This window comes from Pyxicephalus adspersus, chromosome 6 (genome assembly GCF_032062135.1).
Source record: "Pyxicephalus adspersus chromosome 6, UCB_Pads_2.0, whole genome shotgun sequence".
Taxonomy (NCBI): domain Eukaryota; kingdom Metazoa; phylum Chordata; class Amphibia; order Anura; family Pyxicephalidae; genus Pyxicephalus; species Pyxicephalus adspersus.
The window spans coordinates 4,038,671-4,182,849 of record NC_092863.1 but is presented as its reverse complement, the minus strand read 5'-3'; the positions used below and the strand labels follow the sequence as shown (position 1 = coordinate 4,182,849).

The window sequence follows — 144,179 nt, the reverse complement described above, 5'->3', positions numbered from 1 at the left end:
TGGCGGACTGAGTTGCAGGCTGACCTTGTTGCTTTTATTATTATTATTATTGTTGCTTGAAGGCATGACTGGTATTATTATTATTATACACTATTTATATAGCGGCATCATATTACGCAGCGCTGTACAAAGTCCATAGTCATGTCACTAACTGTCCCACAAAGGAGCTCACAATCTGGTACTTAGTAAGTTTGTACAGACAGCTATGCAATTACAATACATACTATGAATACATAGCCTGGGGTCAATATATATTATTTTGTTGAGTGCAGCATGTTAAGTAAACATAACAATACTACACAATTTATATATACAGGGAGACAATGTCATTGTCTGCTTTTTCTGCAGAAGGACAGGGCCACCATTGTCATTATCGTCAGGCGTTAATAAGGTTATTTCCTAAGAGGAAAGCATGGTCACAATCTATTTTCTTTCAGTAATCTGACCATACATTATGACTTTGTAGTAACAAGGCGAGAGCCAGTTCAGACACTAGGATCTAAATTGGTGTGATAAATCTGAGCTGGTATCTAGGAAGCAGATGTTGACATTTGATGTCTGCACAAAGCTGGGGATTAAATAAAATAAAGACATTGTCAGGGGTAGTACTGTGATCTCCATGACTTTCCATGACAGGCTATACCTGATTCTATCTTCACATTTAGTGCAATCCCTAATGATTGTGAATGTTCTTTGCACAGATGTATATTTAAGATGCCTTACCTATTACAGCGTTCAAACTCTTGGTGCAGGAACAGTTTATAGGCATTTACTTCTGATGGAATTAGGATGGAGGGTGGACGGGGTTCAATGTTGTTGATCATGAAAACATGGTGCTAAGATAATGATAATACTACAAAATCATTGTGGGTTTACTAATACAAAAATTGAGCATTTAATCCTTTAGTATAGTGTTTTTTAGTGCATGTCACTAAAGGTTTGATGGAATACTGAGTCCTTTGTGGCTCTCTGAATGCATCTAACTATTACTACTTTGAATTACAGCCCAGCCTTCTGTCTGGCTCTTCATTACAGCACAGAAAAGCCGTCATTTTCTGGACTAGTCATCCTGCTATTGAGATGTTGCTTTTATATGTCACTGTATGTAGACAGGACTCTGCTGCTTCTGATTTTTTTTACTGAATCCAGGCACTTCAGCAGCATAATTTTCCTTTTCAGAGCCATCTATTCGGGGTTTATGATGGAAAGGTCAATGTTAATTCTAGCAGGCTTAAATATCACCAGGCATTGTGTTAGAGTCATTGGCAAACAGTGCTCTGTAATTTGGCTTGTATGTGCAATCCACGTGCTCTATAGCAGAAGCATTTAAAGCATGTCAAAGAACGGACGTCGCAGTTTGGCACTGGTGACTTGTAGGGTATCTAGATCCCTGCCATACTATAAATGGTAACTAGGCTTGATTTGGAGCTCCTGTAACAAAAGAATTTCTGTGTGTTAAGGACCTTGCATATCATTGTGTAAACCATAGTCTCCTTCATAAATGAAGTGTTAAGGTGCGTACACACTTCCAATTTTTATCGTTCCAATCGAACGACGAACGATCGATTGGGCAAAAAATCGTTGGTAAAAAAGTAACCAACGACGCCGACGAACGAGGAAAGTCGCTGGAAACGAACGACCGGACTGACGGATCGGATTGGACGACGATCGTTGAGCATCGTTCGTGTGTACGGTCGTTCGTTGATCGTCCATGGTCAGAGCATGCGTGATGAACGAACGTCCGTTCACTTTCCTGTCGTGCACATAGTTCCTCTGTCGCTCAAACGATCGTATCTATTGTGTGTACAATATCTATGAACGATCGTGTCGTTAACTCTATGTGCAGGATCGGTGCTATACGATCGTTCGTATATATCGTGCATGAACGTTCGTCGTTCGTTTTTCAACAATAATAATTGGAAGTGTGTATGTAGCTTAAGTCCCAGGATGGGGGCAGGTGGGGCATTTCACACTGGCAGTACACCTATTAAAGGATAATGCGGGTGCCCTATGGAGAGCTCAAATAGGACAGAAACCTCCCATGGAGCAGAGGGGAAAAAGTTTGCTTGATGTTAATTTTCAGTATGATTACACACCAGAAATGCAGGGCCACACAAAAGAAAAATGTCCCGCTGGATCTGCTCTTCCATAAAAATAAACGAGACGCTAGTAGGCAATAGACACAAGCAGAATGTTTTCTTTACGAAGGCTGTATGGTGACAGACAGAGCTATTTAATACAGTGAAAACTGCAGGAATGTATTTTAGCAGGCAAGTTGGATCAGGAAGGTGGGGAATGAAGAGTTGTCCTTTAAATTATTCATTGTAATCATTTAATAAAACCTTATTTTTTATATATTTGTTGCAATGAAGCGTTTCTGAAACTGTTAAGCACCCTAGGATATCTTGGCATGTTAGCAGAGTTTTATACCTGAATAGACCTAACAGTGTTGCAAGAAAAAAAAAAAAGCAGCATTTTCCCTTTATGTGTGTCGGAGTCTTTCTTTGAAAATATATCTCCAGAGAAGGAACTGCAATTGGTAAGGAGGGGGGGAGGGTCCAATTTGACTTTTAATAGGAAAGCAGTAGATTAATTCCAAAATTGGGAAAAAAAGAATAGTTGCAGATTTAATATGAAAGCACTGCTGCAATCACATAAAATGACCATGTAGAAGATTTGGATCTTTTTTTTTAAATTGAACTTTGCTTTAAAAGACGTTTTTCCTGGTGTCCACTTTATAATGAGGAGTCTCATGCAGTATTCTCATTATTTGTCTTTCCTTGACCTCTACAAGCTGCAGTGTTGTTCAGTGTGTAAAGGTTGCACATGCCATTTGTAATTGCAGCTATAAGATGATATACGGGGCAATGCTTTCTATAGTAGTGATAAGCAGTCAAGTTGTTGAGTGCCAGCTGTCTCTCCCTGCTGTAAATGATCGCTGTGGAGGACAAAGATTTATAGCAAGTATGCCAGTGCATGAATATGACAGAGTTACACTAATATTGCTGCGTCCTCCTGAGGAAAAGCAGACCTGATGTAATTCTGTGCAGATCATTCATTTCCAAGGCGCCATAAGAAGATGTCAAATTAGGATTCTGAGATGTGTCTGTGCGACGCAGACATCTGCCGCAGACAGAGGGTGGACCGCTTCTTATCATTCTCATACTTGTTTATGGTGTTTATGGCTTCGGCTTATGGACCAGGCCTTGTAAAGGTGATTCTACATTCTAAAGAGTTTATGGGTATTACAGGACAAAATTTCCCCATTGGAGACTGGAGACGCAAAACATTTGGTGCCCCGTTTCTGGGACCATCCCTTTCATATCCAGAATTATTTTCATTTACTGGCTCGGCTTAGAATATTATGATAATGAGGTAGCTTGTCTTATTGATGATTAAAATAAATGAGCTGTCAATAATTTCCCGGGGAAAGCTGCCTCCAAGCACCCTGTGTATGTAAGGTTCTTAATTTTCCAGGTCATGGTGCAGAATTGCTCCAAGTAGTTGTCCTCATTTACTGGACTTGCTAATCATCCATGTAGCAACATAAAGAACTTACTCCAGTGTCTAACAAACATCTGACAACCATATATATTGTTGTCTGACTTTGACTGATGTAAGTGGAAGTAACAGACCTAAAGGCAATAAAAAAGTAATAATAAAGAGGTAACACTGGGTAATAATTGCCCATTGGAACAACGGTTTAATGGGATAGTATCAGAGATCCTTTTTTTGCAGAAGTACTTTCTTGGAGGTGAATGGAACTTCTAGGTATTATAGAATCCATTGTAAACTAGGAAGGGTGGTAATGGAGGGGGAATTTCTGGTATTTAGGGGGGGAATTTGTGGTGCTTTAGTACAGCAATACAGGGGCATACTACAAACAAAAGGACAGTTTCGACAACTTTTGACCCCCCTCAAATTTCTGGGGTATTCATGGGGAACCAGTTGAAATTTGTCACAATTGACAATGGTTGTTTGTTTTTCTGTATGTCAAAATAAAACCAAATGAAAGAAAACACAATTTTAAAGCCCCTCCACACTTTGTGAGTTAATACCAAAGGATCTACACATGCTATTGCCTTCAAAATTATTGGTGGAGTTATAGGGATATCATGTCCGAAGTGAAAAACAACTTGAAAAAAGCATGTCTTATTTTTATAATATAGTATAGCTGGTAAAAGGTATTTTTTATAAAACTTGGGACGTAATTCCACAACATCCTTCATCCAAGAATTTTGTGTCTGTGCAGTTTTTTGGGTTTTTTTTTACGGCTGATGGGTACACATCCTGAAATATTTCTGATCTTGGGCCACCCATGTAAAAATGGCCACTCTGATTACCGTGAAATAGACATGTTCAGCCAATCAGTGTGTTTGATGGCTTCCGAATGATCCTTCATTGTCTTGCTGTTTAAAATTCACAACCCTGTTTCTGTGCCGCTTCTGGCTATAATGATCTGTGTTTGAGATTGTTTATTTAATCACTGTTTTTGATGTAAAATTCACTGTCGCTGGAGTCATATTTTATTAATCTCGGCCTTTTCTGCATGAAAACTAACAAGGCTTCACAGGCCCAACAGATTAAAAAATAATAGCCCAGCTTCTTATTGTTACACAGCGTACGTCAAACTGTTCGCCGGTTTGACGCCTCTGAACGTGGTACAAGAGTACAGGTGGCAGAGGGGTTGTTACGGAATCTTTCCGCATTGACGATGCGCCTAAGCCGTCTGTCTCACAATCTGCATTGTGGAAACGCATCCAACTTATTTTGTCATGTTTGAAGAGCCGCTTCAAAGAGACACGGCATCCGGGAGCGCAGCTCATGATGCAATCTGAAGCCAATCAACGGCTCAGGATGAGCGGCAATCTAAGTGCTTCTGAAAATATAAATGCTAAGGGATCATTTTAACTTACTTTCAAAACACCTTTCAAGTAACCTACTTCTGCTAATAACAGCACCAATCTTGGAGAGGATTTGGAAGAGTTGTGAGGTTTTTATAATAATGAGGTCCTGTATAAATAATATGTAACAAGTTTTGGGTCTTACACAGAAGACATAACACAAAACTGATATTTTGGTCTTTAGTCAATGCTTGAGAGACTTCCAAGCTGTAGTTTAATCTGCTAATATTTTACAGCTCCCTAGTTTCTCCTCCCCCTTCACTATTATGCTCTGATTTTATTTTCTGATGTCTTTAGGACTTTGTGGTTCTGTGGATAGAGGCTGCCAAGGTGCTATACATACAGTAGCGTCTTAAAAGCATAAAGCTGTGTTAAAACCTAACACAGGAAAGGTAAGGCTGGGATATGAAAGGACTGGAAGATTTGGGACATCATCCAGCCAGGGCTCTATATGAACCACTGTAGCTTCCAATACCCAATGGGCCCGATAATAAATCTTTTCAAGACTGGAAAAGATAGTGATTCAGCAGAGTGATTCAGCAAACCACTGCTGCAGACATTAAAATAAATGTTGTTCTCTTTTGGATTTTTTGCTTCTTTAGCCACTGACAAGAGATCACAACCTAACCTCCTTTACATTGTGGCAACAATATGGTACAGAGAAGGTAAATCTACAAATGTATCATGGAAAGTCACATTCATTGAGATGCTAGAGAAGAGGCAACACATTGGAAGAATGTTCACATTTTTAGGATTGACTTAGTTGCTGGTCTAAGTTTTTGTTTTCTAAAAATGGGATGTGGTTAACTGTACCGAGCTTACGTTTTGCAACCATTTAAAATACACAATGCACTCGTTAGAACTCTCCTTCAATGCATCACTTTGCACCAATCTGACAATATTACTTTTAAGGTCCATATTCTTCAGAGGCCGCCAGACTAAGATGCCTTGCAGTGATCGGCATCTTAATTTTTCTCTTAAACGCTTGATTTGTGTTTCACTCAAAAAAAAAGAACAAAAAAATCAGGATATTTATTTTCTTAATTGTCTTTGAAATTACCATCAGGGATTCTTCCTGTCACTGACGGATTCACATTTGTTCTTTGTCTGAGCAGAAAACAAAGGGTTGGAGAAGTGAGTTATTACCATATTGTGTTGAAGCTGGAGAATGCGGAGCTTCGCTGTGGGGGTAACAGACTCTATTGAAGCTGTATGAGCTCAGGAACTTGAAATCTAATGAGCTGAACTCCATTTACAGTGCGTAGCATGCCTAGCAACTATACACAAAGCCATTTTTTACATTGCTAGGGCGGTCTTTTTTTCTCTCCACTTCTATATATGTCTTTGTCTGTTCACTAGGATGACGTATGGCGGTCAATGCCGATGGAGGAAAGCTTTAGAAAAGCCAGCGTGGTGCAGTTGAGATGGTATCTTTTTATTGCACTGAGACTTTATTAGTTAAAATCATTTAGGCCAATTTGATATTATTCTATGTTTCAGTTTGATGATTCTGTAAACAGGGACACTTTAGCAGGAAACTTTTTTGAAACTGGTGTTATATAGTGATGGCAATTACCACAAAGTGTGTATGCCATTAGCCTGTGCCAATCTATATCTTCAGGGTTGCAATTAAGCTCCAAATCATTACTTAAGCATGCTCCCCTCCATTGCGTTTGCAATGTAGTGCGCTCTTAAAGCTGCACTCCGGTTAACACTATTGCTAAAAATTGTCTTTTCAATGCTTCATTTTTTTTTAAATTTTTCAGCAGATCAAATCAACTGAAGCCTGTAAAAAGTTATGCAAAAGGTATGCAAAGTGCTTTAGGCCCAGATTTCTGATAATAAAGGCTTGGCTTGTCATTACGGGATGTGACAGATAGCTTAGGAGTCACAGGCTGTACTGGGACTTGTTGTGATATCAGTAATGGAAGGAAATCATGTTAAAATGCTTTGTTTGCTTCGAGTAAATTTAAGGAAGAAAGACTTGATCCCCGGTCCCAGGTTCATGGTACTGCGTGAAGACTAAAATTAAAATGTATGATACAAAGTTCATTACAGAGTTGCTTGCTCGATTTCCACGATTCGGGGTGCCACAAAGAACAGTTTTCCAGATCAATTACCTAAATTATCAGTTTTTTTACTCCTTTTGTATGCTAGATTAGACATTTTTTCCGCTGTTTTTTTTTAAAGTACTTTTTATTCACAAAACAGTAACTGTAATTTTCTGGAAAATCTAAAAAAGTTACACTTGCCATCGCTAGCTCTTAAAACCTTTTCCTAAAACAAAATCTATGCATCCAGTTCCTTTTTTCATGCTTGTTTCCTTTTATTTCCACTTGGTGATCCTGCCAATGCCATTCTTTTATGTGTGTAGGAAAAGGGTTGTCCATCTAGAGCAGTAAGTGTATTAACACTGCAAAACACATTCCCCTTCTGAAAAGACGTCATTCATGTCATGTCTTATGGTAATCTTATCTTAACTGGTTCCAGTTTTGGTAAAACAAAAATGAATTTGCAACTACCAGGGGTACAAAAGCTATGCAAAGTAATAACAAAAACCTTTTTTTTTTGGTTTGGGAAACTTTCAACATAAAAGCTTTCCTTTGAAACTTTTGTTTAAAACTACAGAAACATAGCCAGCCCCGGCACACAATTTTAAAGTTCGCTTTACAGGTGCTTCCTCGCTTTCCTGCAGTGCCCTTTTGCCAGAGGGGAGGGTTGATGGTGTTTCTCTGTTTAGTGCACATTTGTTTTCTTTCAGCCACAAGCTGAAATGAATTCTGAGATCTAGATAAGCCAAATCCATTTATTTTATAATATTCAAGGCAATATTTCCTATTCCACTGAGCAGCTAGAATAGCGGCAGGGGGAAACTTGCAGTTATCTGAGTAGACGTGCAGTCTCAGTCCTTTAAAATTTAGTGTTAAAACAATCTGCCTTGTTGGCTTTCTTCTTTTTTTAATTGTTTTCTTTCCTATATTTTCCTCTTTGTCATGTTTGTGTCTTTTGCTTTGAGACTTAAATTGCAGCAAAGGAATATCTAGCTGCACAAGAAGCATGCAGTAATTAGCATTCTCCTCTTCATTCTTTGGGTTAGGTCAGATGGAGTCACATAATGGAAAACGTCATATTGTTCACGTTGCTTTTAAAATAATAGATGGAAAGATTTGTATTATAGATGTTGTGACGGAAATGAAGCCATGAGAATATGAAAGATTATACAAATCAAGAACCACTTTTATTAGGAAAATTTTCTGAATTGTTGCTGCATGACTCTACGAAATGTACGAAGGAGCCCTGCAGGTAAAGTGTAAAAAAGTTTTAAGAGGAACGGTTACAGTCAGTATTAGAATAAAAATGTGACCGAAAGTACCATACCCCTTTATGATCAAATCTTTTAGAGACTCAAAAGAGCACCGGTCAGGTCTTAAGTTACGTCAGAGCTGTGGAGATCACAAGTGTGCACTGCTGATTCAATATTTACCAGGGCAGGCCCAGGGTCCAAATTGTGGTGGGCCCACATTGACTTATGTGGGGACATACTTGTTGTAGGTCAGTGGGCTAGGTCCTGGATGGAGACTCCTTCAAGGCATCTCATGACCACTTTAAAACCACTGGTGTTTACATGGCTCTGAAAACTTTTGAACTCACTTTAAATAAAAAGACCACCTAATATTTCCTGGAAAACAAGGGCATTTATCACCGCTTCTCGCATATATGCTAAAAGACCTTTTAGTGGCCCTGATTTTAAAAGAGGTGGCTAGAAGCTTCCTCAAGTACAGGGAAAACCATAAAATACCCCCAATTATGCAATAAGGGCAAAAGCTCAGGTCCCAGTCAGTCTCTGAGGCCAAGGTATTGTGTTCACATTGAACCTGTATCAGCTCGGAGAAGCAGAGAAAAATTTAATTGTGAACGACTTTCTAACACTGCCATCTGGGGAGAGATCAACATGACATTTATAGCTGTCAAGGTCACAGAGAAAGCTGAGTTTTTATTACATCCTTGTTCACTGCAAATAAGTATATTTTAATTTAGTTCTGGCTCTTTGTAAGCGATATTTATTGGCATTTCTGCGTGGTTCTGAGAGTAGCGAAAAAGGATGTGGACAATATCCGTTCGGGTGAGAAAATGTATTCATAAAAACAAATGATATATTTAAAGTGTATCTAAAGCCTAAATTTTTGTTTGTAGTTTCAGGTTTATAGTGCTAATCGAAGTACGTACTGTATATAGGGGTTGCTAGATAACATGCTGTTTATATTCAATAATCCAAGGAACTTGTTCAATAGATAAAGCTGGCTAGCTTTGGACATGCTGCATACATATAATGTAGGACTCCAAATGGGAAATCGAACTGTGCAAGAAAAGTAATATACAAGGTCCCTTCTATACAACAATACTGCTCCTTAAATAAATCATTAAACTCATACAAATCCTAAAAGCATCCTATTAAAGCGGTACTAAAGTTCCATTTTTAACAATCCTCGATCCGGCAGGTCATTATTTTACAGAAAGGGACTGTCAGCAATGTCCTCGCCTCCTCCTGTGTCACTGTCTGTATCTGTCTGTCATTTGCAACCCCTATTTATTGTACAGCGCAGTGTAATATGTTGGCGCTATATAAATACTGCTTAATAATAATATTAATCCCCTCTACCTGCATGGCCACTCCGGGCAACTATCAAAAGAGCTGAGCTGCACATCCTGGTTTCCATTGTGCTTTCCTGGCCAATGGGGCCCAAGAGCATAACCAGTAAGAGAAGGAAGAAAATGGCGGTGCCCTGCAATGGAATAGAGACAGGTGAGTGTCTAGTCACAACATTTTTAGGCCCTGATGAACAGAGGAGTGTCTAACATCCCGAAACATGTTGCATGTCTTTAACACTTTAACATGGATGGAATATAATTTTCTTTGCCTAACAGGGTTCCTTCCTCAAGCTGACTCAGTAACAATGTCCCTATATTGTTTTAAGAAAGGGAGCATGTATATTTTTGTGCTATGATTGAAGTCTTTGTAGCTCTGAAAGTTTGCTTAGTCTCAAAAACAAACCAAATGCAGCATGCTCTTTGAGAAAATGCATTGCTTCTGCATTTTTTTTATCCCATAAAGAGAAGAGGCGAAATGTAACCGAATAGGTCATGTTGCGTTTACAAAAGCACATTATGATCAAAAATAAAATCAGGCATCAACATATGGAATCACTGTTCTATATGCACCAATTAAAAAACTAGAATTTAAATCCTCCAGAAATGCTTTACCATATAAAAGTACAGGTACTTAGGTGTACAGTGTACCTAAGCCCTGAACAATACCCCAGCTTAAAATGAGTGGGAATACTAGTTTGGGAACACGCCATTCAATTATTATTACTGTGTTTTAAATGACTGGATTTACAATAATAATTAAAAATATAAATTGATTGAACTTATGCCATCAAGTCAAATCAGCACGCACAACCTGAAAATGGATTGTAGGTATAAATCCATTAGATAATCTTACAGGACTTAAAGCAAAGAGGAAACAGACACAAAATAATAGAGGGCTGTGATACTTTTAAACTCCTGCAAAAATACCAAGGATAAAGGATCAGGAATATGAAGAGGCATTGATTGGCTGCCACCACCTAAGTAGTCTAACAATTTCTTTGCTCTTCACAGTTCTGGAAAATTATTTGCAACATTAGGGCAGATGTAGCTGAATTGAAGCAAAATCCCAGCTAAAATGTTGTATAATGAAAGCCCGTTAAAATATTTTAAAGTTGCAATGCTTCCCTTTAATCCAGAGTTGTACCCAGCAGTGCCTCCCTTTCAACACAAGATGTTCCTAATCTTACAATTTATATCACAGCCAGTGCAATCCTGGACTCACACTTTGAGGTGGCAATTACAGACGATTAAATACAAATATTTACATTGAAGCTATTTTAAGATTTTTGGTATTCTGTATATGACCTTTATTGATTGATTAAGAGAGAATTGGAGTATATATGTTCTTGGATAGAGATTCTCACATCACATACTGTGATGATTCCCATGGCTGCATTCATTAACCTCCTAGTCGTTAAGCCCGACCTTCGTACGGGCAAAAAAAAATGGCTAGGATGGTTAACCCCGAGTTTTTCCCATCCTCACTTACCTGGTCCCGCTGTGCTCATCCAGCGTCGTGTTCGTGTTCCAGCGTCGTCCAACGCCGGCCGGCTTCTTACCTGGTCCCGCTGATCGTCCACGTCCTTCTTCTTCCAGCGCCGGATGATCTCTGAAACGAGAAGCCGTCCAGCGGAGAAAAAAAAAAACGGACGGCTCCTCCCAGCGTGCGTGATGACGTCGGCGCGTGTGCGGGAAATTCAAATTGAAACTCATTCAAACATTTTGTATTGGATTGAATACAAACTCCAGTATCCAATCCAATACAAAAAAATAAAATAAAAGTAAATAACTTGGAAATTCAAATTTATATTTTGTATTTGATTGGATACAAACTTGCGTATCCAATCCAATACAAAATAATATAAAATTAATACAAAGTACATAACTGGTAAATTCAAACGCTCATTTTGTATTGGATTGAATACAAACTCCAGTATCCAATCCAATACAAAAAAAAAAAAAAATATAAAAGTAAATACATTTTTTATATTCATATTATCTACTAGAACCCCTGTTCGGACATATTTCTGTAAGTTACAGGTCTACAATTTAAAAAAAAATTTTCTGAAAAACAGTGGATCACTTTTGGTACAGAAATCTAGACCTCAGTGTAACGCTCAGGTGGTTAATGAGCACAGCCACGGGACTCACACTGACAGGAGGAGTACCGCGGCTGCATTCATTCATGAGCACAGACGCGGGACTCCTCCTGTCAGTGTGGTATCCCGGGGCACTAGCGGTAAAGGAGGACAAGGCTCCCCATTTATCACCTCATTTACCCTGTAGTGCCCAGGGATCGCACACAGACAGGAGGATTCCCACAGCTGTGCTCATGAATGAATGCAGCCATTATTAATCATCCTGTAATTTCCTTGAACTTCCGATAGGCCTGCGAAATCGGTTTGCCGAAACTTCGCGGACCGATCTGAAGTTCAACGAAATTTTCTTGAGACTAGCAAAGGCCTTCTTGCTCATCCCTGGACAGGAGCAGAGTATGTTCTTCCTTTAGGAAGGGTCACCTTGAAAGATGTGATATTCTGGGGGTGAGTGTAAACAGAAACAAAAATGGAATGTTTGCAGCAGGGTATTTTTTGGCTTATGGGGAATGATGGTGTAATCAGAAAAGCAGAGAAAAGGTCAGAAGGAGTATTTTCTACCTTATGGGGGAGGATATGATATCTCAGATGTATGTATATTGTAGATATGCTGGTGGTGGGGTGTAATCAGAGAGGGTAGAGAGAAGGTCCGAAGTTGAATGTTCTACTTTTTGGAGGGTCATGTTGAAGGTGTCCTGGAGTTGGGTGTATTTAGATAGATAGGTTAGGAACAGAATTTATTCTACCTTTATGAAGGATTATTTTGTAGGATGTAATATTCTGATAGGTTTACCTTATGAAGGGTCATATTGGAGGATGTAATAGTCTGGTGGTTTTACCTTATGGGGAGGTCATGTTGGAAGATGTATTATTCTGGTGATTCTATTTTATAGGAAGTCATGTTGGAAGATGTAATATTCTGGTGGTTCTACCTTATAGGAGGTCGTATTGGAGGATGTAATATTCGGGTGGTTTTACCTTATGGGGAGGTCATGTTGGAGGATGTAATATTCTGGTGGTTCTATTTTATAGGAAGTCATGTAATATTGGAAGATGGAAGTCAAGATGGTGGGTTTACCTTTTGAAGGGTCATATTGGAGGATGTAATATTCTGGTGGTTTTACCTTATGGGGGGGTCATGTTGGAAGATGTATTATTCTGGTGGTTCTATTTTATAGGAAGTCATGTAATATTGGAAGATGGAAGTCAATATTGTATTATTGGAAGTCATGGAAGATGTAATATTCTGGTGGTTTTACCTTATAGGAGGTCATATTGGAGGATGTAATATTCTGGTGGTTTTACCTTATGGGGAGGTCATGTTGGAAGATGTATTATTCTGTTGGTTTTACCTTATGGGGAGATCATGTTGGAAGATGTAATATTCTGGTGGTTTTACCTTATGGGGAGGTCATGTTGGAAGATGTAATATTCTGTTGGTTTTACCTTATGGGGAGATCATGTTGGAAGATGTATTATTCTGTTGGTTTTACCTTATTGGGAGGTCATGTTGGAAGATGTATTATTCTGGTGGTTTTACCTTATTGGGAGGTCATGTTGGAAGATGTATTATTCTGGTGGTTCTACCTTATGGGGGAGGTAAAAAAAAAAAGTGAAATTGTGTGATACGTAGTGCGGTAGCAAGGTTACTGCCATCCATTCCAATCCAATGTCCATCTAAGACCACCCTGTCCATAGGTTGACAACGCTGCAGTGATCTCCAAGCAAAACTATCATTGTTGTCAGCCTTTTTAAGGAAGTGAAAAACGAATGCAGCTATAGGCTTAAAGAATTATAAATTGGTGTGTTTATTCTACACACAGACTACATCAAATATGCCATGTTTCAATGCTCATGGTTCCAGTTTACCAAGGAAAACTTTTTATGCGTCTCTTAACTTTCCACCTAGGGCTAACACGAGCCTGAGGAAGATATACCGATACGTTCAGACTTTTCCGTATCTCCGCTCTTCCTTTTAAAAAGAGCTAAATTTTCTGCTAACACAGCATGCTTGGTATGATTTGCTGCTTCAATTAAAGTCTCCTTGCAAAGCCTGTCGCACCTTCCTATATTTTCCATTAGAAAGCGGCCAGGCCCATGGACATTATATAGCAATCATTGTAAATAACCTATAATCCGGCGGTAATTAATGTCAAGCAGTGTTACACGCCGCAACAAACTCAATTCCCTACTAACTAAAAAAAGTGATATATATCTGTATTTAATGGGAGGCGATAAAAATCAGGGATGTCGCCAATGGCGATTTACGGCGTGCCCTGTCTCGGAATGGTCTGGTATTTCTGAATTCAAAAATTTGTTTTTGTAAAGTGTTGTAGGAAACTTCTGTTCAAGGGCTGGGCAGGATTATTCATAAATGTTTTCACAACCGATAGACTGGTATTTTAAAGTAGATTATGCTCCAATTACCACAAACTCATTTTAATTTATATTCAAAAGCAATTTTTGATGTTTTAAAATATGCAGCTTTGATGAAGGTAATCCCTAATTATCATGTGCGTTAAATAATCACAACTGTGTCCCCATTGGGTTCCCATGCTGTCACCTTGCTGTGTTCACCCTTAACTGAAAATTGAAAGTCATTGTGCAGGCATGGTCCCGCTCGTTTCCATACATCCGATGTGAGCAAACCTTTTGTGTGAATTTTATCAAATACACCAGTTTCTTGTGGGGATAATACCAGTCTGTTGTTATATGATCCTGTGCTAGCATTATGCCCTCTCTGCTTGGTGCCATACATTAACCTCGCTTTATCTCCATGAATAATGATACGTTTTATGAGTTTTGATATCACCTTACAAGCTGTCTCTAGGTATGTGACTGAAGCTACATGTTAATCTGATAGAAAAAGGATTGTTCCTCTAAAACATCTCATTAAATTCCAGGCAGATATAAAAATCCCAAATTAATACAGCCTTGCATTCATTTTTGCTTTATTAAATGTAAGCAATGTGACCCGGTATCAACTTTTTGCAGCCCCTGTATAATTGATCTTAAACTATGAGTAAGGAAAGCAGCACAGGGAACCAATACATTGTTCTGCAGTGTTTATATGTAACCAAGAGAGAAGCCTATTGGTTAGGCAAATGCTGGAGGTGATACCAGACCTGTAAAAGAGAAAAGTAAGTCACCGGCTAGACGGGACTATGTTGTGTGGCAGAGCTGTGTAACTATTTAACTGGATGGAAAGTGTTAGGAACCATTTGGCAGGAATGACTATTCCTAGATTTTTATGTAATTGGAAATGTAACTATTTGCCTGCAGTTCAGCTTTAATAAACAAAATATTGCTGGTTTTATTTTTAAACCTACACATTCTTTTGTCAAGTAATATTTCAGGGACTAGGGTAATGGAGATCCAAGTATAACACCAGCTTCAGGAATGCACAGGGAGTTAAAGGTGATTACTTCTTAAAGATAGAAAAGGAACTGTTAGGTATATTTTTATTTATAAATAATATAGCCAATAATATTGTCTTGCCAACTTATACAACTCCTCATGAGGTCATCTTAGAGCAGTGTCCTCAACCAGGGATTTTTCAGAGGTTGCTGGGGATTACTTGAACAATCAGAATTTGGTTCCTTTCAGGTCAGTATAAGTGACACCAATGATCTTTTTGGCTATCTGTAAGGGTGACATTCCTCCCACTGGCCAGCAATGTAAGAGGCATTTTTCCTACTGACCACCAATCTAATTAAATTTGAGCTGTGGATATAGTAATTTAGAAGGGGTTTCATGATAACCTGAAAGTTATTTTAAGGGTTCACCCATGTTAAAATGGTTAAGAAAGGTCATCCTATAGGACTTCAGCTCATCCTTTACCTGGCATTCCTATAAGGTAGATGCTGGATAATCTTTGGTCAGCATTGGCAGGCATTGACCATTTTTTGTGGAGTTTAAAACACAGCTCCACGATCTGCAGTCTCTAAAATAACTTACTCTATTACTCATGTAGCCTAAAGGAAGCTAAAAGCAAGGACTGGCTACACAGAAAATGAAAAGATTTCAAGACTGACAGATGCTGTCACAACCACACCCTTGTAAAGCTGGAGCTACCAGAATAATACACTGTTGGCACAAGAACATCTCCACATTAAACATAAATCAAAAGAGGCATCAGCAGAACTGAAATTGCAGAGAAATCAGAAAAGTTCTTTAAAAGCACGGGGCTGCGTGCCACAGACACAATCTTTACTTTGTGCCAAAATATATGTTATGTATCTTCGTGGTCCGCCGAGAACTGTGAGATACGTTTTCTAACAAGGCTGGCACACGTAATGCTGAAATCCCTGGACACATGGCAGTGTAACAGCTGAAAGGTTTCAGGAACCTGGACCCATATTAACTGTCATTAAGTTTGGAAAAGGTCAGATGTGTCAACGCATAATAAAACTCACAGTTGAAAAATAGTGCACTGACAATGAAAAGGTAATATAAAATAAAGTAAAATGTAACATTTTGAAAACTACAGCATTTATATCAAAATAATACCTGTGGATCCTGCTATAAAGATCCTAGCTAATATAGGGTGACAGCCCTCTATCCCTGTCTCCGTACTATGTTCCCCCATTGGCACTCACATAGGCTTCCATGTGGGCCATAGCACCATACAGATGATAGTAAAACTAAAGAAAAAAGGAGAAGAGGAGTGGAAAGAAAAGAGAAGAGGATGAGGGGAAGGAAAAGGAAGAAAGGAGGGGAGATGAGAGGGGATGGGAGGGGATGGAAGAGAAGAGGAGAGGAGAGGGTAAGGGGAAGGAAAGCAGAGGGGAGAGGAGAGAAGAGGGCAGGGGAGAGGAGAGGGGAGAAGAAATGAGAGAGAAGAGGGCACAGGAGAGAGAGAGGGGTGGATAAATAGAGAGGACAAGGGAATATAGAATAGGGCAGAGGTTCAGGGGTGTAGTTGTAAAAAAAGAAGAGGGGGCACGGTAATAGTTAAGGCTTTCCATGGCGCACAGAGAGCCTTTTCGGGGGTGCCGAATACCACTACCCCCTGGAGAGGATGGATTAGGGAAATGGAAAATAGAAAAATGAAAGAGAACTGAGAGAGACATGGTAAGGGACTTGTAAAAGGGTAAGAGGAAGTTAGCAAATTTAAAAAGAAAAGATCTAAAGAAGAAAATACAGAGAACAGAAAGATAGGGGAAAAAAAAGAAACAGAATGACAAAAAGGAAAAAATAGAAAGAAAAGGTAGAAAATTAAATATATAGAAGCAGAATGTTAGAGGACTAGAGGAGAGAAATTGTGAGCAAAAAGAAAAGTTGTAAAAGAAAAATAGGAATAGAGGAGAGCAGAGAAGATAGTTACAGTTTACCATTGAAATCAGAGCAGTTCTTTCAGTAAGGATACAAAAATAAAGCTAAAAGAAGAAGTTGAGGTAGGGTGAGAGAATGAGAAACCTGCCCTTATATAAGTGACCTTACTTGTATCTTTTACTGCTAGAAAGTGTAACTCTCTTCTAAGAGCAAAAGTCTTGCTGTAGTTTTATTTTAGCTCCATCCCTCCCCCCCCCCTCCCTTAATTTTTGAAGCATCTACTTTTGACAGATATTCAATTTTAAATGGATTGGAGGAGCAGATCGCGAACATCAGCAACCGTGTCTGAATTTTAAACAGACTTGCTTCTCACATAACAGAAAGCTACTGCACACATTTTAAAGAAGCGAACGTCGATCTTCATTTGATGCGTCCCTTTCTGTTTGTCCTGTGACAATCAAAGGAACCTAATTTTACATTGGTTCTCTGAATTTTCATTTGATAGGCATAGCAAGGAAGGATCAAGATAAAGTGAACCTGTTACAGTCCCAAACTAAGGGAATAATGAAAAAAAACCTGGAATAAATAAAAGCTATTTTACCGCTGCATGTCAAAATAGTCAGTTTGTCCAAAGAAAGGCAACTAGAGCTTCAACCTAGCTGTAAGCTTGTATGCAAATTCTCAATCTACTTTTAAATATTGGTCTTGGGCCTTGTTTCTTAGCCTTGAACCTCACTCTGCAGTTTGGTTGGTAAGGTCAGTAAAATATCTTTTTCACAAGTTAGAGTTTACAGTCTGATGAAGTGAAAAAACAATCAGAAAATATATACTGATTTTGCTAACTGGTCTCAAATTCTGGAATATTTTGTAGATGGAAATGCAATTTGATTTCAGAAAGGCACCATCTTTTAGCACATGTGTCGCCCAGTCTTCATTAGAAACCACTAAACTTTTTTACTACATGTTTTAGGACAAATGGGTTCTTTAGGTTCAGTATGCTTTGATGTTGCAGGTTTCTATGGGACCCATGGATAATTACAACAAACTGGGGGGAGTCATATTCATTGGTCTAAATTTTTATTACAATGGATTTCTAAATCCAATTTGTTGGCAGAACTATTTTGAGATTTTGTGATCAAGTTTGGAATCGTTCTCATTTAAGGGCTAAAAATAATTATGTTTTAAATTTAGAATCTGACCCAAGGTTCTTTAGTAGTTCAAAAAGAACTTATTGACAGTCCTTCCAGGGGTCCATTCTTAATAAGAGATCAGTTTTGTAGTTTATACTTTAAACACCAGGATTTCCTCTGGTTTATCAATTGAAGAGTTGTTTTATTATTACGACTATGTGTAGTTTCCGCATAGTCACTTTCTAGGAATGGTGACTTTGGAGGTCAAGTAGACGGTGAAAGTTTTAGAAAACAAAGGCTTACAGAATGTTTCCTAGCCCCCTTGAACTTTTGTTCATCATCAACAGCTTGCAGACAACAAACAAGAATTGATTTTCTTAAATGCATATATACATATTTACATATATTCCAAAAATATAAATAGGTATAAATGGAAAAGAAATACATAAACAGAATATATCAGAATATTCAGGTAGCCAAGCTAACTGAATAATATCACAAAACTCTCCTCTCCTACATTTTTCCCCGAAGGTCTAGAAGTGTTCCCATCATCCTTTGCATGCAGCCCTTTTACAAAAATCCTGCCATCCTAAAATCTATTGGAGTGATCAAGAAATAGGAAAGAAAAGCTGCTCACCCACAGACTGGCAGTTCACCAATGGGGCACCTGATGTTTCTCCACACCCTCATCCAGGTGCCCTGTAGCATCCTGCCTTTCCTAAGTCCCTGAATTTTCCCCACCACATGCAGACTTTTCCTCAAAGGGAAACCTGGCACCATAGTATCGATCTACTACAGTAACTAGAAAAGGGGTGTCAATATCATAATCCTGGTGAATCTGAAAGGCTCCATATACCCACTCCGCATAACTCATGAGATAGAGGAAAGTGATACCTAGGGCCTTCCCATTTATAGACCTCTATGGTAAAGGGATACTGAAGCAAAAAAATTGCATTCCATCCTCAGACAGACTCTGTATTGTAGGGGGCGGTTCTCCAAGACTCCCATAACAGAAATAATAACAGAAAAATAAAGCATAGAGAAGGGTTTTTGTGGAAAAAAATATAATTTGTATGAATGATTAATTCTCATAATACATCTCACATATTCATGCAATTTGGTATGACCGGAGACAGAGGTCCAGGTCATTACCGTGTTGGCCCTTCAGAGGCTCTAGACATTAAACTTCTAACCAGAAAATACAAATATTTGACAATCGTGTCACATACGTAGGTCGATTACCCGACGTTTCGCTCAATTTAGGCTTCCTCAGGGGTACTATACGTATAACAAGGTTGCACGTATTTGGTTGACAATATCTAAATGTGTACATTTCGGTTGTGTGTTTCTATTGATTATCCCCAGGGTTGGCAATCAGGCTCAGTTTTGGGTCTATACCTATTACACTCCCACCAGACAAATTTTATTGATTTTCAGCTTTATTCCCATAACATATAGTCCGCCATAGAAGGTGAGGCAGGCTGATTCCCTAAACTTTAAGGAAATTCCTTTAAAAAACTTTAAGGTCAGTGACCCCCCCAAAGACAGAAGCAAGGGTCCTCTGCCCCAGAAGCTTCTTAGGAAGGCCCTTGATTTCCTCTGCTGTGATTTACCACCAACGAAGTACTGGGTGCCAGTGGATAAACCCTTTTAGATGTTTCCTTCAAACTTTTTTGGGGATTTAAAGGTTTTTCAATTTTTAAGTTTTTCAGAGCTGGTGTGATATAGTTAAGGACATAGCTAACATTTGCTTCCGAGTTACCTCCACCCTGTGTGCCCATTTTTTTTTCCCCTACAAATTTCATCAGATTGTGTATGGTACGTCTCGCTTTGTGGCTGCCATATCCACCCTGTGTGTCCATTTGTATTACCCTACAATTGTCATCTGATTGTGTATGGTAAGTCTCCCATGTAGATGAATTTATTGCACCAACTTTAATCTTCCAATAGAATTATCTGTTCACTATCCTTTTGTTCCAGTTGAGTGATCATTGATATTTATTGTTTTGCCAACCCCTCCACTACCCAGGTTCAACTGATATCCCAAATTCCTTGTTACATCCATCCTTTTTGTGGATTATGGTTGCGTGTCCAAATTTCAAGTGCCAGATTATAAGTGCAATTAGGAATTATTCAAGGGAATAGAAGAAGGAATTGGAAAATAATTGGACATACACTCTGCAACTTCCATCTCATGCTGCCTTTGGACTGATTCGTCATTAAGCATCCACCTGGACTCCAACACAACCTCAACTGCTGACATCCTGAACTTCTTTTACCAAACCATATTTCTGACTGGTTCATCCTATCCCACTCCTGCAACGCAACAAGCTCAACTACAAGCCATACTACAGGACCTACTCACATGGACTACAGTTTGCCACATTGTTTAATGTACTCCTATGGTTCACAATTATCTGTTACAATGTATTTTTCACCCTAAACTCTCTTTGCTGACTTTGTTCCCTCTTCTCCTCCCCAGTCTGTTAACTCATTGTCTGCCTGCTCATTCACTCTCCTGCTTCCTCTGTCAGTGCTCCTGCACTTTCCTAAAGTATAAATACTGTGTAATAATAATAATGACTTTCTGCTCCACTTGTCCTTGCTGGTGACATCTCACCCAACCCTGGTCCCCACCACAGCGTCTCCCTACCCTTTTACCAGGATACTACTTCCTCCTAAAGTCATTCCCATCCAGACTACCCTTAAGTTATTAACCCCTTTCTCTGGCAAGGAAATGTTGGATTTGTTGGCAATAAATTAACCTCTGTCCACAATCTTCTTCTCTCAAAGGCCCTGATTTTTGAAAGCTCTCCAAGGCTGGAGAAAATACACTTTCAGAAGTGAAGCTGGGTGATCCAGAAAAAATCGAATGGATTTTAAAAATCGTTTGCTATTTGCTAGCAAATATTTTGAATCCTGGACCAGATCCATTCCAGGTTTGCTGGACCACCCAGCTTCACTTCTGAAAGTGTATTCTCTCCAGCCTCGGAGAGCTTTCTTAAATTAGGGTCTAAATCTCTAAACTTTCTGGTTCTCACTGAAACTTGGCTTTCCTCCTCAGACTTTGCATCCATTGCTGTACTCTACTATGGATGGCCAGCACTTCACACATACCCCTAGACCTGGCAACAGAGTGGGGGGTGGTGTGGGTCTCATTCTTTCCCCTAACTGTACATGCAGAGTGCTTCCTACCCCACCCTCTACCATTTTCTCCCCTTTTAAAGTCCACTCTGTCCATCTTTTTTGCCCCAACCCCTCATTGTTGCTGTTGTCTACCAACCCCCGGGCCAGTTTCACAATTTTTGATATTCTTATTCCCACACATTCTTGACCTGCCCACCCTCATACTCCATGTCTTTAATTTTCCAGTGGATGAGCCCAACGATCCTTCCTCAGCCAAACTGCTCTCATTCCCTCCTCCTTTGGACTCACGCAGAACATAAACGGTCCCACACACAGCCGGTCACACATTAGACCTGTTTTTTTCTGAACTTTGCAGCCTCACCCACCTTGACAACTCACCATTTCGCCTTTCTGGTCAAAACCTTAATACCTTCAACCTATCTAATTCTTTCCCCCCTTTGCCACATCCCAGACCTAGTTATTGGCAGAGAGATATTCATAACCTTGACCACAACCTATTCTCAAACTTACTTACGTTCCTAACCCCCACCCCCTCTAAAATCACATCTCCAGAAAAAACTGCCACTCAGTTCAACCACACTCTTTATTTGGCTTTAGATAAAGTTGCCTCTGCCACTTTACGCTACCCTCGTCCTACTAACCCCCAATCTTGGCACAGCAATCACACCAAACATCTACAGAAGACTGTTCCTTCAGCTGAGCGCAAGTGGAGAAAATCTGGCCACAGCGCTGACTTCAGGGACTACAAAGCCAGATTACAACACTTTAACACTGAACTAACTGTCACCAAGCAAAATTTTCCCCACTGTCATCTCCTCTTAAGCTTCCAACCCAAGCAGCCGGTTCTCAACAAATGACTCCCTCCTAAACCCCACACCTGCTTCCTCCACAGCTAACTTCGCTGCCCAAGATATAGCAAACCTACTTTAGAGATTAAATTGACAAAATCAGACATGATGTCGCTGCTCATTGTGCTCTTCCAACCTTATCCACCCCGTCCACCTGTAAATCATCACTGCCCTTCCTCAGCCATATTACTCTGAATGATGTCTCCTCTCTTCTCTCATCATCTCCATCTACCACCTGTCAGCTTAACCCAATTCCCTTCTACTCCGTGCCCATTCCTCCACCCTGGCCCCCACCCTAACTGTACTATTCAACTTCTCACTTTCTACTTGTATCTACCCATCAGCTTTCAAATATGCCAATATTCTCCCTATCCAAACTTCCAAACTTCTTGAGTGCCTTCAAAAAGTCTACAAAAGACTCACCGATTACATGAGCATCAACTCTTTCCTTTACCCCCTCCAGTCTGGCTTTCGAGCTGCCAATTCTATTGAAACAGCCCTTACCAAAGTGGCAAATGACCTCATCAGAGCTACAAGGCAACTTTTCCCTCCTCCTTCTCATTGATTTTTCCGCAGCTTTTGAAACTGTTGATCACCCCTTTTTAATACAAATCATGCGCTCTATTGGTATGAGTGACACTGCTCTCTCTTGGTTTGCTTCATATCTGTCTGACAGCTCAGTTCAAGTTTCTTTCAATGGTAATTCCTCCTCACCCACTCTCCTCCCTGTTGATGTTCCCCAAGGGTCAGTCCTTGGACCGGTTCTCTTTTCTCTGTACACCTCCTCTCTCGGTAGTCTCATATTCTCCTTTTGTCTTACAGTACCATTTTTGGCTTACAGTACCATGATACTTGTCTCTCTCAGTCCTGGATAAGGTCTCATGCTGCCTGTCAGCCATCTCGTCATGGATGGCTGACAGATTTCTGAAACTCTGGGTAAAACAGAACTCATTATCTTCCCCCCTTCAAATTCAAACTCTCCTCCTGACATATTTCTAACTATTAACAACACTGTTATTCGTCCTTCCCCTCAGGCACGTTGTCTTGATGTTACCTTCGATTCCGCCCTCTCATTTACCCCCTATATCCTGAACATTTCTAGGTCCTGTCACTTTCATCTGCATAACATCTCCAAAATCCACCCCTACCTGTCCCCTGAGACCACCAAACTCCTTGTACACGCTCCTATCATCTCTCGTCTGGACTACTGCAACCTCCTCCTCTCTGGTATTCCACTAACCTGACTCTCTCCTCTACAATCTATTATGAATGCTGCAGAAAGACTTATCCATCCTTCCCTCCGCTCCTCTTCAGCTGCATCTCTTTGTAGTTCTCTTTACTGGCTTTCATTTCATCTTGGAATCAAATTCAAGCTTCTGTGCTTTGCCTTAAAATCTCTCCACAGTTCTTGTCCCACTTATATTTCTGACCTGTAAAAAAATACTCCGCCAGCCGCTCTCTTTGCTGCTTTATTGACCTACTACTGACTTCCTCACTTTTAACCTCATCACATGCTCGGCTTCAAAACTTTTCTAGAGCTGCCCCGACTCTTGGGAATGGTCTTCCTCGTCCTATTCGGCTTGCTCTCACTTTCTGTTCATTTAAAAGAGCACTCAATACCCATCTTTTCAAACTTGCCTACCTGTCTTTCTCTGTCTTTTGAAACCCTCACTACTTCCCACCACTACATATCTCCCTCCTATTGTGTGTTACTTCCCCCACCTACTAGGTTGTAGGCTCTTCGGAGCAGGGTCCTCTCCTCCTGTGTCGTGTCTGTATCTGTCTGTCATTTGCAGCCCATATTTAATGTACAGTGCTGCGTAATATGTTGGCGCTATATATATCCTGTTTATTATTGTTATTAATAATAATAATAATAATAAAAATTTTGTTGTGTCAGTTTGCAGTTAATAAAGTTTCTCTTACAAGCAATGCAGCCTGGTATCATTATTTAGGCACAAAAGATGTTGGGTCTAAAGCTGTGGAACCTCTCTGGTACACAGAAATGTATAATTATAGGCATTTATTGCTTTTTACAAACATGGACTCAATCGAATGCAACACAGCATGTTGACATGAATAGAGTCTATTGAAAACACTGTATGATCCCATCTAAATCTGCCTAGAGAATGCAAAACATTACACATATATAGCATATGGAGAGTTAATAAGCACTTACACAAAAACTAGAGAACCTCTAGAAGCTTGTTTTAGCATTATATGTCAGAGAGCCATACTACAAAGCAGACATCAAACATCAATCACATCATTATCTCCAACCAAAGAGCTGAGTAGAACGGAAGGTAAGAGCAGCTATAGAACGGACATAGAAAGATTGACTTGAATTGAATACAATTATTTGGGTTGACTCTTTGATCACACGGTTGAACACTTTAACCCCCAGTATGCAGTACATTGTTCAGAATCTCCATAATACCGGTCCTGATCATGTTGGCTGCTGCATAGCTCGGTCAGCTCCAATAATGGCCCCATGCTCCCTCAAGTCTATCCCAAGTGGTAGCTTTGAAAAACAAAATTATCGCTAAAGCCAAATTTCCTTTTAAATGCAGAAAAAATGATTGTTAGATTATATTTTATTTATTATTTGTATCCTATTGGAGAGATTTTTCTGTCTTGAACAAAAAGTCAAAGGAGATAACCCATGAGCAGACATTTACTATTACAGGAGTTCTTTCCCTGTTCTAGTGATAGCTTAAAATGTTTGATTGTTTTCTCCTCACCCCATATCCAGGACAAAAAGAAAGAGTATGTTTCCTCGCATCTAGGCCCAATAGGGATTTCAGTAGTTATTGCCAGGTGAGGAGTTGGGGTTAGTTCCTAGCACAGTAGCAACAGCAAAGAGGCAGAGGATATGCAATTTGTGACCATGAGAAAATGATTTTTTGCTCACACCTCCAAAACACCAACCAAGCTTAAAATAAGGAGTCATCTTTCTAGCAGGGAGCTTCCATAACCCTCAGGTGTCTTTTCAAACACACTGGGTCTGATTTATTAATGCTCTCCAAGATTAGAGAAGATATACTATCACAGCAGAACCTGGGTGATCAAGCAAAACTAAGAATGGATCAGTTCCAGAATTTAAAACATCTGCCAAATAATAGGAAATCATTTTAAGAAATCTATTTTAGGTTTGCTGGATCACCCAGGTTCTCCCATGATAGTCTGCCTTCTCCAACCTTGGAGAGCTTTAGTAAATTGTGCCTAATATGAGAAAGAAGCAAGCAACAAACATACTTGGTTTGGATTTCTTTTTGTTTTGGAAAATCCATTGCTAGTAGTTGACAATTGGTTTGCTGGATAATCTAGGTTTCCCCCATGATAGTCTATCTTCTTCTATCTTGGAGAGCTTTTGTAACTAAGGCCCATCGCATCTTTCAAACACAAATTACCTTGATTTTGCCTCCTCTTGACTCCAGTGTATTATATCTTGTAAATATGAAATTTCAGGAATATGGAAACTCCCACTCACTTTACTTGTCTCCACACATCCTCCCAACTTCCTACTTGTGGAGTTACTTTTTTGTATTTTTGACTTCTGAGTGACTTTTGTTTTAGGTTTATATATATATATATATATATATATATTATGGGATGGTCCTTATATAATACTTTGCAGATACAGAGCTGTGAGGTCATAGGCAGAAGGTTGCCTAGGCACGCTGACAGGACAGAAAAGTCATTGCTATTTCTCAGGGAAAATTCAAGACAAAATGACCCTTAACAATTGTTCTCTATAACAGAATTTTTTTCACTTTTTGAGTTCCTGCCAGCTTTAGTAAGTAAACCTGTGAGGTTTATAAAAAATGGACATGCAAGAGAAGAAGCACTGTTTCACCTACCTTCCTTCCATTCCAGTGCTGATGTCCCTAATATTGTCTATCCAGTAGCATCAGCCGATGGAGTCTGCAACACTGCAATAAAGGGTTAGCAGACTTGAGAAGTGAGTGTATTTGCTCTTTTATTGCAGGGACTTTTCAGTTTTTTTTTTAGTTTCATTTTTTCATTTTCATTTTCATTTTTGAAGGTCTATTTAGGAGGAAAAGCTTAGCAGTCCAATCATCAGATTGATGTTTGTATGAAGCATTTTTAAGGATCTGCAACTTCTAATTTGCCTTGTACTGTGCTACATTTCTCTAAAACATGTCCTGTTTTAATGCATTTCAATAGCTTTTATTACCCCATACAAATCAATGGGAAAATAGCATGGTAAATGCATTGTAAATGTATCTTAAAAGCAATATATTTCTCTGAAAATGCCTAAAAGCATTATGTTTGTGTTCTAAATAGGACAGTGATTTGCAGGTCTGGAAACACTTATAATATGTGCTCAGAGAAGAGAATAGAAAGGGAGTGTATTGGCACTGACTGAGGCTTGGTGACTGAATGACGGATTAAAACTTAGCAATACCAAAAGAGTTGCAAGAAAAAACAAAGGGAACCTCTCCAGTAAATTACTGATAGAAATAAAAACCTGACAGAGGATCTGATCTTTCCCCACTTCATTCAAAACTGACATAATAATAAAGATTGGGCTGTATTTTGAAGACTTGTTCCAGTCTAGAGACAAAGAGGTTAACAATGTCTGGAAGTTTTTAGCTCCTCTCACAATTGGCGAAGGCTCTCTTGTGTAAAACACTGAGCATAAAAATTAAATGACTGCTTGCCGCTTGCTCAGCAAGAAACCTGAGATTCTGTTTAACCTCTCCAAGCAGCCGGATCATGCCGAGCAATGGAACAAGTTTGGAAGTTCATAAGATTGGCGAGAGCTAGCTTTCAAATGGGTCAACATAAAAATTTGTCTTTAAAATCTGGAATATTGTCTTGGAAGGCCCAGGAATTACTTAATGTAGCAGCACACAAATAAATTCAATTATTTTCCACTTGGTCTGAATGTTCTGTAAAAAACCCAATAGCTTATGATTTGATATTTGATTCTTAACATTTTTGTGTATTATAATATATTATAATATATCTGTGATTACAAGTAAAAATGCTATGTGGTTTAAATCACAAATGGCATCCCATTTCTTCCCTTGGATTCTTTCCTGTCTTCCCTTGGTGTAATTATCTTTCACGTAACGTAAACCAACTTACTTAACCATTGACATGAAAGCAGTCTGTTTTAAGGATGGGTTAACTCAGGACATTCTAGCCCTTTGGGGATGGTTAAAGCGAACTTGATTTATTAAAACTGAGACCTAATGAACCTGACACAGTCTTTGTCAGCCCGGCCTCGGCTGCTGAAACCAGATACGCAACTAGGTTAAACGCCGTGCGCAAGTAAAGAGGAATCAATTGAATTGATGAGCTAAAAATCTGTAAAGGAACGTGTAACCTCACTCCATAAGGCTGTTGTAAAACAGCAAAGAATGTTTTCAAAGCCAGCGCATACAAATCAATGATGGCTTTTTACAGAGGAAATAAAAGCAAGAAATTCGGAAAAGCCAAATGGCTCCGCCAATGCCAGACGCTATAAGGTATCATGTCTTCCCTTACTGTAAACATTGCTGGATCAGCTAAATGACTACACGGGTTATCGCTTTTTGCAAACGAGCTATTTGTTAAATTAGAGCCACCAAAATGAGGGAAGGGAAGGAAGTTTCCGGGATGCTGTCTGACTTTCCGAGACGCTATTATAATTGAAGGGGCTATGCGTTGCAATGCTTTACCGTTAACGCCTTTTTTGTTAGGAAGAAATTTAGTGGCGGCCATAATGCTGACAGGAGCCAAGGCCTATTTTTCACTTTTACTAGGAGCATTCAGGCAAAGCCTTAAATTACAATTTTATCTTTTTTTCCCTACTTAGTCTGGGGAAAATGATGTCATGTAATTGACGAAAAACCCATTGCCAATTCTAAAAACTCAGTTTTGTCTATAGATATAATCATTCAAAAAATATTAACGTTATTATTACGTTTATTAAAACTTTGCTTTGTGTTTTGCTGGGAGGACACGTTAAGGAGAAATTGGAATATATTTTTAGTGAATGTTGATGAGAGTGTAAAGGGAAAATATAGAATTTTAATGATTTTTTTTCAATATAATCTATTTGTAAAAAGGGCCAGGATAACTAAAATAAAATAATTCATTCTTACTGATGTTCTAAAATGTAGTTCCTGTTTATATTCTTTGATTGCTTATATACATAGGGCATGCCTCACTTTCACATTACATACACGGGTCCTGCTTCCTGCTTAGTAGATCCCGGTCTTTCAGTGCTACACAATGGTTATGCTTTACTGCTCGTTCTCACAGTACGAATCTCTCAATTTAATATAGTTCCAAAAATATGAATGAAGGGGAAAGAGTTAGTGATCATAAAGCTTAGCCAGTGTTCATTGCTACCAAACAGATGACACAACTTGGGCTCCGCAGACATTCTGAAGAGGTTGGGCAGAATCTCTGAGCAACCTTATGTGGATTGTTCATTCTTGCCTTGCTTTCACGTGCTCAGGTCCCACAAGCCTTGCCCGCGGTTAGCAGAGAAGGAGCTGCCAGATGTCAACTTGAGGATACCTGAATAGGGGGTCGGAGGTCATGGGACCAGGGGAAGCAGGTAATAGGGGGCATAGAGAGTTGGGCAGGACGAGGGGCAGCACAAACTTACTGGTATAGGGGACGGAAAAGGAATAAATCCGTCTCTGATAAAGTTGTTATTATACTATGTGCATGGAGTTTTTATGTTCTTTCTATGGTTTTTCCCCAGGCATTCAAGTTTTCCCCGACATCACAAAAGCATGCAGTTAGGTTAATTGACCTTAGACGTGTTAATGACATATGACTATGATAGGGACATTAGATTGTGAGCTCCCTTGAGGGATAGTTAGTGATATGACCATGGACTCAATTGACAAAAGTATACCATGTCCTAACCCTCCCATATCCCGTCCATACCTAAAGAAACCATTTCTTTGTCTGCATTGTGATTGAAAGAGAAGTAGCGGCTTTCAAACAGAAGTTGGCACAAAGACCAAACTTCAGAACAGAACATTCTTTCTCAAAATGCATGACAGTTCTATAAAAAAAAAGTCAATGCACTACACATGGAAAACATGCAACAAAACTATGAGAATATCAGAATTTCTACACTGAGAGTCTCTGTGAATAGACGTCCACGTCACAGATGGCAGACGCCGCGATGTAAACCTCCATAAAACACAATGCGCTACATAAAGCTGGTCAGGCATAAGAGAGAAAGGTCTTATTCAGCTGCATTGAATGATGACTTTATAAGAAAATAAGTAATCTAACTTCATAAAGGAGGACAAACAGGATATTAAGAGGATAAAGCATGCTTAAAGATTAAATAGGCTTAGCTCAAGGACATTTAGGTAATAATAGGGTGAGGATTATAAGAAAAGTCAACACATTTAACCTTAAAAAAAGAAATTTTTTTTAAAGTAAAAATTGTATACAAATACATGTGAGATACTGAAAACCAAGGAGTTTTAGCTTTTTTTTTTAGAAATTCCTTACACCATACAATCCATATATCTGTGAATGAATTAACTCTTCCCAGCCTGGACATTTATTATGTGACCAAGGTTTCCAACCTAGAAGATGTTGGCGGCAAAGGGTTAGCTCACAGACATTGCTGCATTGGAGTGGAGGTGAGCAAAGTTTCGTGGAATAGGGGCTATAACCTTTATTGAGCTTTTATTCCTATCTGAGTCTCCATTAAGAATTCTTCTTACTTTCTGTGTGGATACACACAGTACAGAATCTCCAGAGAAATCTACGATACAGGGATGCAGATAGTCAGAACTATGACCATAGGGATGATTAATCAAGTGTTTTATTGCTTAGAAAATGTAAAGGAACTGCCAAGCTCTTTTCTTATCATTGAAACTAATGAGAGTAAATGAAAAGCTACATGTAGCATCTCATGGTTGGCTGCCTGCTCAATCCCTTCCATAGACTTGAACTGGAATGTTTTCCGAATGCCTGCTGAGCTTGGAGAGTTTTCAGACACGTGAGTTTGCATTTAGATTTTTAAGCAAAAAAAAAGGTGTATGGAAGCATTTGTAAGGAGGAAGTACAAACACATGACCTGATTCCACTTCTTATACCTCTCCAGTTCCTACTGCAAGATGACTGTGATGCTCTGTAGCATTGTGTTTGATTAAGACCAGAAGCCAGAAGACATCTGTAAGAAATACCTATAGCTGCTTCTGGGTGCCTAGCGGGTGAATTTGAATGCCCAGTGAGTGCCATGTTAACAAAACCTATAAGAAACCCATCAGAATTTGTGTGTGTGGATATATATATATATATATATATATATGTTGGCAAATTGTCATATTTATAGGAAATCATATTCTATATAGCAGTCATTGGGAAACTACCCAATCTGGCCCGTCAAATATTGGTACAAAAAAGGGTGACCAACACCCCTGTTCCCACTAAAATTTTACATAATTTGAATGTAAGTTTTCTTTTACATTTAGGTAATGCCTTTTGCACATAATTTATATCAGTTCATACAAACATTCTCTATCTATCTGATACTGGTCTGTCTGTCTAATTTTAAAACTCATTGTGGCCCCAGAGCCAAAATGTTTGCTCGTAGTATAGTATATCTACATATGTATCGAAAAGCTAAGGCATCCCCCATTTAGACGAATATATAGTAATATATTGCATACAAATAAAAAGTAAAAAAGGTAAAAAATACATTGAGTATAAAAAGGTATGGTTACCCCTTATACCCCTTTTTTTTATAGTAACATAAAATGCTATGTACATTTTTAATTTCCTTTTTCTACTGGTAGAGAAAAATATATATATAAGAAGACATTATTATATTAACTTTGTAGATTTGGTTTGTTTTTCCCAGAATGCTTTTTTTCTGCCTTTTTTATTGATATATATATATATATATATATATATATGTTTTTAGCCCTGAAAAAGGGGGATGTTGTTTCCCCCCAGAAAGCATTGGCTTATCCTGGAATATCTTCATAAAAACATTTGTGCATTTTTAATAGAATGGTGCTTCTATTGTTCTTTTTCCTGTTCTTGTCTTTCACCTTGGACCACCTGGCAGAACAACTGACTGACAACCCTACCAGGTAACACACAATCCCATGGAGACTCGGAAACAATTCACCACCGATCTAATACAGAATAGGAGACATGTTGCAGGCATGCACAGCATACAGAGCGCATGTACTTGTAATTGACATCAAGTGATTTCAATTTCCAAACTGCAATCTAACTTGGATGGGTTTCTCCAATATGAAGCCAGGCCGGCACAACAAAATTAATAGACATCTCCCTACAGGATTAGACGGACAGCAAACCTCCCACGCTTTAATGGCCCACCTATTCCAACGGGAGCCTCTAACCTATTAATCAATGTTTATTCTGCTTTAAAGGACTTGACGTTTTTTACATTCGACAGCTCAACTTGCTCTCAACTGAGTGAAATATGGAGATTATTAAATAGAGCTGCCTAAATTTACCACCCCTTGCTGGCAAGCATTTTATACTTTGCTCGAGATGGATTGCAGTTGACTTGGAATTTTTTTTTATTTTTTCATGCTTCGCTATTACTGTAGAAATTTGCCCGTTGCAACTAAATTACAAAACTGAGCACGATCTGACCTATTCCGCAGAGATTTTTGGAAGTTGTGGGCTTCTATTCCTTACAGATACGTTTAAAGAATTAGCAGCGAACATTAGCTGAAGCCGATTAGAAACTATGCTGATATGTTGCGTTCCTCAGGGGGAAAATTGCTCTTTTTTTCTGTCTCAAGCTGTGATTTCCAGAGTGCAAATATGAAAAGCGAACATAAGCGACTTTTTGTTTAATATTAAGCATTGCGAAATGTAGAAATCCTGAATTATCTCTATGTAAGGATAAAAGCACGGAGCACTCTGCTGATTAAACAATGATTTGGAAGGTGAATACAGAGAGAGATCGTTTTTGTGATGTCAGAGATGGTTATCTTTTTACTAAGACGCGGGTACAGAAAAAAAATCTAATTGATAATTTCTTTTCTAGGTTTAAAGAATACCTGTCATGAGTGTAATGTATGCAAGCTGCTAGTTGGTTGTCTGGCTAACAGGTCACCCAGCATTTACACAGTTAGTTGTGAGGACAATACTGCAATCTTTGGGAACAATAATATGTTATTCCATCCCGCTATGGCCAAAAAAGTATCTAGATAGGGGGTTGAGTTTAGGTAGTGGGGGACACAGCCAACAGTGGGCCCCTGTGCAAAACTGACTAACGGGGCCCCTGTGCAGCAATGATTAATGCCCCTCGTTCTAAACCCCACCATGGTAAGCAGCAAATCAAAATTAAGTGGAAAATGTAGCCCAATTAGGGATTGCTGGGAGATTGTATATACTTTTTACAGGATAGGAATAGATAGCTGCACAAACAGGCTTCTGAGGGTGCAATAGCTTTCTATATAAGGTTATATATGTGTTTTTTTTTCTTAAATGCCTTTAAATAAAAAAATAAAAAAATCTGAGCCCTTCCGTCTTTACCGCCACAGTGGTAAAAACTGGATGGGAGTGCAGAGCCTTCTAGGAAACCTACATCACATATCACAGGAGGTGTATGGCTGCTCCTTTGGGATCGTACATGTGCCGAAGGGGTTTTTCAGTTGCATGTGCATGTGAAGTCGACACTTTTTCTTATACAAATGCAGCAGCATACACCACCCCATGTCGCACCTGCACAGTGAGAGATCAGGTGATGTAGGCAGAAGAAGGAAGAAGATGGCGATGCCCGGTGCTTCCTCCATGCCAGAACAAAGGAAGAAACCAGGACAGCATGGGACTAAATCGAGGAAAGCTCTGGAGCAACCGAGGGATCTGTGGAAATAAACATTTTTTTATTTTACTTTTAGTACCAGTTTTATTGAAACTAAGAGTTAGGCGTTGTCGCTTGAAAAGATCTTTCATGTAGACACATTGGTTGTTCTGTTCTATAAAGGGGAGGATGAGAGAGTGGTACCCGTTGTGCTCCCCTCCCTTGACTAGTATAGCGGTTGCCCACAATCGTCATTCATGGATCCATCCTGATGAATCCATGAACAATGTTGTATACGTCAGATACTTGCATGAACATTCAGGTCTGGTGATAACGTTTGTACATAGCCTTGGCAATAAACTTACCTTACCCCCTCTTACGTAGGACAGGAGCTTCAAAACGTAGAGCAGGCAAAATCATGCAAAAAGTTCATTTCAAAAAAGTTTGGCTACTCTTCATTCTACAGGATCTGCCTAGGCACCACAGGACTGTGGTTACTAGGCAGGCCAAGACGGTAATTCTAACTTTTTGGTTACACTTTCTACTTACTTGGTATAGGTGAAGGTGCAGGGGGCTTCTATTTTTGTGGAGCTCTGTGATCCCTACTCATCATATACACCCCTCACAATGAACGCTCCTCGCTCCGGCCTGAACCAGAGTTCTGTACAATGCACGCTGAATGCGATATGTTAAACAGAAAGCATTAATGTTACAAACCGCCAGGCCTCTGGGACTCAGAATTCATATTTAAACACCGAGGTCTGCTGCGTGGCTGAAAGAGAGAGAAAAAAAAGATGCATCTTTTAACTTCAGACTAGGGATTAACTACAAAATTTATGCTTCTACAAATCTTCGTCCTGCTTGGAATTCATTTAAATATTTATTACAAGTTATATTGCAGGATATATGAGCAGAAGCCGGGCACCCTTTCTAGAGAACTGAACGTACGCTGCGTGATCAGTCTGCGGACACCTGACCATCATACCAATAGGAGCTTGTCAGACGTTCCGGGGTCATTAATAAAGAGTGGCAACCTCTTCGTCTGCTCTGGTGCCAGGTTTTTATCCTTACCCGTTGTAAGAGGGCAACAAGGACATTCATCTGCTCCAATGGCACCACTCCCATTCATGTTTTGTCTCTGGTGCTGATCTGTCCCAAGCAAGATTTGCAGCTGAGACGAGTAATGATAGGATTATGAAGGTGACATGGCCCTAAAATGAATCCTCACTTGGCTAAGTGAATGAGGTGAAGTTGTGCAAGGGGAATGTTGGTACCCCAAATATAGATGTGAGGGGAGAATTGTCCTTGCAATATGTTCTGTGTAAGGGACTCCTAGTGCCTTATGTGTATGTATATGGGAGGGGGGGGAATTGTCACTACAATGTGCGAGGGGTCGCCTCATACCCCATAAATAAATATAAGGGGGGAATTGTCACTACAATGTGTGAGGGACAATGTGTGAGGGGTCCCCTGGTACCCTATATATCAATGTGAAGGGAGAATTGTCACTACAATGTGTCCTAATGAAAGGGCCCCCAGTGCTTCATGGGTATATATGGGGGAGATTGGTCACTGCAATGCGTGTCCTATATGAGGGCCCTGGTACCTCAAGTATGTACATGGGGGGGGAGAATTTTCACTACAATGTATCAGCTCATGTTATATCCATTTCTTTAACGTAAATAACAATGACATGCCTGAGGTAAAATTAATATAATGGCTTTCTGTGCTGGGAAAGGAGCGGTCATTTTGCTTGCTGGGAGACCTTAGAGGAGTATATTTGTATGGGTTAAAAACGTGCACATTTACACACAAACCCATAGGCAGTGGGCATATTGGCACCGGTTGCCATTGGAAACTGTTTTGCCTCCATTTTGTACCTCACAGGTTTAGCTCTGGAGTTGCTCCTCCTCCTTCCTGGCCACTCTTTCCCTTCACAGTGGGTGGAAGGCGGAGCCAGGCATTGCCTCTGCATTGCCCTCACTATGTGAACCTGATTGAGGGGCGTGGCTAACTAGTGTCTGTCCTACTCTCCAATTACTGTATGCACCTTGGAAAGAGGGGCGGGGCCTGCCACTTTACTATTACCAGGGAGTGAGTCATACACAGCCACATACAGGAAGCACAAGATGGCTGCCTGGTAACCATGGTTACTATGAAGCAATACAGGCACAAGATGGAGGTTCTTTGTTTACATTCTTTTCACATTGCAGTGCAGCACCACACATGGTAATATAGCGCATTGGGGTGTGCTGTACTGCAAACCAATGCAACATAAAGTGCTTTACTGCACTTTGTAATTATTGTAATTATCTTTTGAATGGATCAGTGAACCTTTGTCCTGTCTGAGATGTTTCCTCATTTCCAGTCATGACAGGAAGTTGTGGAAAGTCTCCCTAATGGGGACACATATATAGCAGAGGGAGTTAGAACTTTAAATATTATTTTTTTTGTTGTCTATCCCCTCTATTTCTCATTTGGGCACTGCAGGAAGTGAGGAGAATTTCCCCAGCGGGGTCACAGATAAAAAATAGAAACCTATTATCTCAAACATTGACTGAAATTCTCTCAAGGAATGAATGGCTGGCCATAAAGTAAATGCAGGAAAATTTTGCTGTGTAGCAGAACGCTGCAATCTATACAATTACAGTACGTATGTATTATGCAGATATATTGATCTGAAATGGACCGAGGAGTCCACATAAAGCGGAACTCTGCGTGTTGCATGCGTGTCCCTTGGAATAAATTTCTGTGCGCTTTAGAGAGATTTCCTCCCATTTCCTGCTGTGTCTGTAAAACAGGAAGTAAAGGGTAATCTCCATATCAGAAAATACTCTGATAGGAGTTTTAACCTTCCCTAATCTATTGGAAATTGTTTTAATTTTACATGCACTTAAATAGTAGTAAAATTGTTCCCCATTTCTGCTAAAATATGGTTGCTGCATACTTTCCCACATCCCATTGATGTTCTGTCAGATTTTGCTGCCCTTTCACCCATTAGGTGCGCTGATATCTTGGGGATGGTGGTCTATAAAGACCTAAAATCTGCGGGTCACGCAGAGGACCCCTGTTGTCCCCTACCCCTATAAGGTTCCCTGAGCAAAAAATCCAAACATGGGCCGAAACTGCTTGCTCCATTTCTTTGGGGCCCTAAATTGGGCATGAAAGTCCAGGACCCTTAGGGCCACTTTATATCTAGCTGGGACCCCTTGGTTCAAAGCTGTGGAGTTTGATCCTTATAGTAGGGAAGAAGACATAGTAATTCATGGCAGGGTTTAATGTTGTTGCTACTAAACTTTGGGTCCACAGAGCCCGTAGCTCAGGGGCCCAAGCCATATTCCCATGGAAGTGGCCCTGGGGGTTGCCCACTTGCAGAAGAAATATATAACCCCTGGGGTCTGGGGACTTGAGACAGCACCCCCAATATGAATGAACCACCCCTTTTATTCCTATACATGAAATGTGTAACATTGAATTTTAAAGCCCCGTAGGGAGCTGCAATTTGAGGTGAAAGTGGCCAAAGGTTTCCCTGGTGTACCCTGAAAATCAGGTTCTTCTAACCTACTGTGCCCATGGATATTGGGGTTTAAACCCGTGCTGTGGGTGTTAATTCCCAATATTCCCATAATTCTGTAAAAGTAATGTTTCTTATGTAAAACAAAGCATTTTTTGTACCAGGTTGACCTAGAAAAATTCAGTCTTGAAACTTCTCCAGCCGCATTCCTTCTCTTGATGTGAAAAGGAAAACGATCCGGTCTTCAGAAAGGAGCTTGTTATTCTGCAGACTTTGTGTTCAGGTGGCTTCCTAGGCCGCAAAGGAGGTGAAAGCTAAAATAGCTCCGGAAAGTATCACAATTGACTGCAATAAAATCAATCACACTCCATCCATACAGCGTTAGAAACAATTAGGAATACAATGTGCAAAATGTAACAGTGGGAGAGGCGGCTGCTAAGCAGTGACAATTTCGTCTTCCTCGCCGCTCCCTGAAAAGTTCAACTTTGTTCTCCGCAATGTCACAGGAAGATGTGAAAGTGGAGCTGTGGTGATGGAGAATTAAAGGTGAACGTTGCAATAGAGGACGGAGGGGGGATTTAGAAATCTGGTGCATTGGATGGGTCTTATTTTTATGGCACTGTGATATTTTTTTAATCTTATTAAATATATGTGTAGGCAACCTGGAAATCTGTATTAAGGAATATGCAGAGCTGATGGTGCTGCACATATTCTGAAAATACTAATTTCGTTAGTTTGAATACTTTCTGGGTCAAAGCAATAAATTCTGGCACTAGTATATTTCAGCATGGAAAGGTTAGACTTCAGAACACAAAGGGATTACATTAGGGTGGATCAGTGTTGGGGTTGCAGGTAGGGTAGGTAGCGTTAGAAAGAAATCAATGTTAGGATGATAAGAAGGAGGGTTGGTGTTAGGGTTACAGTGAGAGAAGGGCAGTGTCTGGGTTTAAAATACGGTTTAAATTGGTGTCTTAGGGGAGTCAATGTTTGAATTACAATTGGGGTTAGAGTTACAGGAAGGGTTCGGTGCTAATGTTAGAGGGAGGTTGGGCTTACAGGTAGGGTAAGTTTTGGCTTGTTGGGGTTAGTGAAAGAGGTGGTAGAATTTATTGTTTATAATTGTAATTTTTATTGTATTTTGGAGACAAAAAACAAGGTGATAACAAAAAAATACAACAAACAATACCAGTGCACAACAACAAACTAGGTAATAATAAAACGCATTTGTGTAGAAAGGCAATATCAACTACAGAAAAAAAATTCTAAACATGCATGATGAACAATATGCAGAAGCTTAAAATGTTTGTGCCAAGAAAATTCTATACATATAAACTTGAAAAGTGAAAGTTTGCCATCTGGTAATGAAAACATATAAGAGAATATAACTCCAGCATAACTATAGCATAATAAAGACTATTACCAGAAGAATAAACATATAAAGGAATGAGGGGAGAACAAGCAAGAGAGAATAGGAGAAAAGAAACAGAGGCCATTTGTGATTGTGGTGGTTCCTGGGGAAAGGGGGGGGGGGGTTGTTGGTGGTTAGTAAGGTGCTGAAACATATTTTCGGTTCTCAACAAATTGGAATTCCTGGTGCCCATATTGCTAGAAACTTATAAAACTTTAGAGTTTTTTTTTGTGAGATGTTCCATTAGCTGGACATCTTTATTCTGAGAATAGAGATCAAAGAGCCCTGGGGGGAGAGGTTGATTTCCAGTGTCCTGCAATGAGGCACCTGGCTGCAGTCAATAAATAGGTAGTTACTCCGTTTAGTAAGGGTGCATATGGCAAGCTCAGGATATGGGTAATCACATCAAGGCATATAGAAGTTTCCAACATCACAAGGTGAATGTTGACCTTAGTCCAGTCGGGTACTATAATTAGACATGTCCAGAAGATGTGGTATAGGGTGCCAAACTCCGATCCACATCTCTAGCACGTGTTTCTCGAGGCCGGGAAAATATTATTTAGTCTGTCAGGGGTGAGGTAGCAATGCTTCAGTATTTTATATGTGTTCTCTTTATATATAAGTATCTTTACAATGAATCCAGATTTTCTTTGTAATTGCATAGGACCTAGTAAAGAGCTCTATAGAGTTTTTCAATTTCTGTCCATTGATTGAAAGACCACAAAGTGGACAGGGAGGCAAAATGGTGTAGATGTGTTGTATTTAAGGAAGTTAGTCACCCCAAGTTCACCCCTCTCTCAGAAATGCTAGAATTTCAAGTGGAGTTAGTGCTAGACTTATAGAGAGGGACAGTGTTGGGGTACAGGTAAAGTAAATTTTGGAATATTAGGGTAGTCAATGTTAGAAATACATGTGGGGTTAATGCTAGGGTTAGAGGGAAGGTTAGCATTGGGGTAACAAGTAGGGTTTTTATTGGGGAAAGTCAATTGTAGAGTTGTAAATGGGGTAAGTTAGAAGAGGAGGTATGGTTGGGGTTATAGAGAAGCAACTGTTAGAGTTACAAGTGGGGTTAGTGCTGGGGTTATAGAGAGGGTCAGCACTAGAGTTAAAGGGCAGGTCAGTGTTGGGGTAACAAATGAAGTAAATTTTGGGCTGACAGAGAAGTCAATCTTAAAGTTACAAGTAGGGTTTTTGTTGGGAGTTTAAGGAGGGTTAATGCAAGAGATGCAAAGGTTACTGTTAGGGATGCAGTGAGGGTCAAATTTGGGGTTATAAAGAGGGCCATTGTCCGGGTTATAGTAAGGGTCAGTGTTGAGGTCACAGTAGGAGTTAGTGTTGGGGTCATAGTGAGGTTCAGTGTTGAGGTCACAAAGGGGATTAATGTGATTGTCAGTGTCAGGGTCATAGTGAGGGTCAATGTTGGGGTCACTGTGAGGGTAAGTGTAGAGGTCTCAATAAGGTTTGTGTTGGGTTCACAGTGAGGGTGAGTGTTGGGGTCACAGTGAGGGTCAGTGTTGGGGTCATGGTGAATGTCAGTGTTGGGTTCACAGTGAGGGTCAGTGCTGAGGTCACGGTGAGGGTCAGTGTTGGGGTCATGGTGAGTGTCAGTGTTGGGGTCACAGTAAGAGTCAGTGTTGGGATTATAATGAGGGTGAGTTTTGGGTTCACAGTGGGGGTCAGTTTTGGGGTCACAGCGAGAGTCAGTGTTGGGGTCATGGTAAATGTCAGTGTTAGGGTGACAGTGAGGGGCAGTTTTAGGGTCACAAGGGAAATTCATGTGGGGTTATAGGGTCAGTGTTATGGTGAAAGCTCGTGTTGAGGAGGTTTTGACTTTCTGTGCCAGAAATGCCCAGCAATGATCTCTTTGTAGAGAAGCTGATGGATCATTCTGGAAAAAGGTCAGTGACTCATCATGCAATCTATTAATCTCTCTGTGACTTATGGATTTTGTTTATTAGCCATTCTGCAGGGACAATGATTATGGTAACCCAACATGACCATTAGAAAGGAAAACCTACATATCCTTATATAAAATTAGAAAAAAGAGACGGCAAATGTAGAAATGATAAAATGACGTTCACTTTAAGGTGATTATTACAGTAATAAGTGAGAATGTGTTCCTGTTTTGTTTTTATTTTGATGGTGTAAAAGGCCCTGCAATTTTGTAAGTGGTTATAAAACCGACTTGCGGAGCCTTAAGGCGATTCTCATCTCTTTCGCTTCCCATGATAAAATCGCCAAATGATCTCATTCTGCTGGCAATTAGCATCGCCTCCGATGCAGAAGACGCTATCGCATCCTCTGGCCCCTGCCTTGTGCAGGCTGCAAGTAATTATCAAAAGTCGACTCATTAGACTCGTAACTAGCGCTAATTGATACCACTCTGGAACATCTCGGCAGAGATTAACCTGCGTCACCTCAGAAAATATATTAATGGCTTTTGGATTCCGGGCATTTGTTGCGAGTCGAATGCTGCGGAGAACACTAAGAAGGACTCTTCATTTGAGTAATGGCTTTCGCCAACAATGAACCAGTCTAGATAATAAAATTAAACATGACATCTGAATGCCATTAATAAGGTGCGCTTTCTAACTTCATTAATTTTCCTGTGTTTTTACTATTGTCAGAGGTCTCTGTACTGGAGAGAATTCAGGGAGCACAAGGGTTGGATGGAAAGAAGACTGAGGATATCTCTGGGTTATCACAATGCGGAAATGGAGCTCTGATCAGAATCATTAGCGTTGGGTTTATGTAAATACACTCAAATATATCTGATCCGGTTGTGACTCCCCCTTCCTCCTCTCCCTTTATTCCTTCGTCTCCTCCCTTTCTCACCTCCTTTTTTTCCTCTCTCTCTTTACTTCTTTTTACTTTATTTACTCTATCCACTTTTCTCTGTGTTCCTTTTTTCTTTCCATCTCTCCTGTGTATTCTTCATATATTTCTCTCTTTTCTTCTATTTATTTATTTTTTAAATCTTTCTTTCTCCTGCTTTGACTTTTTCTTCCTCACTGTTTTCTTTTCTTTCCCTCTCTTTCTGTGTCCTCATACTCAAAAGTTTTTTTTTTTTTCATTCTCTCTTTAGCTCTGTATAGTCCCTTTCTTCTCTCTCTGTATCACACTCTTTCTTTTGCAGTTCCTCTATTTGTTGTTTACAATTATTCTTTCTTTCTCTATACTTCCTCCCCCACTCTTTGGCCTTCTCTCTTCTTTCATTTTTTCTTCTCTCCTTCCCTCTCTCCTTTTCACTTGTCTTCTCTCTTTTCTATATCCTTCTCTTTTCTCATCTCCTCCTATTCTCTTCTCATTTTTTCTTCTCTTCTTTCCACCTCTCTCCCCACTTTTTATCTTTTCTTTTACTTCTCTTCTCACTTTGAGCCTGATTTAATGAAGCTCACCAAGGCCAAGGGGTTATTAAGATAATGAAGTAATTTGCTATTTGGTACCAAATGTTTTCAATCCTGGACCAGATCCATTCCAGGTTTGTTGGATCACCCAGGTGAAGTAGGGCTGTAAATCATAGCTTGTACTGCTGCCGCCTGGACCTCTTCTTCATCTGGGAATTCATTACCACGTAGTACCTACTCTCCCATTGAGGAACCACATATCCACTCATCCAATCCTACTAGTCTGCAAACCTAAAATCTCTATGATCCCCCGAGGAAACCTTATGGCAAAACGCGTCTGAAAATGCACTCTATTGATCGTCTTTTTGTAATGTTTATATCTCATAATTTGTCATGCCTTCAGTTTGGTTGAGCTCTGTCTAGAATAATTTTTCAACCAATATGATTTTCAGTAAAATATGTTGTATATTGCCATAAAACCTTTTCTTCCTAGTTATAATTTTGCACCCAGGTTCACTGATGAAAGTGTATCTTCTCTAGCCTTGGTGAGGTTTAATAAATCAGGCCCTTTATCTCTCCTCTCTTCTCTTCTCTTCTCTCTTCTAATTCCTTCTCATTTTTTCTTTTTCCCTTTTTTGTTCTTTTCTCTCTATTGCTCTTTTCTCTTCTCTCCTTTGCTTTCCTTTTCTCTTTTTTTTTCTCTCCTCCTATTCACTTCTCGTTTTTTCTTTGTTTCTTTCTACCCCTCTCTTCACACTTCTTTTCTTTTTTTCTCATTTCTTTTTTTTTTACTTCTATTTTCTTTTCTCCTTTGCACTTCTCTTTTTTCTTACTCTTACATTTTTCTTTCTCTTTTCCCGTCACCTCTCTTTTTTTCTTCGCCTATTCTGTTTTTGTTTTTTCTTCTATTCTTTCCACCCCCTCTTCTTCAAACGTATTCTCTTTTTTTTCTTCCTTTACTTCTCTTTTACTTCCCATTTTCTCTTCTCTTGTAATCGCCTTTTCTTTTTTTCTACTCTCCTTTTTACCTTTCATCTCTTTCTCTTCTCTTTTTCTTTCTCATCCTCCTTTCTCTCACTCTCTCTTTTCAAGGGGTGTTTGGGAGACATCCCTGTAGAATCCCATGGGGAGCACATTAGTGTACATACTTTTAACATGCTGAGATTTTGGAGAGCACAATAGCCTTCATTTTCCTAGGTTCATTTGCAAGACTTTAAAAGAACCCTAGCATCCATTAGGGAGGGACAACCTGTTGGTCCAATTCAGCGTGGCAAAGACAATGGCACACACAAGCCATGTCACCCAAACTTGTGTCCTGTTTTTTTGCTTTAAATGCAGCCATCTGTGAACAAAGACAATGCAGCACAAACCATGACATTTAATGTAAATTCTGTGCCCTTCCTGTACCACTTTCACCTCCGCCATTATTTACAGGTACTGCTGGGAATAATTCAGCCCTGTAAACAGATGCTTACAAAGTTCAGTACAGTTTCAAAAAACCAGAAGGACATACAAGAGGTCAGCATGCCTCCTACTGAAATCAGAAAGGTTTCAGGGAAGAAAACACCTAATTAATAGAAATATGCACTGGGGATATGTTAGATCCAGAATTAGAGGATTATCTAGTGCTGTTGGTTTAACAAGCATGGGATTTAGCGGTGAATCATAGGGGGCCGTTTTACTGTAATCACATCAGCAAAGTGTTTTGTCTTCTTCGAATAAACTAACATTTACTGCAATGTTGCACATGAAGAGTGAAATGTGTGTATGCACAGTACAAGTTCTGTAGGTAAATGGATGAATAAGAAGCTCCCATATATAGCTTGTTTAGCAAAAGCTGAATATCAAGCAAATATGGAAAAACACAATTTTATCAAGTCATATATGAAATAGAGATTGGTCACTTCCCTTGATCCAGCCTGGGATGGGGTAGTAAAGGAGCAGCTGAATGCTGAAACAGTCATCTCTCTTCTCAAGGTGGTCTCTGCAGCTTATTTGCATGCTGCAAAGATGTAATTGGCTCAAATTCTTATATTTACCAGTGTGGGTGCCACCGTACAACAGATACCAGGGTGATGATATCAAGAAATATTGAATTATTATCATCTTTCTCATTTATATTATCTATTTTTTTAAATTAAAAAATATTCATTTGGTTTGATTAAATAGATTGATATAGATAATATAGACAGATGTAATAGAACTCCATATAAATGCATTGTAAACAACTCCAACATGTATTAATGCACCCTTGATGCTTTTGGGAAATTAAATTGCATGCCGGAGGCTTAACTACTTTTGCCGTTTCCACCGAGGACCATTTAGGAAATGCATTAATACAGACAGTGCAGGCATCTTAAATGTGTTTACTTGCTTTCTTAAAACATTAAACCCCAAGCAAATGTTTTAAATGAGACATTACATTAAAAGCTGATCTACCCTGTTTAAGAGAACCTGTCTGCTGGAAATGTAGATGTTGCTACATTGGACGACCAAGGGGCTGTAATACTCATTTCTACTGCATTGTAAATACATATATGGGAACTAGTTTACCTGCTGGAGGATTAATGATTCTGTTCTTCCAGTCCTGAGATTTACACAGCCCAGTCACCTTACTGCCTTTGCCCTGCAGCTGGATAGTCAAAGAGCAGAAGCAACCTAATAATTTCATCCATCTGCTCAATTTGCTTTTTCCTCCGATCAGCACATTCCTCACAGCACATGTGCCATCAACACACCTGATTGTAACCCAGCACTGTTCTTTTAGTACATTTGTGAGTCACATTGAAACAAGTATGTAGATTAGGAATTCACAGCTATCACTTAATTAATAATCTATTTTTTCCAGGTCAGTAACCCCAGGAATATTGATGTCTAAAGCTACGTACACGCTTCCAATTATTATCGTTGGTAAACGAACGACGAGCGATCTTGCACGATATCTGCGAACGATCGTATAGCACCGATCCTGTACATACAGATAACGACACGATCGTTCGTAGATATTGTACACACAATAGATGCGATCGTTTGAGCGATAGAGGAACTATGTGCACGACAGGAAGTGAACGAACGTTCGTTCATCACGCATGCTCAGACCATGGACGATCAATGAACGATCGTACACACGAACGATGGTCAACGATCGTCGTCCAATCCGATCCGCCGGTCCGGTCGTTCATTTCCAACGACTTTCCTCGTTCGTCGGCGTCGTTGGTTACTTTTTTACGAACGATTTTTGTCCAATCGATCGTTCGTCGTTCATTTTGAACGATAAAAATTGGAAGTGTGTACGCAGCTTAAGGCAGCTAACATTGCCAGATGTAGGTGAGTAATCGGTGTTTCCAATTTAAGATTTATGTAAGTAAAAACTTGCAATTAAATTGGTCTCATAAAGTGTATGTAAGGCAGAGAGTTTTAACTTTAAACATTACTAAAAAATATAAACTAATTGTAAGCATTGACAACTCCTAGCAATCCTTTCTCTGGTGAGGAGTCATCATTACCAGGAAGGATCACCTCAAATTGTAAATATTCACTTACTTTTATGTGTTGTTTCATTCATTGTTGGCCAGGCGAGTGATATTTTGCTTCCATTGGAAATGCTGATGAATAAACACCGGTCAGCCAAAACTTTAGAAGTGAATGACATGAAATGACATGATGATCTGGCACATTGGCACCTTTCATGGAGTGAGATGTTACTAGCAGCAACTGAACAGGAAATATGGGCAAATGGAAGTATGTGGGCAACTTTGACAAGGGTCCAATTGAGATGGCTGGACTGCTGGGACAGAGGATCTTTAAATTGACAGGTGTTCCTAGTATCCATTAACTAGTACTTACCAAAAATGGGTCCAAGGAAGCACAAGTGGTGAACAGGTACCCAAGGCTGATTGAGGCTAGTCCATATGGTCTAATCCTACAGAGCTACTGTGGCTTAAACTGGTGAAAAACTGGTGAATGATATCCATCAGGGAAAGGTACCAGAAGGCACAGGACATTGCAGCTTGTTGCGTATGATTGTGTAGCTGCAGACCAGTCACAGATCTGCAATTAGTTTTACTTAAAGTGGAACTGAAAAGCTATATAGAGAACATTTCTTATTGTTAACTTTGCCTATAGCAGTGCCTATTCTTGTATGTGAGCATGCCCAGGAACTCTTGTTCCTACATCCTCATAGCTGACTCCCCTACACCTAGGGTCTTTGATAAGTGACTTTGGTGTTGGGTCTATTTCTTACAGACCAAATGCCCCCCCCCCCACTTCCCCCTGGCAATTACATACTGCCACCCCAAGCTATCACAGCTGACACCCAAAACGTACCTGTGCTTTAGGAACTCCCAAACACACTACCAACAGTCTCAGACAGCCCCATCATAGGCATGCAAAGAGAAACTGGGGGGGCTGTCTAAAATCAAAGGCACATGTCTACTGTGCACAATATTCACCCAGTCCGGCCAGGTACAATTGTTATTCACTCATTAAACAATTATTTTAGGAACACCTGTACATACCTGCTTTATGTGACAACAATGCAATGTATACATTCATCCAGATACAGGACAGGAGCTTGAGTTATTGTTCACATCAAACATAGATTGGGGGGGATGTAAGTGTTACATGATTGTTGATACCATTTGGGTTGGTTTGAGTATTTCTGCAATTACCGATCCCCTAAGAAGTATGCAAAATACATCAAATCTTGAGACTACATCGGGTTCAATTTTTAACACCTGAGTACAGAAAGAGGAGGCTGCAGTGGGCACAAGATCCAAAACTGGATATTTAGCCTGGTCTGATATATTTTAATCTTTGCCTGGGTGAGAGTAAGCCAGTAACCAGATCTAAATCCAATGGAACCCTTAGGATATGGTAGAAGGGGAGGGTTCAAGCTGAGAAATTCACAGAAGTTGCATGTTGACATGGGCCAGAATCTCAAATGAATGTAGGTGGAGTGTAAAACTCATTTGTAAAGAACTGACATTGTTTCATAAACTAAGAATAGGTAGTCCCTTCCCAGTATTAACCCAGTATTCCTAATAGATTGAAAGAACAGTACAGTATTCCCGGTAAATTGAAAGAACAATGCCGTGTCATGCATTAAGTACAATACACAGCCCATCTTGATAAAAACAGTAACACATTTATTTGATAAAACCAAATCTCCAACATAATATGCTCATGAAAGTGACAGCAGTTTTGTGACTTTTTCTCCTATGTGGTTTGCAGTTTTTTGTGATCAGAAGGTTTAAGAAAGCATTAACATCTAGAAGTCAGCGTTTTATTATTTTTTTTAGTCCCTTTATTGTTCATGAAAATACCTTGAGGATTAAGGTACTTATCTCACAGTAAGTGGCATTTGCCTGTCACCTATCAGGAGCCGTTTGCAAAGCCCCGAGGCTCTCAACGATCCACGTTATATATATCTCAAATAAAGCAACAGAGCGTGTTTTCAAAACCCAAAGGTCAAGGCGTTGACCACGTATTAACCTTTAATATATATCAGTGACACCAAGAGGTAATCATAGATCATAGATCTTTTTTTTATATCTTTTTTTTTTCTTTTTTTAATTCTAGACTACAAATACTCACTAACGTGAACTAATGCATCTCTACAACTAGAACATTTTTTACTCTGTACATCTCAATGATAATTAATGCAGTTTTAATTGTCTTAAGGCATCAACTGATAAAATGTGTGCAATAGATAAATAAGATATTAAATTAAAAAATAAAACCTTCTCGGGCTAATAAAGTGATTCTTTATATATATATATATTTATATAAAAAAACATCCCCAGGTTTCTCTTAAAGTGCGTATGATCAGTCATGCTAATTAAAGTTGCGACGTGAGATTCAGCCTTCCTGTGGGGCAAGGTTGTTTTGCTGAGCCTAGCAAGATGGATGGCTTGGATGTCGGTTAAGCATTTTTTTATGTCTGTCATTGTAATGATCTATTTTACTATTTTACTTATTGTTGGAACATGCTGTTTATGGACTTCTTGAATAAACTTTTTGGACGATTCCATGAGCGTAAAAAGCATATTGGAGTTTAAAGGAGAAGGATCGCCTCCTAAAACCAAGGATGGTGCACCATACTTGTAGAGGCACCTTGATAATGTGGTTGCCACAAATGTTTTTTTTTGCTTCTTGCAACCTCTAAATCTGTTTATGACTATGAAATATGCTTTGAGTAAAGTCCCCTATTCCTTCAAGACTTGTGCTGATGAGTTTTTTGCTTTGCCATTTTTTATGAGCCTCTTAGGTGAACAGGCTTACGTAACACTTACACTTGAAGAGCTTTGGTAGAACTGACAAGATCCACTGCTAAAAAGTCCAATCTTTTCCAATCTAGAATATTATACAATGGCTGGACTTTTTTCCTTTAGGGTTTTATTATGAGCCTACGATAGGTCAGCAGCACCTTGTATTAACTGTCTGGACCCTTGGGTCTAATTCTTCTCTATTTTTCTATGTATTGGTAAGTACTGGTGCTACTTGTGTAAATGTCCCTTGATAGTGGTAAGTTACCACCATACATTGCAGAGTTTTATTATTAAACAGGTTTCAAATTAGGTCGCTTTTTACCAACTAGCAAAACTGACTAATGTAGTAAAAATTCCCTTTTGGCTCTTGTCCCACTTGTCGTGTTGTTGGGAGCCGCAGGCCTTATCTAGGCTAGACTTTCTAAGACTATGTTCACACTGCCCATAACACTGTGGTGAGTTTAACACTTCCACAAGCCGGGGAACCACTGCTTCTCAGGAGATGCTACATATGGCTTCTCCCGGAGGCAACTCCGTAGAGAATGATGAGGGCTGTAGTACAAGGACCACACTCTACTGCAAGCTGCCAACGGTGCAGAGACAAGCACTTTAAGAACCAGTGCTAGGTGCTTTCTGCCCTTTGATCCCAAAGCAGGACTCAACCTGACCTAAGGTGTTTCAAGGACTCAAGGAAAATTAGACTTTAGATTAAACCTAAGCTCCAGGCACAAAAAACTTTGATAAAAAAATGCCTTAACAACCAAGAATGGAAACACACTTTGTGGGAACACAATGCTTTTGGAATCTCAACTCCTACCTTGTAAAAGCAGCACAAGCACCATTACTGAGCTATACATAGAATACTCATTAAATCTCCCTGAACATAGGCAAAGACAAACAAATGCCTTCCATAGTCTTCTGTACATTGTTTTTTTCCAAGGATCATACCATCTAAATATACTGACTGCTGTAAAGTGGTGGATGGGTATTTAGAGCCTATTTAAGAATAATGCAATCCTGTTCTATCTGTGATGAGTTGCAAAGTCAGATTTCACTGGCAGAGGCGATGTAGCCCAATCTGCATTAGGGTGTTAGGTGCGATGGTAGAGGTATCAGGAGGTGCTATTCTATGGAAAAGTTGGCAACAAGGGTGATACCTTGAATTGATAGGATAATAAAAAGGGGGTTGGGTAGCACAAACAGCATAATATTTGCCATTTTTTACTGCTGTTTTTTCCCCATTGTTGAGATTTCTGCCCTTTATCCTGACAAAAAAAGTGCCGACATAACAGGTATTATGGGAAAGTCTAATAGGGACAACCTTAAAAACAGACAAAACCAGTTTCATATGTTATTCAAAATGAAAAAAGAAAGCTTTGGCTTGACATCTACCTAATTTGATCATTTAACTACTTCTCTGCATAACCAATGGGGCAAAGCTGGGAAATGAAGCAATGGGATTTCATATAACCCGTAGACCAAGGACAACACACTAAATAAATGAATGTAAGTTACAGGACCAAAATAACATTTCATATGCTGCTCAAAGCTTTTAGGTGTAGTTGGAGCTGATTACCAAATCACTTATCAACATGACAGAACTTGGTAATCAAGGCTCCACTCATAGTAATGAAGGCCATTTCATTTTTGGGGTCAAGGGTATCTCAAAGGTATCTCTGTAGTTGGAGCTGATGACCAAGTCACTCAACAACATGACAGAACCTGGTGATCAAAGTTCTTCTCATAATATTGAAGACCATATAATTTTGGGGGTCTAGAGTATCTCTATAAAGTATAATAATGGCTCTATTTCTCAGATTTTATCAGAATGGTATACTTCCCCTTTAAGTCATGACCAATTACTTAAAAGATTACATCACGACTCAGAGTGGAACATCCATTTAGTAACCATGACTGTGAAACTCAAAGGTATAAGGATCATTACAACCAACCAACATAGCTCATTGTTTTACATTATAAATGGTATCAAGCTTTTTGCTTTTGGCAGCTAAAGGCCAACTGTTGATTGAAGACTACAACACAAAAGTGACTAAATAAACCAAGTCCTTCTCAGAATAGGTCAATTCATGTTCCTCTTGTTTTGCCAAGTGGATTCCCCTTAAATTAAATCAGAAAAGCTTTTAGCTGCAACATTAGCATATAGATTTACTGTCTGATGGTTTCCAAATATAGCTTGAGACACACAAAATATTTATTTAATATTTTTTTTTCTTTGAAATGTCACTGAAAGTCGGCGACAGTGTAATCCAAATTCCAACACAAGATGCCGGTTAAGAGACAACCAATCCATCAATGACAAAAATGATCTTCGGGTTACAAAGGTGAGCGATTGTCCGATAGCCCACAGAGAGGCATCTTCACAGAGGGAACACCAAAAAACCAGAAAACGTAGAATATTGCCATCCGCCAACCAAGTTGCCCTTTTCAAGTTTTAAGTACACTTTGTCCTCCTTATCCAAGTAGAGAAGAACTCCGTTGGTTGCTGCCTCTCGAGTTACATCTTTATCACCGGCAAATGCCGAAATGACTGGTTTCCCATTCAGCATCAGATTAACCTAGTGGATAAAAATGGACCGGATAGTTATTGCTAAAGACATTTGGGGTTTAGACTTTACAAAATGAGACTCTGTTAATATACAACATTTATGTTAAAAAGTTGAACTCTTGGTGGTGCCTGAAGGCTCCATTATGTGTCTAAACCCAAAAACAAAAATGTATTGCATTGCAGCTTGATAGTTCCTAGATATTATTATTATTATATATTAATTGCATTTTTATTTTTTTTTTGTTTAGTAAGTTTTTTTTGCATGGTGACCTTGCCAGTAACACACTTCTTGTTCTAGGGTGACCAATCCTAGGATCACCAAAGGACAAGAAGTATGCCAGAATTACTGAAACCTTCTACCATCTGACATAAGGGGATTTTTCTGTAGTTAGTGGAAGACAACTGAAAAGAGCGGAATATTTTCACTGTAGCTAACTGAAGCTGCGCTAAATTATAAACACAATCACATTTTGAAGTCTTGGATACACCAGTAAACATCATCATCATACTTGATTTAAATGATCAGCCATTTCTTCCTGCTTGTTTTAATCAAGGTATGGTTTGCTTGGTGTACACACTGTTCCCATTTTCAATACTACATCCTTAGTGCCATATTCATTGCTACCTATCCTAATGGACATACTCTAACTCCCATGACCCTTCCAACCCTATGTAGGCAGCCAAAAACTTCATGGGAGTGACCACATGAAGAGTGCCCTGCCCATCCCTTGTTTTGCCACCGATTACGAGAAAAGATCATGTGATAACATTACTTTCCAAAATGTTTAAAATATCAAAAATGATAAGGAAAAAACATTAAAAACTTTATTTAAAGTATGTGAGAATTGTGAAGAGGTGTAACTACATCTGATGATCAGCTTTAACAGCAGCTTTGGAATCTTCTCTTGGCTTCTGTTGACCATATCAAATCCCATGACCTATTCTACACAGCTAATTAAACTTCTGCCTGAGTGTAAAATAATTAAATGATTCTTTGCATATAATCCATGCATGACATTCTTGGCTTAAGCTAACAATGAACAGCCTACCTGTATTCCGAAGGAACACAAAGCAGATAGCCATCTGCTCACTTTATTTCTGAGAGACCCCTTAAATGCATAATGACTGGTATCTCAAAAATTGAAAGAATCAAGAAACACTCTGCCTCGTTCAATGCAGTTTTGTTTAACAGACTTCATATTATGCTAATTTTCTTATAAAGAGAAATAGACTGGTAACCACCCCAAAATATCACACAACAAGTATCCTGATGTGTCCAAAACAACCATTCTCTTCCAGGGTTCTCCTGAACCCTAGGGTTCTTCCAGAACTTAGTAGGGGTTCCCTGACTTGTGGTTGGTTGACTATCTGTTTGATGGTATCTGATTAGTTCCAGGCCAATGCCACTCTTGGCAGTGCCGGCTAAAGCACACATTGTTTTACCTGTCTGTAAATGTGGCATTCTAACGACCATGGTAAGGAGTAGCATTCATTCCACAGACCACCAATGTAGGTGATAGTTAAGGAATTGGTTTAATCAGGGTTCTTGATACTGAAAAAAAACTTTTTAAGGGTTTCTTTGAGTTAAGATTTGGGAAAGACTGGTTTAAACCATCCATCCTGATAGTGTTAGGATGGGGGAGGGGGCAAATGGGGGTTATTAGGAAATCATGCTCTTATTTTTAGAATATATTTAAATTTTTAGATTAAGTTTTAAATCACTTATTCAGTTTAGGCTGATGAACTTTTTATTTAGATTGAAATCCCACCTATTATATGTATTTTGTAGTCAGCCTATATTCAGTCCAACCAAAATAGCTTGCGAAGACCAGAAGTGAGGCCAGCTTTGGGTAGATATAGCTGTATAAATGTAGATATATTGAAAGTAAAAATACCAATTGTACTATGGTAAGGTCATCCTTAATTAGAATAGAATCCACTAAATCTGACCTACATAGGCCGTGATATTGACACTTCCATTGGATAAGACAAACTGCTATTAGCTCTACCTACCAGTTTGGGATGGACATACGTGTTTGCAAAATTCATTGCACTCAACATGGAAAGCTAATGAAGGCAATTTTGTTGGTTTTCAAATGTACAATTAGCCCTTTACTAGGGGCTACCAAATCCATTTTACCTATCATTTTCTTCCATCAAGAACTTCCCCTTGTTAGCCTCATTATTTAAAATTTTGTTCACATAAAGAAAAAAAACAGCACAAACAGTTAATAAAATGTTTTAGGCTACCACAGATCAACTACACAAAAATGCAAGAACCTATAAAAGAGACAAAAGAACAATAAATTACCCTAAATGAATCTGAAAAAAAAAGAAAAGATGTTGCTCAAGCAAGATCCTTTTCAGTGAATGAATGATGAGTCAATCCCAGGCAGGTTATGATCATTCCTGTGATTCCTGCAGCCATGGGAAGACCATCGGACACAGGCTTGCAGATACAGCAGCACCAAATTACCAATCTTTCATCCATGTTCTGGTCATCATGTCCCTTGTGTGGTCATTCTTTAAACAGTCAATGAAGGTTAGGAGACCTCATCTTGGCCTTATAAATGGAGGTCTGAACAGGACTGAACATTTGTTTGCCTATCCAATAATAATTTGTCTCCTTTTAGAACTTTCTTTTAATTTTCATTCAGGGGAGTGGGGGGCTAAATATAAAAAGCACTTTTCAGTAGATATTAGCTAAGAATATTTCAGTAAATATCAGTAGGCATCAACCCATAGGACTGCTATAGCCACACCACTCACTATAATGTTATATCACAGTCTCCATAGAAGCCTTACTGCTCCATGACCGTAAAATGTTCCCATTAACTTCATCGTCTCTTTCCAACTTTCTCTAAATAATTATGGCCCAATAAAGGATGCAGTAACACTTCACATAACCCGTGATATTAATTTTTTTTTCCAATTTGCATAAGGAATATAGAATATAAAAGCAAGTAACTGCAGCGTCAAATTGATTCAGGACTTCAGTGAGGTGTTAAAGGGGTCAGATGCAAAAGACCTACATTATCTGAGACCTACATACTAGAGTAAAGAAGAAGTTCTACTGAATCATAATATCCCAGAAATTTATATTGGACATCTGGAAATAAAGCTCAGTAATATATATGGGGATGTATAGTGGGGGACCTGCAGACACCTCCAGGTAATAATGGGAATTACACCAATCACTAAAATGTACCTGCACCTACTAAAGAACATGCGCCACTTTACACTTTGATCATCAAAATGAAAGTGTATGTCTGGCAAAAGAAAAAACTATTTTTGCAGTGCATGCAAGTTTTTCCATGCTTTGTCTCTTTAGAAATACTGCAAGTACACTTCTTGTAGTGATCTGACAACACAGTTTTGTTGCATGGAAATCTTAAGGACCAATTCAGACCAGCAGTAAGCTGCAACATTTGTCTGCAGTCCCCAAAGATCCCAATCAAGGAATAAGAGCGTTTGGGAACCATTTCATTAATGCAGAATGCCGCATGGTTCCCAACGATTGAAAATTTGGTGTTGGCTGTGTGGTTGCTATTTTGGCTGTTCCAAATATGGTTGTCTGTGGTGCAGTTTGGCGCTTCTGGGTCCGCAACAGCACTTTGCTGTGTACCCAGGAGCAACCAACTATGAAATTTTGCCCTACAGGTGTGAAAGGGCCCTCAGTAATACTGTCTGCCCTGTGCAGATCATGCCTCACATTTCATTATTTCTCCCAGCCCGCTGGTATTTTCAGAAAGATTAGCAAGGCCTTCTTATTTTCTGAATCTAATAGCGTAGCTCTTCAGTGGACTCAGTTTTAATGAGCACAGGTTTAAAATACTCATTACATGTTTGTAAACTAATATTGTGCAGTATGTAATTTAAAAATTGTTTTTTTAATCTTTTTATACAATGTATTCTCTACTACTTATCAAGCTGTAATGATATATTGTATGCAAGCCTTAAAGTGGTACTTCAGTTGAGAGTTTGCTTTTTTTTGTTGGATTTAGCAAATGAAATGTAATTCGGCCAGGGCTTTTAGTTTTGTTTAGTGAGATTTGGAGCTGTCACTACAGTTTTGCTCTGTGTTCTCCTTTCTAGAGGCTGTGATATGGGGACATGAGGAAGCAATGCCATGCCTCTACCAAGATGGCGACCTCCACACATAAATTTAGTGCAGAACAAAGCAGGGTAAGCTTGCAATGGGGCCCACAAAACAGCAGACGCAAGGAAACCACAGATCTCCCAGTGGTTTTAGGGAAATACTGGTGACTATTCTTTACCCTTTACTTGTTTTTTTTCGGGCAAAATTCTGTTCAGAGACATAGGGCCTTCTCCCTGGGTCTTCATGATCCATAAAATCTGTCCACATCCTACCTGCCCCACCTGTGCCCCCAATTCACTTAACTTGTTCTTTAAATCCAGAGGCTTTCCAAAAAGGACTCTTTTTTGGGGTTAAAATTTACCCTGATCAATCTAGGGTATTTAGGGAGAAAAGTGAAAAATAATGGAGACAGTGTTGATTAAAGACAAAACTAATTCAACTTCACATTTTCTCTGATATAAAACAGAGGAGGAATACTTCTAACCTTTAAATAACCACGCACGGAAGTAGACGGAGATGCAGCGGAATTCTTTTTTTTTGTTAAGATGAAAAGGCTGCAATTGAAAATGTAATTATGTTTGTGAACACTTATAAAGTACTTCTATGCACCCAATACATTGTGATTCAAAAGAACTCTCATTAAAAAAAAAGAAAAAGGAAAGCGGAAATTGAGCAGATAGTATCGCACCTTTGTTATTCCTGCTGATTTAGGTGTCAAATTCCCAATATAAAACAAATAGCTCCTCTAGACTTTTTATTCCTGGAATCTTACAGAGATTGTTTTTCTTTTTTAGGATATGGTGACCATGAGGCGTAAGTCAACCCACTGAAGGCCCTAATGGAGAGAATGTCCATTTTCTGCCCCTTTAAAGCTCAACTCCAGGATAATCAAGGATTTTCCTAATATAAGGTTTGTGTATTCTTACTTATATCTTATATACTTATATATAACTTATATCTTGCTTTGGGTGTTCCAGATTAGAATGGTAGCCATACCCTTCATCAATGGTGTCTTCATACCGGCTTGTATTGCAGAGAAGAAAAGGGAGTCTAACCAGTCCTATTAGCTCAGAGCCCATGGGACAGTCATAGTTAGATCCCCTGCACAACTGCTGTAACATATTCGCTGTTTAATGAAATGGAGAATAATACAATATCTATCTGACTGCAAATCTTTTTCTACAAATAGTTCTTTGGGGCTTTAATTACTATGCAGCTTCTTACTCCATAAATTCTGATGCATTATGGATGCCAGTTTGGGAGATACTACTCAAAGCTGATACCCGGTGGCTCACGCATTTCATTATTACTAATGATTGGATGAGATAAATCACATGAGAAACAAAGGATGTTAAAATGGAAATACAATTAGCTTTGAAAAATTATATTGTACCTATGAAATGCTCTACTTCATAGCAATTATTCGGATTTAACATTTCATTTTGGCTGGCAGAATATTGATGGATGATTTTTAATAAGTTCCATATTAGCTATTTGAGTTATCCAGGAAACCTAACCTGACAATGCCATACGACCTCTCCTGCATCGCATGTAGACACAAAGGGCCTGATTTATTAAAGCTCTCCAAGGCTAGAGAGAATACACTTTCACCAGTGAAACTGGGTGATCCAGCAAATCTGGAATGGATCTTGTACAGAATTGTAAACATTTGCTAACAAATAGCAAATTACTTTTAGGAAGTCCATGCCAGATTTGCTGGATCACCCAGCTTCACTAATGAATATGTATTCTCTCCAGTCCTGGAGAGCTTTAGTAAATCACGCCCAAAAGGTCTGATTGCTGGGGATTACTGGGGAAGATAAACTATCATGTGGAAACTGGGGTTATATAACAAACTTGGAATGGATCTTGTCTGGACTTTATTTCATGGATTCCCGAAAAATTTTGAGAAAGGCTGCAGTAGAAACTACTCCAAAATGCCAAGAAGGTCACCAAGAGTAAATGATAGATATCATAGGAAGAAGATCACACTTTTGAAGACCCCAAAGGACTGGGGTGATTAGACCCAGCAAACACCACGATTCCCTGCAATATCACTTAACTATAGGCTGACACTTTTAAACAAAGCTCATTCACTTTCCGCGTATGAGGCACCAAAAATAAGCCTGCAAGGTTAATGGACTCATTAAAAATTCACAAGCCCCATAAACATAGTTATTAATAAAAATAGCACAGGATAATTACGGATGGGTCACACCTTTCTGCTGTAGCCTCGCTGCACACTCAGAACAAAGTATAGTCATGCTATGATGCCACTAATTTACACTACAAAGGGATAAAACCCGGACTATATTAGCATCCTGTTTATTGGGGCTGCAGGAGCTGTAATGTTCTCATTAATATGATTATAAAAGCTTTTTGCATGAGTTGTGTACTGCGACACAGACAGCTGGATTTTCCAAAGAATGTAAATAGCAATGAGCGAAATTGTTAAAGGTCAATTCCAGGCAACTATTAACGCTTAATGAACCGCCAAGAAATCAAAAAGTTTATTCAATTGGTAAAGTTAAACTTCATGATCAAATTCATTTTCAAGCTAGATTTTAGATGCCGTTTTTACTCACCTAAAGTAACATGTCACGGAGTCTTCTCTATTCTATTTATTAGAGATGGGATCCTTCTTCAGGTGTCCTCAGCACAAAATTTAGAGAGCACTTTGGCTGATGACACAGGGGAATATTATCTTAGCATGGACACAGTCACTGAATGAGCTCATGGAAACTTTCCTTTGTACTTATTCTGGAAGGGGAAACTGGGAAAGCTGATGAGCAGATCTCACCAGCAGTATAAGGATCCACTGAGTGATTTTAATCCATCTTTATCCACTTATGATTGCACCTTATCTAGTCTTTTTATACACACAACCCATGTCAAATCTTTTAGACCTAATCATAAATTCCTTCTTTTCTTGATACTGTTAATACAACTCTGTCCAGTGTTTAAGATTTGACTCTCTTTGGTCCGGTTTCTGTAGATAACATTATATCTGATTCCTGCCTGTTAATATTTATTTTTTTGTCCAAACTGATTTAAGTTCCTATGAAACACAATAAATCTGGTAAGGACTCTCCTGAAAAAATCAGAGCACCTCCAACCTAGGGGACCATTCATGAAATAGACAAGTGCAAAGCACCTCTAAGAACTCCCAAACCAAAATGGCCAAACGTATGAAAACATCTTTTTGTTTGTAACATCAAAGCAAAAATGGGACAATTTATTAAAGCTCTCCAAGATTGCAGAGGTGAGACTATCATGTGAGAACCTGGGTAATCCAGAAAACCTTGAGGAGATTTCTTAAAATATAATTTGTTATTAGTTGCCCAATCTTTTTAATCCTGGACCAGATGTTTGCTGGAGATCCATCCTCCTTTTGTGTCCACTGGCATAGGGACAAGAAAGAACAGCTATTGACAAAATTGGGGTTGAAAGTAAATCTTAACTGGGAACACTTGTTCTTGGGAAGGGAAACCTCCTTACCTAGGAAGGATGGCCACTCACTTCTTGTTGGGTTTTCAAAGCAGTAGGTGAACCAAAATCTTCCCGGGAGGACAATGACAAGCAGACCTTTCATTGAGTGATAACGTAAGCTGCCATTGGTGGCTAGGTCCACTTTAAACCTACTTTTTCCAAAATTTTTAACAAATATAATGCCAACTCTAATTAAATAATAGGATGGTAATTATACCTTCTGGACATTTTAGGTTACCATATGTAGGAAATACTGCTTACCTGTATTGTTTGGCTTTGGTAAACCTTAATGACATGAAAGTTGAAGCTATAGATCCCTTTTCTCGGGGCCACGAACACCGATTCCAAAGTGAAAAAATTTCCCACGTTTACTAAGATCTGTAAGACATAAAAACAACCAAATGAGAGATAAACAAACAAAGGTAGAATTGTGGCTGAAAGATAAAACAACTATGACCATTTTGGGCCTAAAACCCCCTTTCAGGGATTGAGTTTGGGTGATTCTGATAAAAAAGGAACCCATGACACCAAAGCATATAAGCACATTATGGACCTGATTTATTAAAGATCTCCAAGGCTGGAGTGAATTCACTTTCATCAGTGAAGCTGGGTGATCCAGCAAACTTTAAATAGATCTGATTCAGGATTCAAAACATTTGCTAACAAATAGCAAATGACTTTGAAGAAATCCATTCCAGATTTTCGGCATCACCCAGCTTCACTGATGGAAGTGTATCCTTTCCAGCCTAAATCAGGCCCTAAGTCATTGTGCACATCTATCTTCCTTGTAACAGTTTGGAAAGGTTCCTTTTCTGTTACCATCAGTTCCCATTGGTTTGACCAAATTTGTGGATGAACTTGAGTTGTCTAGACAGAACCTCAACTTCAACCCTCAAATAATTGCATTCCAGGTTTTCCTGCCCAAGCTAAGTACCCAATCTCACCTGTAACTATCCCCTTTAACGTGAACTGGCATATAACACCACAGATGTTTTGGAAAGACTTTCCAGTAGATTGGGGGCTTTTAGGAAATTGGTAATTGTTTGGAAGGACATTGTTGGACCAGTTTTGTGGGTGTAGTTCAGTTGCTAACACAGAGTTATGACCTCAACCCTACTAAACACCTTTATTTAATATGGAATGCCGATTACATTCCACATATCCTTGTCAGTACCCAACCTCACCTTTCCATATCAACCCCATTTGGATGCACTGGCACATAATATCATAAACACAAGCCTATATGGTGAAGTAGAGGCCACCAAATCTTCAAAGCGGGGGCCAAATCCATATTTTGGCCATGGTCTAGGAATGGAAAATGCTGCAATTATATATAGGAGTGATAATCAAGCCTCCACAAAAAATGAGTTATATATTACCAGAAAATGTCCACAACAAGCATTTTGCTGATAATCTTAATTATATGACTGTATGAGTATGTAATACATCAATCTTGGAATATTTGCCTCAATAAGCACTTTTCAACACACTTGTGTGCTTGGTAATTATAATGCTATATTGCTAATAATAGTATGCGAACTGTATCAGTAATCCATCCTATAGTAAGCCACAGAGTAGACATGGGTTTTCAACCTTTTTAACATGGGGGAACCCTTGAAATAACTTTCAGGTCTTCATGGAGCCCCTTTTATATTTACTATATCCACAGCTCACAGTATATTAGTGTGGTGGTCACTGTGAAGAAAGTCTTCCAAAAATGTCTTGCCAAAAGTAGTCCCTAAAACTAACCTGAGAGGCACAATTAGTCATTGCTCAAGGAACTTCTAGCAACCTCTGGAGGAACCCTGGTTGAGGACCTGTTGCTGCCTAGTTGCACATTTTTGCACCAGTAATTTTAAAATGATCAGTACATAACTGATATATGAGTGGGTCCTGTTGGATGAATTATGGCACCTTGTATCTTTCATGCACTTTGTCAGTGAAGTATCTTCTTTAAGGTCTTGCAGCAAAAGATGTCCTAATGCATTTAATGTAATGTATAATAAATGAAAAGTTTATTAGGGGAATCAGGACCTTCCTGTAAAAGCTGCAATAGATGAGTGGAGATTGATGTCCACTAAGTTCAAGTTCCATCGTTAAGTGGGTTCAACCCAACTTTCATGAACATGTGCAGAAATGCAAGAATGTCCACTATGTTTATAAAGGTGTCATGGTCAAGAGTCCATAAACCGTTGGACATGTACTTTAATATGATAGATACATTCAAGTATAAGGAAGAAAAAAGAAAAATAAAGTGCAAAATCCCTCAGCGACCAATAGGAACCGTTTGCAGTGCGGCCAGCCAGTAAAAGATGACTTCCAATGGGTTTCAACAGACTACTGCACTTTGATCCCAATAAATGCATTCAAATCTCGACTTCCACAGTATTGTATTTTATCTCAACGAGCAATGCATACATCTTCCCAGACAGAGCATGAAGGCAAATGCATTAAAATTGCCTATAATTTTCAGAGCCTGCAAGGGATAAATATGTACATCTTATACAGATGCACGGCCACTGTCTCTCGGAAATGATGCTGCGCTGTTGTCTCTCAAGCTTTTTGCAATGCAGCATATTTAGGTGTAATTAGAGTAGAATAGAACCAATTCCCTTTGGAATGACCGTAGTTGAAATTCTGGAGTTCGCTGAATCCAGTTCATTAATTATATTTCAGTTACACTGTCGGAGTGCAAATAAAAAACAGTTTGTTCTTCTATTCTATTCCTTTCTGTAAATTTAAAACAGCCCAATAAAAAAAGATATATTATACAAATACCATAAATTGTGTTTCTATTAAAGCTTACACCATACCTTGGCTTTACTGACTGCATCCAGTTAATTGTTGTATTTCTGAAAACTATAGAGGGTTATGCTATATGTTGGTGGCATTATCATAAAATAAATGGATGATACTGAATAATATGAAGGCAGAATAAAACACAAGTAACTCTTTATTTAATAAAGTAGTACATTTATTTTAAATATAATGATTATAATAAGGCAAAAGTGGATAGCATTAGCAAAGAATTACAATGTGTCTAGCTGTAAGGTTAATCAGATGGAAAATTCCGGTCCATTAATTTCTGCATTCCTAACTAAGAGAGGTGTCCTGCTGCCAGTGCAACCTAATACAATAATAATGTATTGAGAATTGAATGTTCTTTGGAAGAAAGTGTGCACTTGTGTGTGCGTGGGGATGTAGGTTTGGGGCTGTGTTAAGGACATTAGATTGCAAGCTCTTCTGGTGAAGCAACAAGATTAAACATTGTTTAAACAGAGTAACTTAACATTTTCTGTAAAACCTTGCAGAATATATCATAGAATATAAATGTGCAACTTAACTAAATAAAATGTATGTATGCACCCAAGTCAGACTGATGTTTTCTAGACAGGAATACCTAATTTTGCTGCATGGGTTACAATCTGCAATAAACACAGGTGGGTGCATTAAAAAGATCTGATCACCCAAATATTTTGTTATGGGTATGTTTATTCTCTTATTGGCCTTCCTGTTTTTCATGTTCAAGATAAAAGATGATAAATGGAAATTGTAGCATGAGACACCTTTATATAAAGTACTCAGGAGGCAATGCTGGGAGGTCAGCTGCCATAATCTCTCCCAAGTCCTTCTCAAGAGTCACAAAATCAGTCACAAAAAACTGCATTGTTAATTTTAGTGGAATGAGACCTTAATGAGAATGTCAGATGGTTTCTGATTGCTAATTGATTGCAATTGTTCTAAATTTGTTCTATGCTATGAAATCCTGACCAGCAGATGAGGGAGGTCCTGAAACAAACTTTGGGCCTGGTAACATAGTTTGGGATCAAAAAAATTCAACTATTAATACCATACACCACCAACCGAAACAACCGCTAGTAGGCTAAGTGAATCTGCACTGTACTGTTCTGTAGTCAAACTTATTTATGTACACTATAATTGTATCATTACCGCCCCTCTGGGCCTTCATTCTGTACCCCAGCCTATGCTATAATAATACAAATCATGAAAGACAAGCAAAGGTCCGTCTCTAAGAAAAATATTCAACCCCCCTAGGATCAGATTTTATTGAAACTCAGATGCCCAGGCCATATTGTGCTGCATCAGTTTAATTATCTACAACTCTATGACTAATATGCCAGTTCTGCTGAGAACTAGAAACATGTACAAGCGTGCATTCCTAGTTTTCTGCAGCAACATTGATGGAGGTTTTTCCCCACACAGGGCATCCCATAGGCCTATTGCACCACAGGTCAAAGTGAAAACTAAGGGGATTAGGCAGCAAAACATTACAGGGTGCTGATCTGAACAGCAGAACCTCCAGACAGAGAGCCATATTAAGTCTTTATGTTTTTACACACTGATTCATTGCTTCTGCATGTTCACTGGGTGGCCAAATCAAAGGCATCATTAAATTAGGATCGCAAAGACTAGAAGAGAGGCGTACAAAGCTGATTTGGAGAAAACGCTCATTGTGAGACACTACAACGCTTGCTAGTTGTGTTTGCATTCCCGCAGAGTAAGTATACAGTAGGAAACACATCCTGCTGTGTCCCCACCAATAAATCACGATACACGCTTTCTTCACGTTCACAAAATTAAATAACACTGACGGCAGGGAATTAATTAATGACTTCATTTACTTTAGACATCTCTTTTTTATATGGCTTTGCTCTTTTGCAGCTGTAAGCAAACTGAAAAGCCAGGAGTCACTCAAGTCAGCAATTTTTCAGTCCAAGCTAATTCCATCCGTAGACTCCTTGGTTTTATAACGCTGACCTTCCATACAATCATTTTATTCCAATGACCAAAATAATTTCTGGAAGCAACACAATATCCATTCACCTGCCTGATCACTTACAGCTGCAAAAAGCCATGGGCTTAAAGGCAATTAGAATTTTCTAAACTGTCCAATTATTTTTATCATCGTTTTGATCTCAAAATTTATAAAGATGACGGCGATCAGAATTACTGGAGGAAAGATCAGTAACCTCCAGATCATATTAGAATATTAAAATTGATCTTGTGGCAACCACTTGGGTCATAACATGTATGGCTCATGATACGACTGCACTAAGACAGATCTAATAAGCAACATAAAAGAGAAGATCGCTGTAGCTTGTTAGCAATTGACAGTTACAGCAAATTGTAGGGTTGAAGTGACACCAATAATTGGCTAACAAGTCCAATAAAATGGCAAGTTTTAGAAATACATTGTCTTTATGACAGACACAAAATGAAGGACTTTCAGTCATTATAGTATGTATTCCTCATTATAGATCAGCAATTCTCAACCTTTTTATCCCAGAGGAACAATTGAAATAATTTTTAGGTTTTAGGGGAACCCTTGGAAAAAGTAAGAGCTGGAGGTCAGTGAACAGAATGCCACTTCCATTAGTGGTCATTGAGTAAACCGAGTGGTGATTGATGATTCCACCATTACAGACAGCTAAAAGATCATTGACGTCTGAACTGGCAGGCAAAATCTGACAAAATCAATTAGTAACAGCACAGGAAAACCTCAACAACCTTTACAGCAGCCTTTTCTTGACCTCTTGACATGGGGGAACCCCTAAAATAATTTTAAGCTTCCAAAGAACCCTTCCTATAATTTCTAAAACTATGGCTGACAGTACATTGTGGTCAGTGGAAAAAATGCTTCTTACATTGCTGCTCATGGAAACAATGCCACCCTTAAAGATAATCGCCAAAAAGATCATTTGTGCCAGTGGTAATTAACCTGAAAGGTCCAAATTGGTCAAAGCTCAAGAAACACCTGCAACTTCTGGAGGAACCCTGGATGAGAAACACTGGACTAGAGGAACCTTAGAGATCCACAGAACCTTGGCTGAGAATGCCTGCCCTCCGTCTTTAAAACATAACCCATGGGATGTTTGGACTTTTTCTCCTAACCTGCTGCAGTAGTCTTTTCAATGTCCATGTAAAAGAGAAAGAAATTGGAGACATTCTAGCATTCCAAAGAAGCATAAAATCAGATCCTGTATTCTGCATGTGTAGCTCCACCTCTGATATATTACCTTTTGATAAGCAATTGATATCCTTGCTTACATTTGTTACATTGCAATATATGCTGAGATATGATATTAATATTACAGATAGGGGACAATGATCCGAATGTTAATGTTAGGTCTATCATCACAGTAGGTCTGTTTTTGTTCAGCTGCCATTTAAATTAATGATATCAAACCTTTGAGAACTATCTTCCACCAGTCTTTAAAAGGAACTGATGTTAAATTAAACAAAACCAATTAAATTAAACGTGTTTAAATCATTATTAATTGTAATGGTAATAATAAAAAGTGGGAAAAAACTCAGAAGATATTTAAAGTGTACAGGGATTTGCTGGTCTTGTAAACCGGATTCAAAATCGATCTGGTAATATGTTCTAAAACTTATCACTGCGGATCCATTGCATGCTGACACAGCGAAAGGTATGACAGCGAACGCCAAAGTGTAGCATCATCCCTTGGCATGTTTACCTGTGCTTTATTACTGCAAACATGAATATAGCTTATGAAATATTTATAAGATGCATTGCTTTAAGTTTAAAAGTCTTCGGGTGCTAGGAAGTGAGAGCTAAATGGAGAGTTGTAGCACTTGGGTGTCCTTGCTGCAGTGCAATGGAATTTCAGCACTTAACATTGCAGTCTAGGAATTGTAACACATCAATAGCACCTGTTGACTCCAATGGCACTTAGAAGCAATAAATCTGTACAACAGGATCTGTATAGACAGTATAAAAACAGCAAAAAAATCTCCCACTAATGGTTAAAAAAAAATAAAGATTGTCCATTATTCCTCTGCACACTGCTATGTGCTATGCTTCCAGTAGAAATCTGCATAAAATCAGCTTTTTCTTTTTTTTTATATATATTGCAGTATTTTTTCAACCAGAACAACTGCATCTAAGTCATCATTCTCTGGCCATTTCTTATTCAATCAGCAAACACTTAAAGACACTTACTGTACTTTAATGGTCCTCCAGCATCAATAAACTAAATTGTACATATTGCAATACGTTTACCACGGTCAGCTGCATCCAAGCGATCATTTCTAGTCATTACCATTATTAATAAATACTTATATGCACCTAAAATATTTTAGCAGTGAGATAGCATCAACATGGGGTAAACTAGTTTCAAATAATGAAAAAAAATGTTTAAGCTGGTCAACTGAATCCATGTGATGCATTTCTGGTGAAAATGGAACATGCAGGCATATGGAATATCTTAGTGGTTATAGCGGTTACAATAATTGTGAATATTGGTTGGAACTGGTTTTTAAACTTATGTATATGTTGCAATGAATGTTCATTCATCATAGTGGTGCTTCTCTGACCAGTCCATACTCATCCCCGAAAAGTGACAATTTTTACACACACCTGTACTATGTGTACTTTAGTGGTCATATAGCACCAATATTTTAAAAAGTCATGATTTATATTAGTGGCGAATTCTGTCTTTTTATGGAAAAATGTAGCTAGCATCACTTAGTAGACATGCCAATGTGGGCTAAACTTATTGCATACATTGCAATGGGTGTTCAAGCTTGCCAATGTCATCCAAGTGATCCATCTTGGACCATTCTTTATTGCTTTACATGCATATGGCTACTTTATTAGATATATAGAGTGAATATAAAGTCAAATGCCACAGCTGGAGGGGATCCTAAAATATACTCTGCAACAGAAGTGCAAAATGAATGTCCATGGTCAGACCCTCATTCACAATATATTGAATATAGATATTAGGAATAGGATGCACAGGTGTCTTTACCTGATCGAAATAGATGATTCTGGTTTTGTTGCTCATCTCAGAAGGTTCATGGTTGGTACTCCTCACAGCTGAGAAGGCAACCTTGGAGTTGGCTGCCCTGACAGATATCCCAAGGGGGGAAGAGGACGATCCTTTAGAGTCAGTGGCCGGGTTGGAGTCGCACACCACCAGACATTTGCCCTCCAGGACGATGGGCTCGGTGTCATTTTGGGCTAGACAAGGTGTTGAGTTGATGAGCAGAGCGCACCATAGTGGGATCAGCACCTTGGACAGCTCCGCATAGGAGCGCACAGCTTTCAGCACCACCATGGTTAGCTTTGTCTCCTCAACCCTGCAAAATAGGAAAAAAAGATTCACTTATCCAAAAAAAAAATATGTTACCCCCCTGCCTCCAAAAAAAAAGTCTTCCTGGCTTTATTTGGTCCCGTCCTCTTCCAAAAAACGCACAAGTCTCCTTAATCCTGGATCCTTACCCCCCAAACTCTGCATCCAAAAAGGCACCAAAAAAAGTGAATTATTGATGAGAAGGCTCCTGCAGCAAGAGCAGCACAATGCTAGGCGATGCCATGGCTCTGTGCCCCTCTATCACATCATCCTGAGCCGGAGTGTGCATGGAGATGTGTATTGATTCCAGAGCTAGCCTGTGTGCTGCCAGCAGCTCCTGTGCTGCTTTCATGGCAATGCCTGCTCCATGCTGCAATTCCCCAAAGCCTTCTAATAGACTCAGCCCTCTCCTGTCTATACAGCCATAGGGTGGGGGGAGGGAGGCTTCCTGTCTGATTTATTCCTTTAGGACTCATGGCTGCACTTTAACAACTTTAAAACTCATTTGGAGGGGTTTATAACAAAGACAGCATGCAAGGGGCAATTATTATGGGGAAAGGGCAGGAAACAATAGCATGTAAATGTGAGAGAGCTACAGGTTACTGCACCTGACACAACTGTACACCTTCCTTATGTCTTTATTATTTATTATCCCTGACAGATCCCTATTTCATCTCATAGTCCCCCCATCCCCCCCTTCTCTCCTTTCCCCTTACCCAACTCTCTATCTTTTACTCACCCCCCCTCTCTCTCCCCCTTTCTCTCTCCCCCTCTATCTCTCCCTCTCCCTCTCTCTCTCTCTCTCTCTCTCTCTCCACCTCTTTCTCTCTCCCCCCTCTCTCTCTCCTGTCTCACTATATCTTTCTTCTCCCTACATTTAATCTACCCCCCTTAATATTCTACACTCTCTTTCTCTCTCCTCTTATCTTCCCCCTCTGTCTCCTCTTCTATCCTTCAATATTCTATCTATCTCTTACCTATCTTCTCCCTCCATTTCCTCTTCTCTCTTTTCCTCCTCTCTCTATTCTCTCTCTTTCTGTCTCTCCCCAATTCTCTCTCCATTTCCCCTGCTTTCTTCCCATCTCCATTTGTTGGTAAAATAATATGTGAGCATTCAGTAACAACCATCCAGGACAGGAGGGACTACAAGGCCCAGCAGGAGATCTGTGCATACCCATTGCAGAAATACTTATAGGAAATATTACATACAGTTACAGTTGGCTTTGCCTTGCTCTGTATAACAATATATACAATAATGATAATAATATTCATGTACAATGCAATACATAGGGCTGCTTAGCTCAAACTGCCAGAAAAAATACTTTCCAAATTAAAAGCCAGCGATTGATAGCCTGGAAAATCCTGGGCAGTAAATCAGATTATTTTACTGGACGTGTGAAATGAAGCTTGGATTTACTGATACATAACTTATCACAATGCACCCAATGTATGGCAAAGAGCAATTTCATTGTCTTCCTGTGTATGACAGATAACTGAAGACATCATTTTATGGCTAGGCTGCAGAGGTAAATTAAAATGGAATATGTGCTAAGGCATTAAGACTGATTATCTTAATGAAATCTGAAATGGGCCAGCACTGACTCACTTTATGTAAAACAATTATCAAGTCTCTCACTTGAAAAACTATTGACAAAGTATCAATGAAGATTAATGATCTGCTACTTGGCTTGCTATCGCCACCGTGTGGCCATATTGGGGAACGCAGGCCCAGCTGCAGAGCTAGAAAAAAATATTCTAAATTCTTTCAGCAGGCTCTGATCAAACAAATAGTGTCTGCAATGCTGTTTTCTCCAATCAGCCCTGCTGGCTTGTTCTGTCATTGAGTGTGATGGAAATTAATACATCAAGTATTCCCATTGGCTTAGCCTAGGGATCTACATTCTTCAATATTAAAATACTGCACTGTGCTAAGATTAATCTTATTCTGGCATATTCAAACAAAACCTAAGTGAATCTAAAAAAAAGTTAACAAACTTAGTTTTAATCTTTGCTGAAAAAAAAAGAATGTATGGTCAGTTTTTTTTTCCTACTTCAAAAGAGGTTTATCTTTCTGGCGACGGCTCATCTTTAGTTCAATTGATTGTGTTCAGTTTTTCAGCTAGTTGCTCATGGCCTGATTAAACCATTTTAGGGCCATTACAAACACCATCTATCTAAATGGCTATAGAGTAAAATCAATATAGAATTAGTTGGGAGAAGCCTCTGCAGTGTGACACTCACTATACATTATGGAAATTACAGAAGGCATCGCCGAAGTGAGCTTTATGACCCGCTACGTGTCTGTCAGATATCTTCTACCTCTGGGACTTTGCAAAAGCTGTGCTACTTAGTAGACAAGTCTTAGATTAGCATCAAAAGTAAAATTGTCACAAAGCCAAATCTTCCGTAGGTTAAGCCCCAGGCTCTGCCTTACAAGTGGCTGCCATATTGGTCTGGTTCAGTCATAAGAATCCAACTGCACTGGGAGTGTTTCAGTGTTATCCAGGTTGGACCCGCTTTTGCTTTTTGAACTTTATTCATGAAATGAGTTCACCAAGGGACTGGAAACAGTCCTCAGGCCCATTCTAACATGATATTATCACTGCAGATCTGCACATACACGATATGAATCATCCCTTCCACCAAATCCCAAAGGTGTTCCATTGCATGGAGATCTGGTGACTGTGGGGGCCATTTGAGTCCAGTGACCAGTTTGAGATGATGAGAGTTTTGGTGACACGGTGTGCTACCCTGCTGGAAAGTAGCCATTAGAAGAAGGACAATGCAGCCATAAAAGGATAGACATGTTCATCAACAATAGGCTGTGACGTGTAAATGATGCTCAATTGGTATTAAGGGGTCCAAAATGGGACAAGAAAATATCCCCCACATCATTCTACTACCAGCCTGGACCACTGATACAAGGCAGGATGGATCCATCAAAAATTGGCACTCATCAGGTTGTCCAACGTTGGTGATCCTGTGTGAATTGTAGCCTCAGGTGAATGTTCTTTGCTGACGGGAGTGTCCCCTGGTTTGGTCTCTTGCTGCCATAGCCCATCTGCTCCAAGGTTGGACATGTTATGCGTTTAGAGTTCGAGTATAACGATTGGTTATTTGAGTTACTGTCGCCTTTCTATCAGCTGGAACCGATCCGGCCATTCTTCTTTGACCTCCGACATCAACATTTTCTCCCAGAGAACCCCTCCCTGCTTGCTGAATTTTCCCAATTTTTGGACCCCAGAGATAGTTGTGGGTGAAAATCCCAGCAGATTATCCATTTCTGAAATACTAATAACTGCCTATTACTAATAATTACAGTCACCTAAATCAATTTTCCCCATTCTGATGCTCCATTTGAATTTTAGCAGGGCATCTACATGTCTACATTGATTGTAATCCCTGAAAAAAGAGCCAATCATTTGTCCTGGATGACAAGGAGTGCATTCTCCTAGAGACACAACATAAAGGTGAGCTCATCAGTCTTCTGCTTCTTCTTTCACTGCCCATTCACCAGCTGGGGAAAAGGTAAGAGTTACCTAACTGCAACATAGACAAACCAGGTTTCCTGCCCTGCCGGGTCTGTTCTGTGTAAATCTCAAGGCTGGATAGGTAGAAATACAAACCATTTGGCAGATAAACCAGCATCTTTCTATGTATGAGCTTTACTTTATATATATATTTCTCCTACCACTCAAAGGCGGCTAAGCTGGTTGAGCCAAAATTGCTATAAGATACAGGCCACAAAGAGGTAATAAAACACGAGAGATCAAGAAGTAAAGAGAATTTATCAGAGCCCATTTATCTTTTGACGGTGCTTTCCGCTCTGCCAGGAATTTTGCCCCTTTGAACTGTAATCTAAGAAATACGGCATCCGCAGGATTGCGATCGCACCGGGCGCTGCGTCGTTCTGCAAAGTGCCTAACATCCGCTGCCTCCGGTTCAAGTGTATTAGGAAGAGGATGATATGGAGGAGAGATTGCTTGCTGCGGAGAGCAAAGATCATTGGAAATAAAATATATTTTCACTATATCTGATTTAGGAGAAAGGAAAAAAAATATAGTTCATGAAGGAAATAAGAAAAATAAACTGAAATACTGTTAAGCTATTCCTCTATGACACCGGGAAAAAAAATATTAGTTTTTTTTTCAATTTGCAGAAAGCTTGCAGCCGTAGAAATGTCTACAGATCTGATTAGAAAAAATTCAACCTTTTTTATATATATTCTTTATTTCATTTTTCCTTTAAATTGTTATAGGTTTACTTTTTCACAATATAACGTCATTTTGATCTTTGTTTTTTAAAAATAAGCGTGCTATCATCAATCATTTGCATCCAGTCTGCTTTATTGTTTTTCTTTAAATAAAAAAAGGTTATAAATAATTTTCTATAACAAAAAAAAACATTTTATTACACAGATAAAATACCTACAATGGCCATTTTAATCTCCCTGGCGGTATGAATAATGAGGATATTTTTAATGGAAAAGGGGTACATTTAAACATCCCCAAAAATTTGCCACTCGGTCCCACTTACCATTCCATGGTCCCTCCCAGGCTCCCAGCCACGCACTCGCAAGCAGGTATCAGCTTCCCCCAGCCTTCGGTCCCCAACGTTTACACACCGGGGACCCAGATGCGGACTAAGGATGCAGCAGGCAGTGCCGGAGGACGCTGCTGGGACGTGGGAACCAGGTAGGAGTTTTAAACTCCCTGGCAATTCCACCCCAAGTGTGGCTCGGGGTTACCGCTTTTGGTATGGAAAATCCACCGAGCCACACTCGTGATTACCGCCAGGAAGGTTAATAAAGATTTGTATTACTGCCCACCCAGCCCCGAGGTTTATTCAATTCTGCCACAACAGTGTCTGGCACACCGGTGACCTGATTTTTCTCTGCAGAATTTCAATCTGCATTTACCGCTCTTGTCCCACCCCCAACCTCTAAATGGCCCATGAAGGAGAAGCGGCAGACTGATGAGTTCATCTCCCTGTCAATTTGATATTTTCTTCAGAAGTTTCTTGCCCATCTGACTGGATCTTTGTGCTGGTATTGATTACAAAGCTGGAAAGAATTGTCAAATTTGTACAGTTCTCTTATAAAAAAAAGCATTTGTGTGATGATACGGGTATCTATTCAAACAATATGATAACATTTACTCATATAGTAAACATTTTTCACACAGGATTTAGTAATGAAAAGTTGTAATTGAATTCAATGTCAAAATTGTGTAAATTTTGTGTGGATCTTGGGTGAAAACATTGATAGACTTAAGGATCTCTGTTTATAAAACGGGGAACCTAACATTACCTGGTGGGAATCTTCCAGGTCCATGTGTTTCAATGGCAGTAATTGACTCCCATCAGGGAATGTTTGAGGCAATGTCAGATTCCCTGTTTTAGGAATAGAGACCCAAGATGTTGGTTGATTGCTGTTAAGCATTGGGATAAGCCTGGAGCGTATGGGCCATAGAGGAAGGCCTGCATGACTGGGGTGGGCAGGTAGCAGACAGGGAAAGGGGTTAAGGTTTTGGACTGGGATGAAGTAACGGACTAGGAAGGGAGGGTTGAGGTGACGTAGGGTTAGGGTAAAGGTAATAAGTTCCATGGGTAAAGAAGGGGGTAATCGTTAGAAGGGCAGTGTGAAGAAAGTTTCCCACCCTCCCGCCCAGTTAGAAGAATTTATAGTGGTGTGGTCCTTGGGGGGTGGATGGTTTTGGGAGGGGTATCAGTGATGATGGGAGATCCATCTTGGGTATTGTGGTAATAATAGTTGTGGTTGGATTGTTTGGGGGGTAAAATGGCATATTATTGGTGATATCATTCCCAAGCTGGGGGTTTATGGCTGGGGACATATATATATATCCTGTTGGTGCAGATCCAAAATGAAGGGGTTAGTGATTGAGAGGGGCCCTCAAGGACCAGTAACCTGATAGTTGTTAGGGGATGGAAAAGTTTAAAGGGGAATTGTTGTTATTAATATTGTTGATGTATTTTATTTGTATGGTTATATATATATATATATATATATATATATATATATATATATATATATGCTTAAATATGGTTTAAATGGTTATTGTTAATTATTAGTTATTTAAATGTTATTTATATTTGTAATAAAAGGCCTATGGGCCATTTACTAAAGGGGGAAAGGGGAAGGGGAGTAGGAAGTAGGTACTGAATGCTATTTCTCTGCCGTCCCTCAGTCATTCTTTTATTGAAAGCAACTTTCACCAATCCTGGACCTGCAAAATGCTCATTATTTGCCTCATTATGTAATGGGACTTTTTCCCCAATTAATGAAGTAACAAACTGCAAAAAACTCAATGGCATGCAGAAACGAAATGGTAAAATAAAATACAAAAATAAAATGAATAACCACAAATAACCCCAGCAAATCAGAAATCCTTGAAAATATTCCTAATGGAGAAATGAATTCTAAATGAAATAAGCTCAACAAATAAAAAAGGAAAGAAAAAGTGCAAAGTTTTCATTTGACGGACATGTGTCTTTTTATTTTACCTACTACCTTGACTACCTTATGTAACTATTTCAGATCTGAGTTTACCCTGTGGCCAAAATAAGAATAGTGTACTCATTGTGTTTTGCCTAATCGCAGAATGTTAATAATAAAACTGAAATCCTTTCCAGAGCCAAAATAAAAAAAATAAAGTCCTGCAGCAGTTTATGCACGGAGAATTATTCCAGGAGGGATTCTGAACATATCAATTTATTTTCAAACAGTTTACAAGTATATTGTTCACCCTGAAATATTACAATATTTTCTGAAATTATGATGTTATTATTTGTTATTTTTATAGGACTGAAAAACTATTATTTAGAGTTCAGACCTTTACCAGAAGTCCCAGCCCCAGAGGAGCACCCACAGTTACTTACCCTAGCTTATTCATTTCTATACAGTATCTTTGACATTTTCTGCAGCTCTTTACAGGAAACATTAAAACATGTAGCTTAGACTCCGTCCCCGAGGAGTTCTATCCCCACTACATTCACACAACCTGGAATTAGGAAGCTATAAAGTGTTGTGTTTTACTGAACAATTTACACCGATACTTAAAAGTAATTTAAAGTTTAATGCTCACACACCCATGCTTTTGGTTTGGATAATTCCTGATATAAACCAATTTGTGTGCCAGAATATTTATGGATTGTGAGAGTACTTTTGCTATAAGGACAATTCTGTATAAATACTAACTTATTATTTTTTTATTTCCACAACACAATGAATCTGAATATAAAATTGCCACCCGTTATTGACTTGGATACCCCAATACATTATAATTCCCCCAAAAAAGCTGTTCAGCTCCAAAAAAGCCCTTCATTTGTATTTATTTTTTTTTTGATAGTCACCTAAAAAAATTACTGGACATTTTTGCCTTCTCAACTTCTGACCTGATTGAGGAACCCGAATCACCTCATGATAATGTAGGAAGAATACACAAAGAGTTTGTATAGGGCTGTGTTTGGATTGAAAGGATCTCCAGATCTCCAGAAGTCAACCCATGGTGCTAATTATGTGTGAAGGATCTGACCACGGTTGAGGTTTGATGGTCCTCACCTCTAGATTTGTGTTGCCGATTGGATGTCCACCACTTACCAGTTCACTGAGGGAGCCTGTTGTGTTTTTCAGAGTGCAGGCTCCTTTTGAGTAAGGATTCATAACCTTTTAGAAAAGAAACCCCTATGCTTTAAAGAGTCACCGAGGCAGACTGACAGCATCTTCTGACAGATAACACTCTTTAGCACCCAAATGAGCCATATTTCTCGGTTGCAGGAGTCCATCTTGATTAGTCCCCAGTATCGGAGCTTACATAGTGGAAAACATCTCTGCCCCTCCACAATATTTAGCAGTGTTAGGGTTTGGAAGTTGGGTGCTCAAGCCCAAGCACCATGACTTGGTGGAGGCCATATTGGGCGAGGGAGGGTGGTAAGGGAAGTCAGATGGCTACTTTTCTGAGGGTTGTTGTCAGGAGACACTGTCACTTTGCCATGAGCTACAATGAGAAAGTTCACTAGACCTGTGAAGTTGATTGTAACCCAATTTCTGCAAGTTCCTGCATAAGTTTGGACTGGAACTTCATGTCACATGACTCAGAGGTCAGGATTTCCTGTCTATGCACTCACTCCTCTCAGCAATGGTTGTTTGCAAAAATGAAAATTGGTATCAACTCGTGACTTTAAACCAAGATCTACAACTGTGTCAAATGGATAGAAAAATGGGCATTTCAATGTTTCTCTTTGTTTGCACCAGGCAGAACCCTTCACGGTATCTGACTTCCTTTGGACCAGGGTCTTTTCCAGTTGCTTTTGATTCTACAGTCCAGTTTTTGGTAAACAGGGATAACAAATGAAGAAGTAAACATACATAGGTTGGATTTGTGTCCTGCACAAATGGCCATGAGTGAAAACAACACCGGGGACAGAAGAATATTGTTTTCCTACAGCCAGCGCTCCATCAAAGGCGATTTCAAAAACTGTCATGTTTGTGGAGGTCTGATGTCCACGTAGGCGCTCTGAAATTCTTTTATGAAGGTACCGATCCAGCCGAAGAGCTCCTGTGAATCCTGGTTTTCATTTTCCCCGAACTTTTGCTGCAGGGCATAAACATAACAAGACAATATTACAGTTCCAATTCCAGGAGAATATCACAAAGAGCACCAGCCCTGACACTAAACTCCATCAGTGATTGTTTTTTTTTGGATTGTTTCTTAAATGTCTGTCAACCGGCTTCCAAGCTCTCTACAATAATATTGTGGACCATTTACAGGGCACAATTTATTCAATTCTGCTTTCAATTGACAGCCAATGTCCTGACTGTGAACAGGCAAGCTGCCAAAAAGTTTTTCATTATGATGTGATGGAATAGGACTGACAGTCATATTTAGAAAACATAATGCATATTATGAAAGGTAATGGACGGGGAATGGGCTGACAAATTTCAAGAAAACTTAAAGGAGGACCCTGATCAAAAAGGAAACTCTTACAATGACAAAATGGGCCGAGCACCTTAGGCATGCTTCATGTACATTGAATGCAATTCAGTTCAAGTCAAGTCTCATTAATCCTTCTAGAAATGTATATCTTCCAATGGAAATCATAGCACTACCTCTGACAATACATTCATCTGATTTTCTACCATCAACCTCCTAGACTGAAATGCCAGATTGGACACATATATATCTTGGTGCCTTTGCAGTTCTTGTATATGTGCACAAATACCTGATACAAATATTATCTCAACCCATGCAAAGTTACTGATGGAGATGAGATCCAGTGAACATGCTAGCTTGCATCTTCACAGAAGTTAAACATGGAGCAATTCCAAATATCTGGGATTTAATGAGAGATGACCGTCTTTTAAATTAGTGTCACCATAAATCAGCATTTGTTAACCTTTTTACCCCTAAAATTTATTTCAGGTTTCAGGGAACCCCTGCTATTACCAATTCATTAGGCGTCAATGGTGAACATGCCCCCTCACATTTGTGATTCATTATAATGGTGTTCTGAAGGCTGCTGAAAGCTAAAATTATCTTATATCACACGACTGGCACTGCAGTTGTGTTGGCTCAAGACAGGCACTACAAAATGGGAGGTGAATCATTCACAGGTTAATGAACCCCTAGAAACCTCTAGAGGAACCTTAGTGTTCTACCAAACCTTGGTTGAGAATGGCTGCCATAATTTCTCTCTATCTATACATATATATATTTATATATAGATAGATAGATAGATAGATAGATAGATAGATAGATAGATAGATAGATAGATAGATCTGAGCCATGAGTGCTTACTTTAGTTTATAATGACCTTAAGACATTTGTATTTGGAGGGATGTGGTGCAGACCCCCAAAGTAAAGCAGACATTTCATTGTAAATGAAGGTCCACTTGGTGGAGGGCTCCTTTAAGGGCAAAAACTATAATGACATCAATAAGAGATTCACTCGTAAAAAAAAACGTCAATCATTTTACCAAAACTTCAGCATAAAGTTTTTTCATTTCACTGGCCTTCTTCATTAGTTCCACTTGCTGAGCTCTGTAGTGTTCAACAATAGCCTAAAAGAACAAAGGGAAATGGTATTAAAACAAAGAAATCACTTTGCTGTAATGCTCTGGGAATCCTTTCTCATATATAAAATATAGATATATAAAGGTAACAGAAAAATAGATACAAAAGAAGAATCATTCTCTCAATGGAAAGTGGTAGTTCCATAGTGCCCTGCGAATTTCTTTCATAAATTAAACATTTGTTTGTAAAACAAAAATTGCATAAAAAGCAACAAAGAAAAAAGGGATGCAAAAATTAAAAAATAAAGGACTAATGCTGGAAAAGATAGTAGTCTTGTCATAGCAAAAAATATTTTAAAGGATTTGAGCTTCTTTTTAAATATTTATGGGGACGGACGTTTTTATTTCTTTCTAAGATGTAAGCAACATCCTGATACAATTTATTGTGCTGAGGTTATTCTATCTGGCGCTGTGTAGAGAAGAGGAAAGAATATGCCATAGCTAACACTGAATTGTATTTACTTCAGCTATCTACTTTTTATTTTCCAACTGAACCCAATTTGTAGTGTATATGATGTTGCCTTAAAGTATATTTAAAGCTTTTCCAATTTGTCCTATAGACTAATAATAAAAAGAGACACCAAAAACAGGTAAACCCCCATTGACAATTGTAAAATGTTAAATTTTCCATCATTGTTCTGTCTTGTTCACAATAATCAAGACCGAATACAATACAATTTTACAGATATGCTAACCCCTCGAACTCCTTACAAAATATAAAAACACCTCCTGTAATAAACTTCTAATAAACACATTTTAACCTAAATGCATTCTAAATCTTTACAATCCTCTCCCAATAAACATCAAACTAGCGCTTGTAAAGCAGAACAATAAAATGATTTTCTATTTTTTTATTGCCCATTTAAACACACAGCCAGTGTACTTTTTGACAAATTGATCCCAACAACCTGAACTCAACAAATATAATTTTCGTCAGAAGAAAAAGAAAGGAAGTGTTAGCACATTGAAAAGAATTTCTGAAATAAAAAATAAATATGTAAATAAACAACAGCTGTCAAACTCTGCAAAGCAAACCTGGTAAAATGTTCAGTGTTTAAATGTCATTTAATGTGATTAAGAAAATAAAACAATGAAAAGACGCAGTGGAGAAAAAAACAATAACATTTCAAACAAGGCATTTTGGTAAACCGTAACGGAGGTGAAAAAAGGAAAAAGATCAACAAAATTAGGCAAAATAACAAAACAAAATTAAAGCAAGTTCAAATGTAAAGCTTAATAACCGTTCAGGTTTACAATGTAAAAAAAAAGTTTAAATATTTAAATAATATTTTTTTTCTGCTTTAGATAAATTAAATTTTACTTTATTGTTTATTTTTATGGAAAACTATATAACTACCAGTTAAATGGAAGCAAAAACAGTATCAAATGAGAAAAAATATCATTGTAAATTGATTGCAATCCATAAATGAAAAAAAATCTCCAAGGGATCAATCAGAACTTTTGGAACCATTCCATGGACTGCAGTCTCTTCCCAATTATTTTTATGTTGTGCAACTTCCGCTATCTTTATGTCACTTCTTGTACATTTTAATGGAAGTGGAGCTGATGCATGTTAGAATCTTTTACAAATGAATCACTAGAAGGGGGTAATCTCTGGGTGTACATAAATACAGCATAGACAAAGAGATGGGCAAGGCTGGCAATTTTTTACATGCTTGGTATTTGGTGTTTCTAGAATGCCCAGTCCCCTCTAACCATAAGGGTTAACATCTGGACTGGGGTATTTAGGAAATAAAGGAATGAAACTTTCCTGTTCTTCCTTTTTTTATTCTATATCTTCTATATTTTTGTGTCTATATCTTTGTTGAGAAGATTTCCCATGTCATCAATGGGATAGGAAGTGTTGGAAAATCTTCCTAATTGCTTCACAGATCATAGTGGACATCTAATAGAAATTGTGACCCCTTTCCTGCTCACGCCAGACTGGTTTTGGTTAGAATTTCGTGTAAAATGTTGTCAACTGTTGTAATATATGGTCACACTGTACAGCAATACCTTCAAGTCTTTTAAAAATTGTTCTTCGCTAGCTGAGGCTTTGTGGTGCATGACCTTGAATGATTTCTGGTACTGATCAATTGCCTCCAACTGCTTGGATAAAACTGCAAAAAGAAATAAAGTTATTAACAGGTTTCACAATGTTGATGAGCATTTAAATCCCCCATTTTAAGCTGAACATATTAGGGTGTCTATGTATTGAGTTTCTTGCATCTCCAAATGTAACTTTTCCAGCAATTATACTCCGTTTATGAAGCCCGAAGGGGACGTTGATGCTAGATTTCCTTGACCAAACTTGACTATTTTGAGATTTCTCATCAACCAGTCATTGGGCCATTAGGAGACATTTTGTGTCTGTGCCCCACCCTCCATACAAAACCATCATAACATTCATATAGAGCTCCACTATTCCCAGTGGTATAGTAAAACACATAATGGAACAAGATGGATAATGATGAACACTAATTACCCTGCTTGATGTTACCACTTCATGAAATCTGTCAGGTAATCCAATGCTGTCACAAATCACCGTGATATTTTATATGCAAAAAAGTGTCAGAGGTCTGCAGTGTTTCCTTAATTAACTACAATAGTAAATTCTAGTATAATTAGTGCTAATGAGTCCTATTATGTACCGCGCTCATCCCATGGGAGACACAGATCGATTGCAAGTTGCTGTTAAGTGACCATCTTATCAGACAAATGTACTTCAAGAAGTATACAGAAACCAAGTTTGCTCAATAATACCCAGAGTGTCTGGTCCATGGGGTTAAGGAGAGTTTGTCGGGATAGAAAGATAAGAACTACTTGTTTTGGAGGGTGCAGAATTCCAGCAAATTTGCTTTGCATCTATTGCAACATCTGATCTAACTTGGCCAGACGTGAAACTGATCCTTCTCTAGGGAGATAGCAATCTACTGGCACAATGACAAATATGTCCCTAGCATACCTTAGTGGAAACATTCTCAAAGTTATGAGCTGTATGAGACCGTACCAAGCGTGGTCACTGACCAAAATTATAAATATCACTGCTTTTCATGCAGGGGGGGGGGTTAGGGTAACACACCCTCGGAACTTTTGTATTCTTTTCATTTCTATGCATATAATATAACCATTTGTTTCATACCTGCCCTGGACTGAAAATACATAAAGATTCTTAGCATATATTTATATATTTATTTGAATATAAACCTGTGTGCCTACTTTTCTCTGAAAAAGCAGGGGACAAAATGTGGCTATCACTGCTTACTTTCAACAGAAATGGCAATAGTTATGTTAACTATGTTAATAAGATTTAATGTGAACAAATACATCCATGATGTGTTATTTTTAAACATTTATTTAAAAGGGGAAACAATAAAAATCACATTCATGTAGTCTGTAAAAGTCATTTGCATTGGTAATGATTAGTCATATGATCCTAAATGATCTTTTGTGCATCATTGTTGCCCACCAGTAGATGGTGATGTATCCTCAAGTAAAGCGTGTAACAATCCCTAATAATGTCTGAGATGAGTTAGTTATATACATAGGAACACAGCACCATATAGTATAAACTGAGATTCTTGTTCTAATGGTGTATTCAGGTCAGTTTCTTGGAATCTTGGTTTATACTTGAGTATATATAAATAAACCAGATGTGCACTTATACTACACCTATTCTACTACTATCACAATTTGCTTTATTATTATTACTGCTACTTACATTAGCCAGATATATTAGCACTGATAATAATAAAAATAACAGCCAAGTCTTTCCTTGCGATAAGATTCTCATTATCACAATAAAAATCATCATATCATTTATCTAAAAGAACAGGGATACATTTAAAACAAGAGGTCTATGGTAAATCAGATCTAAATATATCCTTTAGGTAATCAGGGTCATCTTAATCTCATGGATAAATAATGTGATTTATCCCCTGAGTGTGACATGATCTCTTCCTTCCACTGCCTCTCTCTGGACTTTCACAAGATTAGGATGAAATCCGCTTAGGGGAAATATAGGATCTTACATGTCGTCATTTTATTTATCAGTAGCTAGGTAGTATGAATTTGGCAGGTGCTGATAAAATACTGTACCAGCAAAAATATACTAAAATGAATACTATATAACTAATACAACAAGCAAGGCTTTAAATTAAGCTGATGTAGATGCAGATAATAAATATCCTAATCAAATCAAATATCTAATAATATTTTTATGTAATTTTTAACTTATTTCTTAACTTATCATATTTCCCTGCAATGACCGGGATGGGGCAGGAATATCAGCCAATCCGGTTGTACCACATGACACTTCCTGATAGCACAATGCAGCATGCTGGCCAATCACAAGTGAGGGGGTCTTTTACAAAACTTATTTTTAGAGTGATGAAATGTAAGGTCGGATCAAGGCTGTTCCATCCATTGGGGATGTTTGGATTAAAAATCTAAAAATCAAGCAAAAAAAATGTAATAACTCCAGTAAAACAGGCTTCCACCGGAGGAAACACACTCATAAGTGAGAAAAGGTCAGGAATGGTTTTGTTTTGTTACAGTGCTATTTTGGAGGAGCAGAGGGGAGGGGGGGTTATACATTTTAAATGTGATGGCGTTCACACTATTCTAGTTTAGCCTTGCTGTGTGAAAAGTTAATAAATGTCCCTAAGGTATATCTGAACACCTCCAATGCAGACCTGTCACCACACCTGGTAGTAGTTGCAGGTGCTATTGGTGAAGGATATACCTAGTGATGACTGATGTAAGGGAATGTATTGTCAGGTGTGTTTAGGCAACAAGGTAATTAGTGCAGATAATAATAGTTTAATAATTTAATACATAATATTTATTCATGTGATATGATTGGGCTATCTCAAGAAAACATAAATGAAAGTGTAGTATTGGGAGCCCGTGGCGAGTGGACCGAATTCTGTTCTTTTGAAGAGGAAAAGGGGAATAAAAAGCATGGCAAGTTCCCCTGTGTATTTTTCAAGGTAGAAAACAACAATGGTAATTTATTAAATTAATTTAATGATCCAATATGGCAAATCAATAAACAGCGTTAGGGGACAGTTGTTTGGATGCTAGATTTAAAGCCAAGACTTTCATGAGTGTCCATCTTGGGCAAGGAAACAACAAATTAAGAGTAGGAGATTGCTGTAACCTCTTGTTGTGACTTTCGGGATGTGTTCCATGACCATACTATGTTAATCACAAACCTGGTCTATGTGCCACAATGTATTGGTTTATTAAAGGCCATTTGTTTTTTTTTGTTGTGTGTTATTGAAAGCTACCCTTATGTCATTGCTTCTAAAGTCTTTCTGTAAAAGGTCCAATGGTCTTAACTTTGTATAATAAGTAGGACCATTGCCACGTGTGTACACAAAATTCACAACTAAGATATCCTTTGATTATATCATGAGAAAATTGAGGCCTGCAATTGCAGCTGAAACACTGGCATCATCCTTAATTTTCAGACAAGATTACACTTTGGTGAACTTCTTAAGCTAGGTACACACTTGCAATAATTATCATTAGAAAATGAACGACTAACGATTATGCACGATTATTTTAAACAATTGTACTATGCACAATTCTTTATATGTTGTAACATTACGATCGTTCAGATATAATCCACCAATAATGTACTGACGATCATTTGAACGATGCAGAAAGTGACATGTAAAGAAGAAAGTGTACTGCAGAAACATCCACGATCACTGAACGACAGTACACACAATAGATAGTGAACAATGGTCGCTCAATCAGATCCACCAGGACAGTCGTTCGTTTGTCGGTGTCGTTGGTCAGTCGTTGTGCACTTTTTTTGTTAACGGTTATCAGATGATCAGTTGTTAGTCATTCGTTCCCGAAGTTTGTCGGCGTCGTTGGTCAGTCGTTGTGCACTTTTTTTGTTAACGATTATCAGATGATCGGTCGTTAGTCGTTCGTTTCCAACAATAATTATTGCACGTATGTACGCAGCTTTAGGTTTCTATATATTTAAATTGTGCTGATAAAAAGTTATCTTATCTTTACCAGCCAGGGCTTGTGAAACTTTAGGGGTTCCTCCAAAGGCTGCTAGGGATTTCTATAAATTTATTACACAAAACTTGACTTTATTGAGTGGACAAGCTTATTAAGTGTGCCAAAGACTAAACACCTCTGAATATGGATCCAAAAATAGATAAACCTAGGATGGATCTAAGATTTACAAGAAGGTTTAACAATTACATCAGTGAACTCTGTTAGAGGCTATTGTTTCCCATTTGGACATGCCGAATAATAAAAAGATAATATAATACTAATAATATCATATTACAGCCTGCAGATAAAATATTGGTACTGGTAACTGAGAAAAGTAAAGCACTGTTTAGAAGAATAGCAAGATATGAATATACTTCTGTTATTACATACTACTGGCAGGAAACCGTGAGTGCTTTTCATCTTCACAAAACTCAAACTGAGCAGCTTAAATTAAATTTTCACTGCTCAGTTTGATGTCCCTTTAATGTGTGTGCTAATATATCTCTACTTAGTCATTGCAATTATGCAAAAAAATATTAATTACAAAATAATAATAATAACCGCATAACAGTTTAATAATATGTTTAAATAAAAAATGTCCAATTATTAATAACAAATACTATGCATACTAAAACTAGTACCTGCTTGATATGTTAATTTTAATACTAATAATAATAAAACAACCACATTTTTAAATTAGTTGTGGTTTAGAATTAATGTTAATTTAAAAAAAAAATAAATACATACTAAAATTACCAGTTTTATTTTATTTATAACTATTATTATTTTATAAAATATTAGTATTTTTTTTTATTGGTATTTTTATTATGTTTTTAGTATTCTGCCATTTTTAGTAACCAGAGTATATTTTGAAACATTTATTGGAGAACAAGGTGAAAACAATCTTTTCTGCAAAGATGAATATCTACCCACTTGAGAATAGTAAGGAGTTTTTTTTTTCTTTTTTTATCCTGGATCATTGCCATAATTAATTTACGAGCCATCCAAATTTACGTACCGTCTACCTCAGCGCTGAGACCTTTGACGGAAGCTGGACAAGAAATGAACACGGAGAGATGTATTAGATCAATGCTCTCTGGACCTTGCATCAGATTTTATGAATGTGATTGAATAATGTTTCTTTATCGGCTCACCACCAGGAACGGCTTCAAATTCTGTCAACTCTTGGGAAAATTTCGCCAGATCAGGCTCCTGTAACAGGATCTGCTCCACAAGGGCATGCATCAAGGTGAAGCTCTTCTCTTTACTAGCAAGCTGGGCCATCTACCGGTAGAAGAGAATCATCATTGACAGAGCAGGCTATCAATCTATAAGCCACACAAGTATTAGAGAAGACTGGGCCTATCAGTTATTGCTCAGCTTGACAGATGAAACACTTCCATCTGGCATCCGTAAATTCTCAGAGGATCTCCTTTTTCACATAATGTTTTAGAAGAGACAAGAAAGGAAAAGAATTTGATCTAAAAAATTTAAATACTATTCAAACAACAACAGTACAATGGAATAAAACATGAATGCTACTCTGGTACTGACATAGGGAGAGCCATATTTGCAAGTTATGCCTACAACATATTGAATACATTGGTAATACAGTGACAGATTCAATCACAATCCAGAGGTAGAAAGTGGGCGAGTGTGGGGAAGTAATCTTCCTGCTTTATTCAACCTGAAGAAAGAGAAAATGCTACTTTGTATGACAAAATTGTGGTAGGCACCACTGTACCCTCAGCACTACACCCCTAACATAGCCACCATCATAGCACAATCCTATTACACCTTATACATAGATCAATATACCCCCAACATGGCCGACGACTGGACCCCATTATAATACTATTCTATTACACTCTATACATAGAACACTACACCCCCAACATGGCCGATCACTGGACCCCATTATAATACAATTCTATTACACCCTATACATAGTACACTACACCCCCAACATGACCGACCACTGGACCCCATTATAATACAATCACTGGACCCCATTATAATACAATTCTATTACACCCTATACATAGTACACTACACCCCCAACATGACCGACCACTGGACCCCATTATAATACAATTCTATTACACCCTATACATAGTACACTACACCCCCAACATGGCCAATCACTGGACACCATCATAATACAATTCTATTACACCCCATACATAGAACACTACACCCCCAACATGGCTGATCATTGGACACCATCATAATACAATTCTATTATACTCTGTACATAGAACACTACTACTCCAACATGGCCGATCACTGAACACCATCAAAATACAATTCTATTACACTCTGTACATAAAACACTACATCTCAAACACTGCACCACCAACATGACCGACCACTGGACACCATCATAATTCAATTCTATTACACTCCATACATAGAACACTACACCACCAACATGGCCGACCAATGGACACCATTGAACACTACACCCCCAACATGACCGGCCACTGGAGACCATCATAATACAATTCTATTATACTCTGTACCTAGAACACTACTACTCCAACATGACCGTCACTGGACACCATCAAAATACAATTCTATTAGACTCTGTACATAAAACACTACACCTCAAACACTGCACCACCAACATGACCGACCACTGGACACCATCATATTACAATTCTATTATACTCTATACATAGAACGTTACACCCCCAACATGGCCGACCACTGGACACCATTGAACACTACAACACCAACATGGCCGCCCACTGGACACCATCATAATACAATTCTATTACACTCTATACATAGACACTACAGCCCCCACATGGCCGACCATTATATGATCATATTAAAATTCTATTACACTCTATACATAGACACTACACCCCCAACATGGCCGATCACTGGACACCATCATAATACAATTCTATTACACTCTATACATAGTACACCACACCCCCCCAATGGCCGACCACTATATGATCATAATACAAGATCATAGTTTGCTATCATCCTCTCTCTGTCTGCCTTGTTTAAATAGCTTAAAGCTAAATGCTTTATGCTAAAGATGTATGTTCGCGTTTTATCAGATAAAGCAAATATAACTTGGGGTCATGACTTCCTACTGGGTTCAGCTTTGTTTTCAAAGTCATTTATGTTTTGACAATGTATAATGTGAAAAAATGCATTATCTTTTAGATTCTGAGTCGTTGATGTGTCTAGGATTTGATATTTATTTGAAATCAAAGATAGCTTTTATGCTAAATTGTTTCTTTTAAAGCGATCCTATTACTTGCATAAAACAGAAAGAAAGGTCTTTGTGTTATTCACCTCCCTGGTGGCACGTGTCTCCAAACCCCCTCCCCCCCAGCTCATTCTCTGTAATAGATAAAGTATTTCACTTACCTCTCTGGTGTCCCATGGCTCCTAACTCCCACCATTTCCTGTAATAAGAGAGATATTCTACTCACCTTTCTGCCATCCCCTATTTTCAATCTCCCCTCTCTTCCCTGTAACAGAAGAGCTACTTACCTTTCTGATGTCCCGTGTCTCCTTATCTCTCCTTTACCAATAATAGAAAAGGTATTGTACTCTTCTTTCCAATGGCCAATATCTCATACCTTTCCTCCCTTACCTTGCTGATGTCTCCAGTCTCCTACCTGGAGAGGAGTCTTTTCCATGTAACAGACGAGGTACTTTACTTACCTTTTTGGTGTCCCGTGTTTCTTGCCATCCCTCCATTCCCTGTATTTGAAGACGTAATATAATCACTTTAGCCTCAATCCCCACCCAATGGTCCAAATCTCTTACCACCTCTTAATTCCACGTATTACAAGTGTCCTAAGTCTTCTACCTTTCCCCATTCTTTGTAATGGAAGTGGTATGCTACTCACCTCCAATGGCCTGTGTCTCCTACTGGCCCTCTATGATCTGTAAGAGAAGAGGTTTTGTTCTGCCTTTTCTAGTGTCCTATGTCTTTACCTCCCTTCCTTTCCATGTAACAGAAGAAGTATTGCATTCTTCACACCAATGGTCCATATCTCCTGTATTCCCTCGGCTCCTCTGCAATAGAAGAGGTATTCTACTTCTTTGGTGTCCTTTGTTTCTTACCACCCTTCTCTTTAAAAATGCAACCGCTATCAGACTTTTTAGTATGTGGTAGTTCTGCAAGTGTCGGTTACCTCTAACCCATCACCCCACCACCACCTTCCCTAGCACTGTGTTTCCATCCTTCACCCCTTTGGTACTGTACTTACGTACTGCTAAAAATATATAATATAGAACACTGCAATGACAAAACCAAACCATGAATTAACCTACACAGCAAATCATTCTCATCTCAAGTGAATGCATAAACAGCTACACACATGCTGCCGAATTCAAACCCATGCACACTTATCCAACTTGCGGAGACGTTATAAGCATACTATCCCATCATGAGCACACAGGATTGAAAGCTACATCATTTCCCGGCAGCTGATAACAAAGTTTAAATCAGGGAGACTTTTTTATTATTTTTTTTAGTTTTTCGAAATATTAGGTTGTGTTAATAATATTTTTGTTTTACGTGACTTGAGATATTAAACATTTTGTTGGAGCCCAGTGCTTCCCTCGGCACCTCTGCTGAGATCAGGTCTGCTCGATGTAACTTGCTGTGAAGATATTTTTTCTGTCCCTTGTGTGCTCTCTATTTCCAAGATCCTTTCACTGTGGGGGGGAACTCCGCAGGGAAGCGCAGTAGGGGTAAAAAAAACTGATTTGGTCTGCGATTCTCTCAGTGATGAATGAGGGTTTAGCAGCCATGCCGCTAAGATCCCTGCTGTTCCATCACGGCTATAAATCACTCATGGATTCATAAATAGGAACTATTCTCAGACTGCATTAGGCCGACATCTATGGAAATGGCAAAAAGTAGTATTCGGTCTGGAGAATACCGGACATCCTGCACTAGTATTGGAATTCACTGAGTAGTAAAGAAGATCTCTGATTTAGAAAAATGCAACAGGAAGTGAAAGGGATCTCCCCACAGTTCGTGAGGATCTCCCCACAGTTCCCCACAGCTCCTACCAGAACAAGTCACCCTGTCCTGAAGACACATTAAAATTTTGGTTTTACTATTATTTTCTGCACTGATGACCTTGCAGAGTCCTAACCTCTCATGGGACTGACTGTATGTTGGTAGGAGAATCCAAAACATACTGGCGCTGATTTCTGCCCATTTGGCATATGTGGGTATGTGTGTGGTACGTGTACTGGTATGGTAGGCCCATTGGACTGTTAGAACAGTGCAGCCAATTGGTTTTAGTTGTGTTTCTTGTGACCATCTGGACAAATCCAATGTTTCATCTGGACTGGTTTGCTTAGTGATGCTCCCACGTGACAATTGTACTCTACAGAACTACTATACATTATTATTAGGAGAGCCAATGATGCCGCTGGGGGTAGCCATAATTTGTGGTTATGTTCAGGTGGTCTTGGTGGTCCCTGCATGATTTCCAAGCTGAGATTAGGCACCTATAGCTTTAACATTATCCATGCATTGTATCCTGCTCCAGCTAAGCACTCACCCACATTTTGTTGGCTGCAAAATTCTACCAACAACTGCCAGGAGCCGGGTTTACCGATAATATAATAAACATCCTTGCTACACATTCCAAAGCAAAACAGGATTGCATGTTACATGATGGTACAGTAAGTTGGTGCTGAGGTTTGTTCTTCTTGGACTACCCCTTTAGGAAATTTAAAGTAAGATACTCACTTTGGTGAGGGAAGAGAGCTTGAAGCCTCTGGCCTTTTCCTTGCCGGCATTCTCATTCAGGAAATTGCCCAGTGCCAGGATGTAGCTCAGCACCGCAGGAAATGCTTGGCTTCTCAGAAGTTGGCTACACGCTTTGATCTTCTGCAAAAGAGGCTGCAGGGGCAGAGTCATCTCAGTTCCATTCATTACTGAAAACATTGTCACCTAGTTTATTTTACACTGGATAAAGGTAGATGGGACTGATATGACTTCTGTATTACTAAAACATGGACACTGCACAGTTGACATGCATATATGGGGGATGTCCTATTTCCAAATGGCCTGTGACCTAACTTTTCATCTCTGCATTTATATAATGTAGCTTGGTCAGCTCTCCGCCCCCAGCTTGTGATTGGACAGTAAGCACACCTCTGAGCCTATACTGCTTTGAAATACCATCAGCACATGTTCATGCTCCACCCAAAAAGTTAACCTAAATGTTACACTGATAACTTGTCTTTTTCTAAATCTTACTACTATACGTTCTGAAGTATACAATACTAAGTTGCATGTTTCTTAAACTTACTGGTTGCAGATATTTCATATAACCGGGTAGCTCCCGTACTGCGAGGAGAGTGTCGAGTCTTGGGCACAGATCAGGAATCTTACACATCTGATGGAAACAGAAAAAAAGAAGTGAGGGATGAGTATGGAGTATGAGCGCCGCTTCTGGTTTAATCATACACTGCATTTATAGTCTATAGTCAAATATTAGTTTTAGATAATTTATAGAAGATTAGATCAATTTATAAAAAATTGATCTTTGTATCCCCAAGAGATTCACCCTTTTTCCTCCAGGAAAAAAAAGCACCTGCATGGCCAGAAGCAACAACATGTCATTTCCAGGAACTGTGCCCCAACATCATCACAACTGCAAAGCAACTGCATACAAACGCTTGCACAAAGCTGTTTCCAATTGTTTCGATGCATTTACATAGGAGCAGTTGGGAGCACACAATACAATGCTCTGGTTTGCTACAATCATGAAAGAGGCTTAATACATTCATGCTTTCTATTGTAATATATATCTAAAGTAAACAACTGATTACTACATATGGCTGGAATTCACCATGAATAAAAGCAACAAATTTCAGCTACGCTTTTCAGATCAGCAAATCATTTTATTTGATCAAATCTCAAAATTAATTCCTCCATTGCTTTCAGTTCAAACAGATATGAAAGTGCAGGACTTGTAGCTAAGGAAGGCATGTGGGAATGTTTCTTGAATTTGTGGTCTGGGACCAAAATGTGGGATTTTTGAATGTCCCAAATATAATTTAAACAGTGAATATCCCAAATAATAAGTCAACAGTGGTTTGTTCTGGCCTCTTAAGTGTAAATACAGCGGCCAAATGCAACAAAAATGCACGGTAACACTTCCAATATCTGAGAAACAATAAAGTGTAATGTGCACACTGTTTGGAAAACCACATTGTGTGTTTTCAAGCATTGCATTTGCGGTAAGTTCCTCCTTTAGAGGCACATAAGAAACTACTCAGGTGGATTCAACATGTCGTTTTCAGGAACCATGCCGCAACCCTAATGCAAACATAATTGTGCACAAAACCCTTGCACAAAAAGGTTACCAACTGTTCCTGTTTCCAACTGTTGTTTAGGAGCGCGGTTGAACCAGTGTTACAATTCTGCTGTTGACTGTAAGTTTGAAGGAGTCCCTGCCCAAATAAAAGACCTGGTCTGCAATGAATTTTAAATGTCCTGCAAGTATTGTGATACTCAAAATCGACAATACACACTCACAGAAATCTGCCGTTTGTGCATTTTGTCTCTATCTCAGCAGCAGAATTTTGATTGAATATTAGTGATATTCAGGTCTAACCCCAGGAGCACCAAGGCTTAAGGGCAGGCGATATATCCCCAGGCAAATTTAATGGGAGTGTGTACTAACGATTCTTCAGAGATTGGAAGCAGCCCCTTTCCAGGCATCCTAGGGGGCTAAAGGACGGAACGTTCCCCAGGCATTCTGTGGCTTTAAGGGCAATGCGTGCCCAGGCATCCTAATGGTTTACGTTAAATTTGACTTTAACCAGATTGGAGATAACTCCAAATTGTAATACCTAGCTATAGGAGTCTGCATAAAAACAGTGCATTGTCTGCTAGCTTAGGTTTCATACAACCCTTTGTCTTCTGTAGAAAAAAAAATGATTATAAAAAAAGATATAAAATACAAGAGCTGTGGAATTTCAGCTCTTTAAATCAGCCCACATGGGCTTTGTTATGACAACTTTTCTCTTGACTAAAAACCTTTGCAGCAATCCTCTTCCTCATTTATCTATAAATTAATGTTGTTCTAAGTTATTTCAGGCCACTTCTGTACAGTTTTATACATCACCTTGGTCACCGGCACCTGCACAAGAGTTGTATTCTTTTATCTAAAAAATTCAGCAGCGGAGGAAAATCAATTCATCCGATGAATCAATTCAAAGCTCCCCTCCTCCCATTCCCATAGTACACAGATGTTTCGTCACCTCTCGGAAAGAAAATCACAAGCGGCAACAAAAACAAAAAAACCCATGGAATAGGGAATCCACTTAGTTATTTACTTTTCTATGGACTCTTTGTTTAGGAAGTCATTATGCTGACAATTATTCCTCTTCATCATGAATATCTTTGTTGTCTACCTTTTGTTTGATAGACTTAGACGTTTGTTTCATACCGTGTAATCAGGGCAAAAGGCAACTTGCACTAATTAGGAAAAGCTTTGGATGGATGACGCTGATGGATTTTTTTTTAAAGAACAAGAAATACAACAGAATTTTACCAATTAATTCATCAAAAAAACTAAATTTAATGCATGAACGCTGGGAGAGGTGCTTTACCTGTTGGCCATGACCCTTTTTAAAAATGTTCCTCCCTCATCCATGGGTTCAAAACAAACAGCACAGAAAAGGATTCAATTTGCTCTTGTTAGCACTGCAGGTCGTGCCGGCACCGCTGCTCCTAATCGCAGGCATGGGCGCCGGGTTCTATCTCTCAGGTAACACTACCTATGTTCCATGTCAGTATTTCTTTCACGTTGGGACTTGCTATGATGTGTGAGCTGGCGTGGGTGTGTCTCTGAGGTAACACACACACGCCCTCTGTTTTCCACAGCCTATGGCTGATGTCCTGCAGGGATTTAAAGGCACCTCCTATTACAGGAAGTTGCCTGAGCAATCTCTGGCTTACCAGCATTACCCTGTGTGAAGACCGGGTGGCTGCTTAGTTACGCCCCTCTAGAGTTTACCTGGCCAGCGGCACAGTGGGTCCACACCTTCGTTCATAACAGCTCTGTTTGATGACTGAGAATGGTTGGATCCTAAAGAAGGACCAGGACCCCTAAAAACATACTTTGACTTAAATTTAGCCTTTGTTTTATTATTGACAAAGCAACTGCCATCAGACAAGGTGGAACCCGTCGTTGGCCTTCCCTTTGCAACCCATTTTCACCATCTGCCCAAAATAATCTCCCTGCCTGGGCAAAAACAGTACTACATATATATTCCTGAAGTTCAGGTATTGGTGGGCGAGGGTTTCCATTTAAATAATCAGATCTTTACACCAACCAATACCCAAGCCAAATACCCAACCAATACCCAAGCCAAAAACCCAAGCCAAACAGGGTCGAACAGCTGATAGAAACTTCTTAGACCGCTCCTAGAAACGCTCTTCCCCAGTTGACCAAGTTCAGTAATACCCCAGGCACTCAAACAGATAATGGGCCTTTAGCCACCTTAATATCAATTTTATAGGTCCTTTACTATAATAACCAATCTGGGACCTTGTATAGAATTTGTTGTGATATTGTTGGAGTTGTGCCTTTAACTTGAATATAGAACTTGGAGGAAAGGTGTTCAGATGTTGATTGGAAGATGACTGGGTTACCTTAAGCCAAAGTCACATGGATGATTCCTATATCTAACTATGGGTGGTCCATCTGCAGCACTTTACTCCAATCAGTCCATCAAATTTAGGAAATTACACTGAGATAAATCTATTTTAATATACGACCACTTGAACGGTACAGTTTTCCAGATAATTTCTTCAAAACAAAACATTCAGTTTCCTTTTCTTAAGTACAACTTTTTTACGTTGGAAATGTATCTAACACAAGGTGTGCTTACCTGCAGCATGAACTGGTCCACAATATGCAGTTCAGATTGGGGTCCTTTGTAGCTTAGATACATTTTTATATCGTTTGCTGTGGGGACATATCTGAAATAGAATGAATATGTATTACTTGAAGCCCCTGTCAAGTTAATGTTGCTAACCTTGCCTGCATTGAGGTGACTTCTTCTCAATTCCCATGTGGTCATCAAGACAGGAAATTAACATAATCTTATTATTTCCAAGTAACACAAAAAGGATAATGACAAAGCCTCTAAATATTACATCAGTTACCTTCTGAGATTAGTTAGATGTTCATCTGACAATCCACCATCACACTCTCTTATAATTAACAGTTTCTCTTTAAGCTGTTCGGGATCGAAATGAAAACTTTTCAGAACTATATCTGGAAGCAGCAAGAAATATAAGCACACATTATTGGAAATAAAACTTTTGCAAAAAGTATAAACTATGCTATCATATATACTGAAAAATCAACTGATCCAAGTATAAATCAAAGTCCCTACTTTTACCTGAAAAAACAGAAAAATACACTAACTGAAGTATAAACCCAGGGCATAAAATTTCTGTCACTGCTAACATTCAAAACAGTAATCAATAGAAAAACCAAAAACATTAATGTGAATAAAACTATCCACAATATGTTATTTTTGAAACATTTTAAAGATTTTTAAAAGAAATAAAATCACATGAGCTCAGTCTGTTTGTCTTCCTTCCCCTTTTCTTTTTACAGGTCAAAGTATTTTGTACTTTTGAGCTGTTTATGATGTGTCATTTGCTCTTTTTTTAGAATTTGGTTATGTATTATTTTCTTGTATTTAAACATTAAATTGTATTGTATTAATCCCAAACAATCCCTTATTTTTTGAGTATTTGCCCACTGGTTGTTTCTTTATTTGCTCCTAAACAATCTTTTGTGCATTATGGTTGGTCACCATTATTGTTCTGCATCCTCAAGTAAAGTGTTACAAACAGGTTGTCTGTGACAGTTCTGATCTGTCAAACCAGAGACAAATGCAGTTCCAGGACCTGCCCCTGGGGTTCACCCAAGTATAAAATTAGATTCTTTTGTGATGGCATTTTCATAAAATCTTGGTTTATACTAAAGTATGTAAAATTTTGTTCTAGGATTATTGGCCAAGGTAAGTGACTATATGTGCATTGAAGAGATTATCGACAAAAACATTTTTGGCTTATTTTGGCTAGAGATGACAACTGGTTAGTAAAAAAGCATGAATGAAACTTTCCAAGTCAAACTGAAATAAGAACACCAAAAAAACAGAATTAAACCAGTCGGAGGAGAACACTTACTAAAATTATGAGCAATTTTCCTATCTAGAAGAATGTTCTGAATTTTTGAGATGTCTGACTCTGGGACAGATGAGACTTCACTGGTCTGGAACTGGTGCAGAACCCTCTGGTCATCAATTTTCTTTGGAACAAAATTCTTGGCCCATATGGATTTGCCAATCTTTGGAGAAAAGATGTTAAACATTATATCCATAAATGTATGAATTATAAATATAATTTACACACTAAGCAGATAGTTGTAACCATTCACAAGTTTTCAGTTTCTAATTGTTCATCTGCTATGGAGAAGCGTAACTGAAAGGCTTTCTGGGACAGGGTTCTAAGACCCTGATGGCCACATGTAGGCCCTGTGGTATCGTTCTGTGGCTGTGGATTCTATTGCATATTCCTATTGTATAGTGGAAGTGGAAACATTCATTGGTGAGATAAATTAGCAGTAATCCCTGCTATCATCATAGAACATGTCACCATTCTCCCACTGTCTTCCACAGTCTCCAATTTCCAACCAAACCTACAGCAAAGCTCCAGTCTCCAACTATACTCACTATGTGCCCCCAGTCTGTGGTCTTCATTTGTTCTGCAGTCTTTATTTTCTCTAAAATGGCCTATATTGAACATTTTTTTTGGCCCATTCATGACATCGAAGGATTTAGTAGAGGATCTCTATACCTCATTAGGTATTCAGTATCCTCAAACCACAAATCATGTTAAACTAGATAGCAGTTACCGAAAAGCTGTGTGATTGACTTTAGCAGTGATTTAGGGCATCCCGTGTAATTGTGGCTGTTGCTGACTGGCAGTTGGTAATGGTCACCTCATGGCCACCAAGAAATTGGTTCTTCATTACCCTTCATATAGATTTACCTAGTAAGCTACAGTCATCAACATCTCAATCTGCAAATGCTAGCTGTTATGATGACGCTCGTCTCAGTACTTTAAGTCACAGACCTGTGAATCTTTGTTTGTGGGATGTTGAATCAAAAAATAACATCCATTTTTCCCATCATATAAGATTTTCAAAAAAAAAAAGGAAGAAAAAGAATGCTTTGATCACTGGTAAGAGTTTATTCAATTTATTTTACATGACTTATCCCTTTCAAGTTTTATGAATATTTTTGTTGTAAATTTTTTACAAGACAAACATCCAAAATAGAACCAGCAAAAATGTCAAAAAAAATCAAATTAAAATCGTAGTCTCTACACAATCACCCAATGGTGTTGAGGCTTCTTTTGTTTTTTGTCCACAGTTTCTTCCTGCAGCCTAGAAATAGTCAGCAATCATGGTAACATTCTACCACTCCAGTATCCAGGATCTCTTTCCATTTCTTTAATATCCAGATGGAACGACTTGCCTTCCTCATTGATCCCGTCACCCAAGTTAACTGGAAAAGAGTCCAAATGAGAGTGAAGGAAACACAGCTTCAGGCTTTTTGAATAACCCAGTTCCTATAATTCTGTAAAAATATTTTTAATGATGGCTTCAAGTGTGGGTCTATATGGCTAGCAAGGAATTTGGGGACCACTTCTTTAAATGAAAGCCAAGCTGCTTTTTCCTTCTCAATAAAATTTTGTTTTACACTGTGGCTCTTTCACCAGTTCCTGGATGTTGGGACCATAGGCACGCCACGATGAAAAGATTTTCTCTTTACTTTTGGACCACTATCAAAGCTCTTCCACAAAAATACAGCAGACTTTATGTGGAGCCTGCAACTTGTCCTGATCACTCCAAAATATATGGAATAAACCTAACGAAGGCAGTGGTGTTCTCCCGCTTTTCACAAGATAGTTCCAGGTGAAACAACCTCCAGTATTTATATTTACAAAATCACAGCAATTTAGCTTTTGTTCCTTTGTCTTTGCATTACACATCCTTTGTTTTATATATTGTTCTCTTATGACTCCTGCTGGTTAAAAAAGAAAGATATTCAGGTATTTTGGTTAGAAAAGTTCTAAATACTTTGGGCGAGTGCAGTCAGGGGATAATAAAGAATGGCCAAGTTAATATAGGAAAACCTTATGTGATGGAAATATATGGATGTCAGTTTTTGGATTCACCACCTCAAAAACATAAGAATCAGTGAAACTTTCAAAACAATTTTCCATTGATGGTCTGTGTAACCTATCCTAAAACATAATCATACTGCAAATCTTTTGGTTGGATTGTGAGTAAAATGAAAGTTTTTGATCATGTGAACATTTTGTACCTTGTCTGGTGGCACAACATTCCAATGAAAAGCTTTGGTCCGCTTTGGTGTGTTCTGGCGTGGTGGAGGTAAAGGTGGAGGGGGAATATATGGAGGGATTCCAATTTTTAGATCTGGAAAGCCATCTCCATTTTCAAATGGCTCTAACACTGGGGATGTCATATCTTTGGATAATTCAGCAACGTTCTGCATCTTGGATTCAGAGGGGGAATCTTGCAGGCTGAGGGGTGACTGCATTTGGTTACGATTGAAATCTAAAACCTCGTATGTGTCACTCTGGGAAGAAGAACTCTGCTCACTCCCCCCACAATGTTTTTGTAGAAGTGACACCCAGTCGTTTCTCATTATTATGCTTTTCTCCGGGTCTTTGTTCTGTTCATTAATAGGTATCCGAAATCTTAAAAAAGAAGGGTAAATAAATGTTAGATTTTTCAGTGTAGTAATCGTTTGACCAGAGATACTTATAATAATATAATATGTAAGCGATTTCCAAAATTATTATTCCTTTAGGTGAAATGTTGCAATGAATCTGGAGCTGATAATAGTAATAAATTTATAATGTATCTTCTACATGCCTTAGACAAAACATAACCATGATCTGAACGCTAGTCACTGGAACTCCAGCTAGCAATCAAAAAGTAAACCTAAAAGTAAGCCATTAAAAAAAACTACTTACCTCCTATTGCTGCTCCATGCGTTCCATTTATTCAGTGAAATTTCCAAAAAAATTACCCATATTTTATGCTGGAACAGACCCATTTTCATTGAGGCCGGGTAAAATTAACATTTTTATCATTATTATGGAACTTGCCAATAAATAAACCTTTTATCTCAATTTCCATTCTTTTTCCATCTCAATTTGCTTTTTTTCCAGGCCATTTAGTTCCCAATAAAAGGCTAAAATTTAATATTTCCACTTCAATGCTGGCTATAAAATTTTCAAAGCTGCAAAAGACTTTTTTCCAGTGCAATTAATAGCAATAAATATTTATATATATAGGTGTATGTATGTGTATATATATAAATATATATATATATATATATTATACTGTATTGCATATGATATGTATGTTACTTGGAATAATAACCATTAATTTAGCAAAACGGTAAAGAAATGTTCCATGCATATATATATATATATATATATATATATATTACTAATAGATACATTTTTACAAGATTTAAGCTGTATAAATTTGGGTAAATCACTTGTAACTTTTCTGACACACAAATAAATCTAGTTACAGCTGAAAATATTATCAGACGGTTGTGTGTCTGTACTGGGAGGCCCAATGCTGAATCTGACCTTTTCTGACTGCGCTAATTGCTCGCATATTTCCGGCATGGGAGTTGAAATTTTGCCATGATTTGACTCAGCAATATGTTGGCCGTTTCTCAAGACTGACAATGGGGGAATCATAGAAAACCATCTCACTCCCCATAAGCTTTGGAGATTTTAAATTCAGCTGCAGGTGGAAAATCAAGATATTCTGGAAATATTTCACTTAAAGTCACCCTTTCCGTTACCCCTACATTCTGCTTCATCAGTTCTTTCAGATGTGCAGCTGCTCATAGGTAAATTGTGACTTAAACCCTTCCTTTTCTATTAAACCCATTTCTCTTGGCCATGGGCCAATGCAGGGAACAGCGCTTTGTGATTGTGATGGCAAGCAAAGTGGTGTCAATGAAATCTGATCTGTGATTGAGAAACTGGCTCCATAATCCCTATAAAATAAACTGAGGGCAACCTGTGAATGACCGGAGGATTTAATTTCCCAAAATTGTGTAAAAATTTAGAGGTTTCCAGGAAATTTTGCAATTTTGGCAAAAACATTGGGGAAAGGAAATACTTTTTAAGGAGTGCAATGGGCTCTAAATAGCTCTTGGGGGGTTGAATGGGATATATATATTGGACAGATGAGAGTAATGCTGCTGAGCTTGACTAAGTGTGTTTAATAAAATGTCTTTCATAGCACAATGATACAAAATCATTAGTCACTAAGGAGTTAAAATCATTTCTAGGAGAGTTTTTGTACATCATGAGTTTAAAAGAAACTCTAATTTTCTGTATTTTGGGGTCATGTGTCATTCAAAACTGTTTACTAAGGCATTAGTTTTGCATAATGCTGAATAAATTGTCACGGCAAATTAATTGCTGGGATTACCGGTGACATAATTACAATTCCCCAAAGGTCTGACTCATGTTAAAGGACAACTAAGGCCATTGTCATATAAGTGTTACAATGGGGAAAAAATGAGAGGGACAGAGAAAGAGAGGAGCGGTTCTCGGCTCCAACCTTAAATAACTTCTCAATTGCTTTGGCAATGCTAAAATGTATCTGATCCTGCCAATATAACTTATTTCAATTGACATGAGAGAAGGGAGAGGAGAGAGAAAGACTGGGAGAGGAGGAGAGAAGAGAGAAGGTATAGAGGGGGAGAGAGAAGAGTGAGAGAGTGAATATGGGAAAGAGGGAGAGCGGAGAGGAGAGAGATAGGGGAGAAGAAAAGGAGAGAGGACAGAGGGGAGCAAAGAGGAGGGCAGGGAGAAAGGTGAGAGGAGAAATAGGTGAGAGAAGTGAGCAGAGGGAGAAGAGAGAAGGGCGGTAGAGAGGGGAGCAGAAAGAAAAGTGACTGAGGGAGAGCAGAGAGGACAGGGATAGGGGAGAGAACAGAGGGGTGCAAAGAGGAGGGCAGAGAGAAAATGGAGAGGAGAGACGTGGGGGGGGGATGAGAAAGAATTAAAGAATGAGGGGAGAGAGAGGGAGAAGAGAGAAGTGAAGGAAAGGAGGGATGAAGATGAGAGAAAAGAAAAGGTGTAAAAATAGAGAGGAAGGGAGGGGGAAAAGAGAGAGAGAGAGAGGGAGAGAGATGTGATAAAGTGAGGGGAAGGAGTGAGGAGAATCAGAGAAGAGAGAATGATAAGGGGAGGGAGGAGAGATAAAAAGAGAAAGGGAGGGAGTGAAGGGAAAGGGGAGAGAGAGAGAGAGAGAGAGAGAGAGAGGAGGAGAAGGGGCAGAGGGTACAGATAGAGAGGAGTGGAAAGGAGAAGGAGAGGAGAAGTGAAAGAGGGAGACATGAGATAAAGATAGAAAGGGCAGGAGAGAGTGCAAGCAGAAGAAAATGGAGAGGGGGTATAGAGAGAGAAAGAATGGGGGTAAAAGGGCGAGGAGATAGATAGGAATGAGAACAGGGGTAGAGGAGAGAGATAAAGGATAGAAGAATGAAAGAAAGGGAGGGAAGGGGAGAAGAGAAGGAAGGAGGGGGTGTTGAGAGAACAATTCTGTTAATAGAAATGGAGTTGGCTTAGGTTTAGAAGAAGGCTAAAGAAAGCTTTTTTTTCCCTGAGGGGTGTCATATTTGTGCCATGGCAGTCGCAGTGATTACACGGGGGGATTGGCTAGCAGTATATGATGTACTGTTACTCTTTCATACATGGTGTGCTCTGTAGTAATCTCCTGGCAGGAGCTGCATTGTGAATAAAGTGGTGAAGACGTAGCAGGAAGGACAAGTTCTACAATCTCTTCTTTTATCACAGATATGAAATGTCATCTGTGCTATTTCCATAGAAGCCAAGAAACCTAAGGAGGACCTGTCTGTAACTTTACATGTCTGCATAAATAAATACCTGGTGATAATATACAGAGACTATATAATATTACGGAAAAGCTCCATCTTCTTTTATTACAAAAACCCTTTAAGCTCCTTTGCTGTGCATTGCAACATTGTCTGGTTGTTTGCATTCCTTTGCATACAGTAATGCATTACAGCATAACTCAAAGGTATAAATTGGGTATTTACCTAAAAGCACAACCCTAACAGCTATTGCTGACCCCTTCAGGCTCCTCCTAGGATAGTCAGCACTATAATCCCACCCATGCACCTCCATCTCCCACCTATCAGCTTACAACATGGCCACTCCCACTGCAAGCCTCATTTCACCTTTCTATTCATAGCTTTGGATCTTAGATTTAGTTAGTGCTTACATGTACTTCCTGGCCTTGCTGCTAATAGAAAAGGTGGCACAGGCGTTCTGGGTTCCGGCGGTCACGGAACATTCTGATAGGTTGATGCTGATTTTCTGCGGTTCTAGTTGCTGCGAGCAGTAAAATATGAGTTCTTCCCGCTTTACCTGTACCAGATATCTGTAGAACAAAGGAGAGAAAAATCTCTTATTCGCCACACACAGATACACAAAAATTCTCCCCAGACCCAGAGCCTGCCACTGCTCACAAATCTTACGGAAATCTCAACTACCTGGCGGTGATTCTGACCAAACAGCCTCAGTACTGGGAACCAATATTTTCTTTTAAAGCATGGGTAAAGCCTAAATATTTCTATACTGAAATGATATATATATATATTTAAAATATATAAATGGAACTTTATTGTGTTTTTAGGGCTTAGTTCTTATTGCTTCTGTAGCTTTAAACACCTGTAGGTTCACCTATGACATTGATTCAGGTGATTGGTTGTCTGGCTGCACAGGTGAGGTGGGAATCTCTGTAGACATGTAAAGTTTGGTGTACGAGGTTTGTGAGGTGTGTATACACTTAGAGGACAGGCACTGATAACAATTTCTCTATAATATATAAAGTAAGGTGTTATAATTAATTTGTCATGTCACCACACTCCAGGATTCCTTTGCTGCCAGGTTATGTGACCCTTGATCAAAGGGCATCAACCAAAGGAGGGTACGCCTGAATTGTCTTTGCTTTAGGGTCACTACTGTGCGACTTGTATGTGCATTGCTATTCATTCTGCCTGGCACCCCAATACATATACTTTGTAAAGACACAACCCTTTCCCTTCATTCAACCATCAGCTTGTCTTCAATCATTCCTCACTGTGCTAACCCATTCACGCACTGCTCTGTGTCCTTAATGCACACATTCACCCTGGTTGTCCTGGCACCAGCAAAGAAAGTGATGAGAAATCCAAACTTTTTACCAGAGTAGATAGAGGGGATACTTTTATTGAGGACACTTGTATCATTGCCAGATGTTGGGTTTCCAATCATTTCCTATCGTGTACCCAGAACAGAACGTGAAAGAATTTTGCCTTCATTTAAGGCCAAGATAAAAGTTGGTAATTTGATTATGTATCCAAACTTGTCAGGGACCTCAATGTTGCTTAACAAGGTCCACCATGCAGAAATCAACCCCTGTATGTCTATGTTCTGTGCTTTGGACCGCATTGGTATATTTTCATGTGTGGACCCAAGGTAAAGATATTTATGCCAACAGAAGATGGTCGGTACAGTCCCTCACGGGTATGACTCCTTGACCAAAGGTTGACTAATCAGTAGGTGATTCTCCTCAATTAGTCTCTAAACAGGAGGCCTTCTAATGTCTATGGCAAGATCACCCAACAGGGAACAAAACATACAGCCTTGTGGGCATACAAGGAAATTTGGCTTTCATGGTGGCCGAGTTCAGTAAATCACACACAACAGGTTACTATGATCACCATTGCCTATTTGGCAATTATCACATCACAGTAAAATCATAAATCCTAATCCCTTCACCTACACAATTGAAGGTTGGTCCCACCCCGCACCCTGCATGTTCTTCTCCTTTCCAGTCTACTAATGCACACCTGCAAAATCAGAACTGGGAAAAGTTTTTGGGAGAATCCCTGAAAGGAGGCATTCCAAGAAGAATGGGCTCTTAAACTCACATTTCCGAATCAACCCCTGAATCATGGATAGAAGATATGATTTTATAGGAGCAGATATGGCTGAACTCTATAGCTAAATTCTGTCCAACCTCCTTCCCAGTGATTCTCCATTCCCAATCAAAAACTGATGCAAAGATAAAGAAAAGAACCCTCATTGGAAGCTTTTAAGCTGTCCTTGCTTTAGTGCAAGGTCAAAAAAACTTCTAAAATCTAAAGCTAAGACTACACAGAAATATTTTTTCTAGATCAGGCAAACTAAGACCATGTCTATCAAATGCTCTTCAGATGGGACAAATAGCACTCCTATGTATAGATCATACACCAAGTAACCACCAGCAATCACAGATCACAAGATGCTTTAGTATGTGTAGTTTATATATAATTATTAATATCTGTGAAGCTCCCCTTGTAAGTTGCCATCTCGCTGTCTCTCTCATATATACAGTATATATATATATAAAATACCATTAAACCCAACAGCAGGCAACAGCAGTCCACAAGCTATAGCTGCAAGCTAACCCAATGGGAAACCAGCCATAACCCTTGGATCTGGCACAAACATGTATCTGGGCACCCTGGGATGCCACCAAATGTTCTTCTTCATCAAATACTGTCCAGCAGGATACAAACTTAACACGTTTTGCTCTAAGATTCAGCGCTCTCTTAAACAACATTTTGATTGCATGCTGTGTCTTAGCACAAAGAGAATTTGTATCCTACTGTCTGCAATCGAAAAAATAAAATTAGTGACATCATGATGTGCAGTTGATGGACAAGTTTGTGAAAGTTTTAGAGGTAAATGAAATGCGGCACCAGGGGTGGGGTGAGGGACAGTGCAAAGTATCTCTCTGTATTATCTAAATATACAATGCAATACAAACTGGTGACTTTTAACCTGACTTTAACTTTTTACATTTTTGGCAGCATTTGGTGGCCATGACCAGAGCACCAGGGGAAAGCAGAGATACAAGAGATACCCCAATCTGTAATTTTTTGGGACAACTGTGGGTTGATGGTCTTCGTCCTACAAGAGGCAAGGTAGGGGCTTTTTCTATCTACATGTTGTAGTGAAAAGTGAGTGGAACCAACTATTTTAACATAGCTGATATGTAACGAATATTTCACATTTAAGCAAATTTTTATGCAAATTTTGGTTGGAGGCAATGGGGAAATCAGAAGGAAGTCAAATAGAATTTTTAACAGTGTATATAACATATAATCATTGTGGCACACATCAGAAGCTCATACATTCATTTCACAACTAGGCCTCTGTCATTCTCCCAAAAATTTCCTCGAACCTACGATGGTCCTTCGAAATTTCGGCGAAACCATCGGAAGATCGAGGAAATTATGACAGGTGGATTCACAGGGGATTCACAGGATTCGTTGGGAATCCTCCTGTTTGCGATACCCAGGGTACTAGAGGGTAATTAACCTCCAGTGCCGGGGATTGCACACTGTTCCTAATGAATGCTGCCAAGGCATTTTTTTTAATTTCGAGCTTGATCGGCGAATTTACACCGGTTATTCTCGCTTACAATTTGGACAAGTGAGAACGGTCAAATTCAAAGCAAGATCGAGTTTTAAAAACTCGCTCGCTCATCCCTATTCACAACAAATACAGTTTTAACAAAATCCTTTTCTCTTCCCCCTGCTAGCAACCAATCGTATTTTCATTTACCGCAATGGTTGATGATTTGTGATTGGCTGCTAACAGCATTTTGCTGGTTGCGACATGGAAGGCAGTTAAGAACTGGGTGATTGGTAATCATAATTTTTTATTAGGCATTATTTCAGTCAAGGTGGAAGATCGAACTGTTAGGCCAATGGGGATGGACAATGATTTTTAATAAATATTCGGGCTTTGTTATCAGATGAAAGGAAACCTTTGTGAAGCCGCTGACAGATGCAATGTTTTATATGTGAATGTTGCTGCAGAGCTGTAACTGTGTTTTTAGGGTAAAGAAAAAAGATGAGCAGAATGTTCCAGCATCAGGAAAACATAGAAGGTATAGGATGTTTTAATTACAAGGATCCCCAGCATTGGATATTCTGCTTTGAAAGGTTCAGATATTGCAAAAAAATGCTCTCAAATTTCATATTAGCATTCCTTAGCAAAATATCTAAAAATGTGAGATTATCCTTAGCAAGTAACGTCACTGGTCTCTAGTGATTTGATAGGCTGCATTCTCAGTGAAGTCACCGGTCTCTAGTGATTGGATAGGCTGCATTCTCAGTGATGTCACCGGTCATTCTCAGTGATGTCACCGGTCTCTAAAGATTGGATAGGCTGCATTCTCTGTGATGTCACTGGTCTCTAATGAATGGATAGGCTTATGCATTTTAGTACATAGCTATGCTGTATCTTTAGCAGTAATCTATATCTTTTATTTCTTTCTGAACACATTTTTTTACTTTTTTTTTTTAAAGTTGTTTCCAAAATGTGAGAACTTTTTTGAGCCCTGCATTCTTTGGCTGTGGCCAGCATGACAATGGACTGAACAAAATGTAATCTTTCAATTAGCAATCTCTCTGGCTCATTACATATGCTATTCTTCCCTCAACCATGCTCTGCTCTAGAAACTCTCGGACGCTGTACAATATGATGAGATAATTCCATGTTCTATCTACAGGGAACAATTAGAAGTGGTTTTAATTATTTCTATTTTTACTGTCCATTAGGGAGTGAAAAAATGAAAGCTTTTTTTGTGTGCTGGGAACCACAAGGTCATAAACCCGGCCCTGCATGTTTAATTAGTCTACACCATCTCCGTTGTCGTTAATTGAGTGATAAATGTAACATGTGCAACTTTGGTGGTGAGTTTGTAGAGTCATTAATTCATAGACCATTTTTCGCCCAGAGAAACAAAACGTGATGAATATTTTACGCTGCTGTTTTCATTATAAGGATGAGATTTGTCCCTCGAGCCGTAATCAGAACTTGTTTTCCCATTGGTAATTACGTATCATCAGTGTCCAGCCAACCTAAACTAAATGTGACGGGATGAGATCGCACAACACTGCAGAGATTTGCAATCAGATCAATTTTAGGGAAAAAAATAAGTTTCTCTGTTAAGTTGCCATTTCTGTATCTTACTGCAGCTTCCTGGTACTTTTTTAATTCCAGCTGGCATTCGAATGAACTGTACAGAGAAATTACGAAATGAATCTCCTACATTCTACACACGTTCACCCATAGGAAAACAAGCACTGCTACTTCTTTCTGGTTCTTGTACACCTTCTATTTCTTCATTTTTTTTTCTCCTTGCCTCTTACTATATTTTTTTCATTACTTTACTTTTTTCTTCTTTGCTTCTATCTTTACTCTCCTTTCCTTTTCATTTTCCTTTCCTTTCTTTCCCTTCACAGTATTTTATTTGCTCTCCTTTCCTCTACTTTCTTCTATCTTCTTTCTTTTCTTTACATCTATTTTCCTTTTTTTCTTCTATCTACTTTTTAATGCCTCTTTACCTTTCATCTCCTCTACTATTCCTTCCGATTTCAATTTTTCTCCTTTTTTTCTTTCTGGTTTCCCATTACCCTTTCCTCTTTCATGTCTTTTTTTACTTCTGCCTTCTTTGTTTTATCTCCCCATTTTCTTTCCTCTAATCTCCCTTTTCCTCTCTTTTAACTTTATTTCATTTGTTTCCTTATGCTTTTCTCTTCTTTACTATTCCTTTCTTTTGCTAACAATTTTATCCTTTATTTTCCATTCTTTCCTTTACCCTTTCTTTTTCTTTCTTCTCCTCCTCTCATCTACCAATTCCTTACCCTTTGTATCCCTTTTTCCTTTCCTTTCCTTAGATTTCTCTTTCTTGTCCTTCTTTTTTCTATAATCTTCCTTTTTTTTCCACTGCACTTTTCATTGCCTTTCTCCATCTTTCTCTCCTATCTCCTTTCATTTCCCCTTCTCTCCTCCTCTTCCCTTTATTTTCCTTTTTTTCTTCCTTGCCCTTCCTTTTGTTTCCACTCTTCTGCTTTACTTTCATTTCCTTTCTATTTCTTTCCTTTTCTTTTTTCATCTCTTTTTCTCTACTTCTTTTTTTCCTATCTGTTCACTTTCTTCTTTTATCGTTCCTTTCCTCTCTCCTTCTTGTTTACTTCTTTGCTTTCCTATCATTTTCTTTTCCCTCTTCATCCTTATCCCTTCCCATCTTTCCTTTACTATTCATTTCCTTTCCTCTTCTCTCTCCTCTTCTTTTCTTTCATCCTTTCAGTTTCTTTCTTTTTTTCAGTTCCTCCCTTTGCTCTTCTCACATGCTTCTCCCTCTCATTTCCTTTAATACTATTTATTTTCTTTCCTCCTCCTTTTCCTTTCCTCTTAGTTTCCCTTTCCTTATTCCTTCATGTTGCCCCTTACCCTTCTTTTCTGTCCTTACTTTCTTCTTTTCTGCATTTTCCCCTTTCCTTTCCAAACTAGATCTGTTACAATATCCTCCATGTATATTTTATTAGAGATCCGTAAACTATTTTGAGATTCATGTAAGGTCAGGGTATCTAAAGACAGAGAGAGAATGCTGTGCGCCAGTAAATGGTCTTACAATACATCTAGGAATAATTATAACTACGTAGATGATGGCAGCTTCTTCCAGATGTGACAACGGGAGGATCATATACAGCACCAGGTTTAGTTATATGCTTTGTTAGTTCATGTTTGCTAACATTCTGTATTAAATAAAGAAAATAATTCTCATTAGCTCAGTCACTCAGGTGATATAGGAGATTCACCAACTCCAAGGAAATATAAATGTTTGAGTGGACCAGTAAATGGCAGTGCTCCCCATGTACACATCAGAATACATATGTTTTCCATACTTCACCCATCTGTCAGTTGGTTCATCGTACAGCTCCAGCAGTCCATCAACGATGACATCTGAATACTCGTTCTTCTTAGCAAATATCATTATAGGAGAAGCCTGACTATTCTTCTGTGATTGCAGGATTTCATTCATAATCCCTAGGATCTGAGTGAAAAGAGAACCTACTTAGCTCAGAGAACATACAATTAGAAAATTCAAGGATCTATACTAAAATTTGTATAGGTAGCTGATGACTGCATTGATTTTGTGCTCCTGGCCCCCCATTGACAGCACAGCTCATGCAGGAACACAGCAGAACAAGGGGAACATTCCTAAATTCTGTATGTTAGTCTACAGGGATTGAAGTGTTTTCAGTGTTGAAGAACAACAAAATTTACTTTACTAAGTTCTGAAGCATTCTTCACTGTTTGGCAAACCCTAATACTTAATCCCTCCACTATAGAAACTCTGACAATCAAATATTCCACAGCTGGAACCCTAACACTAAACCTTCCTGTTAGTTAAACATTTTCTCCTCTTTCTTAAACCCTAACACTTTATTCTCCTCATACTCAAACCCAAATACTTAGTCCTTCCCCCACTTAAACCTCAACACTGAAGCCCCCTTACCAAACCCTAAAACTTAACACCCCCACAGCTAAAACCTTAACACCTAATACTTCTCCTTTTTTACCATAAAACTTTACATTTCTGAAACAATTAATCTTCCTTCTGCCTAAACCCTAACACTAAGCACTCCCATCATTCCCCTATGTAAATCCTCAATCATTCCTCTATTTAAACTTACACTCCATCCCGCTCTGGCTTCAACCCCACACTTCTTCTTCTTCTCATACTCAAACCCAAACACCTTGCCCCTACTACAACTTCAACCTAACCCGTACCCACTCAAACCCTAAAACTTACCATGCGCACTCCATCCCCACTCCTATGTAAACCTTAACGCCTAGTTCTACCCCTTAAGTACGAAGAATAGACTCAGTGACTAAAAGGGAACCATAAGGAATCAGAGGAAGTTGTCTGCCAAGTTCGACCCATGTCTCTGTCTGCACTATTGGGTTTCAGAGAGCCCGGGGCATAGTAAGGGTCACTTACCATGTAAACAGTAGGAGAGACTGGACACCATTTTGTAAGACAAGAATCCTCTACAAATTCTCTACAAAATCCTCTATAATCTGGTCAACTAACCCAAACCTGGAACTCAACCATTACCATTGATTTCATGGTCTTTGAACCCTACAGGTCAGGTGAGACAGATTTGCCAGCAAGCGTACAAAACAATATACATGGATTTGGTAAACCACCCTGTAGGTCCATCCAAACTTCTAGGTGCCGAAGCCCTCGTCTCACCTTCTGTTTATCCTCTGCACTGGCAGCTTCAATCTCATAGTCTTGGTGGCCATAGAACTGAATGATGAACCTCAGGCCTTCCAGGTCCTTGCAGGACTTCACCTGAGAGAAGGGGAACTGCTTCTTGAGGATGCCTTTCTCAATATTAAATATGGTCTGGCTATAGAAATCAATCTGAAACAAAAGAATTAAAAATTAAAGGAATGTTCCACCTTCTCAACCCAGGTAGCCATCACTATATATTTCACAGATGACTTCATGTGCTCACTTTTCATGGCAGCTTACTTTACAGTAACCCCAGCCCTATATCATAGTTTCTGCAACATTTTCCAATATTCTGCTACGTGGGCAGAACTAAACATGAAATCACAGCAATCTAAATTCCAGCAGGCATTGATTGTTTCCCGAAACTGAAATTATGATCATCCAAAGCCAGGAGACATTGCTTGTATCATATAAACTTCAATATAAGCTGTGGTACCTACTCTTACCTAAAAAACATGCAAACTACATTGACTCAAGTATAAACCTAGGGAACAAAATGCGGTCATCATTGCTAACATTAAAAACAGTAATTAACAAAAATGCCAATACAGGTATTGTGAATAGATACACCCGTGGTGTGTTTTAAAACATTTATAAAGAAAGAGGGAAATAAAATCACATAGGCTCAGTCTGTTTTGTACCTTTAAATTGGTTATGATTTGCCAGTTGCTTCTAATTGATCTTTTGTACATTAATGTTGGTCTTCAGTAGATGGCACTGTTTTCTCATGTAAAGTGAGTAACAAACCCAAATATTGTCTCAGACTGCAAGTTTGTTATACATTTTACATTAGGAAGAGTGACATCTAGTGGTGTGACCCATGTATAAACAGCTTGTTTCCTGTTAAGTGACAAAAAATTGGTTTATACTCAGCTATATATGGTCCCTAAAACAAATATTTAACTTCTTTGATCTCTATTACATGTAGTGAGGAAGAGACTAACATGAAATTGCCAAATCAAACAAACGGTGAGTCTTTCCACCTACTCCACTATATTAGGCTATTTGATAGCTCATGCAGGATTAAAACAAGTAAGCCTTATAATGCTATCCCTACATAACTTTCTGTAAACTACTGAAATCCTCCATGCTATGGTATGAGGATGAGGAAAAGGGAAAGTGTTCTATATTCCTGTCCTAATGTGGCAATGCTTCTCTACTCTACATACAGTATGAGTGAATGTTGTCACCATAGGATAGAAATGTTTTACTCGCACGTGAACAGGAAGATAAAAGAACAAGGAAAACTAATGCTGCCGCCACATCTTTAGACTGGTAAACTGGAATATGTTATCCTTTGGTCTATATTCATTTAGTGTCATATGACCACAGATGACCTATGCAGGGGCACCAATGTCACCAGTAGCAGATATGGCCAGCAGTAGCCCCTGTGCAGAGTCTTGGGATTCTCCTGCTGAACACACTTAAGGTTCCTGAACGGGCCCTTTGTGTCGGTGGCTTGTGCAGCTGCACACATATTTGCTGGAAAAATACAACTAATGCAGCCACCAGAAGTAAGCTGCAATATATCTCATGCATAAATGGTTGATAACCGACTATACATGACTACAGGGACTCGGTCTTAGTCTGCGTTCTAGGTACAAGCCGCGCTCATTGCTTGCCTCTGAGAAAGTAAGTCTATAATTCATTGAGTTTGAATATTTAATCTTTTATCAGCCAATGCTATTGGGGTCACAGGAAAGTATCCACACCGCTCTGTAAAGTCTGAAAAGTTACCTGCAAGATCCTCTTCTGCCACCTGTACCTGTACTTGTAGACGGTGAAGTTGTGCTGCGCCGGCGGTTTGCGATTGGCCAAGTTCTGAGGAGAGAATGAGACGGGTTTATAGTCTGGAAGCGTCAGTTCTCCTTACATACCACACAACCGGGGCTGATGAATTGTTTATGAATGGAAGCTCAGCCAGGTCTCATCTCCGCTTTTACCCCGTTCTGGTGCTCTTAAATTAGCCGCACCGGGACACCGCTGTACAGAGGAGATCGAGAGAGGTCAGCTGCTGACTCCTAGGGTTTTACAGCATCACAGACACTTCTTTCTATAGTTTAATAAACAGCTGAAAGCTTATCATCCAAAAATCACAAATATTGCACAAGGTTTTATTTGCAGAATTTTACAGGCTTTGTGCGTGTATGTGTATATATATAATTATATATATTTCCCATGAGAACCAGCAACAATGGGAATACTTCCCGCTGTGTCAGAAGACCTGGTTCTGGTGTTTACCTGGTTTTTATTCATTTTATATTAAAACATTGAATATTCTGCATTTTCTTATGCAGCCAGCAGGTGGAGCCACATGCTCCTTTTTCACATTTTCTTGCCTCTTTATAGCTGCTATGTTGAAAAAATTCAGTGATTTACAGAACTCAATAACACAAGCTGAAATTTACACAAACAAATGATGAATGTAGTACTTTAAAGCATCGCAGATATGTGTACTATGTGTATGTATATATATATATGTGTACATGCCCCAGACTCGGCACCCAATGAGAACATTGCCTGCTATTTTTACTAACAGACTCCTATAGGTCCACTGAATGGGTTCACCTTGGAACAAGATTTAGCTTGATCTTCAATCAAGGAATGCCTTCAATTCCAAGAGCCGTAAAGTGATAACAAGAAAAGGGGGGGTTAGAAATTTAGGTAACATCAGTTATAATTTTTACACTGATTGAATATCACCTGCAGACAAAGAACGGAAAGTGAATGTTGCAAAATAACTTGCGCCAAAGTTTTTCACAACGTATCAATGTTCTCCTAATAAAGCGGAGTCATCCTTTCCATGGAAGGTATTTGGGATGTGATAGCTGATAACCTTTCACCAGCTAGCAGTTCTCAGCAGAAGATTCCGATAATAAAGGTCGTTCTGGTGGCACGCCGTTATCGCGCCTGAAGATGGATTTTCAGCGCAGTCGTTTCTCAGATATTTTTCAGTCACCTATTGGCCCGGACAAGGCTGGCCGTATGCAGTGATTTATCTCACCGACGCTACATCTGATATTTTGTATACAGGAAAGACAGGGAAACAAATGAGATTGTGTGTGAAATGTTTCTGCTGCATGCGGTGGGGGTTTGCAATATTCTGTGCTCCATGCTGTGTTGATGCATGATTATATTAAGCCAGGGAGGTCAGAATAGTACGTCACGTGACTGCTGAAATCGCATCTGCCTCGTGGGTCAAGCTCATTAGAAGCCTTTTACGGTGATTTGCAAATATTTACCCATTTAGAACCTAAAATATTAAAAGTTTTGCAATTTTATATCCAGCCAGAAGGTGGAGCTGCATGCTCATTTTAACATTTACCGGCCTTTTTATAGCTACTGTGTTGAGAAAGTTTGGTCGTTTACAGAGCTCAATAACACAAGCTGAAATTTACACAAAATGAATGACGAGTGCAGTGACTACACCACTACTTTCTTAGATTTAATAAATGTCAATCAGACACAGACAGCCAGGCAGCTTCTGGTGCGGACGGCTGCCATAGTACATATCCCTGTACAGTACAGTCCATACATTCCCGGAATGGAATAATGGATAACAATGAACTGAATGATAGAAACAAATACAAAAATGTTGTAGCTGATGTACTCACAAGAAACACAATTCTTTTTGTCTGGGCAGAGCAGAATAAAGCTCAGTCACTTGTGAGGTCTTCCATTCTATCAATGACTGCAAAAGAAGTACCCAACCTAACTCACCTCCAGTCAGGTGCTGGACTTTAGGACAATGTCCTCCTCCCAATTCACTAACCTGTTTCTCCTTAGCCAATGAGATTGCTTCCTCAATGCCTATCTCACTGTCCTTCACTTTCTTCAAGATCCTCAAAAGTTCCTCCTGGCTGATCTAAAAAGAGAAAACACAAGCGAGCATGAGCAGATGAACTTTCCAAAGCATTATTGTAAAATTTGTCTAAAACTTGCCAGGATTTTCCTAATTTTAAATATTTGATGTTCCATATTTGCACTCAGGCCATGGTATGTGAAGCTATGGGTGGTGTTCTCCTTGGTTTGCTCCTTTGTATTTTCCATGTTTAGGGTTACAGGAGAAATGTTTGTGCTGAGTTACTAAACATGGCAACGCACTTGGCAGGCAAACCGCTCTCTCTATTTCTTTTCTGTGCCAGGCAGAAGCGCAGGATATCAATCGCTGGCCCTTTGTGTGCCGGAGCCAAAGACTGGCCAGAAAAATAAAATGTACGACTGATAGCTGAGAGGTGTCAGATCAATGGAAGGAAGGGAGAGGAGGAAGAGTAGGCGAGGATTCTGGCATGGAAATCATTCTCCTCTACACCAAGCAATTACAATTATTATTATTAATAAACAGGATTTATATAGCGCCAACATATTACGCAGTGCTGTACATAAGATAGGGGTAGCAAATGAGGGACAGATACAGACAGTGACACAGGAGGAGAAGAGGACCCTGCCCCGAAGAGCTTACAGTCTAAGAGGTGGGGGAAGTCTCACACAATAGGAGGGGAGATATGTAGTGATGGGTAGTAGCGAGTGTTTTGGAGCCGTGCATGTGATGAGGTTATGAGTGAGGAAATCATTAGCATGTCATTGGAGGAGCAAAGAAACCACTAGAGGTGTTCAATGGGGAGACTTGTCCCCTCTTAACCTCTAGTGTCGGGGATCGCACACAGGATTCCCAGGGCTGCATGAATGAATGGGGTACTAGGGGTTAATTACCTGTAGTGCCTGGGGATCGCAAACAAAGATTTCCTGGAACTTCTGATGGGTTCGCAAAATCGGTTCTCCGAAATTTGAGGAAATTTTTGCGAGAATGTCAGAGGCATTCTAACTCATCCCTGTTTACAATCTAATATCATATAATAGGGATACAGAGAGTAGGAGAAATTACAGTCTATTATAGTACAATAAAGGACATGGAAGATTCCATTCTATTAGAATATGAGGGAGGTACAGAAGGTTGAAGAGCTTACACTCTATTAGTGTATAAGGGAGAATACAGAGGGTAGAAGAGCTTACAATCTATTAGCTTACAATCTATTAGGGTACAATAGAGGACACAGAAGCTTACAATCTACTAGGGTAGAACCTGGATGATGTAGAGCTGAGTTTAGGAGGAATGGTTTCTGACCACACACAGTAAAGTAATTCCTCCCCATTGTTGGCCCCTTTGTGCCCAGCCATAGATGGATAAATATATTCACTGCAATGTTTTACGGTTACATTTACTATTCACCTTCCTCACCCTAACAGTAAACTATTAAATCCATTCATTCTTTGTACCTCTTCAGAAAATATAAACAGTTACTCCAACCCTGTAAAATATTTCTCTTTTCCTATAATCATCTCTTTCCTCTGTTCACCATTTTTAATTTACCTTCACATATGTGACTTATGTTTCTGAGACTGAAATCATTACCTCACCCATCCCAATGTACGCCATCAGTCCCCGAACTGTTCAGTTACTTGGCCGTCCCTCAGCCCAATGTTAGCATTTCCCCTTTTTAGCAGCCAATATTTAGCCTTTGGGGAAAAGAGGAGGTAGTGATGGTTGACTATCCATATTTGCCCTAGGGGTCGGGATGCTGGGTAGTTAGGTATTCCCTTGCCATTGCCATAGAGCGGTGTTTATCAATCTTATTTAACATACGGGAACCCTAATCAGTTAAACTGAACTGTCGGTCACTGCTCAGAAAACTCCCAGCAACCTTTGGGGCTCTATTGAACTCTGGTTGAGAAACACTACCATGAGGATCCCAGACCAAACATTAATACCAAACCTCAACCTAACCTCCCAGAGCAGCCTTTCCCAACCCATGAGGAACTCTTGAAATATTGTTCAAGACTCAGGGAACTTCTGCTAAAACCAATTGTTTTAATTTGAATGGAAACAAAGGCAGTGATGGTTGGAATACCAACGTATGGATGCCTGAACACATCATTGGACGTCATATTGTTGGCTCTACCAGGTGCTTGGCGTTGGCCCCAGAACTATCCAGGCCTCATCAATCAGCCCCAGTTTGAGGAACCTTTAGCCAGCTCTGGAGGATCCCCGGTGTTCCATGGAACGTTGGGTGGGAATGGCCATCCTAGAGGTCCCCTAGTGGCTTAGTAGGCTTGGTGTAAAGAGGACCTCCCTATTCTGTATGATTCTTCTGTACGACTGATTGTTTGATATCACAAAACTTTAACTCATTTTCTGTTTGTTTTAATTCCTCCTTCCTATTTTTTTAATAAATATTATCAGTGTGGGGGAGATAATCTATATCACTGGCACTTCCTACCATCCCTAGATAGCGCAATAATTAGTTGACGAAACAAAAAAAAAAGCATAAAGATGAATAGACGGCGCCGGTGCCTCCGCCAGCATCCAATGACCCTTCTCCTCCATGGAAAGCAATCCATTAAAATTTCAGGCACAATTCATGAAAGGGAAGGGAAGAAAAAAATGAGATTTTCACAACAAAATGCCGCCTCACCGTGCCAAGATTCAAATTCTGATCTGGCGCAGAGGAATAATATCCACACAAAAGGAATTATTGGTCCGTTTTCTTATTAAAAATTGTAGATTGTTGTTTTGCAGGAGATTACCTTTCTCTGCACTGACAGGAGAAAGAATTAAAGCTCGTAAACTGAATTTAAATGAAGGATTTTATGAAAGCACAGGGCAAGGAATCATCCTCTACTGACTCCTCCTTTTTGGGCTTTAAAGAGGAACTCCAGTCAAAACTAATTAGATAAAAATAAATAGCTAATTAAAAATTTCAAAAAGAAAACCAGCAATATTCAACTTCTATGCAGAGAAATTCACAATACTACTTTTGTCTGCCACTAGATGTCCTCAGTCTGATGTCATACTTTCACTGAGTTTCGGTCATCTTGGATCCACCCCCAGCCTGTGATTGGACAGTGAAAGTAGAAGCAGTTGCTCTGCTCTCTCCTCCTATCTGATTGGCTTTTTGTGCTGCTTCTTTCTAATACAAGAATCTGATACTGGGTCAGATATAGGAATTTACATATCTAGCGTTGGGATGATGTATTGTCACAGAGTTGCATTCATTTGCATCTGTCTACATTTCAGGTTGAAAATACTGATTTGTTCCAGGGGGTTGCTTAAGCTGAACTGTGCACGACTGGCTGCCAATTGCTTTTTGCACACAAAGGGTTTATTTTGCCTAAACAGAACCCCATGGCACCCTGTGAAAAGCTCCCTGAATCTGGCTGATTATACAAAGCTTAGATGAAAGGTGACTTGTATTCACATGGCTGGTGTTGTTTTTTCTTGTTACATTGGTGTGCAGTCAATATGGAGCTATAGAGAGTTTCTTCCCTGGAGCAGTATTGGTGTCAGTCTCCTGGGAGCAGAGCACTGAATTTAGGCCAGTGTGTGCAGATAGAGCTCCACGTGTCACGTTACACCACCGGATACTTACTCTGCATGGTGTGCATTACAGGAAGATCCAGGGTTGTAAATTCTCTGGCCTGAGCTCAAAACACACAAAACCAATAAAACTGAACCCAAGCACAAAAGCTTTTGCCTAAATATATTTATAAATATCCAAAAAGCAAGCCAAAGAGTAACAGTATCAGTAGACTATGCAGGAAGCAGAGCTGTGGGAGGGGCCCAGAAGCTCCTCCCATTACAGACAGCCCATAGGAATCTACAAGAGGGGTGGAGACAAGACCAGTCACCCTGCCCAGGAAGATAGAGCAGCAGAAACCGGTCTTTATTACAGGAAATTACTACACAGACGCAATGTTCTGTTAGAAATACACAGAACACACCAAGATCTAAGTAACAATACACATGGCCCCTGTATTTAGACAATATTTTGCTCTGTTCTTTATATATATATGTATTGTATTATCTTGTATTACCTTGGTAGTAATAATGAGTGGACTGTTCAGAGAGAGAAGCAGCAGGTGCACATTAAAAAGCCACAGGCTTGGTATCCATACAGCATTGTGCCAGCTGGGCACCATGCCATGGTAATGTAAGTGCCTCTTACTATGGTAGACAGCAGATACAGATCTGTTACATCTGACTTAATAAGAGGCAGCCATGCTCAGAAAGAATGCAAACTATGATTTGAAGGGGTAGAGATGTAGCAATCACATATATATAATTACTGTTTGCTGAGTATTATCCGTCATATGTCAGGAATATAGTGACAGGTCACCATTAAACTTCAGCATCTTGCAGCATTGTTCCCAGTTTGCACCAGCAAGTAGCGCCGCCTGTGAGCCCAGGAATGGGGAGCCCTGATTTGGATACGGGTGACATTTGCAGATTATGGAGTTTGTAAAGCAGCTGTACTGATGGGGACTCTGGGGGGCTCATTATTTCCTAATTGTACTAAGTGAATTAAGTTGTTACTTCCAAACATAGAAATGGCACTATTACTGCCGCAGATCCGCGGTAAGGCAGCATGGACTGCACATGGTACAGGATATTATGGCAATGGTGGCAGCGGTGATGGGTCGTCAGGCTGACTGCATATTGTTTGTAAAAATGCATTTTGTAGGTCACGACTTTTTGGGAGGAACATGGAAGTTATTAGGTAAAAGGATGAGCTGGCTTCTTATAAATTCTGAAAGCTCCACGTGGGGTGTGCTCTCTTTTTTGTGTTACTACCATCTGAAGGTATTTCCTTACACCTTGGGGAACTCCTCATATTGAGCACTGCCGGTATACAGACCCAGGAACTAAGCACAGGATTGGTAGGAACCCCTCATAAAGATAGGCCCGTGGCCGTAAGAAATTAGGCGCATGGCCTACATGACAGGGTGCTAGGCCTAGCCCAGGGCTGTTAAGGGTAATAAAATGTAGTAAGGCTAGAGGGGGCTGTGCTAGTGTGGAGCGTGGGGTAGGAGGGGATTAGGAAAAGCACAAGTTAAAAGGGGCTGGACGGAAGTGAGAGGCCCTCTTTTAAAAGAAAGAATTTCCCCTCCACCCACCCCTTCTTTTATGGTTATAATGTGTAAGTTTGGTTCGTTTTATCGGTTGGGGTCTTGGAAGGCAAGGATCCAGTGTATTGGAAAAGTGGTGAATTTTGGCAGGGGGGATCCTCTTTGGTGGGGTCTCCCCTTTATGGTGAACGGATGAATATGGCTCCTAAGGCGGTGCTGGGCGGCTAGGGGCCAAGGTGGAGATGTTGGAAGAGTTAAATTACTGTTGGGTGGGATTTTGCCTTCTGAGACCTGCAGCCTGGTTGTTTGGGTGTATAACTAGGAGTTTGATAACGTTATGGATACTGTTGTAATGGTTATGTATTACTAAAAGGGGAATTAGGTTGTTGGTTAATTAGGTTATATTCAATGTAATATGTTGGTGCTATATAATCCCGGTTTAGTTATAATATAAAAAAAATGTTAATGTATGCGTGCATATCAAAAGTGTAAAATGTTTTTATTTATTTTTAATTTTTTATTATTGGATATTTGTTGGTTTATTACTTGAATGGTAATTTATTTAATGGTGGTTAAACTAATGGTTGCTTGCAAGCCGGGTATTTAACCGTTTGGGTATTTATTGGTGGGGGAGTGGTTGATAAGCAGGTGGGGGGTTGGGGGGAGGCGGAGGTTCTGATGGTGGTGGTAAAGGATGGGCTATAAGGTCCGAGCTACCCTCGTCATGGACATAACAGCTGTACAGAAAATAGAGAGAATGTGGGAACTCCGCTCAATGGGCATAGTAAGAGTATGGGCCTGGGAGCACAAGGATTGTCATACCCCTCCTAATGGGCACAGCAGGTGTACAGACCCAGGAACGTGGTATAATGATGTGGGCACAACAGGTACGAGACCTGTGAACTAACCAAAGGGAGAGTGGGCCCCCCTCATAATAGGCACAACAGGTGTACAGACCCAGGAACTTGGTATAGTGATGCGCAGGTATGTAGAGCTGGGACCCCGGCACAGGGATGGTAAGAGCCCCTCACAGCGGGCATAGCAGGTATATAGACCCAGGAGCACCGTACAGGGATTGTACTAACCCCTCCCATTGGGCACAGCCAGTGTACAGACAGAACGGGTCAGAACCCCTCATAATGGGCACAGCAAGAGTGCAATCCCAGGGACTCAGCACAGAGAACTCACCAATCGAATATTTATCTCTTATATATAGTAATTGAATTTTCCATCCTTTAAGAAAACACTGAAATACCACTTTGGATGTCCTGAACCTTGAATCCCAATAACAAGCAGAATGCACTCACAGTATTTATCTTCTTCTGGAATTACATATTAATAAAATGTTTGCACAAGAAATTAGCAGAAACTGTCAGCCAGCCACAATCTACAGAAATATATTTGGCAAAGTGTTTTACTGGAATGGGTGCGGTGAGAGACGGCTGCAAGCCATTGCTAAGAGAGATATTTTATATAGATATTGAAAGCAGTGACAGGTTACAAATCTTTCCCATTTCACGCATCGGTCTGCCCTCCATCTATTGGTGTGAAGAAACATTCTTCTTGGACGCTGCTTGGCAATGCTCCTATTGGCGTTGGGTGCGCTCCATTTAAAGAGGACCTTTCATTTAATAAACCCCCCACACTTATACAAGTCTGACCATCGCTGCAGGAGTGAATTTTATACCCACAGCTGCTGGTCAGCAATGATGTCTGGGAATAATAATCGTTATCTGGAGTTGTAACTCACAGGAGTATATTTCATTATCTGTATCCGAATTGGGCCCAGAACCTTCACAATAAGGACATTAAACGCCAGCGATTTCATTACCTCCGTCCACCTCTATCATTACGGACGCGGCAGCCAGGCCGCTCAAGTAATGCTGTTAATCAGTTTAATATTGGTCATTTCTGTCTCAGCTAAATAGCGAGTTAGTAAATCTCACTCTCCGACGTTGCCAAATTCTGCGGAATGAATCCTGGCCCATTTCCTAGTCCTTGGGTTTCATTGTCCTTCCCACAAGTTAATCAGATTAAAGGACCGTCACCGGGATCATCAATCATTTCATGATTCGTCATTTGTGCAAAGTTCCCGAGGACGCTGGTAGTTACCAAACCTCAGGCTTTGGAAATGTCCATGGTGGGGGTGAGTGGAGGGATTTTGGCATAATTGATATTGCTGTGAAATTTAACAGTTTTACTGTTGGCAAATAATAGTAGAAATCTTAAATAAAGAATAAATAAAGCCTCAGCTGGCCTTAAGAGATATTGAAGGACAATAAAAAAACCCTCTGTCCTGTTTTAGATATACAGTCCAAAATGGCCAGCTGCTCCTGGTCACCCCTATATGCACCATGGAGAAGTTTTAGAGTCTGTGTTTAATGAACACTTCATCATGCATTATAGTCTAGTTTACTTAACCATCTCAAGCCCCCCAGAAACTACTGCATTCAGGCACAGGTCAGTGCATCCCCATTCAAGTCAATAGAAGCAGCTGGGTGCTCAAGAATGGCCAGAACTTCATGTTGTGTCCGGGAATTGCAGCACAAATTAGCCCCAAGGCTAATGAATCCTGCCGACCCTTCCACCCCCTGTGCTCGACTGAGGAAGGGACAGCTTTGGTACATAAATAAAAAAGGAAGAATGGGGGAATCGAAAATCATTTGAAAAGCAAGAGAGCTATGGAGGTGCATCTGATTGGTGGTGGCCCTGTGCAGAATTTTCCTGGGGCTCCTCTGCTTGCCTAACTTGGGGCCACTGCCTGAGGAGCAGTAACAATATCTTATATCAATATATGCTGTAACAATATATTTTCTTTAAAAGGCATGAAGACAATGATATAAGGTGTGTTCTGTCTATTCACCTGGATACAGGTGAATCTGAAGCTCTTTTGTTGTTGTGTGTTGGATATTTCAGAAACAAACATAACACAACTGTCATGCCAGCCTTCCCCATGGTGTACAGTTACAGCACACGCTCCTCTATAATACACCTTCAGAAAACTAGAAAAACTGGATTAGCTAATTGTTTCTTAATACAGCTGAATGTCCGCGGAATCTCCAGGGGAATGAGAATGAAACTCCGACCCGGTTTCCTTTGCTTTGCATAGGGTGTTTCTGTTTATTTCTCAGGGGGGTCTTACCTTCTCCTAAAAAGTTTAGGATGTGCTGCTGCTGAAAACTTTCAACTATAGAAGCCCCATTCATTCTCACAGAGAGCTGTATCAGTCTGCAGCATATATTATGTGTTATCTGAGCTGCAGAGAGTCTTCTGCTTCTTAGTAGATATTATGCCCCAACCACCCTGTCGAGTTTCTACCTACCAGTCAGTTGGGCAAATTCTATTTACACCCTTTTGCCCTTGCCCCATGTGGTCCCATTTGTGCTGGACAAATCACAGATTGGGCTCTCTTCTCCTCCCCCCAGTCAGTGTATTGTGCACCCAGTACTGGTTCTCTTACCTGGTCCTGAGGGGCGGCCCAGGCCATGACTGCGGTCTGATGGGCGATTATCCTAAGATGCACAGATTTGTATTTGATTTGAGTCTCAGCTCCTCTGCTTTTCTACTAATTCACTTCCTTGTTTAGCTAAATTCTGCCTCAGACTTCCTTGTTGTATTTTGATTTCACAGGAGGGCAAACACACCTGCCGGCTTACAAATCCTGTCCGCTATCATTCCTCTTTTCAACTTTCTCTGATCTGGTGCAGCCCTTTAACTCTCACAGCCCCAGGGACGCTTAGAAATGATTGGTTAGAAAAGACCTTGGGTCTGATGTATCCAATGAGATCACATTGCTTACATAGCAAGCAAATAGCAACACAAGCTTGGTGTATACAACAAATATCTGCTGACTTCAACCATCTAATCCTGTGCAAGAATAAATACTGTTTTTGTATATCCTAGCATAGGATTGGATATCCTATGGGAAATACCCCACATTTATTAGGTAGGTAAATTTGTCCCTGCAGGGTAGTATAGTGAACAGCCTAAACTCATTTAGCCCCCATTGTGTGGATTGCACGGTACAAAAGAGCTATGGATAGGAATTGTGTGACTGTGGGGGGAACAGCAGGTATAGGGGCTGCTTGGGTGGTTACAAGGTCATCTGAGCCTTGCAACATTATTGATGACAATTAAGATAAGGCAGGGTGTGTGTGTATATATATATATATTGTTCTATCAATATTTATTCTGCTCTTCCTATGTACAACCACTAGGGGTACTCTTGGCTTTTCATTTTCCCAGCCACTAGGTGGTGCTCCAGACTTCCTATAGTCCAGTTTCTACTCACTTCTTAATATAAAAATGGCAAATGCTTATAGATTCCAATAGCTCAAGTTGGAATTTAGCAATACCAGTAAATAGGTGAGTGGATAACTCCTCCCCCTCTATCCCTATTATTATTATTATTATTATTATTATTATTATTCCTACAGCTCCAAGAGGTTTCAGTCAGTACGAGCATCTATTAAAATATAAATTCATACATGAATTATTACAGTTTGTAATGGGGATCTCCCATTAGCTCTACTATTTTTTTTAATGCCAATAGTATAAAATTATACTGTAGAAGGATTTTATTTCCTTGAAAAGTCCACATCATATTTCCCCTTAATGCGAACATTCTCTCTGACATCACACCTGAGAAGCTGTGATTTGAAGATTTGTATTTGATGGGAGTCTCAGCTCCTCTGCTTTTCTACTAAATCACTTCCTTGTTTAGAAGATGCAGGGAATCTTGGGATTTCCATCATTTCTTTAGTTACTTTATAAAATTTCACCTGTATACAAACTGTATGGATTGCATATGCATGCATACACAGATTAGTAATGGTTAAGCTTTTGGTGAAATTATCTAACAAATCTATATTTTAAATAGGAATTATATAAATATGTAATAAAAAAAAGGAATAAAAAGATAAAATCACTTTCACATACTTGCAGCGTGATTGATGGCTCAGCATTTCCGCAGGTTATGGCATTGTGCAGGGTTCTGGCGCCACCTTGTGGTAATCTACAGTTTTTAAAATAGAAAATATTTACACATAAATTCAATCAGAAATCAGTGATAGAAGATAAAATGCATGCAAATGATGTTTTACCCACCAAAATATTGATGATTCTGTTCAGTCATTGTGGGCCACAACCTCTAGCATGCTTCATAGCCTGAGGTCACTACTACTATTCAGAATCTTCAGCTGGAATTATGTAGTTTGTTTTTGTTCTCCTCTTTGCTGTTTTCCTCACAATCTTTACTATATACAAAAAATGAGCAATGTACCAGGTTGGGAAGATCAAGTATGTCACGGGTTGTCCCAGGTAGGCCTGGTTATGTGCCATGCTCCATATGTCTGTATACTATATAAGAAGTGAGATGAAAGAAAGAGATAGAGAAAGGAGGCTTTTTGTAGGCACAAAGATATGGCAGAGATAAAAACAAAGCTAAAAAACAATTAATTATTCAAATAACTATATATCTAATGGTTCAAAAACATGAAACAATTGTATAAAAGTAAATAATTTCAAATCATTAAATGCTAGTGAATAACATATAGATGGGGATTGTGGTTTTACAATCTTGCATAGGTTACCAGAGTCATATAACAAGTCTCAACCCGACACATTTCGCCTAGTTTGGCTTCATCAGGGGATCTATAGAGGCTTTCAGACCCAGAAATGGTAAACCTGTACCCGCTATGACCCTGCCACTTATGTAGGTCAGGAAAAGAGTTCCTTTATTAGTTTAATAAGTATTGTAAAGAACCAGAAGATGGAGTTGAAGTCCAAGAATAAAGTCTCCAGTCTTCTTGGAAACCGTTATTGTCTAAGTAGGCTTATGTGCTTTCAATGGGCTTTATGGCTAACGGGTTTTATCATTAAAGCTTCAATAATATTATGCAGTGAAGGATATATAATATTGATCAGATTGGGAGGAGGAAAGTAATGAGACATTTATTGACAAGGTAAGAATATTTGTGTGTCCTCAGCCAGCCATCAGGGACTATATGTTTATTTATGATGTTTATTGTTTGTAGGTGGTTCACAATACATTTATTAGAATATATTGGTTTCAAATTTCTGTCCAGAAGAAGCCGGCATTGTATGTGGAACTTTGATTATGGAACACTTTTGCCATGATATAATTTCGATAATCAAATGAAATGTCCTAATGAATCGTGGCAGTGAGGTCTTACTCCATACAGGCAGCTCCGATCATATCACTGGCCCACAGGCACCCAAGATCATAATACTGCCCCCATAGGCACCCCAGAACCTAACACTACTCCAACAGGCACTCGGGATCATAACACTGCCCCCACAGGCACCCCAGATCATAACACTGCCCCCACAGGCACCCCAGATCATAACACTGCCCCCACAGGCACCCCAGATCATAACACTGCCCCCAAAGGCATAACAATTTATAACAATGTCCCTACAGGCACCACGGAGCAAACAATGCCCCCCACAGTTAACCTGACCATACCACTGCCCCTACAAAGCACCCCACATCATAACACTGCCCCCACAGGCACCTCAGATCATAAAACTGCCCCCACATGAATCTGAGATCATAACACCGCCCCCATAGGCATCCCAGAACATAACACTACTCCAACAGGCACTCGGTATCATAACACTGCCCCCACAGGCACCCTAAATCATGACACTGCCCCCAAAGGCATAACAATTTATAACACTGCCCCCACAGGAACCACCGAGCATAACAATGCCCCCTACAGTTACCCTGACCATACCACTGCCCCTGCAACGCACCCCAGATCATAACACTGCCCCCACAGCCACCCCAGATCATAATATTGCCCCCACAGGCACCTCAGATCCTAACACTGCCCCCACATGAATCTGAGATAATAACACTGCTCCCATAGGTACCCCAGATCATAACACTGCCCCCATAGGCACCCCAGATCATAATGTCCCTACAGGTACCCCAAATCACAATACTGCTGCCACAGGCATCCCATGTAACTCCACATCAGTGGCTATAACAATGTTATAGCAAATGATATTATTTAGCAGCTAGATTAGCTTTATTTAGGAGTAAATTTCAGAAAAAAACATATATTTGAGGTTGTCATGAATGCCTGTGTTAAATTCGTTTTACGATGCAGAATAACCCGGATTCCCTGTTGTTTTGTAAAGTGTCCTAAAAATTGGGGTTCAGTGGGAGAAAGCCTCATTTTGTTGGTGTCATTGAGTAAAGAGCCCCTATTCATTGTTGTCAGTGTACGAAGGCCCCCATTCATCGCTGTTCAGTGGTTACTTGTTATGAGAAAGGAGCTCATCTGGACCTGGATTTCTGCACCCTGTGCTAGTACTGTCAGGTAGCACCCAAATTCAGAACATTTATTGAACGTACCTATCTACTTGCTATTGAGTTCCTAGGGCTCTTTATAGGCTTGGAAGCACCTTCTTGGTATAAGCCCAGGGTGATGCCCTGCAGTTCCTTTAGTGTGCCAGGGTGCCAATGAATATGAATAGCACCAACACGCTATGAGCCTTTTTTTTGGGGGGGGGGGGGATTTTGTTCACAAGCAAGTTTTACTTTCCTATTGACTGATTGAATACAGGTTAGAAGGAGGTCAAATGCACCACAATGAATTCCAAATGACCCCACAAACATCCCAAACTGATCTCATCAAGGCTTGTCCACACAGGTCGTTATGTGTATACTGTGAATGGCCATGAAACAAATACAATTAACCAAACTCTCCCATTTAAACCAAAATAAAAATGTTTTAAAATAAAATGGCAATTTACAGTAAAATATCTCTATGTGTGCTATATTTTGCCCCAGCCTGGCCAGCAGATGGTGACATTTACTAACTGACGACTACAATTTCAGTAAAACACGATCCAAATTTCAGATGTTTAAGTACATCTAATCAAGCGTAGGAAGATCCTGGGAGAATCTTCACATTCTCTTTGTGACCGACGGGGTATTTGTGAATCTGTCAAAAGAAAAATCAAATATGTTTAAAATTGGCCTTTTCCTCCAAACATTGATGCATTTATTGGTTTAGAATTTTCTTTTACACACAATTTATTTAAAGGAGCCGGAGAAATGACAGTATGTTGGCATGTGGTGCTGTTCCCTGATTTCCCGGCTATGTATGGACACACAATATAAGACTTGTTACTTAACAATGGGCTTGTGAGATTTTCTGTGGGGTGACCTTCTACATGTTTGTTATGGTATAAAAATATCGCCAACCGTGCTTCTCCGCAGCCCTGACTCATTCTTATTATAATTATCACCTTGGCTGGGTTAATAATCAAAAAATTGCAAAAAAGTTTGCTCAGCAGCTCCGGTGGGTTTATATTTGTATCATTTCAGGTGCAGTAAATTTTATAGGCATTGTGAAGATAAAGTAACAGAAAGGTGCAATATTATGTTGTTTTATAAGAGGTCAGCTGTGACATCACATGTCTTTTTTTATAAGAAGTAAGCTGTGACATCACTTGGCTTTGTTTTATAGGAAGTAAGCTGTGACATCAATTGGCTTTGTTTTATAGGAAGTAAGCTGTGACGTCACTTGGCTTTGTTACTTATAAGAGGTTTACTGTGACATCACATGGCTTTGTTTTATAAGAAGTCAACTGTGACATCACATGGCTTTGTTTTATAAGAAGTCATCTGTAACATCACATGGTTTTGTTTCATAAGAAGTAGGCTCTGACATCACTTGACTTTGTTAGACAGTTAGCTCTGACATCACATGGTTTTGTTATAGGAGGTTATCTGTGACCACACATGGCTTTGTTATAAGAGGTTATCTGTGACATCACATGGCTTTGTTATAGGAGGTTATCTGTGACATCACATGGCTTTGTTAGGCAGTTAGCTCTGACATCACATGGCTTTTTAGACAGTTAGCTCTGACATCACTTGGCTTTGTTAGACAGTTAGCTTTGACATAACATGGCTTTGTTATAAGAGGTTATCTGTGACATCACATGGCTTTTTTAGGCAGCTAGCGCTGACATCACATGGCTTTGCTAGGCAGCTAGCTCTGACATCACATGGCTTTGTTAAGCAGTTAGCTCTGACATCACATGGCTTTGTTTCTTAGAAGGGGTTATCTGTGACATCACTTGGCTTTGTTGAGCAGTTAGCTGTGACATCACATGGCTTTGTTAAGCAGTTAGCTTTGACATCACATGACTTTGTTTCTTATAAGAGGTTAGCTGTGACATCACATGGCTCTGTGACATCACATGGCTTTGTTAAGCAGTTAGCTGTGACATCACATGGCTTTGTTTCTTATAAGAGGTTAGCTGTGACATCACATGGCTTTGTTTCTTTTAAGAGGTTAGCTGTGACATCCCATGGCTTTGTTAGGCAGCTAGCTCTGACATCACATGGCTTTGTTAAGCAGTTAGCTGTGAAATCACATGGCTTTGTTTCTTATAAGAGGTTATCTGTGACATCACATGGCTTTGTTAGGCAGCTAGCTCTGACATCACATGGCTTTGTTAGGCAGCTAGCTTTGACATCACATGGCTTTGTTTCTTATAAGAGGTTACCTGTGACATCACATGGCTTTATTTCTTATAAGAGGTTAGCTGTGACATCCCATGGCTTTGTTAGGCAGCTAGCTCTGACATCACATGGCTTTGAGTGACTTTAGTGTTCTAACTTCATGTTTCCAGCTAATATGGGCAAAAAGAGCTTCTGTGACCCCCTTTGTTTCTATAACGAAAAAAAAAAAAACATCCCTATTGAGTACATTGCAGTTTGCCAAAATGTTCTGATTTCACTCCAGAAGTGGCCATACTGACACACATGAGCAGGTAGTGGCTACTGTTGTCATTGAGACACCAGTCCAGACCAATAATATGCCATAGGCCCTACATGTAGACAGGAAGTTGATGAAAGAGGCTGGGGTAGCAGTACAATCCCAGATGGGATTTTTATGTATTTATATGTTTTATGTGTTTATGAGACAGTGTAAATTACATAAACAACCAGCTTTAGCTTCAGCTATCTAATGCAAAAAAACACATTGGTTTTGCCATCCTCCACATTTTTCCTGACTGCTGTTCATCAGCAACAGTGTAAACGTGCTCTGAATGGTTCATGTGGGCAAGCATTGAGTTACCTGCCCCATGTATCGCCCACATTGTAATAGCGTGTTGCGGCACTATTAATGACAGGTTACTGTTTAATATACTGAAAATAAATGGCACCACATGCGCTGTGCACTTGAATGAGACTGAATGCATGTCTACAATTGTTTGCTGGTTGGCAAAGCTCGTACCTCTCGTTATGTCTTGAGTGCGGAAGCAATTTTTGTAAAAGCCCTTTGCCTTATTGCTGGGAACATATTCTGTCAAAGATCCAGATGTTTCCACGGTTCTCTATAGAGATCCGCAGCAGAGAGCTACTGTCCTCCAGTTCCCATGATGATGGCGCCATTATTTTCTAAGAAAGCATTGCTTCATCAATAGCTAGTAATCAGCAAACATCTGCTGCAGAGTGCTTGTCTTCTGGATGAATTGTGAGTTGATCTTAAGGGGAAATATAAATCTGGAAGAGCTGTGAATCTTTTCAGAAAATTATGGAGGTGAGGAAGGATGCTGCCATTGATGACCTTCCCCTGAAAACATTAGCTGCCTGGCTTTCTCTAGCTACATTACAGTCACAGAGCTAGAATGAGTGGTCAGATCTGGATAATTAAAATAAAAAAGGTTGATTGTTTGTTTAGGGGTCATGACCTGGGTAACATGGAGTTCAGGTACCACCCCTCGCCTACCAGCCATCCCTCTTCCCCCAAAAACACTCGGACACATAACTGGAATTTAAAATGGCTGGCAAACTGATGTTTATTAACAAATAAATAATCTTGTATTAATTAAATAACAGATATATTTAAACAGTTCAAACATAAATACCATACCTAACATAATTACCATAAATAAAATAACCTAGCATAAATAACCATTTGAAAACCAAAATTACCATTCCATAAATATACAACATTAATATAATAATCTTCCCCCAAAATTTAACCAATAAAATTCCCTGGTAAACCACAGTGCAACCTGCACTAAATTTAACCAACTGCAGGCCTAGGAAGGTAAAGTCCATACCAAACACGTATACTTCCAATATATCACACTGGCCCCTAGCCACACAGCACCGCCTCAGGGGCCCCACACTGTAATAAACATAAAGGGGGCAACCTTCCCCTTCCAAAATTACCACCAGGACTCTTACCTTTCTTAAACCCTTTCTTGAAGAAGACAAGTACTTTAGTCCTCCAGGGCGGGGATAAAGTAAAGCTTAATTGAATAGTTTCCCTTTTATACTGGGTGGAACTTCTTTATTTGGAAGTGAGGGAAAATAATCTAGGTCCTCTTGTGTGGGAATTTGATAGAGCCTAATTTAAAATGATTCTCTTTTGAATTGGGTGAAGCCTCTTTATATTAGGAGGTGAGGTCATCTAATTTAGGTCCTCATGGGCGGGGATAGAATAGAGCTGGGTAGAAAGATAGGGCTGTAGAGTTTGGTTGTTGAAGAAAGGAAACATTTATTCTTCATGCTACTGTGTGTGAACTACTTCCCTCCCTGGGGGAGTGTGGAATTTTTTCTGTGCTCCTCCAAGAGTTAAGCAACAGGAAGTAGCTGGGATCTCAACAAAAATGGAGCTAAGAGTTATGGCTTGGGGGCAAGGTGGTTGAGAGTTGTGGGCCTGATCTCCCTTACTATAAAAATGAGTAAAGGGAGTTTGAACTGTGCATCCAAATCCAGACACAGAGCTCTTCTACAAACTGATTCCTTCATGGCACCTTGAATAGTCCAATTTTCTAAGTTTCAAGGTAGTTGGAGCAGTAGACAGAGGTAAATGTGGGCTTACAAATGTCCTAGCACGCCCTCTCCCAGTTTGATGATTGCTCTGCAAACCATTATACCCGTATACAGTTTTTTTTTTCATTTACTTACAATAGCTGTAATAAATCATGATTTTACGGACAAAATCCAGCAAAAGAGTTGGTGTTATCAGCCTGACCACTAGAGGGAGTGCTTAGAAACTATACATGTATGAAAATCTGTAGCCACAGAATGTAAATAAGACTTTCCAATAATATTTTAAGAGAAATATGCACTGAAAATAATAAATCTTTCTCTTTAACCTCCCTAGAGGTAACCCCGAGTGTGACTCGGGGTAGAAAAAAGTTGCTGAAAGCGGTAACCCCGAGTCACACTCGAGGTATGTAAGCCTATGGGAAGGTAGGTAAATACAGCGCTTACCTGATCCGCCGCCATCCAGCGTCGTCTATCGCCGCGATCTCTGTCCTCTTCCTTTTTCCTCCATCCGGCTTCTGCACCCGATAAGTCACCGGGGGAGTTCCCGGTGACGTCGGTGTGTGTGTGCGTTGCCAGCGGGGCGGGGCAGGAAATTCAAAATCTATTTGTATTTCATTCAATTCAAAATAACTGTATTGAATGCAATACTTTGGATAAATATGTGTAAAAGCAGTACATTGTTTTCAGGAACATTTATTTTACACTATATATATATATTAGTATGAGTATATTGTGAATTTTTTTTTTTCAATTTAAAAAAAAATTAAAAATTGTAGATATATAGAAATGTAGATATATAGATTTTTTAATCTATTCAATTTATTGTTTTTACATAAATTTGTGTTTCAAACTTTATTGTACTCATACTATTATTATATACTGTAAAATAAATTTTCATGAAAAACAATGTACCGCTTTTAGACATATAAAACCGGAAAGAAATGAACCGCTAGGGAGGTTAAATGTATGCAGTGAGTTTGTTATTTAGTACGGTCTCAAATATTTTGATGAGTGCTCTTCTCCTCCTAACAGCCCTCCTTCTGGTATTGAATTTTTGTGACAAGGCCATGAAAAGCGGATAATGAGTCAGGTGTCTGCAATGTGTAGATGATTAAAACCATGGCATTCAAACCTTTTCTTCCTCCTAATAACACAAAATAATGTTTTTGTGGCTTAATAACAGAACTCTGATTAACCACAGACTGAATGAAGCTCTGGAAGGGTTTTAAGGGTAATGATTCAGGAAAGAAGCAGGGCAATTTTTTTACAAAATTTCTAATGAATATAAAGAGAGCCAAGGACATCGACTTTGTGGCAAATATCGCACAACAAACTTATTTATGAATTGGATTGAAAAGCATTCACATGTGTTCAATGATTGGCCACAACATTATAACTGCCTAATATTGTAAGGGTTCCTCCACCTGAATAGCTCCGACCTATCAAGGCATGGACCCCACAAGACCTCCGAAGGTCCCCTGAGGTATCTGGCACATTGACAGCAGGTCCTTAGAGTCACATTGCCTTCTCCAGCCTCTTGCCTAATAATGGGGAAAGCTTTGTAAGTGAACAGATCTAATCTAGGAATTAATAAACGCTGGATTGAAAATGACTAGTGATGGCAAATTGTACATTGGAAGAAGGATGAATAAAACGTGAGGGAATTCTGTATGAGAGGCTCTGAGTATAATAACCCCCAACACTAAAAATCAGGCAACAATCCACAACTGCAGTTTAAAAACAGAAGCATCTGAAAGTATCTTATCAGTGTAAACTGTGAAATATATTTTCAATGTTCTGGGCATGTTTGTGTCCTCATGTGATCATTTCAATAATTCTCAAAAATATTTTTGTGGGGAAAACAACTTTCTGATGACCTGATCATCTCCCATAACCAATGAATATGCAGACTGTTTATCAATGTCAATTGATAATAATAATAATTCTACCAGCTGTTCTGCATTTCCCCCATTTTTCTTGTAAAATTGGAAGCTATCAGACTGGTGTGGTTTTACAAATAAGCAAAATAGAGAAATTACCATTTATACTTGGGTATAAACCAAGATTTTTTGCTCTCAATTCTAGTAGAAAAAGTATTTAGGTTTGCACTCTTGTCAAACCACCAGATGATGCTGTACCCTCATGTAAAGTGTGTAACAAACGCCACCAGAGACATGTGTTACACACTTTACATTAGGACACAGCGCCATCTACTGGTAACTAGCAACAATACACACAAAATTATTTATAAGAAGTGTCTAATAACAAACTCAACATTACAAAATACTTTCATGTAAAAAGGATAAAAAAAAAAATTAAAAAAAATAGACTGAGCTTGTGTGATTTTACTTTTTTTTCCTTTCAAATAAATGTTTTGAAAATACCACACCCTGCATTGATTTTTTTTCATGATTTTAATGGCATTTCTAATAATTAGGGGTTTAAAGGTTAGCAGTAATAGCTATATTTTGGGTCCCAGGTTTATACTCGAGTCAAAGCATTATTATTGGTTTATTTTGAATCAGTTTATATTCAAGTATATTTAGTATGCTGGTTTTGGGCAGGATGAGCAAACTAATGAAAATACAGTGTTTTTAAAAGTGATAAATCTATTACCAGAACATTTTTTTCTGGCTTTAACTTGTAAAGAAATATAGAAGAAAGGGAAGAAATTGTGCAGGGAAGCTTTATAAAGAAACAAATTATCATTCCCAAAAAAAAGTAAATGTATTAATTTTGAGCTTTTATAAACACAATATAGTTGTGTGGTGTCATCTGTGATTTAATATTTGGTTTTGCAGAGACCGGGAAATCATGACATGGAATGTTAATTACATGGCTCTTCTTTCTTCGCCTGCTAAGCTGTGTTTTGTCTGAGACAATTTTATTATCTTCTCTTCACACATCCAGAGACTGCAGAGAAACCTTTCACCAACTGCTGTGCCACGGAATTCAAAAAAGTTCATTGCTACTGAGTTTCTAAATTTTTTTCAGCTTTAGGGACTGCAGATTGAACATGTGGCACAGGATATGACCATGGGTGTACTCATTTTGTTTAAAATCGTCCCTGACACCCCCATACACACTTTATTCCCATAATTACCCCAACAGTAATTACCCGTTGTGGTCACAGTCTTCCCATGCTATGGACATATCTTACTGATGTGTACTCCAAGGCCCCACCACCGTCTAATGTCCGCCCACCCCCTATTTCAGCCTGCTGATTCCAGTGCCACACAAACCAGAGGGGGCAGCAATGGGATGCCATTGTCATGCCAACACTTACAATAGGAAAATGGGAGAAGTGCATGATGGGTGATAGCTCTTATGGCACTTATAAGTGGTACAGAATATGGTGATCGCAGCAAAAGGAGCGAACAAAGGAGATTTGGGTTGGTCTGGAAGATGAAACCGCACCCTAGAGGGCCACCTATGCCCAGAAACATACCACATGGGTACCTGTGTTGATCTTCCAACCGAGCCTGTTACCTCTTGGGGTTCTTTGGACTGTAGACCTAAGCTTCCATGGAATCTTGACTTCTGATCCAGTCATTATTTAGCCGCATCCATTTATTATAATAAACACCACCTGATTTTCAAATGCCCCAATTGTCAGTGGGCAGAAGAAGCCAAGTGGCTTCTTCTGAACTTTGAAGTGCAAGGCAATAAATTTACTTGCCCTTCTTTTTGCACTACTAAATTTTCATTTGTTGTCCCTCTTCTGCTTCTGATTGGAAATTGAACCAGTAATTTAAGGATATAGAGATCATGTGACTCGCTTTACTTCCTCCCATGTGACAACACTGAAGCATTGCCATTGGTCTCTAGGACACCCAGTGCTGTTCCATGTGGGCGGGGAGAAGGTCCCCAACTCTGTTCAGACTCCACTTTGCTCCGCCCACTGGTAACTGATCAGGAAAGTAGGGGAGTAATTGGGAGAAAGGAACACTGCTCTGCCACAAAAGAGAACCTGTTACTTCTCATTCCATGACCAACCATCCACAGGAATAAAGTGCAGCAAAGTCTATACAAATCTGGAGATACCTATTGAATTCTGTAGCATAAAAAGCATACACACGCGTAAATATGAAGATGCGTCAACTTTCTTGGTGAAAAATGACCATGAAGGAACATAATAACATTCCAATATTCCAAAATCCCCAACAATTGCAGATAAAAATAACAGTGACAGCACAAAAGGCAGAACTTGTAAATTAGCGCCAAGGACAAGACAGATATTGGAAACAATATACAAAAAGTAATAGGATTTTTTTCTATTGTCTGTGATTGAGAAGCCAAATCATTATCCATTCACACGTGCGGATTACGCAAATTGTGGCCTCTCAGACGCGTAAGAAATGGAGAATTAATGGCTTCCTATTAAGATATAGATGCTCTCATCACTTTGACACATGGATCTGATATTCCCTAGCAGAGGTAAAGATTATATCTGCAGATGAATAGGATTCACCACTTTTCATCAGAGAGCGGCCCCTGGATGGGCTGTCATTATTACCCAGATTGGGGTCACAGTGCCGGTCACACGTGTATCATTCTAAAAGCTGTCAGCTGTATAAACTATGTAATGCAAAATCAGAGCGTCACATGTATAAACCTAAGTCAGACACATGTGCAGGAATTAGAAATCAGGACCTCTCACCCTCGTATTAAAGTGGACCTATCACCAGATATATTTTTTTAATCAATTAGCATGCTAAGTAAATACAGAACAATGAAGTGATCACAGAACTTCCCCTGACAATGCTCTCATCTGCTTATGCTCCAGAAGCATGGAGTCATCAATGGCCTGGCATCATCTAAGGCAGGGGTGTCAAACTCAAATACACAGAGGGCCAAAATTAAAAACTTAGACAAAGTCACAGGCCAAACCTGAAATGGAAATAGCACTACAATTCCCTGCATCAAGAAAGCAGTCCAATGCGGGGCCTAATGTTATGAGTGGCTGGAACTCCCTCTTCACTGAAATAGCACCGCTACTACAATTTTCTGTGTCTTTAAAACAGTCCAATGTGGGGCCACGCATAGGCAGAGAGGCTGCTGCTCAATAGACGTGAGCGATGCCGCTACTACAATTCCCAGCATTACTTGCATCTATAAAACAGTCCAATACGGGGCCATGCATAGGCAGAGAGGCCGCTGATCTATAGATGTGAGCGATGCCGCTACTACAATTCCCAGCATTACTTGCATCTATAAAACAGTCCAATGTGGGGCCACGCATAGGCAGAGAGCCTGCTGCTCTATAGACGTGAGCGATGCCGCTACTACAATTCCCAGCATTACTTGCATCTATAAAACAGTCCAATGTGGGGCCACGCATAGGCAGAGAGCCTGCTGCTCTATAGACGCGAGTGATGCCAGTACTACAAATCCCGGCAACACTTGCATCTATAAAACAGTCCAATGCGGGGCCACGCATAGGCAGAGAGCCTGCTGCTCTATAGATGCGAGTGATGCCAGTACTACAATTCCCGGCAACACTTGCATCCATAAAACAGTCCAATGTGGGGCCACGCATAGGCAGAGAGCCTGCTGGTCTATAGACACGAATGATGCTGGGAATTTTAGTAGCGTCACTATTTCAATCCAGCGGCGGGCCAGCTAATTCATATTTAGCAATCCTTTGGGGGCCAAAAAAAGGATGTTGCGTGCCAGAGTTTGACACCCCAATCTAAGGTGAGGGGAAGACATAGATAAATGCTAGGTGTGGTGCTGTACTAGGGCCTGGCCCCTCATCAGCCATTTGGCCCCCCACAGGAGCCCCAAGTCAGTTCTTCAGGGGGGCCCAGTGTTGATTACATCCACTGTCCATGATGACCATCTACTTGAGATGTTTTGTGATTTGCTACACAGTTACTGCTTATAGTGACCCATGACGGATCTCTGCAGAATACAATAGTGCACATATTGCCATACCCAATGGATAAATATGGAGGAAGAAACTCCCAAAGTAGAGAATACAACGGCTTTATGTAGACTTGTTGATATTTTTGGACATGATTTTGCCATTCTTTTTATTGTTATCTAATATATCTTTTTTTAATGTAAAGTTTTATTGATGTATAGATAATAATAAAATGTGGCTGCTGATAAAACCCTGCTTTGGACTTCTACCCCATCCTTGTGAATTTCTACCTGTGCCATGTATAGATTCCTAGGGGAGAGGAGATGTGTATTGTGACATGTCAGGAATTCATTCATGCACACCTATAGAGTTACCTGTACAGCTATTGCCTTTACCTTCACACCTGCTGAGTGCAAACCAAGCTTGCAAGGTTGGATTTACCCATTGGTGATGTTGGGAATAGGCATTGCAACATGGATAGGTATTCCATCAAAAGTCATCAAATAGTTTTTAAGTCTGCAGTGATGTGCTCCAATAAATTAAACCTGAGTGAACAAAAAGCGTGCAGGTGCAGAAACACACACAGAAAAAAGTGCACTTGGGTGCTTTTTGATCATTCTTTTAGGTGAAAGGGCCACTCATCCCAGACTCTAGCCATTTTCTAGCCATAAGTAGCCCATCGAGTACTAGGCTGGGACCTCCCCCGAAGGGTCTGCAGTGGGATCGTCTGTAAGGTGATCGGTCGGGGAGTGTACATAGGTCATGGTTTCGGGTACACAGCTTTATGGAAACTTTTTGTCACAGTAGGCTGCATGGAGTGTGCATCTTCTTTTATCAGTGAGGCTGAATAAAATGTGTTTGCCGCCAAGTCATTGTCATCCCTTGAGAATGTTGATTAGATCTGTCCGTTTTCTATGGTAACGTCAGGCTCTGATAATATATCCAAGTAATGTACATCAAGATGTTCAGCTGAGTGGGCAAGAACTTCAAACATCAGAGCTTCCCCTCTGCAGACATGGAGGTTGGGGTAAGTGGGGGTGATTCAGCATCAATTAGCAGACCGACATCAATAATAATATGAGGAAAGACTCTCAAGGGGCTCCTTATATCTGGAGTGTGGTTTTCAAGAGGATCCATGGGAGTTATCATTGTACCAAGTGCCTGAAATCTGTCATCAATATGCATATGCAGGGTTATCCTTCTAGAGAAGGCATACAGGTTTGCTGGATTACCCAGGTTCTCCCATATTAGTCTATTATGTCCAGTCTTAGAGAGTTTTAATAAATCCAGCCCCATTTCCTTAACCATGGCCTGTTTTCATGTTATTCAGTCTTTTTGTAATAGGTCCCCTTTTTATTCTGAGGTTTGCAGAGTCATTCTTCATCTAAAGTTGTCTGCTTTGTGGGTTATGAATGAAACCAGATTGAATTACAAAGGCTATTCACTGCATAGCAGTAAATCTCTGCAAATAGGAATTTATGATATGACCAGTGGGGGCTACCTATCTGTATATCAATCTCTTTTATGATGAGCTCATTATACACATGGAGTAAATCGCTGTACTGTATCATGTGCCTAGTGAAATTGAACAATCTAACAATCTACCTGGCACTTAGAACAGATTAAATATTATAAACAAGTTCACTTTCACCAATATCTATATTTTTTCCTCTGTTTTCCAACAAACATTTAGAGCAATTGAAAACCAATATCACACTGGCCCCCCTTGTCACCCCATACACAAATGGTAAAGTTTAATCAAACTGATTTCAATTTCCTACCAAGCCTGAAAACATTTCATTCTCTTGGAGAAAATTCATCATTTTGATCTATCTCCCATCAAAATATCAGCTAGGAGCGCAAACATTTTATATATCACTTCACTAGATTAGAAGATGAAAAGGTTTGTGTATATTTAATCTTCTGAACTGCAGGGGGCGCTATAACACCTGTATTATTTTCCCAGTGTGCAGTGTGCTGATATTGCAGGCACCTGTTATATCAGGCTGTCACTCACTACTATGCTGGCTTTATAGGAGGGTGATTTAGTGTGCTGGAGCATTAGGAGGAGTCTCAACTATCAATGAATATGAAATCTGGAGATATTTTTTTCTCAGCCTTGTAACAGCAGCAGACAGTCTTTGGAGTGAGTGCGGCAAGCAAGCTGTGGATTGCTACAGAATCCCAGAGCATGGAAAGACTTGCTATCCTAAAGGAGGCTGCTGCTGTTTCTTCTTGAAGTTGGGGTTCTGCAAAGTCTACAAACTCATGGAAGGTGGACATGCATTCCTCATCGTCTCAGCTGTGACCAGCATACAGGAACCGTCCTTGGATTCGTTTGCTTAGTCATTTCTCTTTGTATCCTTTATTTCCGTGAAGTCCTGGAAAACAATTCCCCAAAGCTTCAACCATGAATGCATCCAACGACCTTTTGTTCATTCATTCCGTCCAGTTCAATGGCACCTTGGACTTTAACGAGACCCTCTTGTTAAACAACCTCAGCAGTATTGAATTTTGTGAACAGGTTTTCATCAAGACCGAGGTGTTCCTAACTCTGGGGATTGTCAGCTTGTTGGAGAACATTCTGGTGATCCTGGCCATTCTGAAGAACAAGAACCTCCACTCGCCCATGTACTTTTTCCTCTGCAGCTTGGCCGTGGCGGACATGCTGGTCAGCGTGTCCAACGCTTTGGAAACCATCGTCATTGCCGTTCAGAACAAATACTTGGACATTGGGGACAAGCTCCTCCAACAGCTAGATGATGTTTTTGACTCTTTGATTTGCATTTCCCTGGTGGCTTCCATCTGCAGCCTACTGGTGATTGCTATAGACCGCTACATCACAATTTTCTATGCGTTACGATATCACAGCATCATGACGGTGAAGAAAGCGTTGGCTTTGATCATGGTCATCTGGATCTCCTGCATCATCTGCGGAATCGTCTTTATTGTCTACTCGGAAAGCAAGACGGTCATCGTGTGCCTCATCACCATGTTCTTTACCATGCTTGTCCTCATGGCCACCATGTACGTGCACATGTTCCTGTTTGCCCGCCTCCACGTCAAACGGATCGCCGCTCTTCCTGTCGACGGCGTGGTGCAACAGCGGACGTGCATGAAGGGCGCCATCACTATCACCATCCTCCTAGGGGTCTTTGTTGTTTGTTGGGCTCCTTTCTTTCTGCACCTCATCCTTATCATCTCTTGCCCCGCCAACTCTTACTGCGTCTGCTACGGTGCCTACTTCAACACGTATTTAATCCTCATTATGTGCAACTCTGTCATCGACCCCCTCATCTACGCCTTTCGCAGCCTGGAAATGCGTAAGACCTTCAAGGAGATCATATGCTGCTACGGCATGAATTTTGGAAAGTGTGGTTAGAGTCTCCTTCCCTTCCCCGACACGTGCCGTTGTTTATGTGTTCATTGTGTCATTCATAAAATTCAGTCCATTTAACCATTCAGGGCAGGGGCACAGCAAGAACTGTGAAGCATGGCTCAGCACAGTGGAAGGATTCTGCAAATTCTTCTGGCTATCTCACAGTTCTTGTATTGCTTACCACTCTAGTCAGGGGGAATAACATTTAATGATGTAAAATGCATAAAACCACAGCCACCAATAACAGTCACATTTTCTGGCCACCTTAAGGTGGGTATGGGTTTGCATAGGCTTGCCATTTTATAATATTTCCAGTAGGAACAAAAATTGGGATTCCAAAAATATTTGGGTTGGATGTTTTAGGAAAAGTGAATTCACCAATGTGATCCCTTTGCTTATAAATAATTCCTTTTATTTTAGTAAATAACCCCACTTAGTTAACAATGAAATATCAATATTTTCTGTGCTGCTAGCACGTTTCCTTTCTTTGCTGACCATGCCATATTGTTAATACAAAGAATTATCAAGTGTGATCCAGTCTTTTTTTTTATTTAATCTTGAGCAACTGGCTATTGCTCAGATGATGTAGAACTACAACTCCCAGCAGCTCTTGCCTGCAAGAGAATAAATACCCCCACAAGTGCTGCAGAGCTGCAAGTTGAGAGAGGATGAATGAGTGTTGTTTTTATGTTTTTATGCAGCCCAGTGAACAATCTAATGAGATAAGTGGCTTTAATATAATACTACGACTTGAAACATGGCTGTATGTTGCTGGGACTTGTGGTACTCCTGCAGCAGCATAGCCCAGTCTTACATCTCAGGTTCTGTGACTGCACATCAGATGTGACCTCACAGTTACTTATTTATTTAAAACATTTGATTTATTTATTTTATTTTTAGTATATAAGAAGAATGTTTATTTTTTTGTTATAATTTTGTGCCTCTAAGAATGGTGAAAAGTATAAAAATAAAAGTACACCTGCTAATGAATCTGTGCAGTGATTGGCTAGTTCTGGATTCCTTTGCAGTCTGGCATTGCATTAAAAGTATCCTAAGAAGTCCAGAATAAAGTATGAACTACTGGAGTGTGCTTCTAATTGAACTTTGCAGAAGCAGCCTTAGAACTTCTTACCAAATCCTAACTTCTTATGAACAGAAAGAGGAAGAAAAAGTAATTTTGCAGATTTTATTGTGGAATTTGGTTGCATTGTTTTGCATTGCAGTTTAGATTTCATTGCATTGAACCTACCTATGTCATCAGCCACGTATTAACATTACATCTTCATTCTATTCTGGATCAGTTCCACTATCCAATGACAAAACAATACTAAAGAATCTTTCTGTCCCTTTCAAAGAAAGTCATCATTCATTTCCCTGCCCCTCCGTCCTTCCCTGGTGCCTTTTCCAAATCTGCATGGATATAACTCTGTGTCTTTGTTATCATGAACCTGAATCAAAGATTTAATATTCTCATCGTGCCATTGTAAGTTGATTTTTGGAAGCTCTCATAAGACTATGGAAAGATTGAATTATTTATCACGCAGAATCACCAATTCAAAGTGCCTCATGTGTAGCTGAGTCTTTGTGTGCCGAGTTCATTAGAAAACCCCGGAGAGATGTAACCATTGAAATTCCTGACAGATATTAAACTTATTACAGAAGATGTCTGTATTCTCCAGAGTGTTGGAGGGCAATGTCAGCAAACTGTAACATTACAAATGATGAAAAGCTTGCTGGATGAAGAGGGGCCCTCTTATGTCCAGGTATCTGGTGAGACACACATACTGCGGATCAGCATCAACGCCTTAGATTCATGGAAAATGAATTGACCAAGTTGTGTTGCTCTGGAACTCTTGATAGGTTTGGATCAGGTTTGCAATCAAATTCAGCCATTGGAAAATCCTATCACCCCTCTATAACAATCTCACTGCCTCTTAAGTGATATTCTTCAGCACCAAAATAGGTCAGGAGCTCATGAAAATCAGAATTCTGCTTAAAAAGAACTTAAACAGAACTCTTCATTTATAGTTGTCTTTTGCTGCACCATAGAAGAGCTGTGTTGGCCAACAATGGACAGTTCTGGAACTGAAGGAACTTTTTGCACAGTTGGGAGAGATGTGTTGGGAATGATGTGAATATACTGTAATGGGACAGACAAAATGGACAATATATTGGAAATCGTTAATGGTTTCCTGTAGCTGGAGTTACCTTGCAGGTTTCATATGCTCATGAAGAGGTAATGGTCATGAATTTTAAACTTGAGCAATGCAGTTGCACCCATTAAATAACAAGCAAGGCACATTGGTGATTGCAGATGGCAGTGACCTGTAGCAACTGAAACTGATAGTCCAACTTGTTAGAATAAACTTTTTCTGTTTTATTTTTGGAGATGCCATCATTTCACTGTTTGCCCAGTCACTGATCAGGAACAGCTTTATCCAATGCACACGTGTTCTAGGTCAGTGACCGACTAGCTGGTAAATCGAAGTGAAACTAGCATCAGCTATATCATTTTATAACCAGTGTTACTCTTCCAGGTATGTTACGAGATAGCACAGTTATGTGTTCATTAATGTCTGTTTGCTGCTTAGTAATATTATAAACTCTGATCACAGACTAGGAAAATGTCTTCCTGCTTGCAGAAGACTTAAATCCTTATATCAGCCTTGATAAAGTCACCCAACTTTTCTTGATGACATTTTCTGACATTCATGCAGATCTGTAGTTTGTAAGTTACTAAAAAGTCCTCCATAAGGATAAAAAATAGCAGCCCTGGTTCATGCATGATAAATATGTTGGCTGTTTCCCTATTCCTATTGTGCCAGATTTGATTTAGTTGCTTGAGGTTTCTGCACTCTGCATATGAATAAGCTCATGCTTATGGGGCTATAAATTCAAAATGTGTCCCAGAACATTAGAAGATTTATTTTTGCTTGGGTACATCTGGACATAATCAATAAGTAATGGTTCAGGTGGATGCTCATTTATGTGGCTCTTGGAATTTGATGCATATGCTTGATACAATCGGTTGCACTGCATATCTTGCATATAACATGGAAGCCCATGGAATACAAAGACAATCTGCAGAATAGTTCAGTGTAATTTCCCAGTGTGCCTTTTTCACTTAGAAATCCATTAGATGCAAAAATGCAATTGATTATCCCAGGTTAAAATCACAGCATGCTGCACAGCTCAAGTTTAATGCTGATGGTAATTGAAGTGGGTTACAATGTTAATAACTTCTGTTGTGACATCACCTAATGAAGAGAGTTACTTACCTGGGTGAAAATAAATATCAAGAGGTGTTTAAAGACTTAAGAATGACGGGCCAGCCCAATGTAATCTGAATACAATACTAAATGTATGGATTCGTGCCATATGGATGATGCCAAACATTTCCTTTTATAGCTGCCATAATCAGCACTTTAAACTTGTGAAAATTGGAGATTAATATGAAGGCACTAATGTTTTCAATTGTTTAGAATGTTAAAAAAGTAAATGCAAAGAAAACATTTTCTACAGTGTGCCACTCTGCTCTACAACATTGTGTTATCATTCACTTTATAGGGTCAGTCTATCCAAAACTAACAGTGCTTGGTGAATGTTGGAGAGCCCAAACACCTGCCAGTCTCCTCCATCCTTTGAGGATCGGAGGGATCTGTATGCCGAGTTCTGGAGTCTGGACATCTATTTGTCCAATATAAAGGGTTCCTACTATCCTTCATGGAGTTCCCAGGTCTGTACTTTTGCTGTGACCAATATGAAGGACTCCCACTGTTACTGTGCTAGGTTCCCGGGTCTGTAACTCTGCTGGGCCTTCTATGATTGGCACCTACATCCTTGCTCCGAGGCTCTGGGTTTGTACGACTCTTGTGCCCATTATTAGGAATTCCCATTGTTGAGTTCCTGGGTCTGTACGCCTGCTGTACCCATTGTAAGGTGTTACTACTATCCCCATAATAAGTTTTAAGGTCTACACAACTGCACATTATGATGGGTTCCCACTATCCCCATGTTGGGTTCCTGGGTCTACACAACTGCTGTGCACATTATGATGGGTTCCCACTGTCCCCATGTTGGGTTCCTGGGTCTGTACAACTGCTGTGCACATTATGATGGGTTCCCACTGTCCCCATGTTGGGTTCCTGGGTCTGTACAACTGCTGTGCACATTATGATGGGTTCCCACTTTCTCTAGACTGAGTTCCTGTGTCTGTAAACCTTCTTCTATCCTCTCTGAACTATGTTTTTTGGTCTGCACCCACACTATGGGGCAGGAAAGTTGTCCAAAGATGGGTGGGATGCACAGATAGGAGAAAACTCAAAAAGGTGAACAAAGGCACCAAAGACTTTTAGGTGAACAGGGACAGAGCCAGAAATCATGGCATGGAGGTCCCAATGTTGGAGCATCAATGCCAAATAAAAAGCCAAGGCTTGCATTCCTCACCATGCCAACCACTAAAATGCCCACTCACTGTATTGAATAGACTGACTCTACGTGATTTCAGTGTTGTATTAACTTAACCTTAGAATGGGATTTGGAGCCAGAGAGCACATCATCATCTTCACCACACCAACCAATGCTGACTTTTTTTTCCCAAAATACGTTTTATTGAAAAAGGAGTTGGCCATGGATAAGTCACAATGGCCTGCCAGTGCTGAAAGTCCCATCCAGCATCCGCAGTGTCCATTGCTGCAGTCCTGGTGATAGTTCTTGCAGAGTCCATTCCCTACAACATACCCCAGGAATGTTTTACCCAAGAACCAGCATTGTGCAGCCTAAGACATTGGATGACAAATCCCCATGTGTATTTATTCATTTGTTTAAAAACAGTTGACTGACATGCAAATAATTATGAAAAATATGTATGGAAAATGAAAGCACTTATGTATAGTATAGACAAAGTTATTTATTTTAATATAAGAGAACAAACTTCTATTTATGATGATGATGGTATAAAAAGGAAACCTCTACCTCCAACCTGTCCCACTTTCCAGGACAATCAAGTTTTAATTAAAAGTGGGATAATCTGTGACAACTATGGGCTGGCCACGAGGGTTCTGGGTAGTCATGGACAGATGAAAAAATGTCTTATGTAAAGAACAAATATCATGTATAGGGCAGCCATGCTGGGACTTGGGTAGTTTGGCAGCACCTGCCTTTTGCTAATTGTTTCTCCAATATTTCCCCTGTGATTCTTCACTCCTAATTAACATTCCTGTTGTGCACAATGACACAAAGTGCCGGTTATTTTAGGATCGTGATAAAAAAAAGACACAAGTTTCCAGCGAGAAGACTTTGTGTTCTCCTCATCACTGCCATTAACATTCATTTGTTGTATAATTTGGAGCTTTTTCTTCTCGTTCCATCTGTCATATTCTTCACGTTTCCCAGGTTTGATCATATTTCTCTTTGTTCGGATAAAAGGCCTCGGAAGGTTTAGGGATCAGATTTAGACGTAGTGCCGGCTGTGTACAGAATTCAGAATCTTTGATGTGCAATTTAATTTCCACCAATGTACAGTTATTGTAATAAATAATTCAAATCAATGTAATCCTATAGCAGTGAACTTATCGTGTGCCCTATGGACTATTCGGGTAAATTGAAATCTTGGGGTCATGGTGCCTGGAGTTAGTGAATATTTTCCTGTATAAGTACATTGCACAAAGGCAGCCTATTTTGCCATGTTATTTTAGATAAAACTGTGCTGCCTTTTCCAAAACGGCAATGCCATCCCCCATTCATGTGAATGGACACATGCCTAGATTTGTTATGACCCCAAAGTTACATTCACACATTGGAGATGAACAGTTATGGTTCTCAGATTAATATATAACGTGTGTACAGTGGTTTACTGATGTAATTTAGCAATCTGATGGAAATGACCACTATCATATCTTATGGGGGGGATGCAGCGGGGTGCCTCCTGCTCATCCTCCCCTCTCCATAGAATTGAACAGCACTATGAGTATCACAAAATGATGAAAGAAATCCGAACACACTGTTCTAGGGGTGGCAATACTCATTCACAATACCGACAAGACTAGTGGAGACTCCCCTAGTTGGGCGAGAACCATAAGGGACATTTCAGAGTGAATGGGAGTAGCTGGGATCCATTGTTTGCACATGGCTGTGATCGTGGCTTCACCAAATGGATAAATGACTTTTATCTGTTTTGTTGCTGACCTTCCACAGATGATTCAGAAGCTTTGGCTAGTTTTGGGCTTGACATGGAGTCTGACATGGAAGTAAAGCTTAGAACAAATGATACATATCTGCTCCCTGCACAGCCATATTATCTGAGATCTGTATGCATGAACAGCTTTTGATACCCCCGACTCCACCTGTCTTCTGCTATAGAGACATAACAATGCAAGCTGCTGACATCACAAAAGCAGCATAAAAATCAAAAATTAAATAGGGATCTCTACTTTGTTTCCTGCTGTTCTACAACATTACAGCCTGATATGCCATATATGACTTACTGATCTGATTTTTCATATCTTTCCTGCTTGTTATGTTTTGCAGACAACAAATAGTTCTATGTCTCATGTCAATGTTTGTACAAGGCTTTTACAAAGCTACCTTTTTGCTTATTCAAAATAAAGAAATAAAATTGATTTTGTTTATTGATATTATTCCTTAAAAAAGTAGAAATCCAACTCAAAAATAAAAACAAATAATAATTAAAAAGTACAGAAAAAAATGGCTTTTGCTGCATTATCCAGGCTATATGCAGAAATTTCCCCTCGCAGTACCCTTTTCTGCCACAAGATGCCCTCAGTCTGATGACCAGCATCATCCAATCAATATAAACCCTTGCCTATGATTGGACAGGGAAGGAGAAGCAGAAAGATGAGGAGCTCTTCTCTCTGCTGTTTCTTCCTCCTACACAGAAGCTTTGCACTTTCGCATTTGCATAATTTTATTTTTTATGTATCTGCACACATTACAGCCCATGCAGATGACCATAGCACTGCAAGATTAATTATTAATATGTTCCACAGAAGAAAACACCCGTAAAGGTTTGCTGGTTTAGTAATTTAGTAAAAACAGGCCGTGCCGCCATTGCTTCACATCGCTCGCCTTCCCACTGTGACATGAGACAGCACCGAAT

General features: G+C 39.4%; 3 protein-coding genes across 3 annotated transcripts; 1 reads left to right on the top strand and 2 right to left on the bottom strand.

Annotated features, from left to right (window-relative positions):
• Nucleotides 1-46,230: 46,230 nt before the first annotated feature.
• Nucleotides 46,231-66,012, bottom strand: CBLN4 (cerebellin 4 precursor). Its single transcript, XM_072414175.1, has 3 exons — nt 65,324-66,012; nt 57,789-57,905; nt 46,231-49,949 (listed from the first exon to the last, which is right to left on the bottom strand). The coding sequence occupies exons 1-3, from the start codon at nt 65,630-65,632 to the stop codon at nt 49,752-49,754; spliced, it is 624 nt and encodes a 207-aa protein (XP_072270276.1). The 5' UTR covers nt 65,633-66,012; the 3' UTR covers nt 46,231-49,751.
• Nucleotides 66,013-71,898: 5,886 nt separating this feature from the next.
• LOC140332918 (disheveled-associated activator of morphogenesis 1-A-like) lies at nt 71,899-119,633 on the bottom strand. The gene is made up of 17 exons (XM_072414174.1): nt 119,442-119,633; nt 110,850-110,942; nt 108,815-108,898; nt 107,033-107,206; nt 105,678-105,826; nt 99,170-99,328; nt 95,184-95,580; nt 92,980-93,139; nt 91,942-92,053; nt 91,665-91,755; nt 88,070-88,156; nt 87,505-87,657; nt 82,916-83,045; nt 82,780-82,812; nt 77,754-77,857; nt 75,642-75,725; nt 71,899-74,259 (listed from the first exon to the last, which is right to left on the bottom strand). Exons 1-17 carry the CDS (start codon nt 119,466-119,468, stop codon nt 74,146-74,148), a joined length of 2,151 nt encoding a protein of 716 aa, XP_072270275.1. The 5' UTR covers nt 119,469-119,633; the 3' UTR covers nt 71,899-74,145.
• Nucleotides 119,634-135,795: 16,162 nt separating this feature from the next.
• On the top strand, nt 135,796-137,091 carry MC3R (melanocortin 3 receptor). The gene has a single exon (XM_072413702.1). The coding sequence runs from the start codon at nt 136,094-136,096 to the stop codon at nt 137,063-137,065; it is 972 nt and encodes a 323-aa protein (XP_072269803.1). The 5' UTR covers nt 135,796-136,093; the 3' UTR covers nt 137,066-137,091.
• The last annotated feature ends 7,088 nt before the right edge of the window (nt 137,092-144,179 follow it).

What these genes read in the sequence shown, in the direction of transcription:
- CBLN4 (XM_072414175.1), bottom strand. Translation starts at nt 65,632, where the DNA reads ATGGTGGTGCTGAAAGCTGTGCGCTCCTATGCGGAGCTGTCCAAGGTG. An exon ending in GAATCATCTATTTCGATCAG is followed by an intron (nt 57,906 to 65,323) that starts GTAAAGACACCT and finishes TATGTCTTACAG; the next exon opens with ATCTTAGTAAACGTGGGAAA. An exon ending in ACCAAAGCCAAACAATACAG is followed by an intron (nt 49,950 to 57,788) that starts GTAAGCAGTATT and finishes TTTATCCACTAG; the next exon opens with GTTAATCTGATGCTGAATGG.
- LOC140332918 (XM_072414174.1), bottom strand. Translation starts at nt 119,468, where the DNA reads ATGGCCTGGGCCGCCCCTCAGGACCAG. An exon ending in CCAACTGACAGATGGGTGAA is followed by an intron (nt 99,329 to 105,677) that starts GTATGGAAAACA and finishes TTTGTTCTACAG; the next exon opens with ATATCTGGTACAGGTAAAGC. An exon ending in AATTTTTAAAAGACTTGAAG is followed by an intron (nt 75,726 to 77,753) that starts GTATTGCTGTAC and finishes TTGTTCTTTTAG; the next exon opens with GCTATTGTTGAACACTACAG.
- MC3R (XM_072413702.1), top strand. Translation starts at nt 136,094, where the DNA reads ATGAATGCATCCAACGACCTTTTGTTCATTCATTCCGTCCAGTTCAAT.